Below are 137,244 nucleotides of genomic sequence, written 5' to 3' on the forward strand. Positions count from 1 at the left end.
GGCGTAGCCCTACTGGGCCGCCTTAAAGCCTATAGAAGGCCCCATACTGCTGCAGGAGCTCTGAGCAATCCTGCTGTTTGACCTACCCAAAAGGGAACCGGAGGTCCAGTTCCGGTAGCCTTTCCCATCCAGAGAGTCCTGCCGCTCCCGGCGCGCCCCTTGGAAGTCCCGGCACGTCGCTCCTAGATTATACATTAACCTGATTTCAACTGCATTTCCTGGTGGAAGGACAGTTTGGGCGGATGGGGGGAGGGGCGCCCGGCGCCCCACCTTCCCCTCCCCCCAGGGCGGCCCACCACCCACCCAGCCGGGGCCCCCGCCTCAGCTCGGCGCCGCAGTCTCCGGGCTTTGTTCGCTGCCCGCGCGGGTCGCAGGGAGCAGAGGCGGGCTGAGCTCCCAGGGGGAGGGGCGGTGCTGCTCAATTCCCGCCCCTGGCCCGCCCCCACGCCGTCCGCCCTCCCACCTCCTCCGCCTAGCTGCGGTCCAGTTCTGTCCTGCCCCCTGAACGGTCCAGCCCGCGCGCTCTCCCGGCCGCCTTCCGCCGTTCTAGGCTGCGCCATGGCCAGCCTGCGGCTGTGTTGCCCGGCCCCGCTGCTCCCACTGCTGTTGCTCATGGTGGTGGCCGAGCGCACCCTGCCCGGCGCCAGCGGGACGTGCCCGGAGCGCGCCTTGGAGCGGCGCGAGGAGGAGGCGAATGTGGTGCTCACCGGCACTGTGGAGGAGATCCTCAACGTGGACCCGGTGCAGCACACGTACTCGTGCAAGGTGGGCCCCGGCAAGACCCCACGAGACCCCAGCCCTCTGGAATCCCAGCCGGGGGCCCTTTTCCCCGTGGTTCCCAGTCCCGAGGCCCGCCCTTCGCGTGCCGGCCGCCCTGCTGGGACCCCGGCCCCAAGCCGTGGAAACGAGACCGGAACGCTCCTGTAGCCCCAGCTCGAGCTCCCTTGGCTACAGCCAAGTCTGCGGGTGGGGCACCAGGTCCCTGAAAACTCTGCAGCTCAGGGCGAAAGTTACTGCGGGGCCGTTTTGGTTCTTCTCATGGTGTCCAGGCCCCAGTTGCAGTAGTGGCTGCCCCCCCACCCTTGTCCAAAGCCCCTCTTGTTGGAAACAAGTGTACACCCTCGCCAAAGGAAAGATACAGGGTTTGGGGAGGTGTGAGTTGGGGACAGACTATGATGAGGCCTCCATGAGGGAGAGAAAGGGTCGTCCGCGGAGAGGAAGGGGTGCGTCGTCTAATCCACAAGTCCGAGGAGTCTGCGTAAGGTGCTGCAGTGACTGGGTTTCGGTGGAGCAAGAGCAGAGAGATGGGTTACGACTGAGTCTCCCATGCACAAGGAGCAGGGGCAGGTGCTCCGTTCTCTCGGAAGACCTGAGTTTCCCTACCATACAGTAGAAGAGTCAGCTCTAATTCCACTAAAGCTGGATTTGAGAGCACCTTGGAATAGGTATGATGGGTACCCTCAGAACACCCGTTGCTGGTTTTCCTAGCTCCTCAAATCACTTCACTAGAAATAGGATCGTTCTTGCTCTTTGGGGATGGGAAGGACGGTGACTTCTTTCAGAGTAGCGTGTGTTCATGGGCTCCCCCGGCTGGGCCCCCTCCTCTCACTGCCAAGGCACTTTGCCAAGTCCCTGCAGGATTTTCCCGACTTCCTCCCCGCTGCTCCTGGGTGTGGCTGGGGTGGGGGAGGTGTGAAAACTGAGCTTCCCCCCCCCCATTTGAATTATCTCCCTCAATAGTTTACTGAGGGGCTTTGAGGGGGGGGGGCGGTGGCAGGTAAATGAGGTTCTTCAAGTCCTGTAGGTGCTGCGGTTCTAAGGTGCCTAGTAGCTAGGCAGGTGGACAAGCTGTCCATTGTCTTTTTGCTCCCTCCATTCCAGGAGCCTAAACCCCCACAGAACCTGAAGAAGGGACCCCTTCCTAGAATTCCTTTCCAAAAAGTGTCTGGGCTTCTGGACTTGTCCTATGGGTGCTGCTGGCTATATACATCCTCCAGCCATGTCTGTCAGAGGGGGTGCCCTCAGGGCCCCAAAGAAGAAGGTGGAGGGTGGGGCCGACTTGCATTGCCCAAACTTGACTTTGTGGTTCAGAGCTGCCTTGGCTGTACAGACTCAGGCAGACTGTGGAGCAAAGAAGTGGGCCTTTACTTCCTGGGGGAGGTGTCAGCCCACACACAGGGTTGTGAAGATCCCAGCTGGGATCTTACTCTTAAGTAAGTCCCTCCATCTGAAGTGTCTAGTCCTGAGTGGTAGTGAGCTAGGGGGTCTAGAATGTTGGTACTGCGTGCCAGACAAGCCCTGACTAAGATGGACCCTTGTAGTTGGACTTGGGCAGGTTAGATCTGGGGTGGGAATATAGGTTAGGTGGTATACCTTCTTATGTGTCCATATCCAGTAGGTGTGTACTTCCCTGCAGTCTTTGCTGAGGGGCTGACTCACAGAACTTTGAACATCTCTGCCCAAGGCTGGAGTCCACTGTGGACAATGGTTTGAGAAAGTGAGACCGGAAGAGAGGAAAGGTGTCCAGTATGGCACCCTGTCCCTATAGGACCAATACCTTTACCTCCCATGTCCATTCAGGTTCGAGTGTGGCGGTACTTGAAAGGCAAAGATGTGGTGGCCCAGGAGAGTCTGCTAGATGGTGGCAACAAGGTGGTGATTGGTGGCTTCGGAGACCCCCTTATCTGTGACAACCAGGTATCCACTGGGGACACTAGAATCTTTTTTGTGAACCCAGCACCACCCTACCTGTGGCCAGCCCACAAGAATGAACTGATGCTCAACTCCAGCCTTATGCGGATCACTTTGAGGAACCTGGAAGAGGTGGAGTTCTGTGTAGAAGGTGCGTGCAGGTGAGGGTGTACCTTTAAGAGCCAGTGGCTTGCTGATCGTGATAGAAATTTTATGGGATCTTGGAGGGGGGCACAGAGGACAGCTTGCTTTGGGCAGGAGAGTAACCATTCTGCTGCCTGGCTTTGATGATGCAACATTATTGCTTCTGGCTACATCTCTAGCTACACAGATCAGACTCCCTAACTTCTGATATTAGCTGTCTTTGTTTGGTCTTGGAAGCGTAAGCAAGCCACTGCCCTGTAAAGAGACAGGTATTTCTGCCTTCTCTCACTTTTTCCTCAACACTCCACATTTCCCCTTTGAAAGGCCCTTTGCTATGAAACAAGCTGGGACCCACCTGTCTTATCCTTACAGGAGTCTGAACTTCTATCTTGATCCGTACATTTGAGTAAACCCCTGTGTGGGGGTTTGGAAGGTGAGGGGCTGGCCTGTGTGTTCCAGAGACTCACAGTTTGTGGAAGAACAACTCTGTGGGGTTAGGCTGCCGTCTTCTAGAAGGTGACTAGAATCACACAACCATCCAGGTCTCCCCTCTCTCCTCCTCAGGACAGCCCCAGTTGGTGACTGAGATCCTTGAGGGGAAATGTGGTAAAGAATACTTTTTTTCTCTCATTGCTACTACATCCTGTCTGTTCCCTCATGGCTGCCTGGAAAGGGATGTAGGGCTGGGGACAGAAACTTCCTTCTCTCAGAGCCGTGGCAAGGGTCATGACTTCTGGTCCTCTGATGTGATGTGATTTGCCAGCCCTGAAGACTTATCATCTGTCTTTCTGCTTTGATACTGTTTGGGCTCTTGAGAGGTGTCTCTAGAATCCTGTCTCCTTGCTGGCCCTGGGTGTAAGAGGGGCAGGGCCAGAATTGAAAACCCTGTAGCCTTTCAGCCAGGTATGGCCAGCTCCTGGGCTCTTGCTATGGGGACCCTATCTAGACAAGAACCAGAGATTCAAGCATTACTGTGGAAGTTTGTGCTTTGGGAAAATGGGGGGGGCAGGAAAGGCAGGGGGAGGATTTATATGTGAGGTCAAACATAGATATGTCAACTTTGGGTTGAGTAGGGGGCTGAGAAGAATCAAGATCAAGAGGGTGGATTATTAATAGCTGGGTGGATCTAGTAGTCTGAGGGTCCATGACTCAGTAACTGAGGACGTCCCTGAGTTCAGAGGTATGGAAAGACAGAGCAAGGTTTAGCCTCTCACCAAAGCCAGCTATGCCCATGCTGCACTCCGGCTTGTTGCTGGCAGAGCCCAATGTAGAACAGGTCAGCTAGGAAGAAGAATCGTGGACAGATGGCCTCCCTTCCTGTGCACTTGTATATGGCTGACTGACACTTAGGGATGCTTAGTTCCCAAGACTCAAAGCCCAGAATTTTACCAAAGGAGAGCCCAGGAGTAGCTGTGGTGTGTGTGTGTGTGTGTGTGTGTGGTGTGTAGGGGGCAGGGAGGGGGGCAGATATGGGATTGGTAGAGCTAAGGAAGCTGAAGGTGTGTGGAAGGTAGGGTGGGGCAGAGCAAGAAGCTTGGACACCACTGAAAGAAGCTTGAAATGGTGTCTTAAATCTGTCTTGGAAGCAGACCAGAATGCAATGGGATAAGTTGGGTGCTAAGACAATGTCAGAACTCCCAAAGAGCCATCAGGGTTTAGGGTCTAGGATGGAAATGAGACAGCTTCTTGCCCACTCATCCAAAACTGGGTCCATTTCCTGATCTGTAGGTGATGAGGCTTCTGAGCCTCATCCAAGGTTCTCATACTTGGAAACAAGCCTGTCCCTCCAATCTGACTTCCCAGTGTGCCTGCAGGTCCCCTACACCTGCACCATCCCACACTGGGAACTGGGTGAAATCTGGGCCACTTCTGACTTCCTGTTCACTCTTGGAACAGCCCCCAGCCAGCCAGCACCTCCCCCACCCCCCAGAAAGGCTCCTCTGGTCCTCCGCCTGGTAAGCCACATTCCTGGCATAACTGGGGCAGGTATGTGCCCCTCCCTTTGCATCACCTTTGGGCAAGAGTGGCTGCTGCTCCTTCTGGAAAGGGACCTCTCACTCTGACAAAGCTAAGGGCGCTGAGCATAGGCATACCACTGTCCTCACCCTGTCTCTAGAGAAGGTTGTTTGGCACCTCCCAGAGGCCTCCAGGAGAGACAAAAGCCTGGCTGGGGACCTACACTTCCCTATTAAAAGCCAGGAGCAGAGAAAGACAGTATTGTCTGTTCTAGCCAAAACCTGGCACAAGTACAGGGCAGGGGGCCCTGGTTGAGTGAGCCTGGCACCTGACCAGCCTGGCCCTTCTCAGTTCTGAAACTGGGGTCTTGGTGACTCCCTTGTCCTGGGTCGGCCAGATTGGTTTTGCCCCCTTTGTCTTTGCTATCCAGGGTTTTCAGGAAGATAGAGCAGAGGAGCTCCAGGTCCCAAGATAGTGGACAGGAGCAGCCTGACCAACTAAGGCTGGATGCTGGTCCTGGGGTTGCCTAGGATATTGCGAAGGTCCCTAGCCTGTTGGGAGGACTGCCCTCCAGGCTAGGCTTAGACTCCCATTGCCACTTCTTTCCCCTCACCTCCCCCACATTCCTTTTGCTGAGGGGGGAGGTGGCCCTCCCTTTGGACTCCAGGTTCTCTACCACTCCACAGCTCCACCCACAGTCCTTTGAGGGCCCCTCCCCCAGGCATGTCCAGGCTGGAGGCTGCTAGAGCTGGAGGCTACTTGCTGCTACCCCAACTGCTTTTTGCCCAGAGAGAAGGACCTGCCCAGGTAGTTCCGGAAGGGCCTCCTCTCTTCCGTGTCAGGGAGGTCTAGTAAGAAGTTGGCGGCAGGAATGGACTTGTCTCATCTTTGGGCTCACTGAGGCAGCCTTGTGGGGGGTGGACTTTGCTTGCTGGAATCAGTGGGTGACAGTCAGGACACTGTTGGTTCTGTGGAGATGGCCTCCCTTTAGGCTGGCAATAGGCAAGATGGAATTTACTCTTGGCTTTTTCCAGACTTATCCTCTCCCATTCCTACCCAGAGAAAATGCCCCCCCCCCATCTCCCCTGTCAATTAGAAATGGGGAGGGGTGTTTTGAAACCACGTCTGTTACATGGATCTTTCTGGACAAAGCAAATTCTGTTCTTACCTACTTGAGCCCCTTATAGCAATCCTGTGGGCATGGGACCCCCATTGCAGACCAGAGGAGCTGAGAGATCGGACACTGACCCAGTTCGGTCTGTGGTTATTCATTAGTTTCCTACAAGGTAAAGTAGGAGCAAATAGGATGGAGGTATTCAAAGAGAAGGTGGAGGATACACTTAGGACCAGATTCAAGAGGGTCCTGTATCACTGATTGATAAGGACTCTCTATTGTTTCCTATGTCTGGTTGCTGTGCCCAAGAGGCTGAAGTCACATAATGGTAGAAAACAGCTATCTTTTTTTCTCCTCCTGTGAGACTCAGGTTAGCTTTTTACCACAGGGTGGATATAGAAACCTAACCCATTGAAGCCCTGGTAGACTGGACTAAGGGCTACCGCAACAGCCATCATAGTAACCCTGCCCATCTGGGACAGTTACCAGCTAGAAGAGGGCTTTATGGGGTTCAGGAGTAGGCCACTGGAAGCTGGGACAGCTGGTGGAGGATCTGGGAATCAGGGAATCTCACCCCTCCCATCCTCAGCACAGGTCCTGAGAATTTCCTCTGAGGAAGACCCCCTGCAGGGGCAATTTACCAAGGAATAGAGATGGCCCCCTCCCAGGCCTTGAGGCAAGGAAGACAAGGATGCTCTGTCCTCACCGGATAGGCTGTTTCCTACTGTGTGAACTTTATATACATATGTATGCCTAGGCCGGCAGCTGGGGGGTGGGGTAGTTTCACTATCTTGGTTTTTCTGGGTTTATGTCGGAGTGGTCAGGTCCTAGTTGCTGTCCTCAAGTGCATGTGAATCTCAACCTCTGCTTGCTATGGGTTCTGTTGGGTCCAGTTGTGCAGGTGGGCTAGGGTCACCTCTAGGAGTGGTTGATGTGTATTGTAAACATTTAAACTGAGGGATGGGGGCTGGGCGGTGGTTGCAAACACCTTTAATCCCAGCACTTGGGAGGCAAAGGAAGGCTGATCTGGTCTACAAATTGAGTTCCAGGACAGCTAGGACTATTACACAGAGAAACCAACCTTGTCTCGAAAAATTTAAAAAAGATAAAAAGAGGGATGTGTTTGGTGATCTGCTGTGAGGACAGTAGACCGGGGAACTTTGTCTTTGATCTTTACAAGCCTGTCAGACCTTCAGGCTGACACAACCCCCTTTCTCCCCTCCTACCTCTATCTTTTGCTAGCCTGAGGTAAGTTTGAATACCCTTGACCACCACGCCCTAAGTCCCAGAAAATGTAGGCTAGCATCATGCCTATACAGGTGCCTGTACCTACAACTGAGGTTCCAGCATACACAGAGGAACAGAGCACAGACACAATATTGGTAGAAGGGTTGAGATAATCTGTCCCCTACTCCGAAAAGGAAGCCATCAGGTATAAGGATGTTTTTCATCATTAATTCCATCAGTTCCTTCTTGTACATGTCCAGTCACCATTTTACAACCATTCCCTATAGGGTTCATGGGGCATCTGCTTGGTGGCTTCCCAAGAATGAAAGGTGGTTGCTGCCACCTGGGAAAGAGTCGATAAGTTGCTGTGAGCGTGAGGAAAGGAGTCCCCACTACTCAGCCTGTCCCCTGGCTGAGAGAGCAAGCTAATCCCGTTCCTTGCTGGCCTTCCTAACTATCTGCTGATCCCAAGCACTTCTCTGATAGGAAAGTTCCTTATTGCTTGTCCCAGCCTCCTTCCTCTCTGGATCTGTCTCTGCTTCCTCCTTCCTGCACCTCTAGTCCTCTATCTCCCCCCCCCCCCCCACTTACCGCCTTTCCTTCTCATCCTCATTGGCTGCCCATCGCCTCCATGAAGCCTTTTAGAACTAAACCTGTACCCCTGGCCCGTAGGACCCCTGCTGTATTGATCCCCTCTCCTGTCCCTCACTAATCTAACTCAGCACAGCTGGAGTACTGAGCAGGGGGCAAAGTCTCCTGACTCACCAAGCACTGATCACATGTGGGTGATGTGGGTGTCACCTAGCTCCTTCCTTTTTCCTCCTGGAGATAGGTAGGGCCTGGCAAAGCTGGGCTTGGGTACACCTAAGGAACAGGAGGGACAGCATGACCGTTCCTACCCTCACTGCCTTTCCACCAGTGCCTGCTCTTGGTCATTCTGGAAAGTTCCCAGGTCCGTGGTGGAATTTCTCAAATCTGAAAGGTTGAGGATCAGCATTAAAGACTGACCCAGTGACAGCCCCACTCATTACTTGGTCGATGTGTAGGCTTCACTTTTCACCCATCTGACTTCATTTGAAACTGCCATGATGTCTTCCAGAAGCCAGACAGACACACCTAGCTTTCTCAGAGAGATAGAGATGAGTTGATTAGTTTGTCTGCACAGCCCTAGGTTGAGGAGCCTAGCCAGCCAAGGAATAGAGACGGGGCAATCTGGCAGCATCTTGTCTACCTTAAAAGACAGCCCCTATTGTATTCCAAATTTTAATTTAATCCAGCTACCCCTCAGAGCAGGATAACTGTCCGGGTGGGTGGGTGGGTGGGTGGGATAACTGTCCGGGTGGGTGGGATAACTGTCCGGGTGGGTGGGTGGGTACAGACAGATCTGACCTAGGCCTGAAGCTGGCAAGAGTGCCTCTGTCCTGTAAAGTGCTTATTTGTCTAAGGCTGAGGGGAGGAGAGAAGAGAGAAAAGGCCAAACACCAGAGATTTAGGGCGGTACTGCCCTGCCTCACTGGGCAGCCAGAACTAATTCCATCAAGTACCTCTATTAACCTGAGCAATACATGCCTAGAACTCCTCACCACCAAAGAGAGTGTGAGCCTCACCCCGACTGACCAGAGGTCAGAGGGTGGGGCATGTCTACTTGCTGGGTGAGACCTGTGCGTTGGGGGGGATGAGTGTGTGCTGATTGTCCGGACAGGCAGCTTTTTCCATGGGCTCCTCTCTGCCAGCCAACTTCTAACTCTTTTCTAACATTTTCTAAGGGAGTTGAAGGCTATCTAGGAAGGGCGAAGGGGTTATCTACATGAGAATGGGACCAGTGAGCTAACCGCTGGACTCTGTACCCTCTCCAGGCCCCATCCCCCAACCTCCTCTGGTCCTGAGAAGTACCAGAGCATAGGGCCACACCCATTATGCCTGGGAATGAGGGACAAGCTTTGTGCTACACAAAGAATGTGTAGTGTGTATGTTGACAGGTGGGGGGGGGGGGTGCCATTCCTGCATGCATGTTTGAGTGACTGCTGGAAGGCAGGAGTCCTTAGTGTCTTGGCTCATATATGTGGTTTCATGTTGGTAGGGTGTGAGCCCAGAGGGGTAAGCCTGGATCAGCATCCTGTTCATTCCTGGGCATGAGACTGCTGGTTCAGTCTAGGCTGAATGATTTTGTCTAAAGATCCCAAAATAACTCCAGTAGCCTGTGCTCCCCTCCCCCCACTGGCCTAGAGCCTCAAAGGCTCTTTGTTTTTTGAAGGCATCCTGCCCCTGCAGGGGGCTCAGACACTGACTGGGGTTTGGTGGGGCCAGGCGGCCTGCCTAGTTCCCTTTCCCATGGCTAGGCCCAATAAACCTCAAGCCCTATTCCAGTGTTGCCCAGGACTGACTAGAGCCCCAGATGAGCACTGAAAAAATTATTGAGACCTCTTTAGTGGCAGATCTCAGGGTTTCTGCTTGGTGAAAGGGGGCAGGGAAAGACTACAGCAAATTTCCCAAGGTCACTTGAAGCTTCTTCTGCCAACTCTTGCCTGGGGGTTCCTACTACTAGTGGGACCCAGCCCTCCAAGACCCTGGTTTCTGTGCTTCCTGTAGAGAGCACACTTGGGACATCCCAGGGCTGAAACATACCCAGCAGTGTCATGTGGCCTGTTGGGCATTGATTGCCTAGGGTGCTTGTTCTCAGGCACTTTCTATGGCGCAGGGAAGCTAACAGAAGATGTACATGAGCTGTGCTAAGCTCTCCGATTCGAAGTTTCTAGGCCAAACCCTGTACTGAGAGCTAAGAACTGAGACCCTGTTTCTGGTACCGGGGGAGCTAGCATCACAGAGACTACCTCTGTGTCACCGGCCAAGGTCCAGTAGGAGCCAGAGCTCCCCTGTGGAGAGGGTGAGGCCATCTGGGAGTGGAGTTTCCCAGTAGTTAGATCTCATACTGTCCTAGACTTTATTTTGGAGCTTCCTTCAAGAGTTCATTAGAAGATTGAATTGGGGACCACAAAGGGTGGAAAACCTCTTATCGTGGGTGACGAATGACCCAGTGGAGGGTTGTATTTTGTGCCTGGCCAGAGGATGGAAAGTTACAACAGTTATCAACTGGGGTACAGAAACCTGTCTGACAGATCAAAAGGGTGTGGGCACAGTGGGAGTGCCAAGTGTCTGGCGGGGGGGGGGGGGGTCTTGGGAGAGATTTCAGCTGTAGGTAATATAGAAGTAGGGCTTTTTCCAGTCAACATGTGAATGAATGTAGGGTCTTAGTGCCCCAAGAAAGGCTGGTTGGCCGAAAAGTAGGACTTGCTGACAGCAGATACAGGAGCCTGACTAGAGTCTTGAGTTGTGAATACTATGTACCAGTTAGTGTAACCCAGATGTTTGGTATGGGGGCTGTTGGTGTGATTTTAGCTGAGATGAAGACTTAGCAGGAGGGGGCTATGTCAAGTGGGGGTAGTGCAGAACCTGCATACTCCTCAAGCTTGTGGACAGCTGGGGGATCTTTTCCCACAGAGGTCAGGAAAGGAGCTCCCTCATAGAACCTAGGTGGGCCGCGCCTCTATCCCAAACCCTTTGCCCCATATGGCCCTGCTGGAGTCTGCAAAGTAGCTTGGGGATGGATGGTGGTGCACTCCAGAGTCAGCTTCTAGGGATGGCAGGAATTCCACATCCATTTGCATGAACTTATTTGCATGTTTTCTCATTGCTGGGGAGCTGAGTGAATGGGTGGCTTAAGATGTTATCTTCAATTACAAGGGGAAAGGTAGGTGGGATGATTTCTGAACCCATCACCTCACTCTCCAGCTTGTAACCCACCTGAGCGCCTTACATGTCACTTAGGAGACCCCTGCCTCCATGCCAGTACAGAGCCTGCAGGATCAGAAACAACAGGCATTAGCACAATGCATGCATAAACACAAGCAGACCTCTCAACCCAGCCAGGCATAAAGAGTGATAAGGGAGGACTGTCTCTGCCAGCACAGCAGCCTCAGCTGACCCTCCCACTTGGCTGCCTCCTGCCCACCTTCCTCTGTAACCGTCCTGGGATGGGGGACGAGCAACTGCCTCCTCTCCAGGTCCAGCCTCTGCTCCCCTATGAAAACACTTAGCGCTCTCCTACTTCTCCCTTGTTCTCCGATTTCCAGACCCATTGCCCTCCCATCACTTGCCCCTCCCTTGGTCTCTGCCCTCTTACCAACACCACCACCAACAACCCTCCCCAAGCTTCTACCTCTACCCCAAGCTGCTCTGTCCCGTTTGTACATCTTGCAGTCTGGTCTTAATCCACCCCAGCCTTTTTGCTCCCAACTGCGACTCCCTGTGGACGCTAAAGTCCCCAGATACATCTTCCTTTGTCTCTGCTCACCGCCCCCGCCCCCTCGGCTTCCCTCGCCCCTCATTCACTGCCCCAACCCAGCGAGGACAAGAGCCACCGCCGCTGCCGCTGCTGCTGCCGCCGCTGTTGCTGCTGCTGCTGCCGCTGCCGCCGCCGCCGCCGCCGCCGCCGCCGCCACCACCACCACCACCACCACCACCACTGCCACTGCTACTGGAGGTGGGCAGGCGCCTCCGCGATTCTTTATTCTCGCTTCAAAGCCAGGCGGTTGCTCCTCCCGCTGCTGCCATCGTGCTCCCGCCTCTTCTAGGCAGGAGCAGACAGGCCCTGCACCGGCACCCGTGGTCTCTGGGGCCTTCCCTGCATTTCAGACTCCAGAGGCTACAGAAGACAGCACTGGCTAGTGGGCAGAAGAATTGTAGCCAACAGGGCTTGCCTTGGCTCTCCATCTTCGTTTGCCTGCTTCTGAGCTCACATTTGGGATTTCTACTTGGAGAGAATTCTGCTTATCTCCCACCATGATCCTGGAGGGCTGGGGAGGGCCTGGTGCTCCCCCAGCCATAACTGGCTAAACTTTGAGATCACAGCTGCCATCTGCTGCTCCAGGGCACCGAGCATGGGGGGAGTAGCTCCGAAGAGGCCTAAGGGCACTCCATAAGAACCCCCACACCCAGGAAGTGGGCTAGAGCTGTATCATGCCTCCTCTGCCACTGGAACACAGACCCAGGCAGCAGCCTGGTGCTTCCCTGCTGGTTCGGTACTTCATGATCCCCTGCAACATCTGCTTGATCCTGTTGGCTACTTCCACGCTGGGCTTTGCAGTGCTACTTTTCCTCAGCAACTGTACGTGGCTGCTGGATGTACCCCTGTTCTGCTCACTGAGCCCCTCATCTCAGTTACCAAGGGTTTCAGAGCAGGCAGGGTCATATCAAATCCAGGGGTTGTTGCAGATGGGGTACCTTTTCCTTCTGGATACTGGATAGGTCACACTAAATTCCAGGGCCTCTTGTAACCTAGTCGTAGACTTCTGATGGTGCAGACCTTCGACCTGAGCTGAAGAAAGCTGTGGGAGTAGGCAAAGACGCAACAGTGCTGGGATTGGGAGTAGGGGCAAGAACTGGATTCACCCAGAGAAAGCAGGTGACTGAAGTTCAAGGGGCAGAGAAAAGTCCAGGGCCTTTCTGTCTGTTCTGCATTGGTCAGTGACCTTCTGAGCGTCGGTGATTATAACTAGAACCTTGAGGAGTGAGTTGGCAGTGTACCTGCTCAAAGAAGCCTAACTTTTTTTCCCTCTTCTAGACAAACCTGGAACCCACTTCACAGCAGCGCCTCCTGTGCCTCCTGATGGTGAGTGGCAGTGGTGGGGCAGGCGGTCGGCACACTGATAATGGGGGTGCAAATGGGCAGGGTTACCAGGGTTAGGGCTGTTTTGTAGTGTGCACACCAGGTGGGCAAGGGAACCTGGATCCCTCCCAGGGACTCCACGGGGGCCTTTAGGTGATGGCCAGTACTCCTGAGCAGGGCCAGTCTTAGAACCTACAAGTCGAGGGATGATGTCAGAGGATATGTGTGAGGTTTGGATGGAGCTCTGCTGAAGTCAGTCTGTTTGTGGAGGGATTCCTTTTCTTTGTCTTTTTTCCTATTCAGGAAAGGGTGGGGCTGGAAACAGAGAGAGGCACAGAAGGGAAAGTGGGTTGGGTAGTGGGGGGAGGGCTCAGTAAAGCCAGTGACAGCTGTTAGTGCTGAAGGGCCTAGGTTTGCCCCTGGGGTGGGGGAGGAAGCGAATGGTGGAAGGGGCAGGCTGACCTTTCTTATGGCTCATGGGCTGTGGCCAGCCCTCCCAGAGGGGCTGCTAGTATGTGGGCTTCTGTAACTAAGCTAATGATAAAGAGAAGAGGAACTGACCGTGTTACAAAGAAAGCAGAGACTAGTAGGGATAGACTGTATCTCAGCTAGCCCAGCCTGGCTCCTTACTGTACTGTACTGTACTGTACTGTGGGGTACAGTTTCCAGCTCTGTCCTTGTTACCTGCTACCCCATCAACTGTGTGCTTGGGCACCCTACTAGTTTTTATTGAAATCATATGTCTGGTGTTATCTCATGCATGACAAAGCCATGGTTTCTGGAGTTTTTGGTTTGGGGTCAGGGGCTAAGACAGAGTCTCTAAATAGCCTTGACTGTCCTGGAACTCACTTTGTAGATCAGGCTAGCCTTATATTCACAGAGGTCTACCTGCCCATGCCTCTCAAGTCCTGGGATTAAAGGCACATGCTATCATGCCCAGCCATGGTTTCTCTTTTGACCAGAATATGGGTTATGGGAACATCAAGGAATCCTAGGATTGAGGTGTGGGTGTCATTCTGAGAATAGGCCCTGTTGTTCTCTTTCTAGGAAGCAGCCCTGGGTTACATAGATAGTCAGGCTCACTTCCTGGGTCTTGAGAGTAGTGGAGGTATCCTGGCACTGGCAGGGCCTCCCTCCTTCTGTCCTATACTGGGAAGTCAGGACTCTCTGGAGGTCTCGACAACATGTAAAACCAGGTAGGCAGTTTCCCTGGGGAGCCCAGGCATCCAAAAGTTGGAACTTGGTACAGATGCAGGTACCAGAGGGTCTCTCCTCCCTTTTGATGGCCGAATGGGGAAGGGCCATCTATAACCAGCTACCCTTTATTTCTTGAGTCTATAGTGTTGGCAAATAATAGGCTTTGGGCCTAGTTGGGCAATGTTGGGGTATAATGGAAATGGAGTCTTGTAGTGAGTGATGGGTGCTTCTGACCTAATCCTGGTCTCTTCTTGTGGCCCCAAGTCTTAGTCCCTGACACCAGTGTCTTTCCTTGGGCTGCTCTCCCAAGATCTGGAAGCCCAGACTGGGTTGTGGTGTGGTGAGGCTACGGCCCCAGGTGGGAAGTTATTATCAAGGCAATAGGATCCACTGTGCGCTCTGTGACCTTCACTATTAGAGTTGCAGAGACTGTTGGCTGGGTTGGTGGATGAGTAAGCAGTCTGCCTGTTGGACTGGGGAGCAGGAGGAAGTGACTCTCACTTCTCCACATTTTTAAAAACGGACCACATCACTCCCAGTGGGGAGGGCTGCTAGTAGGTAGAATGTGTCCTTCAGTATGGTGCATGAGGTTAGGTCTGAGTGTCATAGACTAGGGCCAAGAGGCCTAGAGCTGTCTACATTCAAGGTAGGCTCAGGAGGGATGAGACCTTCTTTCTTGGTGATTTCAGCTTCTTCTGAAAGCCCCAAACCTGCCAGATGTCTTCTTTCCCTTACATAAACACCATTCCCCACAATGGTACATGCAGGCCCCTTACTGATACCCAGCATTTACTTTGTACACTTTAGACACAGGCCATGGCTCATGGGCATCCATCCATCTGTTCCATCTCCAACCTACCAAAGACTAGGGAAGAAGTTAAATTTACTCTCTACCACTGTGGTAGATATAAAAAGTACAGGACGCCTCCAGCACCACATGGAAAGATTGCCTGGATGGAAATCTAGGAGGCCATGGAGAAGTCCCACAGGTGCTGAGGAGGACACTTATTGAGGGACTCTGATATGCTCCATTAGAGACTGCTGAATCACAGGTGTCCAGGTGTGCCACCAAGTGACCAGGAGCACAGATGAGGACTGAGCTAAACTCTGGTGTTTATTAGGGATATGGCTTTGTCGGGAAATCGCACTGGGCCTCTGCTTCCTTTTCTGATACGTGCATGGCATTGCACGATGACACTTGTGGTACCTGAGGTCTAGAGCTATTAAAACAGCAATGCCTTATGTAGTAATGTGCATGTGTGTAAATCACTTCGTCCATACCTGTCTGCAGGTGGTCTCAGATTGGGCCTGTTTCTAACATTTAGTTAAGAAACTTGTTTTGGGAGCCAGGAGGTAGTAGCTCACACCTTTAATCCCAGCACTCTGGAGGCAGAGGCCGGTAAATCTCTGAGTTCAAGGCCAGCCTGGTCTACAGAGCAAATTCCAGGACAGCCAAGTCTTCACAGAGAAATACTGTCTCAAAAACAAACAAACAAAAAAACAAAAAAAAAAATCAAAAAGAAAAAACTTGTCTTGGCCATATGTGGTAGTGTGCACTATTGTGTTTTTTTTTTTCCTCCAAGACTGAGTTTTTCTGTGTAACAGCCCTACCTGTCCTGGAACTTGCTCTGTAGACCAGGCTGGCCTCCAACTCACAGAGGTTCTCCTGCCTCTGTCTCCAAGTGCTAGGATTTTTAATCCAAACATTCAAGAAACAAAGGCAGGTGTGGATCACCTAGTGTGAGACCAGCCTGGCCTACAGAACAAGGTCCAAGATAGCCAGGGCTATAAAAAGAAACCTGTGTCCAAAAAAAAGGGGAAAAATTTTTTTTGTGAACTCTTAATCCTGTGGGGAAGAAATGCACATAAATTTCAATAAAACAGGTATCGCCTTGGCTTAAGGGATCATTCTTTCCTATTGTTGTTTTGTTGAGGCAGAATCTTATACTTGTAGAGTTAACTGTGAGTCTTGTGAATGAAGGAATGAATAGCTGCCCTTGGCTGTGGGTTTGAGACCTGGGAGAGATTGACTAGGCCAGATAACCTGATAGAGAGGTCCAAGAAGTATAGAAACTATCAAATCAGCCAAGGAACTGGGTGCAGGCACAGACCCAGAGACTGAACCTTGGGGGCACCTTGGTCAACAGTCAAAGAGTGCAGCCAGAAAGCTCTGCCCCAGAAAGTGCTTGTTGAATTTTGTATGAGACCTTCAGAAGGCTTGAGTTAGAGAAAGCCCAATGTGAGGATGGTAATAGGGAGAGAAGTATTGGCCAGCCATGAAAAGAGACCACTGGTGGACATAATATATGGTTTTTTTTTTTTTTGTTTTTGTTTTTTTTTTTTTTTCGAGACAGGGTTTCCCTGTAGTTTCTAGAGCCTGTCCTGGAACTAGCTCTTATGGACCAGGCTGGCCTCGAACTCAGAGATCCGCCTGCCTCTGCCTCTGCCTCCCGAGTGCTGGGATGAAAGGCGTGCGCCACCACCGCCCGGCATATATGTTTATTTTGAGCCAAGACGGAGAAGGCTGTTGGTACTAACAACTCTGTTACTGTATGCTCTTCCCTGTACTTGTTTAGGGCCCCCTCTCTTAAGTTTTGCAGATATTGGCAAATCTCTAGCTCTGGGAGTAAATACTTATTGTCCCCATTTACAGAAAGGAAAGGGGGCACAGTGTGAGAACACCTGGCTCTAAGAGCTAAGGAGGGTAAGCCAAACACAAAGCAGGTCCTAGGGAAGGCAGGTAGAGGTTCCTATAATTTCACCCTTCTTCTCTGTTAGAGGCAAAGCTACTCAAACAATCAAGAGAGGCTGGGTAAGCCATTGCTATGACAGTGGCTGGCTCTAGCCCTCAGTGTACCCTGCCGTCTTAGAAGATATCCAAGACTGCTTCTGGTTCATTTCTGAGCATGATGTGAGGTCATGATAATTATACCCAATTAAACACTTAGTAGATATAGGTAGGTGGTTGTAGCCCTTAAGAGGTCTACCCAGCTCATGGTTCATCTTCTCAGAGGGTTTCAGCCCCAATGCTGTCCTTAGGAAGGCTTCTCCAATGGGTATCTGAACTTTGAATACACCAGTATCCACTTTCCTTGTGGGCTTAGTGAACAACACCTGGCCCTTCCCCTGAGCCAACTTCATAGGCTGCTTGCTGTAGAGGTTCAGCAACAATATGTGATCTGGACATTTGCAACCCTGAGATTACAATGTTAGGAAACTCTTGTGTGAATGGGTGTGTGGGGCTGAATATAGGGGGTGGTTGCATTGGGACAAGATTCAGGACTTGAATGAGGACTTTTTTTTGAAGTAAGGGCCCAAAAGGACAGAAGGTGTGTTTCCAGAGAGGCCTATGCCATTGCCAACTTGAGTCTGGGTGGGAAGTTTTATAGGATTATTATATATGGGAGAAGCTGACTATGGGGGCCTTGGAAGGTGAGGGGAATAAGTAGAGAAAAGAGTTTGAGGGAGAAAAGATAGAAACAGAGAACAGGTTGGGGCAGGCAGGACACTACTTCTGGAGGCAAGAGAGACCTACTAGAGAGGTGGTGGGGAGGGAGCAATGAAAGGAGGAAAGGGTCTATGTGGAGCAAGATTCCAGACTCCAAGTGCCCATGAGTCCTGGAGGGAGTCCTCAGAAGATTGTGAAGGCGGTCCTTCCTGGGAGGTAGCAGGTGTCAGGTGGATACAGAAGCAAGCCCTAAGAAAGAAACACAAAATGAGGTTAGTCTGAGTTTTGTGAGTACAGACAGATGTAACACCCACAGCCAGCTTCCATTATTAACGCCTCTCAGTCTCCTCAAGTTAACAGTGGCAAAGTTCTTTGAGATTTCATAGACACCTCAGTATACGTCCTCACACAGATCTTTCAAGACCCTTCCAGCTCAACCTCAGGAACCCACCTCTGTTGGAGCTGAGCACTGAGCACTGTGGGTGGAGCTAAGGCATGCACAGCTGGGGCCCTTCTACTGTGTGTCAAGTGTGCTGGAAGTGAATGCTTTGTCCTAGCTTCAGGATATGAACTTTCTACCGTGGTAGAGTATGTGATGAGGGAAACTGTTCTCCCATAAGGAAAGTTCTAGGAGCCTTCAAGGTTGAGCATGTGCATTGACTTCTGTCAGTTGTAGGATGTAGGTGCTTATGTGTTTGGGGTGAGATTAGTCATGTGAATAATTAAATATGGATCTTCCCATGAGATTTGGGCACAAACAGACTGATTGAAGGACTCATGGGTATGTGGACCTAGCAGTGACTTCTGGCCAGCCTGCCTCTGAATATCCTTCTTCTGGTCTAAACTCAGTATGCAGGGGAATGTTATGTGGCTTTGGTGCCGTATGTGAACCCAGTGTCCAGGATCCAGGCCAGGCCTCCTGTGTGTGCAAGAAGAATGTCTGCCCCGCTACTGTGGCTCCTGTGTGTGGCTCGGATGCCTCCACCTATAGCAATGAGTGTGAGCTGCAGCGCGCACAGTGCACCCAGCAACGGCGCATTCGCCTGCTTCGCCAAGGACCGTGTGGTAAGTGAGTGTGGGCGTGGAGGAGGGCAGTGGAAAATCAACATGACATCACCTGTAAACCCACAGGGTCCCGGAACCCCTGTGCCAATGTGACCTGCAGTTTCGGTAGCACCTGTGTACCCTCAGCTGATGGACAGACTGCCTCATGCCTGTGTCCCACTACCTGCTTTGGGGCCCCTGATGGGACTGTGTGTGGCAGTGATGGTATTGACTACCCTAGTGAGTGCCAGCTGCTGCGTCATGCTTGTGCCCGCCAGGAGCACATCTTCAAGAAGTTTGATGGCCCTTGTGGTAAGCAAAGCACTATGCATTGCTTCTCCCATACATGACTCTTCTATGTGCGCTGGTGACAGCCCCTCATTTCTACCCTCGGACCCTAGACCCCTGCCAGGGCAGCTTGTCAGACCCAAACCACATCTGCCGTGTGAACCCACGTACACGGCTCCCAGAGATGCTTCTGCGGCCAGAGAACTGTCCTGCCAAGCACACACCTATCTGTGGAGATGATGGAGTCACCTATGAAAATGACTGTGTCATGGGCCGTATTGGTGCGACCCGTGGCCTGCTCCTCCAGAAAGTACGCTCCGGCCAGTGCCAGACTCGAGGTTCGTGCTCCCAGAGGACTGATCCAGCCCTGCCACTGTGGCTCATTAGGACTCGCTCCTGCATACTCCATGTCCCTACTCACCATGTCGGGTGCCCGTGAGGACTCTGTACATGGTAGACAGTTGGTGTGATCTCCCTTCCTGTTCCCAGACCAGTGCCCAGAGACCTGTCAGTTCAACTCTGTGTGCCTGTCCCGGCGTGGCCGTCCTCACTGCTCCTGCGATCGTGTCCTCTGTGATGGGGCTTACAGGCCCGTGTGTGCTCAGGATGGCCACACATATGACAATGACTGCTGGCGCCAACAGGCTGAGTGTCGGCAGCAACATGCCATTCCCCCCAAGCACCAGGGCCCGTGTGGTGAGCAACTTGGGATCCAGCTGGGAGTAGCTGGTCTTGCATCATTCCTTGTCCTGATCATACACCATGTCCATTCCTTGTCATGTACCTCCTGGAGTCCTGGGCTGGGGTCACTTGGGGAGGGTTGCTGGCATGTGGAGGCTGTTAGGAGGGGAACCGGGGAACCTAAGAGATGGGACAAAGGCAGTGTGCACTTGGCCTTGCTACACCAGCAGGTCCTTGGTCCATTATCATCAGTCTTGGGTGGGCAGGAATGGATGTGGTGCTGGAGATTCCTTGTTCTGGGAACACAGTGCAGTCCCAAGCCTCGTAGATGTTGATTGTTATTTGGGATTTGAGGGGCTGGTGGAGAAGGTAGAGGAAATTGGGCAGTGGCCCGCAGGTCCCATTGGGGCTGTGGGCCTCTATGGCCCTGCCTGCCTCTGCTGTCTGTCTTGGTCAGTCCTCTGTCCATCTTTCTTTTTGCATCTGTCTCTTCTTGGTCCTTCCTTCCCTCTCGGCTCCGACTCTTGTGTCTTCCAGCCTGATCTGCTGGCAGGATGAGGTGACGCGCCTGCCCGCCAGGAGCCCACAGCCTGAGGTCTGCCCCCGGCGCGGCTGGGGGGAGTGGCTTGCTACTGCCTGGCCTTCTGGTCCTCAGAGCAAGTTGACAGACACCCTCTTCCCTGTGTAGTCTGTGATTGTGGGGTACAGGGTTTTCCCATCCAGGGGGGAAAGGTTTCAACCCCCATGTGCATGATATCCCAGGGCTGCTGGTGGTCCAGGGTCAGTGACCTGCTATGGACAGTCAGAAACTCATATGTCCCCATCCATCTCTGTTGTGTGTCTGTCCCTTTCTCTGCTGTGTCCTGTGCATCTAGGTCTTCCTCCACCATTCCCACCCTGAAGAGGGGCTATTGCATGGGAGTGGGCTTTGTCCACATCTGGAGAAGAATGTGGACTGAGTACCACCTCCTCCCCAGACCAGACTCCATCCCCATGCCATGGAGTGCAGTGTGCGTTTGGGGCAGTATGCACAGTGAAGAACGGGGAAGCTGTGTGCGAGTGCCAACAGGTGTGCTCCGGTATCTACGATCCCGTGTGCGGCAACGACAATGTCACTTACGGCAGTGTGTGCGAGCTGGAATCCATGGCCTGTGCCCTTAGGAGGGAAATCCGGGTGGCCCGCAGAGGACCCTGTGGTCAGTGGTGGGAAAGCGGGTTGGATCGGGAAGAGGCTTTTGGTCAACGTGGTGATAGAGCTTCCTCCCCAGACCGATGCGGGCAGTGCCGTTTTGGATCCCTGTGCGAGGTGGAGACTGGACGCTGTGTGTGCCCCTCTGAATGTGTGGCCTCAGCCCAGCCCGTATGTGGTTCTGATGGACACACCTATGCTAGTGAATGCGAGCTGCATGTCCACGCCTGTACACACCAGATCAGCTTACATGTGGTCTCAGCCGGACACTGCCGTGAGTGGGACCAGAAGGGATAAGCTCCCATGATTCCATCCATCAGGGAATCACGCTTACTCCTGTTTTTACCATCTCCTGTAGAGACCTGTGGAGACACAGTTTGTGCCTTTGGGGCTGTGTGCTCAGCTGGACAGTGTGTGTGTCCCCGTTGTGAGCACCCCCCACCCGGCCCTGTGTGTGGCAGTGATGGCGTCACCTACCTCAGTGCCTGTGAGCTACGAGAAGCTGCCTGTCAGCAGCAGGTACAAATTGAAGAGGTCCGTGCAGGGCCATGTGAGCAGGGTAAGCTCAGGTAACTAGTGTGAACCCCTAGACCTCAGTCTCTGACCGAGACCTCATAGGTGACTGCTCTTTTTTCCTGCAGCTGAGTGTGGCTCAGGGGGCTCCGGTTCTGGGGAAGACAGTGAGTGTGAGCAGGAGCTGTGTCGGCAGCGAGGTGGTATCTGGGATGAGGACTCGGAGGATGGGCCATGTGTCTGCGACTTCAGCTGCCAGAGTGTTCTTAGAAGCCCAGTGAGTAACACAGCTTTCCCATGGCTCCAGGGTGGATGCACTGAGGAGGGGGTCAAGGCTGCCCTCATTGACCCTATTCCTCCAGGTGTGTGGCTCAGATGGAATCACCTATAACACTGAGTGTGACCTGAAGAAGGCCAGATGTGAATCACAGCAAGAACTATATGTTACTGCTCAGGGAGCCTGCCGTGGTGAGTAGCTGTGCCAAACACATCCGGCATGTAATGGCATGTTCTATGCATTTGTGCTTGTTTCACTGTGTTTACATGTTCTATGGTGCGTGACAGAGACTTAAGGCTATGGGCATGCTCACGTACTGTGGTGACTTATATTATTCTTGTTGATGATGATGGTAGCTTTGCCCTTTGTTTTTTTAATTATTTATTTATTTTGGTTTTCTTTTTGCTGTTGTTATTTATTTATTTTGGGGCAAAGTCTCTCTACATAGATAGCCTTAGCTGTTCTGGAACTAGTTATGTAGACCAGGCTGGCCTTGAATCCTTGCCCCTTGGGTACTAGGATTAAAGGTGTACATCAAACACTCACTTTCTATGAGCCAGATTAGGATTCTAAATGGAGGCCACAGGGGATTAGAGGGATACCACTAGGCATTTTCGCTCTTATAGAAAAGAGATTGAAGACAGACTGGGAATGGTGGTACTTGCCTTTAATCTCATAGGCAAGCAGATTTCTGAATTCCAGGCTAGCCTACATAGTGAGTTCCAGGACAGCCAGGGCTACACAGAGAGATCCTGTGTTGAAGGAAGGGAGGAAGGAAGAAGACTGTGCTGGTTTATATGTTTGCATACACACGTGTATATGCACAGGAATAAATAATGTTTTGAGAATATAGTGAATGCGTATAAATGTATCTTCATTTATGTTTACTCTTATATCTTGTGTTTGAGACTCCAGTAATGTATGTGTGCATGGGGGTATGTATGTGGCTTCTTACATTTTGTGGGTTTCGGTTCTACATTTACTTTGTCTTTATATGTGATATGCTGATTTCACCTATGACAGCCCCAGATTTTGGGTTCCCAGTGGGAATTAATGTCAAGAAGGATAACTTGTGTGGCAGGAATCATTGGGGCAAAATAATTGAGTTTAGGATAAACATCTAGCACTACATCAAATCTGAATTCTATACCTCTCTCCTCAGGTCCTACCTTGGCTCCACTTCTACCTATGGCCCTCCCCCACTGTGCCCAAACCCCCTATGGCTGCTGCCAAGACAATGTCACTGCTGCCCAGGGTGTAGGCTTCGCTGGCTGTCCCAGTGAGTACCTGAACCTGGTCTGACCGTGGTCGGACAGAGCTGCACGTCTTCCCTGACCGGTGCTTTCTCCTCTTGTAGGCACCTGCCATTGCAACCCACATGGCTCCTACAGTGGCACCTGTGACCCAGCCACAGGCCAGTGCTCCTGCCGACCAGGTGTAGGAGGCCTCAGGTGTGATCGCTGTGAGCCTGGCTTCTGGAACTTCCGTGGCATTGTCACTGACGGTCACAGTGGTTGCACTCGTGAGTAACAGAGCTCCAGGCACTCCTGCCTGTCCACACCATTACTGCTCATATATTGGCCTGACCAATACTTAGCAGGGCTCTGGGGCGGCAGGTGTGAGGGAGGTTACTAAACTGTAGATTCTTCCCTCACTCCCCCAGCCTGCAGCTGTGACCCTCGGGGTGCTGTGAGAGATGACTGTGAGCAGATGACTGGACTGTGTTCCTGTAGGCCTGGTGTGGCTGGTCCCAAGTGTGGGCAATGTCCAGATGGTCAAGCCCTGGGCCAGATTGGCTGTGAAGCAGGTGAGGACCAGGACTGGTGCTGACCCCAGGACTTCCTATGCTGAGGGTGGGAGTTCCTGAGTTGGAAGGGATCTTTTCTGCCTACCGCAGATTCCACGACACCTGTGACTTGTGTGGAGATGCACTGTGAGTTTGGTGCCTCCTGCGTAGAGGAGGCCGGTTTTGCCCACTGTGTCTGCCCAACCCTCACGTGCCCAGAGGCTAACTCTACCAAGGTAAGGACTGAAATATGTGGAGAGTGAGTGGTGGGGGTGAGGAGACCTTTCCCGAGCATCCTTTCCCTGCACCCCAGGTCTGTGGATCAGATGGTGTCACATATGGCAATGAGTGCCAGTTGAAAACTATTGCCTGTCGTCAGGGTCTGGACATCTTCACTCAGAGTCTTGGCCCATGCCAGGGTAAGGACCTGGAGCAACTACCTAGAACAAACCAGGACTTGACTATCCTGACTTCAGCCCCTAACATCCCTCTGTTTACAGAGATTGTTGCTCCTGAAACTTCCCCAGCTTCTGCATCTATGACTACCCCGAGGGATGTCCCGAGCCAGGCACTGCCATCCCCCAACAGCGGCCTTCCTCTGGCTCCCAGTAGTACCACCCGTGATTGGCCCACCCCACTACCCACATCCCGAACTCAGACCACAGTCAGCATCCCCAGGAGCACTGCAGGGCCTGTGCTGACTGTGCCTCCATTAGCATCCACCGATGTAACCGGTCTCACCACATCAGTCTTCAGTGAATCTGGCAGTGCCAATGGGAGTGGCGATGAGGAGCTGAGCGGAGATGAGGAGGCCAGTGGGGGCGGGTCTGGGGGTGAGCAGGGCCTCAGGGGCATGTGGGCAGGTCTGAGGGTGATGTGGGGGTAGAGCCCAAGAGTGGCTCCTACCCAGGGCCGTGCTTAGACTACATTTCCCCAGGACTCGAGCCCCCTGTGGGCAACATTGTGGTGACCCATGGGCCACCCATTGAGAGGGCTTCCTGCTACAATTCACCTTTGGGCTGCTGTTCAGATGGCAAGACACCCTCACTGGACTCAGAAGGCTCCAACTGTCCTGGTAAGTGGAGAACAGGGAAGGGGGTGAGCTTGGGACATACCAGGAGTACTGTCTTCATCTTGTGACAGCAGGTTATAATATTCTGGTTTCGCACTTGAGTGTGGGGGGGTTTGGAGATTTGGCACACATGTGCATTCTGGTCTCAGCCACTGAATATGAGATTATGCCAAGGACCCTATACCTAACCCATCTTTCTCCTTGCAAGCCAGCTTGGGGCGCCTGCTCCTAGGAATTGCCTGGTAACTGACACCAGCCCTACCCTGGGGTCCCCACTCACTAATCCCATGATCATCTGACTAACAACCCTGCTCTGCACCCCACATGGCTTGCTGTGGAGCTTGCTTCTGTGGCTGCCTAGGAGGCTAGATGGTATTGGCAGGGCCTCACTGCCCCTCCCCCACAGCTACCAAGGCATTCCAGGGAGTGCTGGAGCTTGAGGGGGTCGAGGGACAGGAGCTGTTCTACACACCTGAGATGGCTGACCCCAAGTCAGAGTTGTTTGGGGAGACCGCAAGGAGCATTGAAAGCACGGTATGAGGGTTTGTGGGGTGTCCATTTAGGACAGGCCCGGATGACTGACTGAACTGAACCAATCGTAATTAGGTTTAGACAGTACCTACTGCCCTCACCCATTGCCTGCCCACAGCTGGACCACCTGTTCCGGAATTCAGATGTCAAGAAGGACTTCTGGAGTGTCCACCTGCGGGACCTGGGGCCTGGCAAATTAGTCCGTGCCACCGTGGATGTTCACTTTGACCCTAGTAAGCCCCTGTTGACCTCATGGGAGGTGTTGGGTATGGGCTACATGGAGCCAGGCCATGCTCAGGACCCTTTTCTTCTTAGCCACAGCCTTCCAGGCAGCAGATGTGGGCCAGGCCCTGCTCCGACAGATCCAAGTATCCAGACCATGGGCCCTGGCAGTGAGGAGGCCTCTGCAGGAGCATGTGCGATTCTTAGACTTTGGTGAGTGCCAGGTTAGACCTTCTTATCTTGCCTGTCCTGCCTTCTCTAGCCTCCGTACCTCAGTGTGCTCTTCACACCTACCTAACATTTATCCTTCCCTGCAGACTGGTTTCCCACTTTCTTTACGGGAGCTGCCACGGCCAGAGCCACCACCGTGAGCCGACTGTTTGCCTCTGTCACCCCACGAGTATACCCCAGTCACACCAGCTGGCCTGTTGGCAGAACCACAGCACCACTAACCACACGCCGACCTCCTACAGTTGCCCCCAGCACTCACCGACCTCGGACCCCAGGCCCCCAACAGCCCCCACACAAGCCCTGTGATTCCCAACCTTGCCTCCACGGAGGCACCTGCCAGGACCAGGATTCTGGCAAGGGCTTCACCTGCAGCTGCACTTCAGGCAGGGGTGGCACTGTCTGTGAGGAGGGTAAGGCTACTCAATGCTGGAGGGCTCGGGGATATGGTTAGAGGGTGAAGCAGAGTGTCAGGCACTCCGTTAGCTCAACTCTATCTGTTCCCTGCAGTACAATTCCCCTCTGTTCCTGCTTTCGAGGGCCACTCCTTCTTGGCCTTCCCCACCCTCCGGGCCTACCACACACTGCGCCTGGCGCTGGAATTCCGGGCGCTGGAGACAGAGGGACTGCTCCTCTACAATGGCAATGCACACGGCAAGGACTTCCTGGCTCTGGCTCTGCTGGATGGGCATGTGCAGTTCAGGTGGGCATGGCTTCTGTAGGTGGCCGAGAGCAATTCAGACCTCCTGAATCTACAGGGTGTGACGTCTTGGGTGAAATCACGTAGGCCTGGACCAACATCCTAAGCACCTGTTCCCATGCCCAGGTTTGACACAGGCTCAGGGCCAGGAATATTAACCAGCTCAGTGTCGGTGGAACCAGGACGATGGCACCGCCTAGAATTGTCACGGCATTGGCGGCAGGGCACACTTTCTGTGGATGGCGAGACTCCCGTTGTGGGTGAAAGTCCCAGTGGCACTGATGGCCTCAACTTGGACACGAACCTCTATGTGGGTGGTGTCCCGGAAGAACAGGCTGCCATGTAAGCAGGAATAGGCTGGGACTGACGGGGCCCCTGGTCTCTGACTCTGGGTAACAGGAATGGGGTGGGTGGTAGCTATAACTTTGACCTCAACCCAGCCTCTGACCCTCCACCGGTTCCTGCTATGCTGTCTGTGGTAGCAAGCCTTTGATGGAACCTCTGAAGATGGCTATCCCTGACCCTTGACCCTCACCCCTACCTCCTGATTCTGTCTTGTTTATGGAACTGGCCACCCTGTGAACACAATAAGGAGACTAGGCGTAGGGGCACCCCCCCCGATCCCTAGCCCTAGTTTATGGAGCGTGTTAGTATTACAGCTGATGAAGAAAGGCTGCCTCTGACTCTGACCCCTCCTGGTGTCAGGGTGCTTGATCGGACCTCTGTGGGCATCGGCCTGAAAGGATGCATCCGTGTACTGGACATCAACAACCAGCAGCTAGAGCTTAGCAACTGGCAGGAAGCCGTGGTCTTAAGCTCGGGTGTGGGAGAATGTGGAGACCATCCCTGCTTGCCTAACCCCTGCCATGGCGGGGCTGTGTGCCAGGCACTGGAGGCTGGCATGTTCCTCTGCCAGTGCCCACCTGACCGCTTTGGTGAGAACTAGCCTTGTACCTGGGCAGGTATCTAGGTGTTGTGGGAGGAGTCTCATGTTTCCCTGGAATTTCTACCCAATCTCCCCTCAGGCCCAACTTGTGCAGATGAAAAGAACCCCTGCCAGCCAAACCCCTGCCATGGGGCAGCTCCCTGCCGTGTGCTTTCCAGGGGCGGGGCCAAGTGTGAATGCCCCCTGGGACGCAGAGGTGCCTTCTGTCAGACGGGTAAGGTCAAGGAGATGCTGGGGAAAGATGAGGGGTTACGGGTCAATTCCTGGGTTGATTTGGGGTCTGGTGTACCATCCAGTTAATGGCACAGTAGTAGGGAAAAACCAGAGCCTGCAGTCCTGTCTGACTTCTGTTTGGCCCTTCATAGTCCTGGAGACTGGTGCTGACTCCCGGCCCTTCCTGGCTGACTTTAGTGGCTTCTCCTACCTGGAACTAAAAGGCTTGCACACCTTCGAGAGAGACCTGGGGTTAGTAGGGCAGGAGGGTTAAGGGAAGGGAGCCAGCCTGATGAGACAGTGATACCGTCTCACAACCCCACATGAACCCAGGGAGAAGATGGCACTGGAGGTGGTGTTCTTGGCTCGTGGGGCCAGTGGCTTGCTCCTCTACAATGGGCAAAAGACAGATGGCAAGGGGGACTTTGTGTCCCTGGCCCTGCATAACCAGCACCTGGAGTTCCGTTATGACCTCGGCAAGGGGGCTGCGGTCATCAGGTGGGCATATATGGTAACTAGACTGGGCATTAGCCAGGGTTGTCTCTGAACCATCTGCATAGATCACAAGGAGGACCTAAAAGACTACCCTGAGGTTGGGATGTCTGTGGATATTAGGGATGTGAGCAGAGCCCAGAACCTATCCATACCTCTTTGCAGGAGCAAGGAACCTATAGCCCTGGGCACCTGGATCAGGGTATCCCTGGAACGAAATGGCCGCAAGGGTGCCCTTCGAGTGGGTGATGGGCCCCGTGTGCTAGGGGAGTCTCCGGTGAGTAGCCAGTGCATGAGGAAGGCCCAGACCTCCCACACCCTATTGGCACCACCTCCCTTCCTCCTCCCTCGGGGCTCGTAGTCTCCGATAGCCACGTCTCACATAACTGTTTTCTCTGTCTGCCCTGTGCTTCAATCTGTCTCCTTTCTGCCCCCACTGCTCTCTGGCTCTTGCTCTGCAACCCCCCCACCTGCTCTCCGGATGTCAGAAATCCCGCAAGGTACTGTTGGCCTCTTGCCCAACTCACCATCTCTTGTACTCATTCCTAGAGTAGCACTTTCCCACTAAGGTTCACGTCTGCCATTTCTGTATGATTAATGCTGCCTCCTAGATAGTGAGGGGGTGGATGTGGGGCATCAAGCAAATGGGCATATTGACCTGGGGCTTGGCCTACTCTGGCCCAGTGGGTGGATCATTTGTGACCCTTTTACCCCATGCCTCCTATAGGTGCCTCATACCATGCTCAACCTCAAGGAGCCCCTCTATGTTGGAGGAGCTCCTGACTTCAGCAAGCTGGCCCGGGGAGCTGCAGTGTCTTCTGGCTTCGATGGAGCCATCCAACTGGTATGGGGCGGGAACCAGCCAGGGTTCACAGTGCTACAGAGGAGGGCCATTCTGTGTGTGGATTCTGTTCTGGGTGAGGGCTGTCTCATCAGAGAAAGGAGCAGATGTGATAACGGCACTCCCTCTCCTCCTCAGGTGTCTCTAAGTGGCCACCAGCTGCTGACTCGGGAGCATGTATTGCAGGCCGTGGACGTCTCCTCTTTTACAGACCACCCTTGTACCCAGGCCTCAGGCAACCCCTGCCTTAATGGGGGTTCATGTATCCCGAAGGAAGCCACTTACGAATGCCTGTGTTCTGGGGGCTTCTCTGGGCTGCACTGCGAGAAGGGTGAGCACTGGCAGCCCAGGGCTGAGACTTGACATGGCCTGGAGATCTCATCTGAGGCCCATTTCATCCCATCTGTCTCCCAGGGCTAGTTGAGAAGTCAGTGGGGGACCTAGAAACGCTGGCCTTTGACGGGCGGACCTACATCGAATACCTCAATGCTGTGACTGAGAGGTAACATGCAGTCAGGAGCCAGACACTCCCTCCACCCTCGGCTGTCTTGTCTGGTCCTGTTTGTGCATGCCATTCTGGGTAGAGGTGTTAGATTCTGCATACCCCTCTCAGCTCTGGCCCTTCATTCTCACTATCTCTGTCTCTTTGTTTGCAAGCGAGCTGACCAATGAGATTCCACCGTAAGTAGGCCCTTGGCTCCACTCATACCTTGGCACTCACTCATATTCATGCTTTGCTCCTAGCATTACAATCTTGAGCCCCAGTAAAGGTGGAACTTCTACTGTGATTGGAAGATGGGGTTGGGGCCTGTTTATAAACTGTCAGACCCAGCTTCCTACCTTGGAAATGGTTAGTCCTCTTCCTAGGATATACCTGCTGAGAGCTATTACCCTCAACAGAGGCTCCAGTGCAAGTGTGATTTTGTGCTTGTATATATATGTATACATGTTTCTATGTGTAGTTATTTACTTGGGTGTGTATCTAATTTGTGGGTATATATGTTTGTATTGTATCTACATATACCCATATGTGCGTGCAACATGCAAATGTGAATGTGAGTTTGTGTAGATATGTATACATGTATGCAAATGTGGGTGGAGTGAGTGTGTGTGTGTGTGTGTGTATGTGTGTGTACACACGGTCATATATGTGCTAGGGCATCTCCACTACTGCTGCCATCAGAAGATCCTTCATGTCCATTCCATATCACCAATGCCTCTCTCCTTGAACTACCCACTAGGGCATGTGCCCAGCTTATATGTTACATAAGGGTCACTGCCAAAACCCTTTGTGAGAAGGGCCATTGATCCCCTGGAGTCATGCTTGTTCTTCCTGTCATCTGCACATGTTGACAAAGGGAATTTTTGGCCTGCATTCAGCCTGTCTTGTCTCCTGCTTACTGCTTCCCTCTCTTCCTGCTTCTAAGCCCTGAAACTCCGGATTCCGGGGCCCTTTTCAGGTAAGCACATGGCAGTACCTAAGAGACCCAGCACATTACCTTGCCATGTGCCTGCCTCTTGTCTGCCACCTCTCCGCTAACTTTGTCTAGTTGATCATGTCTTCCCTCTCTCCTTTGTCTCACTGTTGGTGTTGCCCCCCTGCCCACCCAGCTGCCTGGGTCTGACCAACAACCTCTGATCTCTATGGTAGTAGTTCAAGCGCTTGTGCTGTACCCCGCCTCCATTACCTGCCAGCCACCGTTCTGGAAGCCTTTGACCCATCCTTTCACTTTTCAGTGAGAAGGCGCTACAGAGCAACCACTTTGAACTGAGCTTGCGCACCGAGGCCACACAAGGGCTGGTACTGTGGAGTGGCAAAGCCACAGAACGTGCCGACTATGTGGCTCTGGCCATTGTGGACGGATACCTGCAGCTAAGCTATGACTTAGGTTCCCAGCCTGTTGTGCTGCGCTCCACTGTGAAGGTCAACACCAACCGATGGCTTCGAGTCAGGGCTCACAGGTCAGTGGAGCCCACTGAGAATAACAGCAGGTAGTGCCTCAACTTGTTTAGCTTGGTTATACCCAGTCACTCATGGTCACTAGTAGCCTGACTAGTAAGAAGGGGAGGAGGGAGCAACAAACAAAAAGACACAGGAGAAGTAATCAACCGCTGTCCCCTGGGAGTCTGGGAGAACATAAGTATCATTTCCAGAGTGTGTTATCTACAAGGCATGTGATAGAGAAAATGTGGGGCCTGGGTCCTAGAGGAGGGAGGGAGAGAGGGGGCTCCTAACAGCTTTGCCCCACCTATCCCCTAGGGAACAGAGGGAAGGTTCTCTTCAGGTGGGCAATGAGGCCCCTGTGACTGGCTCTTCCCCATTGGGTGCCACACAACTGGACACAGATGGAGCCCTGTGGCTTGGTGAGTGTTTGGAGGTGGCCAGGGGAGGAGATACCCAAGGATCTCCAACTATATGAGGTGTAGACTACCCTAGAGCTGACACCCATATCATCCCTATCTGGATAACAGATGGGCTAGCCAGGGCAATGTAGCACCCTTTTCTGCATTAACCCTGCAGATCTTAGGCCACAGGGATCTGTGTTCATGTGTAGTACCCCCATTTGTATTCAGGTGCTGGGGGGCCCCATATGTTGGTATCACTGCCTGTTGATCTACTGTCTGTCCTGTAGGAGGCCTCCAGAAGCTTCCTGTGGGGCAGGCTCTCCCCAAGGCCTATGGCACAGGTTTTGTAGGCTGTCTGCGGGACGTGGTGGTAGGCCATCGCCAGCTACACCTACTGGAAGACGCTGTCACCAAACCAGAGCTAAGGCCCTGCCCCACTCCCTGAGCTACCACCAGAGCTCCCACTCTCCGTACTGTAATTATTTTTTTATTTTTGTAAACTTGTTGCTTTTTTTTTTTTTATATGATTTTCTTGCCTGCACGTTGGCCAGAAGGACTGCTGGCCTGGCTTCTTTTCCGTCCAGGCAGCTGTGCTGCGGAAGCAAAAGTGGTGCTGAGGGACTCATACGTAGACCATGGCAACTTAGAGCCCAGGGCTTTGGAGGCAGCCTTAGGACACACTCCTCTGCCTAAGGTACCATGTCTCGGCCCCTTGCACTGTACGTACCTACCTGTCCGTTTGGTCTTTTGGGTCTCCTAGCCCACTGGCAAACCCTACTCCTGTGTTATTAATGCTTTATTGAATGAGAACTGTGTCCCTGAGCAGGAGGGGCTGTTGGAGCTGAAGAGGCCCCTCATTAGAGCAAGTACCACTGGACCCTTTGTCGGCTTCCACTTATGCTGCTCCCCTGCATGTGCTGAGGGCCAGCCTCATCTCAGGCTAGCCTCAACCCTAGTGCTCCCTGTACCAGTGCTGTGGTTTAGAAAAATTGTAATATCAGGGCATCATTTTACTTCCACAAATGCGTCTGCCTGTCGCAGGGTGCTGGAAACAAGCCAAGTTCCATCTAAGTTGTCTTGACAGGCTTTCAGCTTGCCCTACCCACCTACCCAGCCACTCTTGGACATAGCCAACCTTTCCCCAAATACCAGGCCACGTAGGAGCTCCTAGGCCGGAAAGAGTCACTATGGGATGTAGTTGATCTCCATGCTTCCCTGCCTGAGCAGCCAGCTGCACCTGTCTCTCAAAGGATATCTAAATCAGACTTCTAACCATATTCGTCAAGCCTTGATTTTACTTGGTTTCTGATGTGGAAATATTGTCATTCCTGTTTTAACTCACACCAACCATTAATTGGTCCAATGTGAGGACAACCCTTGTCTGAGTGACTTATCTGGCCAGTGTCCAGCCAAGGGCATGTACAGGGGTAGCGGAGGTGGCTATAGAGCCAAAATTGCCTTAAACTGCAGCAACCATCTGTTTCTCCACTCCCTGTCCTTAATGTCCAGCACAGTCATCTTGGGAGAAAGACCAGACAGATCTGGGATGGGGGCAGCCTGACCTTTTTCCTCCTGTTGTGGTCCAAGGCTGGAGGGAGCTGCATGGTATCTTGTTACTAACTCCAGTATGTGTCTGTGTCAAATACCATAAAATAAAGTGTGAAAACTTTAAAATGGGGCTGTGTTTGTACTTACTAGCCTGATGGCTTCTTAAGTGGAACCGGAACTGGGAATCCATGGTTCCTTTTGGCTGAGGTATCTTACATAGTGAACATGTATACTTCTGGAAGCAGGAGGGGAGTCTGAAAGCTAGCTAAAAAACCACTGTCCTTGGGCAACAAGGCTGCAGTGTGTCTCTCTGTGTGTGCATGTACTAATCTTATAAAGAAGGCAGCTAGGGCTAGAGAGATGGCTCAGAGGTTAAGAGCATTGCCTGCTCTTCCAAAGGTCTTGAGTTCAATTCCCAGCAACTACATGGTCGTTCACAACCATCTGTAATGGGTCTGGTGCCCTCTTCTGGCCTGCAGGCACACACACAGACAGAATATTGTATACATAATATAAATAAATATTTTTTAAAAAAGAAGGGAGCTCGTGGTTACACTGAAGACAAAACCAGGTGAGGTGAGAATGCCTTGATGGAAATATATGAGCTAGGCAGGCAGCCCCTTTATCTGGTTCAGATGTGTGTATGGTGGAAGACACTAACTAGGAAGTCCTGAGAAGGAAATTATAATCGATCACTGGCACCCCCCCCCCCAAAAAAAAGACATAAGTAGGAACTCTTCAAAGTGTTGAGGCTTCCCCTAAGAGCAGGGAGGAAAATGGTTGTACAGCTGACTCAGTGGTCCATTGAACTTGTGACTTCAAAACTATGCTATTCTGGTTTTTTTAAGAAATATTTATTTATTTATAATGTATACAATATTCTGTCTATGTAGATGCCTGCAGGCCAGAAGAGGGCACCAGACCTCATTACAGATGGTTGTGAGCCACCATGTGGTTGCTGGGAATTGAACTCAGGACCTTTGGAAGAGCAGGCGATGCTCTTAACCACCAAGCCATCTCTCCAGCCCCAGCTATTCTGGTTTTGTGTTACTAGACCACCCCTGTCTTAGTCCATGTTCTGTTGCTGTGCAAAGACATCATGACCAGGGCAAACCTTGTTCACCTGTTCACTCCGTAGACCAGGCTGGCCTCAAACTCAAAGCTCTGCATTCCTAGTCCTGGGAATAAAGGCATGAACCACCACTGCCCAGCCTCTACATCTCTTAGAGAAAGCATTCAATTGGGGCTGGCTTGCAGTTTCAGAGGTTTAGTCCATTATCACCATAGCAGGGAGCATGGTGGCATGCAGGTGGACATGGTGCTGGAGAAGTACCTGAGAGTTCTGTATCTGGATCCACAGGCAGCAGGAAGGAGGGTCTTGGTTTGGGTCACACCAATCCTCAGTGCCACACTCTTAATGATTACGCATTCAACTGTATGAACCTATGGAGGCCATTCTTATTCAAACCACCACTTCATGAGGTGGGGTCCTGAGGCATGGCAAGGTGGGGTGTGAGCAGGTTGGAAGGGGCATTTGAACAGGGACTCTGATGGTCTAAAGGGGGCTGGATGGGAGAACTTGAGACCCTGCAGAGAGCGGAAGAGTATATGCCTATCCATAGTGTGTGGGAAGTAAAGGGGACTAAAAGGGAAAGCCAGCCTGGAGGACCAGGAGATGGGGAGTTGTCTAAGAAGTAATTCTTTCTTTTTTTTTTTTTAAATATTTATTTACTTTTTATTATGTAAACAATATTCTGTCTGTGTGTATGCCTGCAGGCCAGAAGAGGGCAGCAGATCCCTTTACAGATGGTTGTGAGCCACCATGTGGTTGCTGGGAATTGAACTCAGGACCTTTGGAAGAGCAGGCAATGCTCTTAACCTCTGAGCCATCTCTCCAGCCCCCTAAGAAGTAATTTCTGTGGCTGGAAACAAGGTTTCTCTATGGAACAGCCTGGCTGTCCTTCTCAAGTGCTGGAATTAAAGGCGTGTGCCACCTCACCTGCCCCCCTCTGGGTGTTGGGAACTGAACCCAGGTTCTCTGGAAGCAGCCACCACTCATTTCTTTGTGTATCCCGGACTGTCCTGGAACGGGAACTCACTCTGTAGACTGGGCTGCTTCCAACTCAGATATCCACCTGTCTCTGCCTCCACCTCCAGAGTACTGGGACTAAAGGCAGGTGCACTCAGCACTCTTAACTGCTGAGTCATCTCTCCAGTCCTTGTCCCCACTCCTGAGTGATTTCTAAGAGAGAAAGATAAAATAACAGTGAACTTACTCTCTGTAGCTGTGTGTGGATGTGGGATCTGAGGGTAGAAACAGAACAGTAGGAGGTTAATAATTACAGAAGGAGGAGGAGCCTCAAGCATGAGGGGCAGGGGAAATCTATATTCATCAAGCTTATTGTCTGAGAAGGGTGCCCAGCAGGTTAAGGGCCATGCCAGATGTAGAGCCAAGTTGTTTCATCTTTACTGTCTTAAGTCTGGAAGCCTATATACATCCTTTATTCAAAGGTGGGGGCCACAGACCTTTAGTTCCAACTCTTCCGGAGGCAGAAGTAGGCAGATCTCAGTTGGTTCAAGGCCAGCCTGGTCTATAACATATCAAGTTCCAGGCTAGTCAGGACTACATATTATAATCTCCTTGTCCCAAAAAAGAGGGGGGAGAGTGCTGGGGGGGTTGGGAGGAAGTTGGAGAGATGGCTCAACAGTTAAGAGCATTTGCTGCACTTGCACAGGACCAGGGCTCGGTTCCTAGCACTCACATGGTGGCTCGCAATCATTCTTAACCCCAGTTCCTGGGGATCAGATGCCCTCTTCTGACATGGATGGCATCAGGCATGCATATAGTGTACATGTGTACATGCAGGCAAACATTCAAACACATAAAAAGAGCATAGTGATGTATGCCTTTAATTCCAGCACTTTGGAGGCATAGGTAGAGCTTTGTGAGTTCAAAGCTAGCCTGGTCTATGTAGTAAGTTCCAGTACAGTTAGAGATACATAATGAGACCCTATTTAAAAACAAAAATAGGGGCTAGGTGGAAAGATGGATCAGTGATTAAGAGCACTTGCTGGTATTCCAGAGGACTGGAGTCTGGTGCCCAGCACCCATGTCAAGGGGCTCATAGCTGCCTATAGCTACAGTTCCAGAGGGCATCTTGTAGTAGCAAACTTATAAAAGTTCCGTCTCCAAATACCCAAAGTCTCTAAAACTCCAAAAACTCCCTATAAAACAAACAAACAAACAAACAAAAAAAAACCCTCCCTTTAATGCCAGCACTCAGGAGGCCAACTGGTCTATGGAGCTAGTTCCAGGACAGCCAAGGCTACACAGAGAAACCCTGTTTCACCCCCCCGCCCCAATCTTTACAAGCTCCGAGTCTAGCCGGGTGATGGTGGTGATGGTGGTGATGGTTAGTACTTGGGGGGTAGAGGTAGGTGGGTCTCTGAGTTCAAGACCAGCTGCAAAGTGAGTTCCAGGACAGCCAAGGCTACACAAGAAACCCTGTCTCAAAAACAAAAGTCTCAACTGTGGGCGTCAATAGTGTAGAGTTCAGAGCTAAACATCTGGGCTTCAAAGAACCTGAAGCGCTAACTCCACCTCTTGAAGCCTGCCATCTGCAGTACACCGGCTCCACTCCATGCTTGGTTGACATCCCAGGGTGCTGGCTTCTCCAAAATGCTAGGGTTTTCTGCTACAACTGGATTGTAATTTTACCAACAGCCTCTCACCCTGCCACACAATGCCAAATCATGCTTTCCATGATCCCTTCATGCCATCAGAACCAATGCCACCTTGGAGACTCCCACACATTATCAGCGTAAGATACAGTTTTGGCTGCCTCCGTATGCAGCTGATTCTTCAGTCCCAACTGACCAGAGCCACAATTATTAATTCAAAATATCATTGGACATGTCTCCATCTGCACTGCTGTCAGCATTTTCTAAGTTCCCATAACAGCTCATTGAGTTCTGAATATTTAGTGTCTTTTCTAGAAGTTCACAGTCCTCCCCAAAACATCATCGAGTCTGTCACAGCAATATACCACAATTCTGGTACCAATTTCTGTCTTAGTTAGGGCTTCTATGGCTGTGATTAAACACCATTTTTGCAGCCAGCACACCTGTAGGCATCAAACAAACCTGGAAAGGTAATGGTTGACAGAGACATAGGACTCTGGGTTCACACCAAGAATGATCAAGGTGGTGGCACACACCTTTAATCCCAGCACTGGAGAAGAAGAGGCAGGTGGATCTCTGGGTGTGAGGCCAGCCTGGCCTACAGAGTGAGTCCCGTGTCAGGACTGTTTCACCGAGAAACCCTGTCTTTAAAAAGAACAAGAGTAGGACCATGAAGGTTTGGCAGATGAGTGGCAGGGGAGCTGCTTTTTGCCCAAGCATGGGCAGAAGACAAGAGTGGCATCAGTGCTACCCCATCCCACAGCCAGACCTGGGAGAAGTTAGCATTTCATATTGATAATGGAGCTCAGAAATTAGCCCACACATTTTAATCAGAGATAAGACAAGGGCGGGGGATATCACATTGAAGGAACCACCTGGATTATTACATTCTTGGTGGTGTGTAACTCAGGACCTATTTATGCAGCTCCAGAGACGGCTGTGAACACTCAAGCAAAGCAAAAGCCTTCTATGGTTATAGAGCTGATACAGTTCCCAGCTCCGTGCCTGGAAACATGTCCCCAGGAGACTGTGTCATCTTGGTACCCTGAAGGTCCAAAGCCCCCTTGGAGGGTACCTAATCAGGTATTTGGAGGTGTCCCAGGGAGTCAGCTATTACTCCCCAGCAGAATGGACCCACACGACAGGGACATCCAAACATGGGTTTGACTCCTCCAAGAGGAATGGTGGTGCCTTTAGGATCATAGAAGTACGGAGGTGTGATGAATACTTTAGGTGACCCTGGTATACATGGAATGAACATGGGTCCAGATGGTAAACCTTGGCCAAACCCAACAGATGCCAATTTAATACCATATTCCTCAGTGTCTCCTGGGAACTAAGTAGGTCTTCTAGGATGCAGCACCTTCTGGGCCTAACAGACCTAATTTTCCAATAGGCCCTAGGTGAGATGGGCCCATGGTGGATTAGGAGGAATAGAGTCCAATCTCATGAATGACTCTTTAGGCTCAGGAGATATGGACGGTATTTCCAAGAATTATCCCAATAATATGAGTTGAGTAACCAGCGGGGCACTTCAAGGCATGAAGCAAAATGGGGTGAGGAAATTTCTTAAATCATTTTCAGAGTAAGAGTTACTCCCCCAGCATGACATGAATGTGTAACATATTACCAAATTTCAAGAAAACCACCATGAGTCAGCCCTTCACAGAGCTACTACAGAAAGCTACTCAGTGTGAAGTTATAAAGGGAATCTCAATCACATGGAACCAGCCTTTTCAGTTCCTGTTCTCTCCCCTATTTTGTGAAGAAAGCAGGTCCAACTGTGATTCAGACAACTGAATGAATGGAGTAGCACATTAGAATTGTCCTGAATTAGGGCTTGAGATGGCTCAGAGGTTAAGAGCACCGGCTGCTCTTCCAGAGGTCCTGAATTCAGTTCTCAGCAACCACATAGTAGCTCACAACCACCTGTAGTGGGATCGATCTGATGCCTTCTGTTGGCATAAAGGCATACATGAAGATAGGGCACTCTTACATAAAATAAATAAATCTAAAACACAAAAGCACCCTTTCCAGCAGTGACGACCTCCCTATGAGAGAACATGCCTCTCGCAAAGGATCTCCTTCATCCCTTTCCAGAGGAGGAAAAGAGGAAACACAAGAAAAAGAGCCTGGTGCAGAGCCCCAATTCCTACTTTATGGATGTGAAGTGCCCAGGATGCTATAAAATCACCACGGTCTTTAGCCATGCACAGACGGTAGTCTTGTGTGTCGGCTGCTCCACTGTCCTCTGTCAGCCTACAGGCGGGAAAGCAAGACTGACAGAAGGATGCTCCTTCAGGAGGAAGCAGCACTGGAAAGCACCTGATTCGAGATGAGTGGGAACCATCCCAATAAACACATTTTGGATAAAAAAAAAAAAAAAAAAAAGCACGTCCTAAACTGAACTGCAAATAATTCTCTGTGCAATATTGTGGGAAAGAAAATGTATCACATATGTAGACCTACATACACATATACACATGTATGCATCAACCTATAGGGCATTGTAAGATGCTACATCACATGTTTGTTTTCTTCAAGACAGGATCTCACTATGTAGCCTTGGCAATTGGCCTCCCTCTGCCTCCCAAGTGCTGGGATGAAGGCGTGCGCCACTGTGTTTGGTGCCTGACCGCACACTGTCTGCAGCAGACCTAAGTTGGGAATTTCACTCCATCCTTTATCTCACGTTTCCATTTTGATTATTAAAGGTTGCTTCTGCAAATAGCTGAGCTGTTTTGTGCTGTGTATATCAGTGCTTTATAGCTTTATATGCTTTTGGTTTTTTTAAGGCAGAGTTTCTCTGTATAGCTCTGGCTGTCCTGGCACTCATTCTATAGACCAGGATGGTTTCGAACTCAGAGACCCCCTTGTCTCTGCCTCCCAATTGCTGGGATTAAAGGCATATGCTACCACACGCAATTTATATGGTTTTTTTTAGAATGGGGAGGGGGAGTTGGGGAGTGGGAGGGAAGTGGGAGGAGGGGAGGAAGTGGAAATTTTGATTCCTATTATTTATAAAGTAATAAAAAATTATCGGAGAAAAAAGAATTTATTTATTATACAGTATTCTGTCTGCTTGCCAGAAGAGGGCACCAGATCTCATTAAAGATGGTTGCCAGCCACCACGTGATTGCTAGAAATTGAATTTAGGACCTCTGAAAGAGCAACCAGTACTCTTAACCTCTGAGCCATCTCTCCAGCCCCAGGCATTCCTCCAGCCCCTTACAGATTATTATTATTTTTTAAGAAATTTTTTTAAAGATTTATTTATTATGTATACAACATTCTGCCTTGATGTATGCACGCACGCCAGAGGAGGGTGCCAGATCTCAGTACAGATGGCTGTGAGCCACCATGTGGTTGCTGGGAATTGAACTCAGGACCTCCGGAAGAGCAGCCAGTGCTCTTAACCTCTGAGCCATCTCTCCAGCCCCCAGATTATTTTTTAAGGTGAAGTCATGTTATGGTTTTGTAAATGTCTGTGATAACGGACGGGAATAAAGTCACTTACTTGAGAGCTTAAAAAAATGAACAATTTCCGTTATTCTCACTGCCTTTTATATATTGTTTAGCTAGCAACAATTGGTGAGAACTCCTCCTCCTGGTTGGCTTTTGCCTGACAATCACCCGGGGGAATTTCCCACAAGCGAGGCTTTTTGTCTCTCAGACTCCATGTCCCAACAATCCGCCCACCTAACCCTTCATTTCTTGAATCGAAGTGTCCTTCAGACTCAGCCTTTCAGCCTCCGTGCCTTCTTGTCTTTTGGACTCACGTCCTTCCCCTCAGCACCCCAGTGAAGCACAATTAATAAAAACTAAGAGGTAGATACTGGAGTTCAATCTCAAGGTCAGAAAAGCAAAACGGCCAACCTCTGACTCTTACCTCTACCTCAGTCGGAGATGGCGATCCTGTCTCCAAGAATCTCAGAATGAGACTGTGTCTGAGATTGTCTCTCCCCATTTTATAATCCTCTCTAATTCTGGGATTAAAGGCGAACACCTCTGGGATTAAAGGCATGCACTGCCCAAATTCTATGGTAACTAGTATGGCAACTGGGATTAAAGGTGTGTGTTACCACTGCTTGGTCTGCGAGGCTGACCAGTGGGACTGTTTTACTCTCCGAGCTTCAGGCAAGCTTTATTTATTAAAATACAAATGAAATGCCACTCCACCCTAGCCCTCATTTATTTGGCTGACGAGCCATAAAATGGCTTGTGCCATCATTGTTGAAATTTTTCTGTCTAACTCATGGGAAACAATTTTAAGGGTATCTTGACTTTAAAATTTGAGTTTAAGGATACACTACGTTGGAAAAGTGGTTCTGCTTTTGCTTCCACAGAAGAGGAAAACCTGTTGATTACTTCTAGACTAGTATGGTTTGATGGAAGAAGACCCCTAAAAGGTCTCCATGAACCCTAAAACTACTTCACCCAACAAACAGCAGGAAGAAGTTTGGAGAGAACTATGCCCCAATTCCCAAAATGATTGTTTATAAATGTTTAAAGGGGATTGATTTTTTTAAAAAAAGGGGGAGTGTATGATATGATATAGGAATGAACACTTTACATTGGTACGGACTTTGGTTTATTGACACAAATTTAAAATCAATTTTGTTTTTTTTTTTGTTTTTTGTTTTTTTTTTGTTTTTCGAGACAGGGTTTCTCTGTGGCTTTGGAGCCTGTCCTGGAACTAGCTCTTGTAGACCAGGCTGGTCTCGAACTCACAGAGATCCGCCTGCCTCTGCCTCCCAAGTGCTGGGATTAAAGGCGTGCGCCACCACCGCCAGGCTAAAATCAATTTTGTATATGTATATTTCTACTCTTATTTAAGGTATTATATTTATACAGCTCATTTTAAAATATAATGTATAATTAAAAATACATATAATTAAAAATAGATAATTATCTATAATAGTCAAACTTGTAGTCATATTAAATAGGTTTTCTAGATATACCGAGATATATTTCAGATGAATAGGTATTCTTCAAATCTTTCAAAGCCCTACAGAATATGGCATTTAAAAGGTTTTAAGAACTTAGACTTTTCTTGACAATGAGACATGTCTGCTTCTGGCAGCACTAATTTCTTCAGAGAGGTTGATGGGAATTGAAAAAACTCATTATGGAGTTTGCCTTCAATATGACAAGGCTAGCTATTTGGACAAGAAACTGCTTGATGGTATGCTGTATGAACTGGACATGCAGGACACACAAAAAAGTGACTGCTGAACTTTCCAAAAAATGGTCCTTCAGGATTCCTGCTTCATAAAAAACAAACAAACAAAAAAAAACACTCTGCCAGACATTCTACAGAAAACAGAAGAAAGAAAGAAAGAAAGAAAGAAAGAAAGAAAGAAAGAAAGAAAGAGAAAGAGAGAGAGAGAGAAAGGAAGAAAGGAAGAAAGGAAGAAAGGAAGAAAGAAAGAAAGAAAGAAAGAAAGAAAGAAAGAAAGAAAGAAAGAGACAAACTTTGTCAGTACAAGGCAAAACAGGTCTTCAAATTTCCTGCTTCACTGAAAAGTCTGCCAGATATTATGGGCCTGTAGGTTGAAGATGGATTCTCCAATATTACAGAAGAATTTTGGGTGACTGTCCAGGCAGCAAGATGTCTCTGTCAATTGTAGAACTTTGGAAGTTGTTTACAATATACTTCATGTTTACCTAGATAATATTATATCCTTCTAGGGTCTTTGATGGAGTTAAAGGATAGTTATAGTTAGTGTTCCTTAGTTATGAGGAAAGATAAACATAAAACTTTAGATTCTCAAAGATAGGATAAATAGCAGAATATTTTCCTTAACTTACCAAATATAAATGGACTAAATATTATAACTATAATTATTGCTTAATAACTGTTTTGTTAGATGTAATTTTACTATTTTAAAGTTAAAACCTTTCTTTTCATTTAGACAGAAAAGGGGAGATTAATAAAAATAGGTTAAATTAAGATGTAAGAGCTAGATAGAAATATGTACAAACCATTGGCCAAACAATGTTGTAACTAATAGTTTCAATGTGATTATTCAGGTCTGGGCATCTGGGAAAGGAAGGCATAGTCTCTGCCTACACATAGGAAACAAGTCAGTAAGCTTGCTCTGCTGTTCCTACCACCAGGTTCCTGCCTTGAGTTCCTGCCCTGACTTCCCTTCATAACACACTGTTATGTAAACTGCCTGGACAGTCACCCAAAGTTCCTCTGTACCATTGGGGCATCCATCTTCAGCCTACAGGCCCATAGTTTCAAGCAGACGTTTCCATGAAGCAGGAAATTTCAAAGGCAGTTCAGTCAGTATCTGCTGTGTCCTGCAGAATGTCTTGCAGACTCTTTCATGAATCAGGAACCCCAAAAGATCATCTCACCTATAGGCAAGTTCAGCAGTCCTCTCTCTGAGGGTTCTCTGTGTCCAGTTTATACAATAGTCCAGGCAAGAGCAGTTTCTTGCCCAAATGGCTATCAAACTCAATAAGGAGCCTCTTCGATGCCCATCTTCCTCTTGAAGTAGATTGGTGCTGCCAAGAGCAGATGTGTCTCATTGTCATGAAAAGCTCTAAGTTATTAAAACATTTAAAATGCCATATTCTATAGTCTTTGAAAGATATTAGGAATGCCTATCTAACTGAAATATATCTCTATATATCTAGAAAATCTAACATGACTATAAGTTTTACTATTATTGATGATTATCCATTAGCAACCAATATTTTCTAATTACACATTACATTTTTAAAATGAACTACACAATCATAATACCTTAATCAAGATCAGAAATACATATACATATAACAAAATTGACCTTAAATTTAAGTCACTAAAGCAAAATCTATATCAATGCAAATTATTCATATCTATATCATATCCCCCTTTAAATGTAAAAGAACATTTGTAAACAATATTTGGGAATATGGGTGCAGTTATTTCTCTCCAAACTGCTTCCTGCTGAATGGGGACGCTGTTAATCATATCTTTCATGGTGTAACCTGTGTGCCAGGTTCATCTCAGTCATCAGTTGAGCGAAGTAATTTTTTGAGGGTATTCGTAGCAACCTTTCAGGAGGGCGTGGTCTATCATACCATATTGGGATAGATGCAATCCACAGGGTCTCATTTTCTGTAAAAACAAAAGAAGAATCTCTTTTCCAAAGTATCATATCCTTAGATCCAAATTCTGAAGTCAATGTATTTTCAAAATATCTATCTTGGATTAGTTCAGCAGCATTTATAAACAAATATCTTTTAGCAGCTGTTGCTCCTTCCTCAGCATTCAAACAATTCAAAAAGAGCATAATAGCATACAGTATCAAGATTCGCTGTGTATTTTCCATCTTTGTGTGGCTTTATTTTAACCTCTATTTCATTTACTTTTACTTTTAACTTTTTGCTTTTTGAAACAGGTTCTCTGTATATCTTTGACCTAGAATAACTCTTTAGACCAGGCTGTCCTTGAACTCACAGAGATCCTCCTGTCTCTGCCTCCCCAGTGCTGGGATTAAAGGCGTGTGCTACCACACCTTGAAGTCTCAGAGAGGTCAATCTACCTCTGCCTCCCAAGTGTTGGGATTAAAGGTGTGTACCACCACACCCAAACTACTCTTTCTTTCTTCCTTTTTTACCCTAAGAACTTTAACCTTTAGCATGCATATATTTTTAACACAGTGTAAATCATTTAGACGTTTTCTTTGTTTTTGAATATCTCTTTACTGTATCTCTCTCTTTTTCTGACCATATGAGCTTTTAAATTACTGAGCAATATGGGTAGGATTCAAGGCATGGCTTTGCTGGCTAGATCCAGCCCATTCCTTACCTTTCCAGCCTCATGGCAGAGGTACCTGCTGTAGCCATTTTTATTGCCACAACTCTACGGTGTTTCAAGGTCCCTGCCAGCAAGCAAGCTTCAGCAGTGTGCTTGCAAACCACACGGATTGCCTGCCTGAAAGAGTCAGAGTTTGCCCTGGCAGGACGGACCAGAATGCCAGCATTTTAAAATGGCACAACTTTTTTCCTGCTACAGCTGAAAACAAACAAGCATGAAGTCAGCTTTTATCAACGCCATTTAAGTGTTTCGTAGCAGGACCTCTTAAAAGAGCTGCAGGGTTTTGCAGCTAAAGCTGAGTCAGGACGCCTCTCTTAGATGAGAGCTTGTGCTAGCCTCTAGCAAACAGAACAGACCCGAGAAATTGCTGCTACCGAGAAAACATGCTTTACTCTATTCTTTCCCAAGCTCTCTCAGGCTTTCTGTGGATTCAGTTATCCACGTGGGCGCCACGGCCCACGAGACAAAGTCAGAAGTAGTGTGTAGCGTATCTCCGATGTGACGGGGATGGGCCACGGGGATCCATATAGGTCCAACAAGCCGCCGGTGGCCCGCCCTCATAGGACCAACAGCATTATCTAATGTTCTGGTTGACTGTGGACGCAGACACTTGAGCAGCACAGCACAATCCCCACTAATCAGAGGCCTCTCCCCACTTCCACCCTACGAATCCACCTCTAGACTCACCTTTGCCAGTTGGCCACTTCCCCAAAGAGCCACCTTTCCCTCTGGGTCCCGCCTCCTCCCCGACCCCACCCCTGCACTCCTCTCCTTGCCTGCCTTTGGGACCCACTGATCCGCGCCTCACCATTTAGGCCACACCCAGGCTTGGACTGAGACTTTGCCCCATGGAATAACGATACACAGTTGGTGGCGAGCAACGACGACCACTGCGGGCGCCGGCCACCGGTTCAAACTGAGGCTGTCTCAGGCAGGCTTGCGTCTTGACGTGGCAGCGGTAACCGAAGACCAGAAGCTGAGACCGCGCGAGCGGGTGGGGAGGGGAGGCGCCAGCGTGCAAAGGTGCACTGGCACCAGGTCCCTGCCAGAGTGAGCACTGGGAGGAGCCAGAGTATCTGAATGGCGGCTTGAGGTCAGCCACAGCCCCCGACCTGAGTGGTACCAGCCGCCCGCAGCATCTTGGGTGCCTGGGGATATCGACGGGGATCAGGACTGGGTACCAGAATAACCCGGACTCAACAGGTGGCGAGGGAAACCCGGGGTGCCATTTACTGACTGACCATGACTGAAGCTGTGAAAGGCATCCCAGGAGCTGCTCCCCAATCCAGACAAGCCTGGGTGCCAGCAGTAGGAGGGGCATTTGGAGATCCCAGGGTCCTGGCCCGGTTCCAGGATTGTGACAAGTGACTACATGTGGTCCTGTGTGTGCCACAATTCCCAACATTGTGTAGTTCTGTGTGTGACCTTAGCAACAATGATAGGGATAGTCTGAGCCTGACTTGACCTGTCCTTTAACCTGGTCCGTGTGATGATTCAGCATTGTTTTGGTCACAGGGCATGTGAGATGTGAGGTGCTCAGGTGACAATATGGAAATTCTCACATACCTGGCCCTCCCAGTGACATGAGTGTGACTCCACATGTGTGCATCACTATGTATGACAGGATGCAATGTCACTAGCCCATGGGACATGGAAGAACCTTTCCCCATCACGGGTGGTCTGTGGCTTTCTGGCATCTTCAGTAAAGTTCTCCTCAGCTCTGTATCTACTGGTATTGGGCCCAGGGGTGTGTTAGGATTCCCCTGCTCCCCGCAGCTGGATCCAGATTCTCTAGGACCTCTGTAAATCTCCTCTCTGCCCTAATCAAAAGCACAGCTCGTTAGACCTTGGTGTTAGAGGTGAGGGGGCTGAGACCTGCCCAAGCTGGAACTAGCCTGGGCTCTCCTGGTCATACTCAACCTTGTAGTACAGAATTTCTAGGGCTAATGGCAGAACCTGGGTGGCTGTGACCCTCATGACGTTAAACTTTGCTATTTCAGTATCCAGGCTGGCCCAAAGAAGGCTGGGGTCTGCCGGAAGGGTCCTATGGTCTATAAGTTTTCAGATCACTACAGGTTCTCAGCTTCACGGTGTTGGGTAGCAGCCAAATCAAGAGTTGTCCTTGCCTTTCTGAAGCCAGTAAAGATGAACGCTGGCTCCTGCCCCCTCCCCAACTTTGGTCCTACTGTGATCCAGTCAGGTCACCTGGGTGGAGGTTGGATTGTGGGAATATGCAGGAGGAGACTAACAGGACAAACCTGAATGGTGGGGGATGAAGAAAGGGTACACAGAGAAACAGTATTTATACAAAATAATTTATTTTGAAATGTACCGTTCATAATGGCCAGAGACAGATGACAAGTCCCTGTTGTGAATGGGCAGAGGTGCCCTACCTTTCCACTGTCACTCTTATTAAGAGAACTGGCTGCTCAGCGTCCCCACTGAGTGGAAGGGTCCAGCCCTTCCCAAAGAAAGGAACTAGGAAGGACCCTGGTAAAATGTCTTGAGAAAGAAAGGAGTGGGGGAGGGGGGAGGAAACTTCAGAGTATAAAATAAATAAATTTAATTAAAAAAAGAAAGGATGGCAAACTCCTGCCTTTTGGGGACTTCGGTGTGTCCAGGAAGGTCAGGGCCTGACCAGACATTCCTGGGTTCCTTTCCCCATCTGTATGACAGGGTCAGAGGGCAGTTTCTGGAGCCCTTAGACACCTGTATTTCTTAGAGGCTTTGAAGACCCTTTTCTTCCTATTGGCACCTAGCCCTAGAGAGTGAGGGACACATACATGTCTTTGGTTCTGGGAAACCAACTTCCAAAGCTGCTGTGTTCTTGACCTTGTTAGATCAGGATCCATGCATGGAGCAAGCAGGATAGTTGGCATGGCCAAAGTGTTGACCCTATTTGTTGGCTAGGAGCCCAAGAAAGAGCGAATCAGTAGTCGAGGTGACAGTGGCAGTGACTACAGATGGCCGGTTAATGCAGCGCAGATTTCCAGTTTTGAATGCACAGTGCACAGGCCAGAGTACCACACAAAATAGCAACAGCAACAGCACAGAAACCAGTAATACCTGACGCCAGTCTCCAAACCGTGTCCAGCAGCGGGCCAGCCAGCCTCTCCTGGGTTCAGGAGGGGCCGGGACAGGTGCAGGTAGTGTGGGTTCCGCTGGTTTGCTCAGGCCTACCTCTACACACACAAAGTCACTGGCCTCTTGGCCAGACGTGGTGGACAAAGGGCGGTAACACAGTTTGGTGCCCTCAAGCCACACGGGCTCCTCTCTCTGCAAGTGCACTGGCATCTTGGCCTGCAGCTGACGGCTGGTGCGCAGTGCAGGAGCCCCAGCAGCAGGCACAGCGGTGGGCTGCCGGCAGAACGGGCAGGGTACAGCTTCTCTGCCAGGACGGCCTGCAGGCTGGGCAGCTGCCAGCCTAGCCAAACACTCAAGGCAGAAGACATGAGAACAGGAGAGCTCCTTGGGTGTCTTGAAGATGTTGTCATAGCCTGAGAAGCAGATGGAACACTCCAGTGGGGAGGCCACCTTCTCTGAGCCAGGAGTACCGGGGGATCTGGGGCTTCCAACTGAGCCAGGGGATCTGGGGCTTCCAACTGAGCCAGGGGATCTGGGGCTTCCAACTGAGCCAGGGGATCTGGGGCTTCCAACTGAGCCAGGGGATCTGGGGCTTCCAACTGGGCCAGGCGACCTGGGCACCGTGGCTGTGGAGCTGCTCTGGCGGTGAGCTGTGTACCACACCCGTGGGCCCGATGACATGATTCTGAGCTGTGGAACAGAGACAGGCCATCACGAGCTGCCCTTTTCCTGGAAAGTCAGTCTGTCACACCACCTCTTCTCTTCCCCTGCATCAGACCCAAAGATCCCAACGAAGGACACCATCTACCTATAGGCACCTCCAAAATCCCACCCACGGCCAATCTGTAACTTAGCCTCTTCCATTCATTACAAGGTCAACAATCCTACGGTATGCCAGGCATGAACACCCTAGATGGGTTTCAATAGAGGCCATGTGCTAGGAATCGTCAACATGGTGGCTGGACACCTGTTGCCCATCCTTACCCATGCTGATGAGAGTCACCCACTGTGGCTACTATTTATGTCTATGCTCTGCAAGGCTGAACCCATACCAAAGAACACTAACAGGTCCCATATGGAGAAGTCAGCTCCAAAGCAGAGTGACTTAGCTAGGGGCTTCTGTACCAGAACCAATTGGATACTGGGCCCTGGCAGGTTCATGAGCTACCTGTGGCTCTGGAACGAGGAGGAGGGGTTTGAACTTGGTCCCAGTGTGGGACCCTGATTTGTATGGCACACATCTGAGTTGCCAGGAGACATATAAGGATTCTGGGGTGGTTGGGAGAACACGTGGGCCCATAAAGCTCTGAGAAACGGAGGCCTGAGTTTCTAACAGCTGCAGCCTGGAATCTAGGGCTAGCTTGTTTGGTAGGGATAAGGACAAGTGCCAGAACCCAGAAACAAGTGCCAGGGGTAAAAATGGTCCTTAGTCAATGGCCAGAGGAATGAAGCTGCTTCAGACATGCCCACTCACACACTTGTGCAGTCAGAGAGACAGACAGACAGACAGACAGACCACACACACACACACATACACACACACACACACACACACACACACACACACACACACACACCTGCCCTGTTCTGCCAATATCAGACTCATACAGATTCCTGTCCAGTGGGATGTGGAAGATTCAGGCCTTCTTTGACCCCTTCCCCTACTTCCCTGAGAGGAATGCTAGAAACACACTGACCTCCCCTGGGCCAGGCTGCCACTTCAGGAGCCACAGGCATCCTGATCACAGCCCAAGCACTGGCCTTATAACCCATGGAGCCCAGCAGTCACAGCAGAGATAATCCCTCTCCCTGCCTCACTGGTCAACCCTGAGTGGGTGAGTAAAATGGCTCAAGGATTGCTGAGTCATCACTGGGTCTATGTGAGTCATCTGACGTCACTGTGACATCAGGAGGGCTCCAGCCTTCTGGCATTCGAAGTCACCACTTCCTGGATGCAGCAGTGGCCTTGACAAGTCTGACAAAGTCTATCCTCCTCTGACCTGTGCTGTTCGTAGGATTGATTCCTTGGCACCAGGCCCCACCTTCCATAAAGGGGCCTCGTCCCGAGACTGTATAGCTGAAAGGTTGAGCTGACCTTACCTGGTAGCCAGGAGTCAGTTCCTGGGCATGATCCTCTTCCCTGGTCACAGCAAAGCTCTGTGCCTCTAGGCTCACTTGTTCCCCCTCCTTCAGGTCCGGCCCAGCCTCTGCTTCACCTGGCAGGTGTTCCTCCACAGGCCAGCAGCCAACAGCCTTCTATGGTACCAGTCCAGCTGGCGCACCTCTTCTGTGTACGTGGGAATGGAAGGTACGATGTGTGTGTTCATCCAGGAGCTGGCTGACTGAGACAGGTGTGAATTCTCAGGCCATGAGCTTTGAAGCAGGTTTATTTATACCTTCTAGGTAACAGCAGCTGGGGGTGTGGCCCTGAACACATTAGACATCAGAGATTGGCTGGTCTCTCCCTGGCAGGCCCAGAATGGGTGTGGAGCCAGAATAGGTCCAGGATCAGCACAGGCCTCTAGTCTTAGGACTCAGGACTAAGAGTAGATGCTCATTTTTTCAGATAAAGCCCCTCTCCTTTGGAAAGCAAGTGTGCCCACCTGGTCCCAAGTGTACTCAGCCTAGCACACACTTAGACACACTCAGTTTGCACTTTTCTGTCCCATCTACCTGTGCCCATCAATGTCCTGCCCTTTCTTCTCCCATCTCACATATATTCTCACAATTGCTTCTTGCAAAACCCTCATCTGCTGCTGCTCCGGCACCTACTGCCTCTGGGGAACTCCTTGTCCTGGAGCCCAGGAATATAGGTGAAAGGTCATGGCTAGGCCGGCCTGGGCAACAGCCTAGATGGTGGGTCAAGTTAAGAATATTAGGGATGCTGGGCAGATGTGGTGCACACCTTTAATCCTTTAAACTCGGAAGGTAGAGGCAGATGAAACTGTGAGTTCGAGGCCAGCTGGTCTACAGAGCTAGTTCCAGGACAGCCAAGGCTACACACACACACACACACACACACACACACACAGTTTCAAATAAATAAATAGGGGCCCAGGTTGGCTGCAATAGTTTGTGGGTACCTGCTTGTTCCAGAAAGGATCAGGTGTTCTTGGAAAGATGAAATCTCAAGAAGCTTTGCCCAGGTGACACAGTAGAAGTGCTGGTCAAAAAGAGTTGATGGACAAGGAGTGTCTAGAGATAGGGTAGGGAGTGCCACACTGGAGTGGGATGAACTGGAGGCTGTGAGCAGGAGCATAGGCAGTCCTTGGCCTGCTCCAGGGCCATTGAGCTGAGATGGTCTTGCTGACCAGACGCAATAACACCAGTGGTCTTTTCTCTTCTCCACCTACTTTGGCCAGGCCAGGTTCTTCCCTATCCCTGAGATTTAGTTGTCTTCTGGCCAAGCACATCCTGAGATGGGAGCCCCCACATAGGCCTGTGGGAAGGAGATGTTGCTGGGAGGGACCTCATGAGGATAGGAGGAATAGCTGTACTCAACTACCCAAAAGTACCCACTGACCACCCAATGGTCCAAATCCCCAAAAGCTGCCACAATTTTGTTCTTAGATATCTTCATGATCAAGGCCAACTTTGAAGGGAGCTAAGATATGGGGGATTGTGGGAACCTGGAGACAATGTCCTGTCAGAGGAAGGGGGCCTGAGCATTGGAAGAATTGAGGTTCTCCTGCCTAATTCTTATGAGTATTAGTAATCAAAAATGGGGCCCAGGGAATTAGGGGCTCAAAGGAAAATGGAGGTCCTGAGAGGAGGTGGGTACCTAAGGAAGGTGTCCTCTAAAGGGTCTAGGACTGTAGAGGGCAAGATGGTGCTGAAAAGGAAGAGCTGCTGAGGGCCCAGTCCACGAGTTCTGTGTAGAGTATGACTCTGTGTCACAAGCTGCCTCTAGGAAGCTAGAGTCTCAGATGCTCTGGGAAAACCTTCAGAGGGCTCCTGGGAATATCCAAGCTCTGAGGTCACCAAGGCTACCCAGTGAACAGTCAATGTCCAGAGGCAAGTATGCTGTGAGACCTTAGGAATCTATTAGGCTTCTCCCAGGCCTGACCTCAGGGAAGTCAACTCCCTGCTGACAGAGGGACCAGGCTTTGGAGGAGCTCCAGCCAGTATAGGAAGAACTCAGACTACACTGTCAAGGGCAGTAAGTGGGGTCCATCTTGACCCGATCCTAACCAGCAGGCAAGTCAATGTGTGGGTGTGCACATCAAAATACCACCACCATTGAGTATGTGTATGCATTTGTGTGAACAGTGCCCATAAGGTCAACCTTATTTCCTCTCTTCTCACTCTGGGCCCCACAGCCTTAGGGGTTCCCTCTCTAGGAGAGGCTCTTATTGACCCCATCCTTGTACCAAACTGGTCAGTCTCTCAGTAGTACCACAAACCTACTCTGATGACAGTACTCACCACCATGGCAACTGACTTGGCTGCAAGTCCCTGATATACTGTTGGGAAACAAGATATGGCTAGTGCATGAGGTCTTTTAAGACCAGGATTTTTTTTTTTTTTTAGGTTCTCAGTCTTAGGCCCACCCATCTCTGCTTGCCTGGTGTGCATCATCTCTGCTAACCATTCTGCTGTTTTCCAAACAATGGATATGGGAGGTTGGCTGCACATTCTCACTTGGTACTGGCTGCCCTGTGGTCAGAATTCCTCCTAAGACCTCAGCTGCTGAGTAGAAACTGGTTTCCCCACAAGTAGGTGGACATTGGTGCTGAGATTGAACAGGCAGACTCTGGGGGAGAGGTGTCATTTGGTTTGGCATTTTGCCCCATCTTTTAGGGCTGCATGTAGACCTGGTCTGTTTAGACATAAGGCAGCCTGACCAACGGTATCCTTCTGTATCTCCAGCAGTGAAGACAAGGTCTCCAAAGACCTATCTGTGGCACCAGGGAGCCAGACAGGCAGTTACTTTCTCATTGCTGCCTTCCTTGGTTGCTGCCAACATCTCTTTCCAATTCTCATTAGAAATCATTCCAGAGAACCCTAGGCCTTAAGGTGTTTATAAGTTGGCTAAAGCACCCAACCTTGCTTTAGGCCCAGGGTATCAAGCTGCAAAAAAAAAAAAAAAGAAACGAAAAGAAAAGAAAAGAAAAGAAAAGAAAAAGGATGCTGGGTGAGACTCCATCTTGTTGCTTATACTACTTCACATCCTTCCCCAGGGCAAGGTCTTTGGTTTCAGAACAAAGGAAACCTACACCTTAGCCCGACAGGATCTTACTCCCCAGCACTTTTCTGAAATACAGTCAAGGGTAGAGGGCTGCTCTTTGGATGTCAAACTCATTTCAGGTTTCTGCAGATGTCTTAGGCCACAGCCCTCTAACCAGTGCATAAAGAAAGCCACAGAAGTTACAAAGCAAGGGCAGTGTCTTAGTGTTCCAGTGCTGTTGATTAGACACCATGACCTCAGGAACTCTTATAAAGGCAAGTATTTAATTAGGACTTAGTGTTTCAAAGGTTTAGTCCATTATCAGCACGGCAACATAGACAAACATGGTGCTGGAGAAGAAGTTGAGAGTTCTACATCCAGATCCACAGGCAACAGCAGGAAGAGAAAGTCACTGGGCCTGTAGAGCTTTTGAAACCCAAAGCCCACTCCCAGTGACACACCTCCTCCAACAAACTCACACTTCCTAAACCCTCTCAAGTAGTGCCACTCCCTAAAGACTAAGCATTTAAATATTTAAGTCCATGGGAGGCATTCTTATTCAAACAACCATAGGCAGGAATTCTAGGATCCTATGGTCTTTATCTACTTCCTCCACTAGTCAGCAGACAAACATTTCCACTTGTACGCTCGGGCTTTGAGTGGAACCACAAAGCTGGACTCAGGTGGCCGGCATAGAGTCCTACTTTCCCAAAGGGTGACTTAGAGCTACAAACAGTCAGTGGCCCCCACAAAGCCTAGTAATGTATCTGTAGTCTTCTTTTTTTTCCTGGATTTTTGTTTGTTTTGAGACAGGGTTTCTCTGTATAACCCTGATTATCCTGGAACTTGCTTTGTAGATCGGGCTGGCCTTGAACTCAGAAATTCACTTGCCTCTTCCTCCCAAGTGCTCAGATAAATGGTGTTTGCCACCACATCCAGCGGCATCTGTAGTCCCCTCTGAAAGGCCACTGATTGGGACCTTCTATCTCAAGTCCTAAGGAGCTGGGTAGTCACCTCATACAAGACAGTGTCCCGAACATGTAGAACAGGGCAAGGCCCCATGTGGGGATGGACTGCTGTATTGCCAGTCCCACCAGGAAACAGATGGCAGGTCCTGGATCCTGCTGAAGGGGTTCTCTTTGCCTTCCTTGTTCTGTCCCCTGAACATGGCAATGGGGTAGGTGTCCCACACATATTGAATAAATGACCCCTGGATAGTAAGGCTAGAGGAGAGAATATCTTGTCTAGTTTAATTGGTCTAACTTTAAATCACTGCTGCTATTTTAGCCACTGGTTCAAGTCTGGGAAAGTAAGCTCACATCCTTGTTAATAAGATCAGATGTGGGCCAGATGTTGAAGATGTTAGACATCCTTGGGCCATAGAGGGAGGTGGCATTGGTTAACAGGGCACCTTCTTCCACAGGAGCATATGGCTAATGCTACCAGCCACAAGGGCAAAGACAGGACCCCTGTCCAGCATGCTCTCAACAAGCCCAGCGACACAAATGATCTTCAAGTGTCCAGATATGGAGGCCTCATGGGTAAACATTTTGAGTATCCAGCCTGAAAGGTTTGGAGTCTGTCCCTGGGAGACTAGGTTCTGCTGGTCCCTAGAATCAGGAAACCCAGGACATTCAATTCTGCAATTCTTAGAAACGTATACCTTGGAGGTTAGCAGATAAATTATCAGGCCAACACTGGAGCAACCTATCTCTGGTACCAGTTTTTAGGTTGTTTTCTCCATTCTCTGGATCTTGGTTTCATTCTTCTTAGCTTGATGGTGATGGAGAGAGTCCTGTCTAACATGGGCTCCTCTGTCTGGGTGGCCTCCAGATGTTTTGACCACTTGGATCAAGCCTGTGTTGAAGCTGTTACAGATGCTGGAACTTTGCTGTGACTCCTGAGGGGCCCAGACTCTATATGACTTGTTCTTGAGTCCTCACGTCTCACATCACATAGTAAGGGTGGGACAGAAGACCTCACTGCATAGAGGTTAGCTCCCCCTAGCATCTGTACGTATCTGTCCCTGGAGGCCAACGCTGGCCTATCTTAAGCCTCAGGCCCTTTGTGTGTTGAGTTCACTGGAGGGGAACCTTGGGTCTCCAATGCTGTGCTGTGAAGTCTCAGTTGACCTCTGGGTCAGACGTTGCTGATGTGGGCCTCCAATGTGGAGAAGACAGAAGGATCCTTGTTCTTGTCTGGGTGCTGCTCACGCCTGATGTATCTTGGCTTCCTCACTGAAATGAGGTTAGAGAAAAGCTGAATCAGAAATAGGTAAAGTTCAGATGTTTGCCAGAACGATAGGCTCTCAGGAGCACAGTCAACAGTCACAGAGCACAAAGGCCATGTACGGGGTTTATTCTGGCAAGGGAGTGATGCTTATTAGGCTCCCTTTGTGCCATGGTAGCGTCTTCTAATGGAGGCACCCATGAGCTCAGCTGTTTCCTATCAAGACCCTGGCACCGGGGCCTGGATCAGAGCCCAGCTATTCCTTAAGACAGAAGCACAGACTATATCTGCATTATGCTCTACAGGGAGTTGGACGGCACTCTTTAAAGACAGGCTCACCCCTGAGTTTTGAAGTTTATGAACATAACCCTAATTTGAAAAAATTAGGTGTGCAGATGTGATGCCATTAAAATAGGTGAGATCATCCCAGATTAACCAGGTGGGCTTTGAATCCCATGACTATTATCCTCCTGAGAGGGAGAAAGAGACATGGATGAGCAAAGCCACAGGAAGTATGAGACACTAGGAACTGAGACATGAAGGATTTCCTATCCACCAGGCCTTGGAACTATTAAGGGACACACTTTTCTTGAAGTGGCTAGTGTGTATCTTTTGCTGTATGGTGGTACAGGTCACTGGCAACACCTGTAAGGTACTCAGGGACAAGGCTGCTTTGGAGAACTTGAGACAGGTACTAATTGGAACAAGGTAGGAATGGCTTCATCAAGGAACTACTTTATCTTCAGAAGAGAGAAACACTGGTTCTCCACTCTAGACCACTGACAGTGAAGACAATGAGTCTGCTCGGGCCAAGAGCTGCACAACTACGGTGCAGTCAACCTGTCTATGCTCACGGCATCTCCTACACAGTGGATTATAACTGCACAGGCCTGGCAGGGAAAGGCTCAGGAACTGACATATTCCTTGCAGCTCTCAAGCAGAGCTAAACTTAGACATGACTACGGATGAAGCAGGGAACGTGGCCCTACGCTGAGGAAGGGAGGCAACATGGAAACCATGTGTGTCGATGGGAAAGAAGAGGAGTATTGCCTGCTGAGCACCTGTCCTTGTCCCTGACTTATGGAACAGTCTACTTAGAAAGTGTGAAGGCAGGTCAGGTCCCAGAACGGGATATCTGGGGATAAAAACTATAGAACGGGATTTGAAGACTGGTCCACAGTAAGACCCTTCCACCCAGCTCCCATAACATGCGGCAGGCAGTACCTGACGACTGTGGCAGGGGGACCATCACAGCCTTGAAAAGAGAAAGGCAAAGTGAGACTTGGACGGGCTGGCACAGGAACAAAGAGCCGGGTCGCTCAGCCTAGCAGAGTAGGTTACTTACTGTTTCACCAGGCTGCAGGACAGGGGCTGGGGAAGAAAACAACATGTCACTCTGCTGCCCAGCAGCTGCCACAGCTCTGCGTGCCCTGAGCACTGGGAGCCTGGACAGCTGCTCACCGTTTCTTACCCTAGAAGCTCTTAGGCAGCAGGGCCCACCCTCACGTTCTTAGCTATAAGAGCGTCCAGAGGCACTCTGTGGAGTCCCTGTGCCTGCTCTGTATCTGCTGGGGATCACCTACCTATGTCCTGAGTGGGGACAGGCTCTGGACAGTTCCCCTGAGGCTAGGCAGGTGGAAACTCAGTCACAGGAGGAAGTACCTCTGTCTCTCCTGTAGAAAACCTCAGGAAGTTTACTGGAGCGCTTGAGGTAGAAGAACCCAGCCACAGAGAGGATGAGGCCTGTGCTGATGAAGAGCGTCCCCAGGAAGAGGGAGGCAGCCACATGAGGACCCCCTGCAGGCAAACCAACAACTGCCAGGAGAGCCTGGGTCTGGGGGATGGGTACCGATACAGTGCTCCTTGCTTAACCACGGGGCCCACCATTCCCCACACATTCCTGAGCCCCGACTAGGCACCAGCCACATGTCAGAGCAAGGGCTCTGCACTCCTCCACAAGCCCAACACACCTCGCCCCAGGACAAGGGACATCATAGTGCCCATTCTCTCCTGGACCAGGCTAATTCCCGTGCTCTCTCCATTAGACTGGCCCCAGCCTTGGCAGCAGGTACTTCTGCTACAGCTCACTTTGGATATATGCAGTTGCCTCCTGCTCAGCTCCATTTGTTTGGGGTCAGGACATGCTAGGGGGTTATTAGTTGACAGAACAGTGTAACTGCCAGCTATAGCAAATATCTTTCTTTCTTTTTGATTGTTTTTGAGATAGGGTTTCTGTGTGTGACAGTCCTAGCTGTCCTGGAACTCGCTTTGTAGACCAGGCTGGCCTTGAACTCACAGAGATTCTTTTGCCTCTGCTTCCCAAGTGCTAGGATTCAAGGGGTGTGCCACCCCCCCCCCCTTTTTTAGTTTTTATAAATAAATTAATTTTTTAAAATAATCTTTTCTCATTTTACCTATCTATTCCACTCCCATTCCCTCCTCTCCTCCTAATCCACCACCTTCTCCCCACTGCACCTGCCATCCACTCTTCAGAGAGGGTAAGGCTTCCCATGGGGAGGCAACAAAGTCTGATACATTACATTGAGGCAGGACCAAGGCCCTCCCCTCTATATTTAGGCTGAGCAAGGTAACCCTCAAAAAAGAAACTACAAAAAGCCAGTTCAAGCAGTAGGGATAAATCCTGGTCCCACTGCCAGTGGCCATAAAGACTGCCCCAACCACACACACATCTCTTACCCACATTCAGAGGGCCTAGTTTGGTCTTTGCAAGTTTCCCCACTGTCAGTCCAGAGTCATTGAGCTCCCACTAGCTCAGGTAGGCTGATTCTGTGGGTATCCCCATCATGGTCTTGACCCCTTTGTTCATATTATCCTCTCTTGGACTGGTCTCCAAAAGCTTGGCCCAGTGCTTAGCTGTGAATCTCTGCATCCGCTTCCATCAGTTGCTGGATGAAGGGTCTGTGATTCTTAAGGTAGTCATCAATCTGACTACAGGGGAAGGCCAGTTCAGGCACATTCTCCACTACTGTTTAGAAACAGACAAGATCTCCCGGGAAGTCTCTTTCTTACTGAGACAGACTCAATGGACCTTGCTCTGACTCATTAGCATTGTGCAATAGATGAGTCTAGACTACCCCTACCCTAAACACCATTGTTCTGTGCCACTGACTTCCACTGTTAAGGATAGCACCTTCAAGTGCAATTTCTGGTAGAGAGGAGAGATGGGTTCCAAGGCCCATAGGAAGAACTGAGCCCAATCCAGCACTGTTGAAGGATGAGGGTCAGACGTGTCCCTAAAATGACTGTGTCACCTAAGAGGCAGTCTTGTACTGGAGCTCGGTCCAGCTTCCTAACCTATGGAGCTCCTCTGCCTTGGGTGTATTATCTTTACCAGCACCACCCCAGTCCCCTCTCTTGCTTGCCTGGCCACGCTGCTACTTCAGACATATTCTTTCACCCCTTACTCCCCAGGCCTTCATTTAAGGTGGGCTTGAGGACTCTAGAGATACAGGCATCAGGTAAATAGGGCTTGTCCCTTCCTTGAAAGCAGATCAGGAGGCATGACCTGTGTTTTTGCAGTCTCGTCAGTGGCCTACATCCTGTAAGAGCAAAATGGGATGGGCAATGCAATCCCTAGGGCCTGGGGGTCAGAGTGGACTATATCTTCTGTGGTCTCAGTGGTTCAGGATTGGCAATGGTACCAATACCAGCTCTAATTAATGATGGGCCCCATCTCCAGTCCCAGGTCCTAATCAGAGGCACAGTTCTGGATTTATGAATTAAAAGACTTACCAAAATGTGGCTGTCCAGGTGTCCCTGAGCTTCTGTTCATAGGAAACTGCATGCCCCGGCCAGTAACTATGGGAGAGCATAATTGAGGGGAGGACTGGGCCATGCCAGGTACCCTACTGAGGCCTCCACATATAGTCCTAAAAGGGCATCTCAGGTTAGAGATGAGAAAGTAAGGAGCAGTTCTCACCCACAGCTGTCCTCAGTGAACAGAACACTCAGGGAGGGATCCATGGGGCTGCTCACTAATAGACAACATTCCTGGGCAAGGTGGGTACCGCCGTTGGAGAGGACAAGTACAGTGTCCTTGGTTTCTCCCCAAATAGGACATGAGGACCCTTGTGAAGTATGGGGGAACTGGGGTAGATAGTTTGGAGAAGACATACGAATTCTGCACTCAGAGCCATTGTATTTCGGGAGGGTCCCATTCCAGCACCGGACACAGCTAGCACTCCCATCTGCATTCCAGTGCCTGTAGCACCCTGTACCAGGAGGAGATAAGTAAGTCAAGGTCATCTCTCTGTCTTCTGTAAGCTTTTCTGTATTATGCATTGGTAATTTTCAACTCAAGAACATTTACATGATGTGGAAATCTTTAGGCACAGTCTCCAATTCCAGAAAAAGAAATAAACTCAACAGAAAGCATAGAGTTTTCAACCAAATTCATGTGGATGCCCATCATTAAGGCAATCATTTCTTTTCTGGATGCCTCAGGAGACTATTCAAAGTACTTAGCTAAAATGAATAGGTATCATGCTTAGGTCTAGCCTTATCCACCAGAACCATTTCCTTCAGGATATTGCCTACTTATGGCAGTGCGTCTTCACTTGGGCCTCTACATTGGGACAGGTGCACACAGGCTTGTTTGTTGTCCCTGTGTTATTCCCAGGATCTTCTGTAGCAGGATCAAGCCAAATGTCTATCCAAGATTGGCACTGACCAAAGCTACACCTTCATTCTGAGAGTGACCTAGCCTGTACTGGCCAGTGATTTGTGGACAGCTGTTTCTCCTCTGACAGGGCATCCTGAAAGCCATCTTATACCTTTACTTCTAACATCCCCAACACAGAAGATGAGCAGACACGGTCCATAAATGTTGATGGGGTACTAGAAGCCAAAGCTCGATACTGGGCAGCATGTAGAGCTAAACCATGGGTCACTGGACCTTAATAATGAAGGTTATAATGTCTGATCTGAACAGATGGGTTGTGGTGAGACTGAAGCCTTTCTGTGGTGGCAGAGATAATATCAGCAGCAATGGACAAATGGTCTAAGAAGGACATCAGCCCATTCCAGTTCTACCAATGCTGTGGGCAAAAAAAATCACACAGGAACAAAGTCCAAATACTCAGTTCTACTTGGGTGAAAGATTCCTGCTCAAACGTGGAATCATAAGATGAGGAATAGGTCTCCTAAAGTGGCCTAACTTTATTCCTCTTATCAATTTAATACATACATAGATCTCATGAGAGGCATGTGTGTCTACTAAAGGCATGGGGTCCTCAGTACAAAACCTAGCACCAAGAGTAAGATTCTCAACAGGTTTAGTGGTGCATGTCTTCAATTCCAGCTCTTGGGAGACAAAGGCAGGTGGATCTCTAGGAAATCCAGGCCAACAAGAGCTACATAGTGATTCTCCCCAGAATCATCCTTTACTGATTTCCTGTGTTGAGACATAACTGACTCTATCGTAGGCTGATGCTGGGTTGTTAAATTATATGTACAGAAAGAGGGTGGCCAGAAAGTCATGTGGAGCCCTGAAGGCCTATGGGGCTCCTATGTCTTCCCACACAAACTTAGTTATCTCCATCCCTGTACCTGTGCCCAGAGCCACCTTATTCCAGCCCCTCTGTGACTAGCATTACCTTGGCATAGTAGCCTGCACCCACTGAGCCATCTCTGGACAATTTGTAGCCCCATGAGATGCCAGGTCCCAGGCTTTCCTGTTAATGTGAAGGAATCCAGGAAAGTTCAACTTCCAGAACTTTAGGTTAGAAGGCTGATGAAGGTCGTTTGGCATCTACGTTGGTTTGAAAAAAAAATGGCTCCCATAGGAAATGGTACTATTAGGAGGCATGGCTTTGTTAGAGTAGCTGTGACCTTATTGGAAAAAGAGTGGGCTCTGAGATCTTACCCCCAGTGTGACACACGGTTCACTTCTTGCTGCCTGCAGATTAAGATGTAGAACTCTCAGTAGTTTCTCCAGCACCATGTCTGCTTATATGCTACCATGACCCACCATGATAATGAACTAAACCTCTGAAGCTGTAAGTCAGCCCCAATGAAATGTTTTCCTTTAAAAGAGTTGCTGTGGTCACGGTGTCTCTTCACAGCAACGGAAATCCTAAGACGGCATCCTCAGATTCTCTGCTCACCACAAAATAACGCCCTCCTTCCCTTGTTACTACACTCATCCTTGGTCCCCATCTCCCCTCTAGTCTCAACATCTTGTCCGTGTCCTCCTCCCATGAACCTGTCAATGTTTTAGGGTACCTGCTTTTCTGAGCAGTCTCTCTGGGTTTATGTAGTCTTGAGTGTAATGGAACTCAGGACAGGTACCAAGGAGCACCTCTTGACAGATCAAGTGACAGCTGAGTCAATCTAGTCTAAAACAGCAGCCCAGAGTCACCCCCCTCAAGACTGACCAACTTTTTATCACAATCATTTCTTGCCTGAAGACAGGCAAAAACAGTGGGTGGCCCTGGCATCATCTTACGTGGGTCCTTGTAGAAAGGAGCGGCGGGGCTGTGTCCCGCCACCAGGCTAGCTTTACCCAAAATAACAACACGGGCCGGGCGGTGGTGGCGCACGCCTTTAATCCCAGCACTCGGGAGGCAGAGGCAGGCGGATCTCTGTGAGTTCGAGGCCAGCCTGGTCTACAAGAGCTAGTTCCAGGACAGGCTCTAAAAAAGCTGCAGAGAAACCCTGTCTCGAAAAACCAAAAAAAAAAAAAAAAAAGGAAAAAAAATAATAACACGGAAACTGTATTCTTTTAAATACTGCCTGGCCCATTAGTTTTAGCCTCTTACTCACATCTTGATTAACCCATATCCAATAATCTGTGTAGCACCACAAAGTGGTGCCTTACCAGGAGAGATCTTAACCTGCGTCCATCTGGGAGAGGAGAGGCGTGGAGACTGTTATGGCGACTGCCTGAAGCGTCTGCTCCCGCCTGCTACCCAGCATTCTGTTCTGTCTACTCCGCCTACCTAATTTTCTGTCTCTTAAAGGGCCAAGACAGTTTCTTTATTAATAATGAAAGTAACACATAGACACTCCTCCATCAGGTCCTCCTCTCCCAGAGGCCCCTATTTGCCTTCTCCCACCAGCCCCAACCTCTGTTAGCTGCCTCCAGGAAGCACTGCCTTCCTAGCCTCCTAGAACCTTTTGTGGGACAGGGACCTGACCTTTGCCATGCTGACACTGGGGATGGACTACCCTCTGTGGTGGGGTCATCCTGGGCTCCGAGGTTCGTGAACAGGACCCTGGCCTCATCTCCAGATGCTAGAAGCTTCAACTCATTTAGCATCAGCTGTGATGGACAAAAATGCCTCCAAACATTGCTAGATATTCCAGAGTCAAGACCCCCACGACGTGCTGGTGAGATGATCCAGCAGTTACGTGCACTTGTTATTCTTGAAGAAGACCTGGATTTGGTTCCAAGCACCCACACAGAGGCTGACAATCATCCATAACTCCAGTTCCACAAGATCTGATGCCCTCTTCCGGCCCCTGAGGTTACCAGGTGTGCATGTGATGCACATGCACACCTAAAGGCAAACATTCACACATAAAATAAAAGTAAAAAAATCTTAAAAGCGGGGGGGGGGGGAATACCTTAAGAGCTTTTAAGTCCTGAAAGTGCTATCCTGGCTTAGTTTTCTTCTGAACCTCCCTCTCCCTGTGCCTCAGCCCTTCATACAACAGTTCCCACAGGGTCCTGCCTACACCAGACAAGGGTGTGGTTAGGTTGCTCAAGAAGGAAATCCAGGTAGGCCTCCTTTGAGCAACGCCACAGCCTGTGCGGCCCAAGTTCCTCCATTCCCTCAGCTGTCTTGAGACACTGAGGAAGGATGATGGGGTGGAGATTAGTCTGCTATTGTAACAATGATGCTTACCTGGGCCACATAGGCCTGTGCCCGGGCAAGTAGCATTGAAGTCTACCACATCCATACAACACTCAGGTTGCTGGGCCTAGAGGAGAGACATTAGTGAGACAGGTTGGTGAGTGCCTCGCTCATGCCAAGAACAGCACTGGTCACAGCAGGGTTTTAGCTTTCTCGCTACCTATAGCTCTCTAGGGGCAAGTGAGTACTCCTACCCACTCCTACTGCAGCCTGTGTTGAAAGAGCACAGGGAAGATTCTAGCCCTCAACATGGAGACCAAACCTGGAAGTTACTGGACAGATCTGGATATTTCTACAAATACCTGGACTCTACGTCTGTCACATTGTAGGAATCACTATCCAACAGGTCCTTCTCCCACTGTGCAGAGCCTGTGACCAGTGAATATTTGATGTCTGAATAAGCTATCAAATATAAGGCTAGAATCTGGCTAGGTGTGTCCAACACCAGCTACCCAGTCTCCCAAAGGCCAGGAAGGGTAAGACCTAATGAATTAGTGTGAATTGGCCTGGGGCCTGGGCCTCAGACAGCCTGGCATGGTGTGGCACAGAACACACTACCCTAAACTAGAATACTTTTGACACTGGAGAGAGCTCAAAGGAAGTCTTTGGCTATCTCCTGCCCTTTACCTGCAAGGAGAGGCTAAGGCCCTCACAGAGTACTGCCCTCCCTATATTGAAAGGGTAGGCCCTTATCTCTGAAGCCATAGGGACAAGAATCTGAACAGCAGCCTAGCTAGATCCCTAGTTAATGACCCTCTGTCCAATTACACTTCCTTAGAAATATCCCTCTTCCCCAAATCCTAACATAAATATATAGGTGCCCTTATTTCTTTATAGAAACACTCAAGAAATTTAAAAGTTATATTCAGTTTGCCTTTTCTCTATTTTTAATTTCTAAATTTTATTTATTATTTTTACTTTGAGATAGGGTTTCATTATGTAGCTTTGGCTGGCCTGGAACTCACTGTGTAGGCCAGGATGGCCTGAAACTTATAGATATTCACTTGTCTCTGCCTATCAAGTGCTGGCCTACAGAAAGAGTTCCAGAACAGCCAGGGCTACACAGAGAAACCTTGCCTCAAAAACACAAATAAAAAACCCCTCAGAACTCTACTGCCTCAGTCTCCTGTGGGATAGGATTACAAGTCTGTGGTTTTTCCTGTGATCTGAATTTAGTTAACAGGAGTGTCTAAAGGATAATGAATAAAAATCTAGAACAGATATTGGGGTTCAAGATAAAGATTAGAGAAGCAAAAGTGCCCAGCCACGAGTGAAGTCCCCTCTAGTGCTGGGATTAAAGGCGTGTGACTTCCTAGTACAGGACTAAAGGTCTGAGTCACCAACACCTGGATTTGTTTCTGCATTGGTCTTGTGTAGCCCAGGGAGGCCTGGAACTCACAGAGATTCATCTGCTTCTGTCTCCCAGATCCTGGGGTTAAAGGTGTGTGATATCAATGCCTGGCATCTAGTGACTTAGTTTTACCTTCTAATCTTCAGGCAAGCTTTAGTTATTAAAACATAAATAAAATATCACTATAATAGGGAAATGGGAATATTATACCACCATAGGAAGGATCAAGGCTCAGTGCACACCATTCCTTCCATTACCCATGGCCAAGTTAGTAAGGGATTCCCCATATCCTGCCTGGCTTGGAGAGAATAATGGCAGATACCAAACCTCAGCCCACTGGAGTGTAACTGTCTTTGTTTGACTACTTCTGGTGGGAGCTAGGATGCCTGACCATGCATGCCTACCAGTCATTAGCTCCTGAGCAAGCAACAACTGAGCAGGTAGCTCTGGAGAGTGGCTCTGCAGAGACTCTAGGTCAGCTATAGCAATAGGTAGGTATGGCAGAGAAACTTCTAGAAGTCATAACACAACAGGGGATGGGCAGTGTAGTCATTCCAACACTAGCAGTGGACTCCAACTGGATTCTACGAGGGTCAGGCTAACATCAGTGAACCCTAAGTTCAAAGACTGAAATTTTTATGGGATGAGAATATATTGCCTCTGAGGAGGCTTCAACTTCTTGCCACGGGGCATGGGATTACCTACCTTGCTTTCTGTGGACTTGCTCATTCCTCCCATCAGGAGGCTAGCCAAGAGCATGAGACACTGCAGGGTCATGCTGGGGAGCTGACAGGGAGACCTGTAAGACAGAACAGGGCTCAGGGAGAAGGTGCTGGTAAGGGTGGGTGGAAGGGCTTTAATGGAAAGAGCGGGGCAGCCTTTCAGGGACGCAGTGATGCAGTCAAAGCACCCTTACCTACTCCTCCAGGGTGAGAACTACAGACATCAGCTCCTCTCTACCTGGGAATCAGTTGTTAGCATAGCTAGGACTATGAAGAGCTCACAGCTGTACACTGCTATAGTTTTAAGGCTTAAAACTCAGGAATCAAGGCAGGTGGGCAGAGCCTTGATTGAGAGGGATAACCTGGTATTCCTTCCAATGATATGCTGTCAGGATTCTGAAAGCAAGATTTCCCAGGATGAAGACACACTGCCCTAGTAAAGTCCTAATCACATCTTAAGCACTACTAACAAGATTTGGTTTCCTTGTGTGTAGCTAGGAGATTGGGGTGGACGTGGGTTCATTGGGAATTTTCAGTGATACAGTGTTCCCGCCTTTCTGAACTTGGGGAAGCAAGAGGATATAAAGTCATGGTCCAGAGTAATACCCAAACTTAAAAATGTATAGTCACAAGCCAGGGATGGTGGCATGTACCTTTAATCTGAGCACTCAGGAGGTAGAGGCAGGTGAATCTCTCAGTTCCAGACAGCCAGGAATACACTGAGAAACTCTGTCTCAAAAAACCAAAAACCAACCAAACAAAAAATAGTAAGAGTAATAACAAGAGGAAGGATCCAGAGTCGAAAAAGGAGCAAAATATTGCAACAAGATTTAAACCTTAGAACACCTGGTGCCTGAAAACTGCCGGCTTAGTGCTTATATGTCTTATTTTTAATATAGAGGAAAACATACCACAGAGCCTTGAGGCAATATCATATGTACAGTTCTTAATAATTTTTTCCTGTTTTGGGAATAAGGGTTTCTTGTATCCTGATTGACTTTGAACTCGATTTGTACCAATACTACCTTTTTTTTTTCTAAAAAACTTAAAAAAAAATTTATGCATGTGTGTTTATCTGCCTACCATGAACATGCCTGACACCTACAGAGTCAGAAAAGACACCAGATCTACTGGAACTAGAGTTACAGATTATAACAGTTACAGTTATAAGCTGCCATGTGGGTGCTGGGAATAGAACACGGGTCAGTGCTCTTAACTGCTGAGCCATCTCTCCGTCTCTCTCATCCCCTCTTGCCTCTACCACAGAGTGGTGTGATTACAGATGTGCAACATCAGGCTTGATTTATGCAGGGCTGGGGACTGAACCCAAGGCTTTGTGTACACTAGGTAAGCATTCTATCATCCGAGCTACATGCCCATTCCTTTTAATTTTTTAAAATAGTATTTTATCTTATGTATATGAATGTTTTAACTATATGTATATATGCACATCACATGTGTGCTTGATGCCTACAGAGAATCGGATCCCTGAAACTGGAGTTATAGACAATTGTGAACTGGCATGTGATTGATAGAAACTCAACCTGGGTCCTTTGCAAAAACAGGTACTCTTAACCACTAAGCCATCTCTATAGTCTTCCTCTCCCTGAAATCCCTGAAAAGTGGTACTTGTAAATCAATCAAAGTCCAAAATAAGATTTGAAGAATATTTTTTGCCATAAAGGTTACCTCTTAAAAAACAAAAAGTTAACTAGGTGTGGCAGATTTCTTGTGAGTTTGAGGACAGTTTGGTCTACCTAGTGAGTTGCAGGCCAGCCAGAACTACACAGTGAGACCCTGTCTCAAAAAACAAAACCAGGCCTGGAGAGATACTGGCTGCATTTCCAGAGGACCTGGGTTCAGTTTCTATCTGTAAACTGTAACTGGCAGCTGTCTGTAACTCCAATTTCAGGGGGTCTGACATCCTCTTCTGGCCTCTGAGGGCACTGTATGCATGTGGAGCATAGATACACATAAAGGCAAAACGTCCAAACACATAAAATGAAAAAAAAATCTTTAAAGAAAAATCATTATCTCTTAAGAGACTAAGGATGTATCTCAGCTGGTGAAGGTCTTGCAAGAGTGGCAATAACTGGTGTGACCGTACACACCTGTAATCCAAACACTTAGGCGCTGGAGACAAGAGGACCAAAAGCAGTATAGCTACATAGTAAATTCAAGACCAGTCTGAGTTATCGTGACGTCCTGTCTCAAGTAACAACAACAACAAAAATAAATATATGTATGTTACCTCTATGCAGACTTTTTACTTAGCAGAGGCCACTGCAGCACCGAAATAGCGGGCAAGCTGGGCATCTCCAGTTCTGGTACAAGAGTAGCCTGAGCTTCACTTCCAGGTAGACTCTCTGAGAGAACACAGAGAAGCTTCAGTTTGAGGTTAAAAATGGCCTAGAGGCAGTAGAAAACCCCACTTGAGACCTAGGAAGGGATCATGTGGGTCTACATGACCCATGGGGATGAAGGTTCAGCATGACATAGGCCCCAATCCTATCAGGAGGGAAAGTGGGAGCCTGTACGATAATTCACTTTATACTGGATTTAAGCCAGGACTATCAAGAAAATGACCACATTATAGGGGGAAGAGGTGATGCTTAGGCCTGCAGGAGTCACCTGTGTTTCTGGCACTCATTATTAGTGCGTGCTTTTGTTTCAGTATTGCATGCTGAGTTTCAAAATACATTCTGGGCTTGACTTAACTTCTCTAAGGTGTGAAATCTTCTTAGAGACATATTCATATCATATTCTCAACTATAGGATGCAATCAAATGTTTTCTCACCAAAGGCCTGTCCTGGAAGAAAACTCCATCTGCTCATTCTGAGACAAGCATTCCCTAGACCCAGGTCAAGTAGAAAGATGCCAAAGTCCAACATTCAGTTAACGCTGGCATTTGCTGCTTGGTCAACTTTATTGAAGCATAATTTGCACACAATAAATAACATCCATTTAAAGTAAACAAGTCAGGGAGTTCTGGGAAACCCTATGAGGACATCACTACACCAAAAAAGAAAGAAATCACAGCCTTCTGTGAGCCCCCACAACCTTCAGTCCTAGGCAGTCAAGCTGGCCTTGTCTATAGTCTCATGAAAATAGAACATACCGGTTCCTTTCATTCAGCACCAGGAATCTTTAGATGCAATGTGTTCTGTGCATTACTATGTTATTGTTATGTGGCTATACCTCATTCCCTTTACCTATCACCTGCTGACAGGTTCCTAGCTGCTCCTATCATTCTGGAAATCACAGGTCCTGGAGTACACACCATGTGAACCTGTATTTCTATTTCTCATAGGTAAATAACCAAGGAATTTGTATTGGATCAGAGGTGTGTTTAATCTGTCAAACTTTTTTCCATATAGTGGTACCTCTTTACTTTCCCACAAGCAGAGAAGAAGAACTCAAAGGCTTTGCATCCTCACCAATATTTGATATTGGTGGGCACATAGTGGTATCTCATTATCAGCATTTCCCTGACCAGTAATGGTTTTGCATCTTTTTATGTCATTAGTCACATGTCAAAAGTCACCACTGAAGTATCTTTTCACATCTGTTTTAATTGTATTGTCTTCCAATTACCAAGACATGGTAGTTGTTTAACGTGTACTTATTTGTTCACTTTGTGTGTGTGCATGTGTGTATGCACAGGTATATACACAGGCCATAAAACACAACGCACAGCGTGTATGTGGAGGCCAGAAAACAACAGTCATTTCTCTTCTTTCACCATGTGGGTTCCGGAGATCAAATTACAGCCTTGGCTGTAAGACCCTTCACCTACTGAGCCATCCCATTAGCTCAGCAGTTCTGTACATAATCTTAAATTTTGGTTATTTGCGTGTGTGTGTGTGTATATATATATATTTGCTATGCATGCATGGAAGTCAGAGGAAACTTGTGGGAGTCAGTTCTCGCCCTTCACTATGTGGGTCCAAGAACTAAACTCCGCTTTGTGAGGCCTGGTGGCGAGTGCCTTTAGCTGAGGATTTCATTGGTACTTATTCTTTCCTGTTGTATGTGGTGTATATATGTGTCAAGAGGCTATGGAGGCCAGCAGTCCACACCATCTTCTTCTTTTTTTTTTATTTCAATCAGTGCTTGGCCCATTAGCTCTAGTTTCTTATTTGCTAACTATATATATATATATAGATATATAGATATATAAAATTATAATATTTCATAAAATTTCCACCTCCTCCCATTTCCCTCCCCCTCCCCCCTCCCCCTTCTTCTCCAGTCCAAAGAGCAGAGTTCCCCGCCCAGTGGGAAGTCCCAGGTCCTCCCCGCTCCATCCAGGTCTAGGAAGGCGAGCATCCAAACAGACTGGGCTCCCACAAAGCCAGTCCATGCAGCAGAATCAAAACTACTTTTCATCCTTCTCCACCTCATTTTTGAACGTCAATGACAGATAATAGCTGCTGCTGAAGGACACTGGGTTGTGGAAGGGACTGCTAAATTAAACCAACCTATATATTTTAAGACTGTCTTGAGGTAGAAGCAGGTGGTGAGGCAAAGGTAGGCAGATCTCTGTGAGTTCAAGGCCAGCCTGGTGTATGGAGCACGTTCCAGGACAGGTTCCAAAGCTACACAGAGAAACCCTGTCTCGAAAAAACTATCTCCCCCCACCACCACCATAAAAAGACTGTCTTAACGTCAAAATGGAATTCAGAAAGAATTCTGCACTGGGGTAGAGCAAACAAGAAGTTATGGTTCTCTTCCAAGTTAATAGAGATCAGATTTGACTGGGGTGATCTCCTGAGGATCTTGGCTACAGACATGAGGGAAAGGTCAAAAAAGACTACAGGACAGGTGACATATATGCTGATCCCTCTGAAACTGGATAAGACATGATAAATCTTGTTGGCTAGAGTCCTCATAACAGTGTGGTTATACAGCCCAAACAGACTTATAAAGTTGACTGATGCCTTTTACCTGCTCATACATAAAACAAATCATCTTTAGCTGACTTGTGCACACCACACATTCCATACTTATGTTAATGCAGATATGTATGTTACCTTTAAATGCTTATATGTTTTTAGAACAAAAGGATCAGCTATGATCCAGCCTCTCAGAATGCCTCAGTAATAGTTTCCTCAAAAACCTATACCCGGAACAACTTGAAAGCTGCCAGCTGAGCTGGTCCAGCCTCAGACGACTCCAGCTAAGACTTCAGAGAAGCTCTGCGTTTTCTCATCTCACAGAGACTAAAAGAAAAGTAATACAGCTAGCTCTCCCAGGATTTGACAGTTATCCTCATTTTCTAAGGGTCCCCTAGAGATGCCATCACCCCCAGAAAACAGGAAGCAGTCTAGAGAACCTGACACCCACATTACCAAGAAATGGTGTTGAAGGGAGGCCGCTTGTCCCTGGCTGCTCAGCCCCGAAATAACAACACAGAAACTGTATCAATTAAATCACTGCTTGGCCCAAAATGGAGTGCGCCATTTGTGGTCATTCGGTGGGTTATGGATGTCTGTTACTGTTTAGGGGAATTGGTTACAAATTATTATTGGTCAAGTCGGAAAAAAGCAAACAAACATAGGAGATTAGATTCAGGACTCTCTTTCTGAAGAGAAAAAAGGGAGATATAAAAATGATAGGATAAAAGAGTAGATTATTGAATCTACTTTCAAACTAAAAAAACTACTAGTCTCAAAAATTTTACATACATATGGATTTTTGTATATTGATACAAATTTAAGGCTATTTTTGTTAGAATATATTATGTATGTTTCTACTCTTATTTAAGGTATTATATCTATGATGCTCATTTTTAAACGTAATATAAAGTTCTAGCCGAACTAGAAACTGTCTAAGATAATTAAGAAATGTAGGTTAGAGTTAGTCATCTATAACAATCAAAGTTGTGGCCATGTTAGATGTTTTCAAGGTCAAACAGATATATTATAGACAGACAGATGGTCTTCAAACATTTCAAAGACTGATGTGGGATTCCCCTCTATATGCTATGAATATGTTTTATTGCCATTGGTTATTAAAGAAGCTGTTTCACCCAATGGCTTAGTAAAGATGGGCAGAAAATCTGAACAGAGATATAGAAAGTAGAAAGTAGGTGGAGTCAGGGAGACACCATGTAGCTACTGAAGGAGAAAGACGCCAGATGCAAGCCAGAAACTTACTGGTAGGCCACAGCCTCATGGCAATACACAGATTAATAGAAATGGGCTAACTTAAGATGTAAGTGTTAACTAGAAATATGCATGTTATTGGCCAAATGGTGTTGTAATTAATATAGTTTCTGTGTTATCATTTGGGTCTGGGCAGCTGGGAAACAAATGAGCAGTCTCTGCCTATAAGAGTCCTACAAAATATGGCATTTAAGATGTTATAATGACATAAGGCTTTTCACAACAATGAGACAAGTTTGTTCCTGGCAACACCAATCTTCTTCAGAGAAGATAATTGGCACCAAAGAAAATCCAAATGGAGTTTGTTTTTAATGCGGCAAAGTTAGGCACTGGGCAAGAAACTATTCGTGCCTTGACTGTTGACAGTATGCTGTCCAAACTGGACAAGCAGGACACAAAAGAAGGTGACTGCCAAACTTTGCCAAGACAGGGTAGGACAGTCCTTCAGAATTCCTGCTTCACAAAAGTCTGTCATATATTTTAGGCCTGTAAGCTGCAGATGGTTGCCCCAGTGTTGCAGAGGAACCTTGGCTGATTGTGCAGGTAGCCAAATCTCTCTGTTGCTTCTATAGCTTTGGAAGTTGTTTGCTCTGCACTTCCTGTTTACTCAGGTAATATATCCTTCTCAGTTCTCTGATGGGGTTGAAGATTAATAGTTATAGTTAGTTTTCCTTGCTACTAAATTCAGAAAAGAAACTCACAAAAGAGGTGTAAAGTCTGTAAGGTTGGGAGACATAAAAACTTAAACTGTTTATCTAAAAAGATGTTTTAAGGTCTAAAAAGATAGTTTTAGGATGGTGATACAAGTTATGATAGAAAGTGGTTAAGGAATAAAATTTTGGATTCATCAAGATAGGATAGTTAATAGAGTATTTTCTCCGAAATTGCCAAATACAAATGGACTGGACTTTGTAAATATAATTATTACATGAAAATTATTATACATAGTTTTACTGTGTTAGAGTTACATCATTTCTTTTTATTTAGACAAAAGGGGGAAGTGTTGTGGAATGTTTGTTTATACTGTGAAGATGTTGTCTTTGCCAAGGCACCTTTTGATTGGTTTAATAAAGAGCTGAATGGCCTATAGCTAGGCAGGAAGAGTTTAGGTAGGACTTGAGGGGACAGAGAGGACTCTGGGAAGAGAGGTGGAGTCACCAGCCAGATGCAAGGGAAACAGGATGTGTAGGAGAGGTAACACCTAAAAGTCACAAGGCAGGATGTAGATGAATAGAAATGGGTTAATTTAAGTTATAAGAACTAGTTAGAAACAAGCATAAGCTAGAGACAAAGCTTTCATAATTAATAATAAGTCTGTCTTTATCAGTGAGTTTGCGACTCAAAGGAAAGTTCGAATACACCCTTCCCTCGTGGTTGATTAGGCGCCACCTCCCTTTCCCTGGTAACACCAGAAAGAGAAATATCCTAACTGTCACTTCTCAGGCATCCAGGTTAAAAGAACAGAATCCATCCAGCCCTGGTTAACGACATAACATAGTGACATATGCCAAAGACTGAAATGTCAAATACGATTGTTCCCTTAAAAGGCAATTTAGGCCAGGGGTAGTGGCGCACACCTTTAATCCTCACACTTGGGAGGCAGAGGCAGGAAGATCTCTGTGAGTTCAAGGCCAGCCTGGTCTACATGATGAGATCTTGTCTCAATAAAAAAGTAGATAAATAAGTATGCAAAAGGTAATTTAGCTGGTGGTTGAGGAACTGAGAGTAGGTCTGCTCAGTCCTAAATAAGACATCTATTCCAAACCCTCCCCTCCCTAAGGCTCAGGGAAGACTGTGGAGGAGAGGGCAGAAAGAATTTAAAAGCTGGAGGACGGAAAATAATATAAATTGCTATCTTCTGCACAGGTGAACTCACCGAAACAAAATGTGCAATATCAAGTCAACAACAAGATCAGTTAACATCCCAACAGGCAGTATTAACTGAACTCAGTGAACTCACAAAATTAAAAAATTATCAGGAGTGGTGGTACAGGCATTTAATCCCGCTCTGGGGGCAGAGGTGGGTGGGTTTCTGAGTTTGAGAACAGGGTTAAGGTTAGGGTTAGGGTACCTGCAGAGGGCCAGGGGCTGCCAGATGCCCTGGAACCGGAGTTACAGACGGCTGTAGGCACCATGTTGGTGTTAAAAACAGATCCTTGGTCCTCTGCAAGGATGCTAATACTCTAAGTTGCTGAACCATCTCTCCAGCACAGTTTAAGATTTATTTTTAATTATGTAATTATATGTATGTATATTTACAAACATAAAGGCAGATGCCAGTGGAGGCCAGAAGGAGTGGGATTCTCTAAGTTACAGGTGGTGTGAGCACCTGGATATGGATGCTGGACTAGAACTCACATTTTCTTGCTAATTATTTGCTCTTAACCACTAAGCCATTTTTCCAGCCCCTAAGCAAAGCTCATTATCATCACCATTATTATTATTATTTTGGTTTTTCAAGACGGGGTTTTCTGGGTAGCCCTGGCTGTCTTGGGGCCTGGAACTCAAGAGATTTGCCTGCCTCCTGACTGCTGGGATTAAGTGTGCCACCACTGCCTGGTAGCAATGTTCTTTAAATGAGTTATCCTATAGATCCATAGATCCAAATTAACATGGAAAACAGACGCCAGCCAGTTCTGAGAGGTGTTGTGACAGACGACGCCAGTGGACAAGACGAGCTCAAGTTGCATTGAGGAAGACTAGTAAGGCCAGGGTATGTAAATTAAGAAAAGAAACTATCTGTATAATCCAGATCAATAGTTCCTTCTACAAGTGTCAGGGGAAAAAAAAAAAAAAAAAAAAAAAAAAAAAAAAAAAAAAGGACTCAAATTTTTGTGTGGTTCTTATTATCAAGTGCACCCACAATCAAACTATTTTTGTAACCTGGATCAACCTGGGGAAGCCAAGCCATTAATTTCTGCAGGATTTATGATAGAGAAAAAGCAGGGGCTGAACAGCAAGGTCCTAAAATGTGAGAGACCCTAGATTCAACTCCCCACACCATGTACACCACCAAGGGGCTTAAAAAAGTAGAACAGAAACGACCTCCGTTCTGCCTTCTCTGTACACTGTGGTAATAACAAGAAACACCACCAACAAGATTATGAGCCAATAGAAGCAGGATGATCCCACGTTTGAGGCTGGCAGGGGCTACATGGCCAGTTCCTGTCTCAAAACAACAAAAACAAAATACCGGGCCAAGTTTGATACCTTTAAATTAAAGAGGCCTACGGAGTTTCACTAAGAGCTCACTAATAGAGCTGCGGGTAGAAACTGCAAGAGCCAAAAGCCGAAACGAGGTGGGTGGGAAACGTATCATGGTAATATACTGGGACGCACAGCAAAGTCCTCACTTAGTCCCACATCTCCCACGTCCTGCTCCGCTCCCTCTCAACCTCCCCTCCCTGTCTGTCCATTAGCGCAACCACCACGTTCCGCTCGCGGCTCCTCCCCTGCCGCCGCATCACTGGCAAAATGGCAGCAAGGCAGGATGGGCACTGCCCCGCCGGGCCTTGGGCGACTTCTAGAGTCTGAGCTACCCTAGCCCCGCGGCCTTTATCGCGTCGTTGCAGCCGACACCTCGGTCAGACCGGGGCCCTCACTCACCATACACCGGGCGGATTCCTCTTTCATACCCGCCGCCACGCGAAGGCCCCGCGAGCGCCCCCTGGGACTTGTAGTCTCTGACCCAAGCCCCGCCCAGGCGTCGGCGGTGTCGCTCTGGACAAAAAAACTACAACTCCCAGCGGCGCCCCACCCCCGAGGCGTTCATCCGGGATTCTCTCCAGGCCGCTGGGTTGGGCTTGGAGAACTGATTGAGAAATGTAGACTGGGGGTGTCGGGAGGGTAGGGGTGACACGAAACCACGACTATATTCCCCAATGTCCCTAGCTGCGGCCAATCAGAGCCTAGTCTGGCTCTAGGCAGTTGGGTAGGAGTTGTGACCTCTGAGTACCTCGCCAACTCGCCCTAGAGAATCTGAAAAGATATCATATCTTCCACCCAAGGCCACGGTAGCTTTTGAAACGTTTAACTGGCCCTAGTTTGTGATTGAGATGGGTCAAATGTAGGGGAAAAGGGCCAGCCAAAGAAACACACCCCAACCCTGAAACCAGAACCAGTGAAAGAAACACACCCTAGCCCAGAAACTAGAGCCAAAAGATTAAAAAAGGGCCAGTGAAACCAGAACCAAAGGAACACACTCTGTCCCTGACCAACTCAGCACAGCAACCAACCGTGAGCAGGAACCACCCCCCCCAGAAGGAAAAATAACCAATCCCTAAACACGAAATCCAGCCAGTCTCTGAGTTTGTCCAAGCTCAGGGATTGAAATCCAACCAATCTCCACCCTAAAACTCTTCGGAAAAACTCTGCCCCTAAGAAGCCCTATATAAGCCCTGTACCTGTTCAGTTCACTGCTCCCCTTTTCCACTCTGGCAGAGGCAGCCACTCTCTGGATTCCTCCCTACCAATAAATCTCTTGACTGAGGTTTGGGTGAGGACACCTAGCAGAACTTCACTGAGGCAACCCTCTCCTGCTGGGACAGAGCTGTTGCACTGGGGAAACCTTTCCCTGGAGCAGAACCATAAGCTGCTGCACTTAGAGTGACTTTGCGGTATTCTTTGGCTCCTGTTTGTCATAATAGTTTTCCATTCAAGCTGCAACACTTACAGCAGATGCATTTCAAACTCACTCAAAACATATGATTTGATTGGTTTAGCCCCATTTCAAAGTGAACACTTAACGATGTTCAAATTAAGCTCTTTGTAAAAAAAAAAAAAAAAAATCTGGGTTTTCTAGTTTACCTTGGGTGTCTGCTCAGAGATTTGGACTCGGTGGGAGGCCACACCCACACTGAGCTAAGCGTGGAGCAGCTGAGGTCACTGCAGGGAACACTTAGGAGTCTGTCTCTGGGCTATCTGATCTCCGGTCTCTCCAACTTTCCAAGCCTCAGGCATCTGGACTTCTTAACTGAAGCCATCCTAAGATTCCTTGACCGGGCCACCTTGACACAGGGAGGAGGGGGTGTGCATTTTGCACCTCATCAGACTCTGAAGTGAAGTTGGATCACTAGGCAGTACCTGGGGAGAGCACAGAGGCGTACACCAGGGCTGTGTTTTGAATAAAGGTTGGGAGTGTCAGGCTTTGCTCTGTGCCTGCGTCAAGACTGGTTTTCACCCTGTTCTGGAGCGGCCTCCAGTGTAACCTCGCTGCCAAGCCCTAGCTCTCCACTAGGCCTCACTTCCTGGATACTGACGTGACCTCAGTTCCTCTGATCTGGTAGAGCCGGTCAGACAACTCAGCATTCTTTGTGCAACCTCTATTTACTTTTCCCTGGAAATTTGTCAGAGAGTTAGAGCTGCTGGCCTTCTTGGCCATCTGCAATGACCACTGTGGCACAGGAAGACGGGACTGTGGTAAAATGGGCTGCATTCTTCCCAGATGAGTGACATCAAGAAGGCATAATTTCTGCTTTTGTTGTTTTGGATTCTTCCTCTGGGCTACCTCTAGTATTTCTTACAAATATTTGAAAAGGACAGATGTCCTTGAAAGGGTTGTGTGTGTGTCCGCTCACCAGAGACTTGTCTCCTTTGAGAGCTGGTATATCAATGAGGGGAGGAGACATTGGTCACTTGTGTTACCTCCTCCCACAATTCCCCCATCCCTTCACTCTGGGACGATTCGATCGGCTAGCCCCTCTGAAGAAAACATTCTCAAAGTTGAAGGTTTTTGTAAAATCTGGGCTTTCTACATTATCCTTAGGGTCTGCTCAGAGACTTGGACTCACAGTGGCTCAATTTTCCCAGCTGACCTCTGTCTGTTGGCCATCCAGCATGAGTCCTAAGATTGATTGTAGGTGCTGTCTCAGTATTTTTTTTTTTTTCTTTTTCCAAGACAGGGTTTCTCTGTAGCTTTGGAGCCTGTCCTAGAACTCACTTTGTAGACCAGACCTCAAACTCACAGAGATTCACCTGTCTCTGCCTCCTCTTGAATGCAGGGATTAAAGGCGTGAGCCACCACATCTTGGCTTCTGTCTCAGTATTTTTGTCCAAGGTTAAAATATCAAAATTTTTCCATGAAAATAGAGCTCCGGTCTTAGAAAAGGGCGTCATTCACCTGAGTTTCAGTTTCTGGGTGCCTACAGGACTTCTGTGGCAGTTGGTGATATCTTTCGTCTCCAAGAATCATCCAACATGGTATGTGGGGGTTAAGTTTGGGGGAGACTAGTAGAAAAGGCAAGTGCTATATAAAAGAACTATAAAGAATCATGAGGCTTGTGATTCTGCAGTGTGTGTGTGTGTGTGTGTGTGTGTGTGTGTGTGTGTGTGTGTGTATGACTTTTCAAGACAGGGTTGCTCTGTGTAATAGCCTTGGCTATCCTGGAACCAGTTCTGTAGATCAGGCTGGTCTGCAGCTCTCAGATATCTGCCTGGATTAAAGGTGTGTGTACCACACCCAGTGTGGATCTGCACTTTCAAGGCCATGCTTTTTCCTTTGCTCAGTAGCTACTTCCGTTCTCAGGAGTGCTTTTCCTTTCTTAATAAAATACCTCTATTTCTAACCATGTATGCCCAGACCAGTTCTTTGCCTTTGGTTTTACAAGTGCCTTAACACTTACCTGGGTGCTCTGGAATTCGAACCTGTGCCTACAATACTGCCATCCCTAGAATACAATGGGTTGCATATCAACATGTTTCTTGATATCACAGGGTGATGATTTTGTTTTGTGTGTGTAATGTTTTGAATTTTGATTGCTGGAATATCAAGAATATACCACAAACCCATGACTTGAATGTTTTGTTTTGCTTTTGTTTTTTGACTATTTGTTTTAGCCCATCCTGGGAACAAAACCAGGATGCTTAGGAGGCTGGTGAAGACCAGGAAAAGTCTGTCTAAATGTCTCAAATAACCAAACAACTTTGGGCCCCTCAATTGCTGCCTCTGATCTCTGTCCCTTAATTCATGTTTCAAAGCAGAATTTTCATCAGATAAAGAGCTCCTTCTATCCTGTTTGTTGTAGAGTTTTATTTGCTGTGTGGTGTTTGTTTATCTAAACACAAGTGAGCACAAACAGCATGCCAAAGAGCATGCAACTATCAAGGACAATTTATAGAAGTCAATTCTCTCCTTCTATCTTATGGGTCCAGGAATGCAAACCCAGGTCATCAGGCTTGGTGTTGCATCTTTTATCTACTGAGCTATCTTGCCAGCCTTGTGTGGTTTTTCTCTTTTTGTCCACCCTGAGAATTATGTTGATTTTCTAATGTGAAGCTAGCCTTCTTTTCTGTGTAAAGTCCTACAAGACCGCAAACTGTTACCTTTTAATGTATTGCTATGTAAATTTTGCTAAAACTTTCCCAAGTATTGCTATTTTGTTAATGTTTTGTTTTGTATTGTATTTATTTATGACACAATGGTCTATAGATTTATTTTCTCATAAAGTCTGTCTAGTTTGTGACTGGAGCAATGTTGCCTGGCCATGTACAATGAGTTGGAAGGTAATGCTGATTCTCTGACTTTCTGGGTGGGGTAACAAAGGATTGGTGGAAGCCAGGCATGTTGGTACCTGTCTTTAACCCTAGCCCTGGGTTCTATAATAAAGTAGGCTGAGTAGTCATGATGAACAAGCTTATAACACCTCTGCATGGCCTCTATGTAGCTCTAGACTCCAGGGTCCTACCCTGTTTTAGTTCCTGTACTGACTGCCTTCACTGACAAGCAATGATAGGGAAGTAACGGTAGTTTGAATGTAGCGGGCCACCATAATCCCATGGCGAGTGGCACTCAGGACTTGTGGCTTTGTTGTAGTGGGTATGGCCTTGTTGGAGAAAGTGTGTCACTATGGGGGCAGGCTTTGAAGACTCATAAGCTCAGGATACTGCCGAGTGTCTCAGTTGACTTCCTGTTGCCAGCAAATTGAAGGACTCCTCAGGCACCACCACGTCTGCCTCTACGTTGCCATGCTCTGCATCATGATAATGGACTGAACCTCTGAAACTCTAAGCCAGTCACCCCAATTAAATGTTTTCTTTATAAGAGTTGTTGACCAGGCATTGTGGCACACACCTCTAATCTCAGCACTTGGGAGGCAGAGGTAGGCAGATCTCTAAGTTCATCTACAGATTGAGTTCTAGGACAGCCAAAACTGTTTCACAGAGAAATCTAGCATTAAAAAAAAAGTTGCTGAGGTTATGGTATCTCTTCACAGCAATAAAGACAGAAATTGGTATCAGGGACTGAGGTATTGTTGTGACAAGTCTGAACGTGCTTTTGTTTGAAGGAATATGGACTTTGGAACTGTGGATTAAAAAACAATTGAATGCTTTAAATGCTAGTAGGAGCATGGAAGACATGGGGCTGAATGTGGTTTGATGAATTGTGGGAGCCTTACTCAAGAAGTTTCAGAGGAGAAGAAATTTAGTATGTTGCCTAGAGATTTTTCTTGTGATATTTTGAAGAAGAAAGTAATTGCCTTTGGTTATTGTCCAAAGAGTCTGCCTGAAGCTAAAGCAAAGAGTTTTGGATTAATTCTGTTGACAGAAGAAATCTCAAAACAGCCTAGTATAGATTCTGTCCTGTGGTTACTAGTGTTCATGCTTATAAAAATTTATAATGAAAAGGTGTAAATGGAGGCTGCATTTCATTCGTCCTGGTCTCCCAAACCCAAAAAAATCATACAGAAACTATATTAATTAAACACTGTTTAGCCTATTAGCTTAGACTTCTTAGTAACTAACTCTTCCATCTTAAATTAACCCATTTCTATTAATCTGAATATTGCCACAAGGCTGTGGCTTACAGGAAAGATGCCAGGTCCTTCTCCTTCAGCAGTTGCATGGCATCTCCTTGCCTCCACCTACTTTCTCTGTGTATTTGTTCTAGCCTGGCTATATTCTGCTCTGACACAGGCTGAAGCAGCTTCTTTATTAACCAGTGGTAATAAAACATATTCATAGCATACAGAGGGGAATACCACATCAGCACTGAATATGTAGATTGCTTTTGGTAAGACTGCCATTTTTACTATGTTAATTCTACCTACTAAAGAGCATGAGAGATCTTTCCATTTTCTGGTATCTTCTTCAATTTCTTTCTTCAAAGATTTAAAGTTCTTATCATACAGGTCTTCCACTTGTTTGTTTAGAGTTACTCCAAGATATTTTTGTTTGGGTGGAGGTGTCACTTTCTGGCAGCCATACATCCAAAGAGTCTGGAATGTTAGGGTGGAAGTTCTATCCCCAGTCCCCTCTCCTGGGAGTTGCCTTAGTCCAGATTCCACCCCTGAAAAAGCCTACCAAATGATGACCCCTCCCCAGAGATGCTCAAGACCACTCCCACAGGGTATTTAAACTGCCCCCCAGAGGACAAACAGGTTTTCCCATCTTCCTTCCCCAGCTCCTCTCTGGGAACTGGAGAGCCATCCAGGAACATTGGTATTCATTAAACCTGGGTTTTTTTCTAGTTCAGTTTGATTTCGTCTGATTCATATTATTGAGTTAGTGGAGAGGCCTATCAAGGTGCAGAAACTTTTCAATTTTATATTATTTGTGGCTATTATAAAGGGTGCTATTTCTCTGATTTCTTTCTCAGCACATTTTATCTTCTGTATAAAGGAGGGTTACTGTTTTTTTTTTTAATCTTGTATTCTGCTACATTACTGAAGGTGTTTATGAGTTGTAGGAGTTCCTTGGTAGAATTTTTGGGGTCACTTACATAAACTATCATATCATCAGCAAATAGTGAGAGTTTGACTTCTTTTTCAATTTGTATCCCCTTGATCTCCTTTGGTTGTCTTATTGCTCTAGCTAGGATCTCAAGAACTATATTGAATAGATATGGAAAGAGTAGACAACCTTGTCTTGTTCCCGATTTCAGCGCGATTGCTTTGAGTTTTTCTCCATTCAGTTTGATTTTGCCATTGGCTGTTGGCTTGTTGTACATTATTTTATTATGCTTAGGTATGTTCCTTGTATTCCTGCTCTCTCCAAGACCTTTATCATGAAGGGGTGTTATATTTTGTCAAAGGCTTTTTGAGCAGCTAATGAGATGACCATGTGGGGTTTTCTTCAGTTTGTTTATATGGTGGATTACATTGACAGATTTTCATATGTTGAACCATCCCTGCATCTCTGGGATGAAGCCTACTTGGTCATGGTAGATAATTTTTCTGATGTGTTCTTGGATTTGGTTTGCCAGTATTTTTTTGAGTATTTTTGCATCAATGTTCATGAGTGAGATTGGTCTGTAATCCTCTTTCTTAGTAATGTCAGACTTGCTTCTAACTAGCTCTAATAATTTAAACTAACCCATTTCTATTAATATACGTGCTGCCACGTGGCTCATGGCTTATTTACCTCATCTCCTACATGTCATTTTTCTTCCACATCTCCTCAAGACTGCCTTCTTCTTCCCAGCATTATCTCTGCCCCCAAAATCCTGCCTAGCTGTTGGCCATTAGCTTTTTATTAAACCAGTCACAGTGACATATCGTCACACAATGTAAAGGAATATTCACTACATTCTGCCACATAGCTCATTATCTCTCTTCAGTACTGTACATCCAACCTCCTCCTTGTCTCTGTGGCGAATCCCCACCTCTCAGATTCTTCCCCTGAGTTCCTTTTCTCCCCAGAAGCCCTGTCTATTCTCTCCTGCCTAGCTATTGGCAATTCAGCTCTTATTTAAACCAATCAGAAGGTGCCTTAGGCAGATAAGGTAAAACAGACACATCTTCACAGTGTAATCAAATATTCTGCCACAAGCCTCTGCTCAGTCCATAATATGTGCAAAAGCCGTCTCTTTTCCTTTCACAAATAAGACACCATACAGAGACAGTTAAAAGACAATCCAGGTACCAGACTTTGTCACATGGGAGAAGAGTCAACATCAAAGTGGACATTAGTACCTCATATATGTTCCCCGTTCAGTCCTCTATTTCCTGCCTGAGTATCAGCTCCTGCTGTGGGCCCACAAGGGTAGAAAAAGAGTTACTCATTTATGGGTTTTTCATCAATCTATTGGCAAGAGCATTTAGGCCTTTGAGGTGTCTAATAATGCACTTATCTGGGACTGTAGGACTGAGAATAAAAGTGTAACATTGTAACATTGTCCTCTTAGCATTACAGAGATTCCACCTCTTTTCTCCCTCGAGACAGGGTCTTTCTACACAGTCCTAGCTGTCCTGGAACTCACTCTGTAGACCAGGCCAGCCTCGAACTCACAGAGATCTGCTTGTTTCCAGCTCCAGAGTGCTGGGATTAGAGGTGTGTGACAGCACACCATGTCTGACTGTAGGAGGCATGGAGGTCCTTCTGCTCAGAGATAGCATTAGGGGAACTTAGAATGTTAGCACTAGGGTTGTTCGTTCAAGGAACGTAATGTATAACCTGTTATCTGCCCAGAAAGCTGATAGTGGACATGCATTCTAGCTTGGTGACCTTTGCACACTATCTGTGTGGTCAGAGACCACACTGGTTCCTCATTCAGACTCTTATAAACTTGTTCTTCTCAGTCAGTCTATAGAACCTATCTTTATGAAAGGTATCAATCTACTTTATAAAGAGTTTCAATGCAGTCACACTTGATATTTACATAGCTTTCTTTGATCCTCAAGGAGTCTTATCTATGCTTTATTGTGCACATGCGATTAAGCTATTTTTTACCTTAAGGAAAGTTTTCACCAAATTGTGCTGTGCTTCAATACAGCTTTAATAAACTAGTTGGAGTTAGACTCCAATTGAACCAACACTGGCTACTTATTCATGCTGAACCAAACTGCCTTCTTGCCTTCCACAGATCATTACTGAATAAAAATGAGAACATGACCATTCCAAGGCATAGTTGAGGAGAATGTTTTATTATAGATATGAAGGAGAGAACAGCTAGAAGCATCTAGAAGAGTCCAGACTCAACCTGGTCATGAGAGGAGAGGGGGTGGGAGAGAGTAAGGGAGAAAAGAAGAGGAGAGAGGGCAAGTGGACCAAGGAAGCAGTCAAGGCCTAAGAAAGTACATAGTCAAAATGGCGGGTTTATATAGGAATAAACTCGGGGAAGGGAAGTGTAGCTCCCTGGAGTGGAAACATTTAGGATAGAGGGCAGGGTAGAAGAGCTGAGAGGAGCCATAGGCACTGAGTAAGCCTTGTCCGGGGTTTCTCTGGGACCTGACAAAATTAATCATCATTAATTCAGTGTAATTTCTTCTGTAACTGCTTCTTAGCTCACATTGGGGAGTCATTGTTGGAGGTGGCAGGACGGCTGGAATGTTGGTCAAAACTGTGAATGGAGAGAAGCACAGGCTGGGAAACTCCTGTTTCACCTGCTGCCCAGGTTCTGCAGAGCCAGCTGGGGCTACTGTAGACCAGGTTAGCCTCGAACCCACAGAGATCCACCTACCTCTGCCTCCAGAGTGCTGGGATTAAAAGTACCCTGCTTTTTGTTACAAATTTTAAACTAATTTTTTTTGTTACAGATTTTACAGATTCTTTAACCATACTCAATGAATTTATAAATCCTGAGATAGTGTTTACACAGTAGTCTTAAAAGATTTCTAGAGAGCAGAGTGCATAGAGAGGTAGAGACAAAAGATTTTGAAGAGTAGAAAGTAGAAAAAGCTTAGAGATAAGAGAATTTTGGGACTGTAGAGCAGAGAAAGTTTAGATATAAGAGGTTTGGGATCATTTGTTTGTGCAGAAGTTTTTACCATATATGAGAATCTAAAAATCAAGTGTGCCATCTTAGGCCATTTGGGCTGTATTGAGGCCAAATCATTTGCAGTAACCTAGTGAGGTTTAATGAAATCTCTGAGTCTAAGAGGAAACTGAGTCCAAGGAGAAAAGGAGAAAGAGTCACAAAATGAACTCTGTAAGACAGATGGTTCCAATTAGCTCCTAGAAGAAAATGGGAGACAGAGAGTTGTGTTGCCATGGACAAGGGTTGAAAGCAGGACCACCACCCAAGGAGGATTCCAGCATCTTACAGGCCCAGGAGGGCATAGAGAAGTTGCAAGACTGAAGCTCTTAGGGGGAGACAAAGAAGGAGCTAAGACGGCAAGTGTAGTGGTGACAAGAATTTCAATCTGGGCCATCCCCAAGTGGACTGAAAGACTTGTCAGAGAGAAATGTTCCAAATCACAGAAAAGGGGCTTCCCTTTCCACATGATAGGGGCCCAGGAGGGTAAGAGGAGCTTCTTGACACATTGGTGTGATGTTCCAGGTGTTATGGCGGTCAGATGCTTAAAAAAAAAAAAAAAAAAACTCACACTAGCCCAGAATAAAGAAATAGTCATTTATTAAGGGGTAAACTCACAAATCAGAATTTTCTGCTTGACTGATTGAGTCACGAGAGCCAAAGGAGCAGCTGGTGGGAACGGAGCAAGGGGAACGAGAGAGAAGAAGAAGGGGTGCATGCATGTTCAGCTTCCCAGTAAATAGTATAAGAGGCCACGCCCCAGTAGGCGGGCAAATACAAGCTGTAATACTTCCTACAGCACTTAAAGTCGCAGATAGAATTGATTCTTAAGTCTCCATTCTGTTGAGGACTCAGACATCCTTCTCAAAGGCTGGGTGGCCCAAAATGTATTGTGGGAGTTTGAATGAGAATGGCCCTTGTAGGCTCAGATGTGTTGAACTGTTTAGGAAGGATTATGAGGTGTGGCCTTATTGAAGAAGATGTGTCACTGGAGGGTGGGCTTTGAGGTTTCAAAAACCCATGACATTTCTGTCAGATCCCAAAAATTTCAGGACAAATGGCTAACCGTGGTGCCTATTCGTCTACGAAAGTGTCTGCTTGGCGTCTAGGTTCACTTGGCACCTGTGGCTCCACTCAGCCCTTCTCATCCCACCCACTACTCTAAACCTCTACAGGCCAGGGGCTGGGCTTTGTTTCCCTTTCCTCAACTTCTCATTCCTATATAAACTTGCCATTTTGGCTTCAGAATCACAAAGCTTCTCCTGTCTCTGCCTCCCAAGTGCTGGGATTAAAGGTGCGTGCCACCACCATCCAGCTAATTAGATTTATTCATTAATGTTGTTGTTTTGTTTTGTTTTGCTTTCTCAAGACAAGGTTTCTCTGCATAGCTTTGGCTGTCCTGGAACTCACTCTGTAGACCAGGTTAGCCTTGAAGACACTGAGACGTGCCTGCAGCAGCAAGGACAGGTATGGAAGCGAGACAAAGGAGCATGTTGTTGCTGAGTAGAGTCAGTCTTCTGGCTGCCCAGAGGCTCAGGTTAACAACTAACCCACCTTGTATGTCACCACCTTCTCGGCTCACAGGCCTGGCCTGTGACACAGAGCCACAGCTACTGCTGATGTTTATGCTGCTCACCCTGTTGGGGGAGGAGAGCACAAGGTGTTGGTGCTACCCTTAGGCTGCAAACATGATGGTTGTGTTCAAGGTACTGGCAGGGCATCTGGCACCAAGGGCAGGGTGATGTGCAGCAGCCAGGAGCTCGAGCAGGTCCTTCCCCCAGACACACTGCCCAACTGTGTGCTCATCCTGACTAGATGAAAAATGGTTAATCTTCTGGATTAAGCCTCCCTGAAAGACTTCTGTGTTCCATGCTACTGCTGGAGGCCATGTTGATTTTTGTAGTCTATGATGCCACCAAAGACCCTGTTGAGGTCCATAATTAGGGCTACCACAAGAGACCACGTTGATGTTCAGGATTCGTGCTGCCAATGGAGGACATGTTGTCGTCAGTGATCCATACTGCTACCTGGGACCAGGTTGATGCCTGTGGTCTGGGCTGCCCCCCAAAACCATTGAAAGTTCACGATTGGTGCTGACTCCAGCTACTATAAGCAAGGAAGCTTCTTTTGCAGTGGTGTCAATGACCGCAGACTCATGACTGAGAGTGAGAGACGTTGAAAGCTTCTACTGTAAGAAGAAAGTAAACTGAAGCCATTTTGGACAGAACTTCCATTTTGAATAGGGGTCAAATAAAGTTTAAGTTCCCAAGACCTCCCCAGACCTCCCTGGGTAACTGACATCCCTAACATCCTGGTTGACAAGTTGAGACAAGAATGCTAGGCAAGTTGCCTCACCACAACTGAGTAAACCAGCCAATGAAGAAAAGAAAAGTGTACCACAAGGAAACATTCCTAGGAAAGTACCCTATTCCTGATACCTGATTGGTAAAAACTAAAGCTGTAACTTGGCACAGATGTTTGTGGTTTTTCTGTTTAAATACTTGCTGAAATGAACATCCTGAGACACAGTCAGCTCCCTAGTCCGTCTTGCTGTCCCTGGCTGATAAGTTTTTGCTGTCCAAATAAAGATCTTGTTTTGTGTGAATTCTTGTGCCTGCTTGGGTTGGTTGATTTGAAGCCTTGGACCCCAAAACACCATGAAAAAACACCTTCCCCACCAAAAAGAAATAGTCCAGATAGAAAGATATTGAAGAGAGTCCTTAAAAACTATGATAAAGATTCTGCGGTGTAACTCTTCACAGTTGATGGCTTCTGGCAGATTGAGAGGGGTGGAGAAGGTAGGGAAGGATTCAGTTTTCTTTAAGGGACTGGTCATTGGGAGTTTGACCATGCTCCAATGAGTACATGAGCAACACAAATTGGACTTGGTTTTGTTTGTTTGCTTGTTTATTTGTTTGTTTGTTTTGGTTGATGCCAAGGAGGGAGGGTGGACCTGGAAGGAATGGGATGTAAGTGCGATCAGTGTGTATCGTATGAAATCCCCAAATAATTGATAAAAATATTATGTTGGGGGAGAAAATGACAGCTGGAAAAAAGGTGATCTTAATTTTCTATAGCATGTTTTACGTGATTCAACTCTTGTTTAGGAAAATAGAGTTTTTAAATAACAACCATGTTATTTAAACAAGATGGCTCTCCTCCATCTTGGCTAATGGCCTCATGAGGATGGTAGCAACCCTGTGACTGGTAACCACCTTTACTAAGTTTAAAAACAAAGTACATGTGCCAGATGGTGCTGGCACATGCCTTTAATCCCAGCACTTGGGAGACAGAAACAGATAGATTTCCAAGCTCAAGGCCAGCCTGGTCTACAAGGTGTGTTCCAGGACAGTCAGGGCTATACAGAGAAACCCTATGTAGAAAAAACAAAACAAAACAAAAAAATCAGAACATCCCCAGTCTTCCTATGGACTGTATTTATGGTTCAAAGTTTTATTTTGATGCTATAGAATCTTCAATTCAGATTTTTCAGACTCAAACTTAGTATGGATAAAAATTCTAATCTTATGAAAGCTACTAACTTTTAAATTCCTAAAGACAGTAAAATAAAATTATTTAATGTGCTCAGAACCATGCTCATAGTCATGATAAGTACAAATTTAATTCATTTACAATGATAAGTTTACTTAGCCTCTGTTTCATGTTTCAAGGGTAAGCCTAAAGCAAGTAACTTTAAAAAATAAGTAAAGTTTTTTTTTTAAATCAGGTATACCAACTTAGTTAGGGTTTTAATTGCTGTAAAGAGACACCATGACCACAGCAACTTTTATAAAGAAAAACATTTAATTTAGGTGGTTTACAGTTTCAGAGATTAACCCATTATCATCATGGTGGGAAACACGGTGGCATGCAGGAAGGCATGGTGTTGGAGAGGGAGCTGGGGGTTCTACATCTCGATCTGCAGGCAACAAGGAGCGAACTGCATGCCACAATGGGTGTAGCTTGAGCATAGGAGACCTCAAAGCCCACCCCCACAGTGACACACTTCCTCCAACAAAGTCCCACCTCCTTATTATGTCATTCCCTTTGGGAGCCACACACAAGAAAATCTCCTCCAACACAGACAATCTCTTAGATCTTCTGGCAGCTAAAAACCAATGTTACCCCGTGCAGCAGCTCAAGATTTAATACTACCCTGTGTAAGAGCTGAAGTGACTACTTCTGTCCTCCAACAAAGCCATCAAGATCAAGGGGGCCTAGGGTAACTGACCAGGAACTCAGTAAGTCTCTTGTCATTTTAATTGATACAGAGGTTGAAGGAGACTTCCCTGCAGTGGGGGCTTCCTCCCAGACCCTGAATTAGGCTCAAGCCACACCCAAACACCTGTTTTCATGGAGAGATTCTTTATTAAGTGGGGAAGAGAAGTTAAGATGATTGCTGACTGAGGCAGAAAAACAGCAGTAAATGACTTTGCAGGTATAATTATTAAGAAGAGAAAAAAGGGGGCTGGAGAGATGGCTTAGGGGTTAAGAGCACCGACTGTTCTTCCAGAGGTCCTGAGTTCAATTCCTAGAAACCACATGGTGGCTCACAACCATCTGTAATAAGACCTGGCACCCTCTTCTGGCATGCGGGCATACATGGAGGCAGAATGTTTAAAAAAATAAAAATAAATAATAAAAAAGAAAAAAAGTAGAGAAAAAGGGGGAACTCTGTATTGGAATGGGCTAGGATGTAATGGTTTTTGTTTTGTTTTGTTTTGTTTTGATTTGATTTTTGATTTTTCTGAGATGGGTTTCTCTGTGTAATAGCCATGGCTGTACTGGAACTCATTCTGTAGACCAGTCTGGCCTTGAACACAGTGATCCACCTACCTCTGCCTCCCGAGTGTTGGGATTAAAGACACGCACCCCACTACCTGGCTCGATGGTATATTTTGATTGGGCATATTAATTAGGTGAACCAAAAGGGGCTTTTTAAAAAAGGTTTATTTATTTAGTTTTGCTTGCACCAGGTGGTGGTACACATGCCATTAATGTCAGCACTCAAGAGGCAGAGATAGGCAGATCTCTATGAGTTTGGGCCAGCCTGGTCTACAGAGTTCCAGTACAGGCTCCAAAGATGCACTATGTGGTCACTGGAAATTGAACTAAAAACCTCTGGAAGAGCAGTCAGTGCTCTTAACCTCTGAGCCACCTCTCCAGCCCCCAAAGGGGGCTTTTGCTGGACTTTAATACTTTGATAGCTGGACCTTGGTAGTCAGGCTCAGGAGGAGGAAGTAGTCAAATAAGGAAATAGACCTTTATGACTAGCTTTAGGAATGTAATCTAACATTTTTCAGCAAGGCAGAGGAAATGGGAGAGAAGGGCAAGGCCTGCCAGAGTCATGATTGTTACACCCAAGCCAGCCAGAGTCCCTTCAGAGATCATTTGGATTATTCTGCTCGCTATAATTTATCCTTCACAGATCTCTGACAGTGCTTACGACTAACTGTAGCTTTGTCAGTTTGTCTGCAGCCACAGAATAGAGATGTTTCTCCTGGCAATTGTCTGTGGAATGGAACCAGTCACCAACTGCCATGAGCCACCACCACACACTAAGCTGAGCAGTGCTGGCAGCTGACATAGCAGTTTAAGATTCATCTCACGCAATCAAAGAACAATACAGATGCTCAGTAACGATGGGTACAGATGGAAAAAGCAGCTGCAGAAAGGAGCTGACTAGGAAGCCGTGTTTGGCCTCATTTTTGTGTGTTTAGAACCTTTTTTTAAAAAGCTTTGTCAGGTTTTTGTGTGGACATGGATGCTGGATATTTGGGTATATCTGTAGGCAGACTTTTCTGTCCCACCAGCCACTCCCTAAATAACCACACAGAGACTTAACAGTAATTATAAATGATTGACTGGTAGCTTAGGCTTGTTTTTAGCTAGCTCTTATAACTTACATCAGTTCATTTCTATCAATCTATGTGCTTCCTGGAGGCTTGTTTACCTCATGTATGCATTTTCTATTCTGCTTGTTCTGCATCTCGTGGCGTCTACTCAGACTCCTCCCTTCTTCCCAGTGTTCTCCTTCTCTGGCTCTCCCACCCAATCTCTTCCTACCCAACTGTAGGGCATTCAGCTCTCTATTAAGCAATGAGAGTAATACATATTTACAATGTACAAAGATTGTTCCACAGCAACATGTCCGTAATCCCAGCACTTGGGAAAAGAGTCAGGTAGATCTCTGAGTTCGAGGCCAGCCTGGTCTACAATTCAAGTTCCAGGACAGCCAGACTATTATACAGAGAAACCTATCCCAAAACCCAAAAAAATCCTTCTCATTATGCTGAAAACATCCCTGTCCATCTATATCCAACCCTCTGGACAGAGGAATGAGTGTTTATGCTTTTAACTCAAAGCTATAGCTTTTGCTATGACTCAAAGGCATGAGTCCACTGCTTTTTCTACAATGTGGATTTCAGTGCAGATTACAAATAGTGGCAATGCTAGTTAGTATTTCTAAAACTTTTATCTCTTTTTGTAAACTTAAAACAAATCCTATAAGCTTCAGGGAGTCTTGAAACTTGGATCCACCTGCCACAGGTAAATGGACTCCAGATAAGTATTCCTGTCAATCAGTAGCCTAAGCATCCTACTGCCCACTATGTAGACAGAAGTTTCTACAAATGACACCCAAACTTGGCAAGAATTTCCACATAAAGCCTAAGAAGGATTTTAGACAGACAAGAACAGAGTCAAGTGCGGCTTCTTGGTAACTGTCTTTTCTCTGTTAAGCTCTGTTTGCTGGTAGCGAACAGAGGTGTGGCTCCTTTAAGAGAGGCTTCCTGAATCAGTGTTAGTGGCAAAAACGTCACAGCTCTTTTCAGAGGCTCTGCCAACAAACAGTTAACTGGTGTTTATGAGCAGCCTGCATCAGGTTTCCTACTGGACCTAGAAATTCTACAGAGTTGTGGCAATAAATGTGACTCCCACCAGTAAAGCTAGACTCTGCCATAAAGCTAGACTTTCAAAAAACTAAGGGATGGAGTGGAGCCAGCTGCCAAAGCCACAGCTTTAATCCTAGCCATCACTTAGCAGATAAAAGACTCATGGTCAAAAAAAGATAGAGATAAACAGTAAAGACAGATTCAGACAAAAAACCCTCTAACTGGTTTATAGTATTATAGTGTGTGTGTGTGTGTGTGTGTGTGTGTGTGTGTAGAGAGAGAGAGAGAGAGGCTTAGTAGAGAAAAGAAAAAGAATAGAGAAAGTCTTTTAAAAAAGAAATAGAGTAGTTGGGTGTGGAGGCATATGCCCTTAACCCCAGTACTTAGGAGGCAGAGGCAGGCAAATCTCTGTGAGTTCAAGGCCAGTCTGGTCTGCAGAGTGAGATCCAGGACAGTCAAAGTTGCACAGAGAAACCTTGTCTCAAAAACCAAAAATTAAAAAATAAAAATAAAAGAAATAGATTTTAAAAAAATCTCATAAAGATGGAAAATACAAAGAGAGTCTGGATACTGTATGTTACTGGGTTGTCTTTGAATTGTTTGACTGCTGAGGAAGAAGCAACAGCTGCTAAAAGACATTTGATTATAAATGCTGCTGGATTAATCCAACATATGTATTTTCAAAATGCCTTGCCTTCAAAATTTAAGTCAAAAGATATATTACTTTGGAAAAGAGGATTTGCTTTTGTTTCCACAGGAAATGAGAGGCTGTGGATTCATTCTGGGTTAAGAAAACTTAGGTTTGATCGAGGAACATCCCTTGAAAAATCTCCAGTGGGGACAGATGGCACAGATGGTTCAACATTTCAGAGCACCTCTGCTGCAGTTTCTTCTGAGTTATTCATCCAGAACAGCTTCAAGGCTCTTCACAGATATAATCAAGCCTCATAGAATACTCCAGTCAGGATTTGACCATGATCCTAAATTTTCTTTGAGTCCCCATAGAATTATCAGTGCCCCCAATCAGCAGGAAGTAACCTAGAAAATTATGCCCACATCCCCCAAAAATGGATTATAGATGTTCATCTTTGTTTAGTGTGTTGAATAATTGTCAGAAAAAAAAAGCTAAACAAAAGAGATTAAATTCAGGGTTAAAAGAAAAAAAGGTGAAATGCTGTGGGATATTGCTCTTGTACACTGTAAAGATTTGTCACTCATATTGATTTAATAAAATGCTGATTGCCACCAGTAGCCAGGCAGGAAGCATAGGCAGGGAAACCAGATTAGGAAAACTCAGGGAAGAGAAAAGGCTTAGAATCAGTCACCAATCAGACACAGAGGAAACAAGATGAGAATACCTTATGGAGAAAAGGTACCAAGCCATGTAGCTAAACATAGACAAGAATTATGGGTAAATTTAAGTTATAAGAGCTAGTTAGTAATAAGCCTGAGCAATAGTTTATATAATAGTTTATAATTAATACAAGCCACTGTATGTCTATTTGGGACTGAATGGCCGCAGGACTGGGTGGGACAGAAACTTCTGTCTACACCACTGAGGTTAGTATCTCTGTCTCTCCCTCTCTGTCTCTGATTCTCTCTGTCTCTGACTTCTGTGCCTGTCTATCTGTCTCTCTCTCTCTGCTCCCCCCTCCTTCTTTCCCCACTCTCTCTCCTTGCCTCGGTACTACTTCCACACTCCAACTACCATGGGCCTGGAACTTTCAAATGTACATCCAAGATAAAAATGTTTCCCTAAACTCCTTAACTTTACAATCTATCCCTATTCAATATCTGTCCCAGCAAATTTCCAATTAACAGCAGACTCAAAACTGCTCCAAAACTGCCTGTGATGTACCAGCCCCAGATGTTCCTTCAGAACTTGGCTCCCAGAATGCTTCAAAGCAGCCTACACTTCTCTAGCCTCAGGTAGCCCTGTAAAACCTGAGCAACACGTGAAACAAATGCCCCCATCTTGAACTCCTCTCTCCCTTCCCAGCCTTTGACCAATATTCTAACCTTCCAGGGCCACTGACAATGGTCCCCTAATTTCAGGTAAGAAGCAGTTACAGAAGAGATTATATCACCCCTTATCACCAACAAATGTCAGGTCCTGAAGAAACTCATTATGAATGACTAACTATGGCACCTATTAGCATACCAAAGTGTCTGCTTGGCCCAAGTTCATTCAGTACCTTTGGCTTCTTTCAGTTCTTCTCAACCCACCCCCTAACCTAAATCTCTCCACCTCAGGGGCTTTGCATCCCTCTCCCAACTTCCCTTCCCTATAGAAACATACATTTAAGCTGTGCACTGTCTTTTTCTTTACTCTTGGTCACCTTTCTTGCCCCCCCGCCATGGCCCAGTTCAGTCTGCTGGCCATGTTCAGCCTACTACTTTCTCTCCCTGTTCTGAACTCTTCCAGATGCCTCTGGCTGTACTCTCTCATAACCACACCTAAGACCAGTCATGTCCTCATTTTTATTCAATTCTCAGGTTGTGTGCACTTTCTCTCTCTCCTCTCTCTGCCTTCCGATTGTTGTCTCAACATCTAAACTCTTGACTATGGCTCTAGTGCCATGCCTGCCTGTCTGCTTCCAAGTTCCAGGCCATGATGATCATGGATTCAGCCTATGAAATTGTAAGCAACTCAATTAATTATTTTCTTTCATATTTCCTCATTGTGTCTCTTCACAGCAATGGAAAAGTAACTAAGACAGACATCTTCACAGATTTAGCATGTCCCCTACAGTTCTGCCAAAGGGCATATGCATGCCCTGTTTAAGAGAGAAGTTCACCCAGTTTGTTTAGTATGTGTCCTATGGCAGAATGGGGATGGAGGCACAAATATATGTTATAATATTGGAGTCATTTCTAATGGTATAAGTCTTGGTTCCCCAGAGGAGGAGGAAGGCATCAAAACTGATAGGAATAAATTAGTTTAGTCTCATTAGTGGTCCTGATAAGGAGTTAGAATGCTAACAGAGCCTGATTAAAGTAAATTAGATTTTTTGTGTGTTTTAGTGCGTTTTGGTAGGATTAACACCAAGGGATTAGTCTACACTGAGAAGGGAAGAACAGAAACACAACAGCCACAAAGGTAACAGTGACTACAATGAGATTAGAAAGTCAGGAGTAAATGTGTATGCTCACATGGTACAGCCATGCTGAGGACACGGAACAATGAACAAAGCCATTATCTGTATGGGACACACTCAAGAGAAATAGCAATGTTTTTCTTAGGAGTCAGGGTATGAGTGGTTTATCAGTGTGTGCAAAGATTAGTAACCGCAGTTTCCTCCTCGGGTGTTTATAGCCTAAGACTGCTCGCACATACAGACCTTCTGAGACAACCTCGCCCTGTTAAGAGAAATCCAGGTAAGTCTGCTTAAGGGGTATCAATGATTTATTAAGATATAAAGGGGGAGGGCTGGAGAGATGGCTCAGTGGTTAAGAGCATCGCCTGCTCTTCCAAAGGTCCTGAGTTCAATTCCCGGCAACCACATGGTGGCTCACAACCATTTGTAATGAGGTCTGCTGCCCTCTTCTGGCCTGCAGACATACACACAGACAGAATATTGTATACATAATAAATAAATAAATAAATAAATAAATAAATAAATAAATAATAAACTACTTCTGATATTTTAAAACAAAAAAAAGATATAAAGGGGGGAAATACACTCACAAATACAGGATATGGTAAATCCAGTTGCAGAGTCCTTGGAAAGCAGGGGGCCCATCAAAGGCTGCTTCACAGCACCTGACTCGGTCTCTACCACCTAGGAGAGAGAGCGACCCTCTCCCTCTTTCCTTTTAAGAGGCCACATTGTAGACTAGGGGCACCACCTCTATCAGGCCAAATAGCCCAAGGCCATGGGCAGAATGAATACCCATTACACCGCCCTCTCTGCTGTACCAAATAAACAATCTGAAGTTCCAGGTTATGGTGGTAGTGTAGCAGCATTAGAGAATTCCGCCCAATCTCAACTTCACTCTATGTGTATCTGTCCTTCCTTCATTTCTTCATTGCCCTTTGCCAAGGTTCCAGGACCTGAGCTGCTCAAGACTTGGCAAATACAAAAGTGTACAAAAGCAGGCTAGGGACATCCCTGGAGGAAGACACATCAAAGGATACCTGTTTGTCTTTCTAATACCAATGTTAGGGTCTGGTCAGCTACATTCTGTGTTTTCCATCAATCTCAGTCAGTTTCTGTAGGGGGTCTTTTGTCAGTGGGTACCCTCTTGGCTCAAGTATAGTGTGTTCAGCCTCTCTCAGCAGTGTACAATGCTGTCTTGGTGGTGAGCTGAATTGAGTTTCTCTTCTCTCCAGGTGACGTTAGCTTGTCTAACACCTGGCTGATTCAGGATGTCCTTCTGCATGCTGCAAATACGTGTTGCTTTTATTGGTTGATGAATAAAGCTCCTTTGTCCTATGGCAGGGCAGACTATAGCTAGATGGAAAAGCCAAACTGAATACATGGAGAAAGAAGGTGGAGTCGACCACCAGAGAAGCAAGATGTGAGGTAACAAGTCACAAACCTCGTGGTAAAATATAAAATAATAGAAATGGGTTAATTTAAAAGTAAGAGCTACTTAGTAATAAGCCTTATCCATTGGTCAAATTTTTGTAATTAATATAAACCTCTAAGTGTTTATTCAGGAACTGGCAGGTGGGAGAGAAACCTCCAGTTACACCTGGTTGTCTATCCGTTTGATCCCCCATTTCCATGATCCTACTAGGTATTCAGGAAGGTCAAAATTAAAAAGAAAATAATTGGGAAAAGAGGATCAGGACATGTGACTAAATGCTTGTGATGTTAGAAAATCTAGGGATGTAGTGACCCCCCTGAAGGTGTAAGGACACCAAAAAGTTTGATAGGCACTGCTATTTTGGTTTATGCCATGTAGTGCATTAACCAAGACAGTAGTAAAGACATATAGTTATTGACATATATTTTGTTTTGATTTTTCAAGACTGGGTTTCTCTGTGTAGACCTGGCTGTCCTGGAACTCACTCTGTAGATCAGGCTGGCCTCAAACTCAGAGATCTGCCTGCCTCTGCCTCCTGAGTGCTGGGATGAAAGGCATGTGCCTCCACTGCCCATCTGGTTATTGAAATCTTAATGATGTCACAAAACAAAATGGTGAGTGAACTGTATAGCTGTCGCCGTCTTGATGATGTCACCAGACAAGATATCAACAAAGGAAAGTGGTTACCTTTTGCTTTTGGTTACTTTTTGCTTATGGTGAACTCAGTTCTATGATAAAAATGAGCCTATTCTCCATCAGGACACAAGTCTCTGGGAGATCCATGCATCTTGCCGATTAAATATGCACAGTTACTCCCTTTTCTTTAAAAAGAAAAAGAAAAAAGATGCTGAGTTATGTTAGAATGGAGATAGTGCCTATAACTTAGGCAAATAGGCCTGAAAAGTAAAGAAACGGGGAAAAAGTTCATGGTTTCAAACCAAGAAAGATGAGTTCATACGTCTTACCACAAGTTTTAATTGTGAAATCCAAGCAATGTATACGGATCCTGTTTTGACTGCCCCTCAGCTCCTAGAAACAAGCTATTGCTGAGAAAGGGAACTCAGGAAAGCCAAAGAAATGGGAGAGCCAGGTGTTGGTGGAACATACCCATAACTCCAGCACTTGGGAGGCAGAAGCAGGTGGATCTTAGTGAGTTCTGGGCCGGCCAGAACTACACAGAGAAACCTTGTCTCGAAAAACCAAAAAAAGAAAGAAGAAAAGGAAGGGAGGGAGGGAGGGAGGGAGGGAGAGAGAGAGAGAGAGAGAGAGAGAGAGAGAGAGAGAGAGAGAGAGAGGGAGAGAGGGAGGGGTACCTGCCACCCATAGGTGGTGCTGTTGCTCCGGCAGCACGTGTATAAACTGGGAAGGAGGCTGTTACATTGGCACCATTTTGTCCCACCTGAGAGAGATGAGTCGCAATCAGATGGATCTGTGAATACTGAACAGGGTGGGGAAGCCTCTGGGCCTGCCAGAGGAGTTGGTTACTCCCTGTCTAGGAGAATAGCTCTTTCTACCTAAATTGTTTCCCATTTTGGTTTTGTGAGAGTTAAGCTATCAGTAAGTATCTCAACCCCTATTACTCCAGAATGGAGATTTCTTGCCCTCTGATTTTCCCTCTGTCTCCAATCAGTTCCCTCGTGGAACAGCGCTTCTTAGCAACAGGTTTAGCAGAAGTCACCAAGGATACCTACAGAGCTCTGGATCAGGGCTCCACATCGGCTCTGTGACCGTGATATTTATTCACTAGAGTAATTTGCCACTCTTTGTCTCTATTACCATATCAGAGATTCCTCGTCTCTGTGGTATCTTCTTGGTCCTTCCCACATTGCCAAGATACTTTCTATCCTGGGATCCTTTCCAAGCTCCCAGATTGTTATAAAGAATAAATAATCTTAGTGTCTCACAAAGGAGCCCATGAACAAAGCAAAAGTAACCCAGCACGGTAATCTCTGTGCACCAGGGCCACACGAGGTTAATGAGCTCTGTAAGAATTATCAAATATGAGCCTCTTCTATAAAACTTGTGTTTAGGACAAGGTATTAAAAATCTTTATTTCACCTACTTTGTAAGACTTTATAAAAATGTCTTGATCCTCCCCACCCAGCAGAACCTTTGCTTACACAAAGGGGCACTGCTCCATTCTAGGAATTTGACGACCTGGAACAGTGACCTTTTTCTCCCAGGAGCAGTGATCCCTTTCCCCATCCTCCATTTCCCGGGCACTAATTCTTTCCAGGTTAGCCAACTGAATAAAATTGTAAGTTCCAACTCCAGCCAACGGAGGGAGAAGAGAAACAACCATCACCTAAGTTAGAATAAAAGTCAAATGCATTTCCTGTTTCCTGTCCTGATGTGTGTTTACTCTTTCTGAATGCACCCTCTTGATCAGGAATAAAGTCTGCCTTGTCCAGACTTTACTTCAGTTAGAATGGCAGTCTCTCTCTTTGTGACCCAGAACTTATTTCTAATAAGCACCCACAGTTAAGATGGCCCCTGTCTTCCATCCCTAAAATAGGTGCTGACTATATCTCATCCCATAAATTGGAAGTGAGAAACTACATATCTAATTTGATGTGTTTGGCTAATCAGTGTGACAGAGAAGGGGGAGGCTCAAGCAATGTGTGTCTCTGTCAAGCTAACAACCATGGGAGGATTTTTTTAAAAAAAGTTTCTCATAAATATCATTGCCATTTAGAGATGCACATTAAGAAAATGACATCTTGCCACACCAATCAGAAGGGATAAAATTAAAAACAATTGCTCCTGTTGCCAAGCAACATGTCACATGTTGCTGATGGGGTATGACAATGTTTTGTCCTGGAAAACTGACAGCCCCTTCTTGAGCATACACTTACTACGTGGTCCATAACCATGTCCTAAAAGCATGAAAATTGCCAGGCTGTGGTGGTGCATGCTTTTAATCCCAGCACTTGGGAGGCAGAGACAGGCAGATCTTAGTGAGTTCCAGCCTGGTCTATAAAGTGAGTTCCAGGACAGCCAGGGCTACATAGACAAACCCTGTCTTGAAAAAACAAAACAAAACAAAAAGAAAAAAAAGAAAAGAAAGAAAATTTACTTCCCAGAAACCCCTGCATGGTATGTAGCAGTTTTGTTTGTATGAACCTAAACCTGAAGGCATTCACAGTGTCCTTTGATTGGTGCAATCACCTGAGATCGTCATAGCATAAAAGTGAAGCAGTCTTCTGTATCTGCTTTGATTTGATGCTGCCTTGTACCAAACATCCCTGAAATGTTAGACAATGGAAGTGGAGCAGATGATGGGGAAGGGATGGTGTCAGGGGAGGGAAGAGCACTCTTCATGGTGGCAGAACCGTGTTACTCAGTTCACTTAGCACAGGTGAAGCCTGCTCTTAAACCTTCCTGAGGCCGGGAGGTTTCATAGCAGGAGCTTGCAGCCAGGCTCTCCAATCCCTAGGCAGGAATCCACGAAGGTGATGGGGAACAGAAAGTTACTCTGATAAATTCTCAGTTTGAAGTAAACTTACTTTTGAGGTGAGGGATCCTGGCACCAGGAAATCTGTTAAATACAGACTCGTCTGAGTAGGATGCCATATCTGCGAAAGGGGGAAAATTACTGCAAAATACTGGGAATGGAGCAAAGAGATTCTAACATTACCTTCGTACAGCTTTCTCCTGTATGGAGAGGTGACATAAAGCATATGGGCGTCACATCAGTTTCTGGGTCGTAATTGTACTCTGCAAGATTTGCCACTGTGGGGTGATAGCTCAGCAAGCATCCAAGGAACTGTCTGATTCTACCGGTTTGACTTCTGTCCTTCTCTCTACAAAGAGGTTGTTTGTAGGGCGGGATTATACGGCCCATATTCCCACATTTATGGCAGTTAGAATCTGAGCGACCTGGCCAGGCACAGTTTGCACCGACCACACAGAAGGTGGTTGCCTCGCCTTCTGATAGCGAGACAACTAACATCCCAAGCAAGGGGTCAGAATGCTAACGTCGTTCTGATCCTTCCATTGTAATTTAGGAGGTAATTAGGGGAAGAGGCGACAAGAGGACGGGACCTAAGTCATTCTCCCTGGCACCTAGGAAACAGAGTGAACATCCCCCTCAGTTTACGTTTTGATATAAAAGCTGTTTGGAGAATAAACACCGGTGATTTTGAGGGTGTAAATTCAGGATTTCATCAAGGATCCCTGAAACTCCCTCCCGATATAGTCGTGTGAACTGTGCCTCAATTAATTCCACACCTCCACTCTGGTACGAGAAGTGATTTTTGTCGCGGCTGGTCCCTGACCATTGTTCAGACAGAATTTATAGTTTCGGAATATATACCACATCGAAGAGAGGGACAGGCAAGGCTGGAGACAGGGTTCAAGGATTAAGAGCATGTACTGCTCTTCTAGAGGACCAGACTTTGATTCCTAGTATACGGGGTGGCTCACAACTGCTCAGAATTTTAGCTCCAGGGGATCTGAAGTCTCTGACCGCCTTGAGCACCTGAGTTCGTGTGCACATACCCAGGCACACATGATAAAAATAACACAAGAGAACCTTTGAAAAGAAGGACATCCAAGGAAGAACTCCTGACAACTCTATGAACTCTTCTGAATGCTGCATAACCTGGCCCAGCTGAGTGACCTGCCAGTTTGGCAGTTTTCTTAGGGGTCCTTGGAGACAGCAGTGGAGTTCATTGTGTTGTGTCACATCAGGAAGGAAGGTCCCTGGGGTAGGCATGCCCAGGCTTGCTGGCTCTGTGTATCTCACAAGGAAACAATTATCCTCATGTTGTTCCCAGAGGCTTTTTCTTCCTGGTCCTCACTGGATCCTAGATCCTGTTTCCAGGACAAGGTTGTGTATCTTCCTGGGAAGGTGCCTCAGGGTTGACCTAGTAGGCTGAAGCTGATGGTGCCTAGGGCCCTATAGAGCACAAGGAGCCCTTGGCCCATCCCTAGCACTCCCCAACTATATGCAAGTCTGAAGCACCTTGTCACCCCCCCCCCCCCCCCCCCCAGCAAAGCTCAGAAGCCCCACTACACACATGAGAGGAATGAACAGGTAAGAATCCTCAGTGTCTTTCCCAAATAGCTGGAGCTGAGGGAGGCTCAGTTAACAGGCTACATAATCCATGTAATAGAAGGAGGCCCTAATTGCTGTGTTTACCTTCCACCTTCTCTAACCAGGCCCCAGGCTGGTGGCTATACACTTGAACATCTTGTGTGGAATCCTTTGAGGGAGGACACAGAAGGAAGCAGGCTACTAACAAGCCCTCCTCCTGCAGTCCAGACTGTTCTACAAACTACATATGCCACCAAGGGCTAGGTGGGGGTGAGAGCATCTCTAAATGGCACCTGCTTTGCAGATAGGGCTAAGGGATACACCCCAGCCTCAGCCAGAGCTGAGTGAACTTGAGATAGATACAGTCTTTCTGGATAGATGCCGTGTGTTACAAATAAGGTAGACTGCAGACGGATAATTAGCACAGGTCTGGGAGGAAAAGGATTTGGGGCACTGTATAAAAGGGGGTGTCAGCCTTATAGCCACTCTTTTTAGGCTGCTGACTCCATGAATCCCACTAACTCTCAAGGCCAACCAAAACAATCAGCATGACTAGCACCTCAGAGCTAGAGGAGCTTGGTCATACATACATGTCCTCGTTCCCATGAGAGTTGGCATGGTTGTTGTCAGCAAGGCTCAGCTGCCAATGGATGACCTCACTCTCATGGTAGGCTGAGAGGATTGCTCATGGTTGCTTCTGGACTCCACTGGTTAGAGACAGGACACTGCCCACCCAGCTTTTGCTATGGGGCCTACACAGGGCCTATCCCTTCGGCCTCAGATAGATTTTGCATCCCAGTTGGAAACTCTGACTCAGATGTTTCAAGGCCATGGGGCAGAAGTCAGAACATCTGGGAGCAATGGATTCCTGAGCTGCCCTGCAGGTGGCATCCCGCTCCAGCAGCTGTCTGCCAAGACTAGGCCAACACTGTCAGTTACGCTGCTGTTCCAACACTACCCACTTGGAGTAAGGAAGAAATGGCAGATTTCCAGGAGGTTCTTGGGGTCTGAACATTGACCCCCACCCTCTACAACAAAAGAACATGGAGGTGGCCTGAGGGTTGGTGCCAAGGCTGCCTCAACCCCTGGGCCAAGTTGGCTTTGCAGGAAAAGCAGAAAGGGAACCTGTCACCATCTCTTCTTATCTTCTTCTTTCAGAACACCAGTGATGTGGGATTCCTGTCTGTATGCTGTGAATATGTTTTATTACCAATGGTTAGTAAAGAAGTTGCTTTGGTTTATGGCAGGGCAAAATATAGCAAGGCAGGAAATGCAAGCAGAAATAGAGGAGGAAAGAAGGCGGAGTCAGAGAGATGCCTTGTAGCTACCCGAGAAGCAAGATGTGAGGCAACAAACCATGAGCCTTGTGGTAGAATATAAAATAATAGAAATGGGTTGATTTAAGATATAAGAGCTAGCTAGGAAAAAAAGAGCTAGCTAGGAATATTCCTGAGTTGTTGACCAGACAGTGTTGTAATCAACATAGTTTCTGCGTGATTATTCAGGTCTGGGCAGCTGGGAAGCTAAAGCTCAGTCCCCATTTACTCACGAGCTCATACAGCCTCAAATTACAGCTTCCTGGTATCTCCACACCTTATCAGCCTCCCAGAACACAGCCTCCAGACTTCTGGAGTCACATTTACCTCTTCTTACTGTTTTTTTTTAAACTTTTTAAAAAAATAGTTTATTCAAATTCATTTTTTGTGCATTGGTATTATGGTGTCAGGTGCCTTGGAACTGAAATTACACACAGTTGTTAGCTGCCATGTGGGTGCTGGGAATTGAACCTGGGTCTTCTGGAAGAACAGCCAGTGGTCTTAACCACTGAGCCATCTCTCCAGCCCCCTCTTCTTATTGTTCATACAATACATTGCTGAGTATGTTGGTGAGTGCCTATAATCTAGCACTTGGGAGGCAAAGGCAGGGTGTGGAATTCAAGTTTGTCATCAACTACAAAGGGAGTTCTACACAAGAGTTCCAGTCACAAATGAAAACAAGGTATAGAAATGCATTCCTTTAAACCTAGTACTCTGGAGGCAGAGATAGGGGAATCTCTGTGAGTTCCAGGAAAACCAAGGCCACCTAGTGAGCACGCCAGCTCAAAAGACAAAACAAAACAAAATTCTACAATGTTCAAAGGAGGAGACGTCTTTAGTGCCTGCAGGGCTTTTCTGAGAGCACAAGGCTCTGCTCTGCCCTCAAGAAATCAAATCAGGCCAGCCAGTGATGGCGCATAGCACAGTCTTTAATCCCAGCACTCTCGAGGCAGAGACAGGCAGAGAACACATTCTTTACCCCACCCCCACTCCAGACCTGAAAGTCCTGTTTTTTCTGTGACTTATACAGGCCGTCCGTCACTGATGTGTGTCACTCTGAAATGTATAGATGGCTTGTGTTTGCTGCAATATAAGTTAGTGGTGTCACTGGGCTTTGGTGCTGAGAGGATGTGATTTAAATTAAATAAGTCATAAATATATTAAATAAATGTAAAACTTTTATAAAAATTAAGTGAAATTATTTGAAAAGATCAAGTGAAATCAGGCTTGGTGGCACACACCTTTAATCCCAGCATTCAAGAGGCAGAGTCAGGTAGATTTCTGTGAGTTTGAGGTCACCTGGTCTACATAGTGAGTTCCAGTACAGCCAGAGCTATGTCTCAAAAAATGAATAAATAAATACATAAATAAAAAGAAAGAAAAGACTAGATGAGATAACAAGTACCACAATTTGAAACATACTGGTGAGTGCATGGCCTCCAGTATCTTCCCTGTAGTCTCCCCAGGATCCACAACAGGTGGGTATGTGCTGTACATTTGTATATTTAAGTTAAAACAAAATGTGAACCTTTTCAAAAGTCCTCTGACTTTATACTATTAACCAAACAACTGTTAGTCCATCAGCAAACACAGACAAACCCATAAATATGATGATTGGCTTCTAGGAAAAGAGCCAAAGTAAGCAAAGCTGGTGGGCCAGGATCCTGATCAGCAGCTGTCCTAAATCCAGGACAGTCAATTATGGCAGCACCCCTAGGTTTTCCTTTCCTTCACCCCCACATCTAAATACACTTGATGGTTTGCTTTTGAACAAGCACAAAAGCAACAGGCAAGCAGCACATACAAGACTGGGTGATGGAAATCCTGCAGCTTCATCTTGGGATGTGTGTGTGTGTGTGTGTGTGTGTGTTACTGGAGATTGAACTGGGGCCTCAGGTAATCACTCTACCATTAAAGAATATCTTTACCATATTGTTTTGTTTTTAAATTACATTTATTGATTGATTGGTTAATTGTGTACTTATGCACACGTGTGCATGTGCACCAGCATGGCTTATTTGTAGAGGAGAACTTACAGGAGTTGGTTCACTCCTTATACCATGTGAGTCCTGAGAATTGAACTCAGGTCATCAGGTTTGGTGAGGTAAGCACCTTTACTCCACTAAGCCACCTCACTGGTCCCCCACTCTGTTTTTGCCTTCTATTTTGGTAGATATTAAACATTTGATTCTCCTGCTTCAGTCTCCCAAGTAATTGGGATTACAGGCATGTACCACCAATCTTAGCTATATTGGGTATTGTTTTTCTAGGATGGCTTTCTCTGAATAGCCAATCCTTACGGGTAGGCCAGCAGTAAGGTCCATGCAGTCAGATGTTATCATCCCAACACTTAGGAGGTGGAAGAAGGAAGATCAGGAGGTCAAGTTCAGCCTTAGCTACAAAGCAAGTTCCAGATCAGCCTAGCCTACGTAAGATCCTGTCTTTAAACAACAACAACAACAACAACAATCCATGAAAGGGACATGTTTGAAGACCTACTACCATTAACTTTTGGGATTATGGCAACCCTGTCCCCATATAGTCCAGCCTCCAGTTACATTGGCTCCATGGGTTCATAAGTTATAGAACAGAAATGATAACTATATATTTCCAGCTATTAGATTTGGAGATACTTGTTATACAGCAGGAGCTGATGAAGGAGCCCATGTGAATTTAGGATAAAGGGACTAATAGGTCTTCTGTCCCATGAACCTTTCCCCCTGGTTTACCTTGGTGATCTCTGATGTTTACAATGGCCTCCCATGCACCCTGCATTTCTCAAGGTTCCCCTGGCCTTCATCCTTTCTTTGGGAACTTACGGATCTGGGTTCTGTGTCCAGACAGATTGGTTCTGCCTTCTGGAGTCTTTCTGCCTGGTGTCAGGAACACAAGCTACTTCAAAGCCCAGAGAAGTGCAAGTTAGGTCAGCTTTCTACCATGCTGCCTCAGCCCTGAGCCTCTGTGGTCCTGCCACAGAACCCTTCGACTTTAGGCCCATTTAATACGCAACCCTGAGCACAAGTCCCACCCTGTGCAAATATTTATTTGGCAAATAATGGCTCACCAGGATGAAGGCCACAGCCAGAGCAGCACAGAAATTAACTAGTGTCAGACTGTACCAGGAAGGGTTTGTGAGCAGGAAGGAGAAGGAAGCAGAAGACGGCAAGGAGAGGGTGTCTGAGGTCTCTCAGCCACACAGCGAGCTGAGATGGACCTCGGTGTTGTAGGGATACGAAACAAAGATGTGTCTGGCAGAAAACAGGAGTGGGGGACCTTGGATCATACTCTCTGTACAAAGGACATGGGAACCCCAGGTTCTAGAGGTTGGGCTGGTGGCTTAGACCAGCACAGGATAGATCTCAAGGTCCCTTTCATCTGCCAGCCTGGTCTCTGTGTTCTGATGGGGAGATAATGGGAAGATAGACCATTAAGAAGCTCAGAATGGTACTGTCAATGTATGAGGGCTATGATGCGGAAAGATGCCTGAGGGTAGCTCGCAGGAACATAGGTGGGGAGCCTTGGCCCAGAATTATTAGGCACCAGAAGTTCCTTTTTTATTATTTTTATTTATTAATTATGTTTTTACAATCCAACTGCTGTTTCCTATCCTTCCTCTCTTCCCAGTTACTCCACCCACTTCTCTCTGCCCCACCAACCAAGAAGTTCTTTAACTTTGTGGTAACTGTAGGAGCACAGTTATCTACTCCCTTCAGAAGTGGATCCTACGGTCAGGCATTGTAGCATACTCATGTAAACCCCACGCTCAGGAGGCAGTGGCAACAGGATTGATACAAGTTCAAATTCAGCCTGGTCTACATAGGGAGTTTCAGGCCAGACAGAGATGCACTGTGAGAGATTGTCTCAATCTCCATTCCCTAACCATCCAACTCCTACCCTACCCCCTGCCAAAAGTGAACTCTAGAATTTGGAATACTGTGAAATGTGATGTGTCTACCTCAGACTTTCCTGCAGGTCTTGAAGGGTCTGCAGTAATCAAGATATATCCTTAAAGTGTTCTGAAGTCAGGAAGGGGACCACCTCTGAGCACATCTGAGTACCCATTCTCTGACCTCAGAGGAGTGACTAGTGGAACCGGGCCATCACGTGCAGTGTTTTTAGACACTCTAGGGCTGTCTGGAATGATTAATATTCAGCTTTGGCATGAGCCTGAATTTAATAAAAGTCGGTGTCTCTTCCTCTCCCCTGCATTTCCCAGGCAAGAAGTCAGCCAAGCCTGAGACTCAAAGTACCCTTGGTTTATACTCTGACCTTGAGCCCATCCTTTGACGGTCTAGAAATCTGGATAGCACAGTTTAGGAGGGGGTTGAGACCTATCAGGGTATACAGCCTGAAACAGTGGACACTAGCTCCAATCTGACCTAAACTCTTCCTAAAATCAGAAGGAAGCATAACTCCAGATATGGAGGGACCTATTTCCAATGATGGTCTCTTCCTGATAGAGAAACCCCTAATTCACTGGTGCTAATGGGAAGTATATCCGGCTTTCTGGTAAGCAAGAATCTGTCTACAGATATTACTGGCTTCTTACGCACATGAGGTTCCAAAACACCTACTGTCAGTTTGGGGATTGTGGGAGAGCAGAATACTGGCCACCCTCCCTGCAAAATTCAAACAACAGTAAGACTCATTTGGTAGACATTGAGTACAACTAAAATAGTCCTTTACTGCCCTGTGTTCAGAGGAGACGGCTGCAGTCGAAGGGACTACTGCTTGTAAATCAAGGAGAAACACCATAAAGGTGTAGGTGTGGCCATCATCAGCTCTGAAAGTTGGGCTATGACCTTATCCTTGGATTTCTATCTTGGAAATAGGATGAGGTATTTACCCAGAAGCCAACATAAGCAAACTTTCACCCAGAGGTTAAACAGTCTGGTAAATATGTTAACAGGATAGTGGGAGAATCTGCCCAACTTGAATATGAAGAGTAGAAGGGAATATTTAACCCTATATTTATTTCTGCCAATGCACTGAACAAAGTTAGCAGGGAACCTACAAACATATCCCTTTCACTTCGGGGAGAGAAGCAGCTACCACATAAGCCCTGTAGTTTTTTTGAAATTTTAGAAACTCAGAGTGCCTTACAGCCTTGAGGCCTCTCCAGCTGCCAAGCCTATGCTTTGTGCCTGAGCTGTTTAGCTGCTAAACTTGTAAGTGGGCTGGGGCCTCATGGAGAGAGATACCTGGTAGTAGCTGACTTGGGGCCTTTGGATTCAGCCGGTTCTGACCTCTGGTTAATCCTAAATTCTCAACACATCATGCAATCTGAGTCAAGAATCAGATAATATCCTCTCCAGTCAAAGGATTAGAGTTAGACTTGGCCAAGGAGCTTCTGGCCTTAGTGATCTCCTTTGTTGTTATTGTTGCTATTGTTTTTTGAGATAGGGTCTTTCTGTTTAGCCTTAGCTGTCCTGGAACTAACTATGTAGATCAAATTGGCCTCAAATTCACAGAGATCCACTTGCTTCTGCTTTCTGAGTGTTGGGGTTAAAGGGGTGTATCACTTGTCCAGTTCCTGGGAGTCTTATTTATGGGAGGCTGGTGGAGCGCATCAAAGAGGCTGCACAGTACACACAGGCACACATATGTGTTCATAAGCAAACATACGATGTGGGATTCCCTTCTGTATGCTGTGAATATGTTTTATTACCATTGGTTAATAAAGAAGCTGTTTCAGCAATGGCTTAGAGTAAAGCCAGGCAGGAAATCTGAACAGAGATATAGAGAGACAGTAGGCGGAGTCAAAGAGACGCCATGTAGCTGCTGAAGAAGGACTTGCTGGAACCTTACTGGTAGGCCACAGCCTCATGGCAATACACAGATTAATAGACATGAGCTAATTTAAGATATAAGAGTTAGTTAATTGAGCTGCCAGGAAACGAATGAGCAGCCTCCGCTTACAAACATAGACTCATGCACACACACACACACACACACACACACATATACACACATGTATGTACACATAGCATACACATTTACACAGACAAGCATGTACACAGATACACATAGACATATAGGTATACATGTGTAGATAGACACCTAGGCACACACAGGTATAAATGTGTGCACACACATGTCTAGTACACTCACCCTTCTAGCACCCTCCCCTGTTGTTTTCATGGGTTCTTGCTGCCACACATGTGGGTGTCTGTCCAACCTCAGTGTCCTCTAGGGCTGAAGAGACCTCCAGGTGATGCTGCCTCTTTTGACTGTTTGTACATCTGAAGTCATTGTAACAGAGAGGATGGTCCCAGCTACACAGGACAGAGAGCTGGGCCTAACTACACCTACCAATACCCAATCCCCCTCCTGTTCTTTGGCTCGGGACAGTTCATGACCAGTCCAGGGCACAGTTGACACTGCTATACCAAGTGGAAGGACAGTCTTCCTTAGAGACACATCTGTTTTTGGCCTTCTCTGACCTAACCCTGCTGGCCACTCTGTTCTCCCCTAGAACAGCACAGCTTCTCTGTAACCCTGTTTGCTGACCCTACTTCTTGTTCCTTCCAGAGCTGGGCAGTTCATCCTCGCAGATCTTATCCTAGCTCTTTTAACAAGGTCCAGATTCTCTCCCTAGATTGGTACTTGTCCTTTGGTGTAACAGCAATATACCTAATACCAACCTGCTTCTGGAATTAGCAACCAGCTCCTAATGGTATTTATGCCAGGGATAGGCCCCCTCTGTCCTTCCCTCTCCCAGAGCTCAGCAGCATTCATAAGGAGATACAAGTTTGTGAACTGGGTGGTAGCATATATTCATTCCATTTGGTTTATACTTTTTTTTTGATTTTTCAACACAGGGTTTCTCTATGTAGCCCTGGCTGTCCTAAAACTTGCTTTGTGCACCAGGATGGCCTAGAACTCACAGAGATCCACCTGTCTCTGCCTCCTGAGTTCTGGAATTAAAGGCGTGTGCCACCACCCACCACCTGGCTGGTTTATACTTTTTATCTGTCTGCCATGGGTGCACATGGGCATCAGGAAGTAATTTTTCTTCACAAATTAACCTTACAACTGCTTCTCTCTATTCGTATTAATGTCCCAAAGTCCAGCTTCCTAGAGGAGCTCACCAGGCAGGAACTATCGGTGAGCCTCTGGGTTCTAAAATATTTAAATTCTTTAGATATTTTATGGATCACATAAACAGAGTTTTCCTCGTTTCCTGCTGGAGCTATGTTCCTTTCCCCTGGGTAATGGTTGTTTTTCTGAAATGCTACCTTTCTTCACACACCCAGATTCTCATTTCTGAGATTGATATAAGCATTTTGTTTGTTTGTTTGTCTGTCTGTCTGTTTGTTTGAAATGGGATCTCACTATGTAGCCCTGGCTGTCTGGAAACTCACTATGTAGACCAGGCTGGCTTCAAACTCACAAGAGATCCACTTGCCTCTGCTTCCCCAGTTCTGAGAATAAAGGTGTGTGCTACTATGCCCAGCTGCTGTAAACATTTTATTTTATTTATTTATTCATTCATTTGTTTGTTTATTTATTGATTTTTTTGAGACAGAGTTTCTCTGTGTAGCCCTGGCTGTCCTGGAACTCACTCTGTAGACCAGATTGGCCTGGAACTCAGAAATTTGCCTGCCTCTGCCTCCCAAATGCTCCCAAGTGCATGTGCCATCACTGCCCGGCTGCATTTTAGAGTATTGTCTTTTATTTAATTATATGTGCATGTGCATGTTTTTGCCTGTGTGTATGCATGTAGTGTGTGTGTACCACAACACTCATATGAATGTCAGAGGACAATTTCAGGAGTCAGGTCTCTCTTTCCATCACATGTATTAGTATTCAGGCATCTGCACTGGCCTGCCCTTGGGGTCCTGACAGGAAGCATCCTCAGCTGCAGTCACTAAGAGCACCTCCTGTGCCCATTTGCTATGTTCCCTTTTAAAAGGTGGGCCTTGCCCACCACCACCTCCTCCTCCTCCTCCTCTTCCTCCTCCTCCTCCTCCTCCTCCTCCTCCTCCTCCTCCTCCTCCTCCTCCTCCTCCTCTTCTTCTTCTTCTTCTTCTTCTTCTTCTTCTTCTCTTCTCCTTCTTCCTCTCTCTCTCTCTCTCTCTCTCTCTCTCTCTCTCTTTCTCTCTCTCTCTCTTTCTCTCTCTCTCTCACCACTCTTGTTCCCTGGGACTTGTCTTTGCCCCTTCTCTCTCCTCTTCCAATAAACCTCCTATGTGAGTCTTGTTGCACGGTGTGACTTCTCTTCACAGTTTTTTTAAATTACAACAATATGGGCCCTGGGATTGACTCCAGTCTTCAGGTTTGGGCTGCAGGTGCCTTTATAGGCTGAGCCATTTTAAAGAGCCAATAGACTCTCATTTCACAATTAGTATCTCCCATGGTCACCGTGAAGACTACACTTCAGTAGCCCCTCAAGTTCCTAGGGTTTCTTGATAACTGAGATCAAGAAGGACCAAGCTGCTTTCTGCACCCCTCTGGACTGCAAGGAAGTTATTCTAGAGTTCATTAAACCACTATGAGCAAATGGGTTGTGTTTTCTAATGCTGTGATGAAACACCATGACCAAAAAGCAAGTTGAGGAGGAGAGGGTTTACTTGGCTTACACTTCAGCATTGCTGTTCATCACCGAAGGAAGTCAGGACAGGAACTCAAATAGGGCAGGATCCTGGAGTCAGGAGCTGATGCAGAGGCCATGGAGAGAAGCTGCTTACTGTCTTGTTTCCCCTGGCCCACTCAACCCACTTTCTTAGAGGACACAGGACCATCTGCGCAGGATGTTACCACCCACCATGGGCAGGGCCCTCCCTCAATGCTTGCCAAATAAGAAACTGCCCTACAGGTGGATTTCAGCAAGACATTTTCTCAACTGAGGTTCCTTCCACTCTGATGACTCTAACTTGTGTCAAGTTGACACATAAAACCAGCCAGTACATAATGAAAGAATATCTCAATAACTTAGTGGAGAAAATATGATCATCTCATCCAATGCAGAAAAAGCTTTGACTAGGGACTATAGAGAAATGGCTCCGTGGTTAAAAGCATATACTGCTTTTGCAGAGGACCAAAGATTGATTCCCAGCACCTATAATTTCAGCTCCAGGGGCGTCCAATTCCTCTGGGCTCTGAGGGCACCAACATTCACATGCACATGCCAATATACAGACACATAAGAATAAAAATAAATTTCATTGAATATCTTTTGAACCAGATTAGGGTGTGAGTCAACTGGTGGAGTGCTTACCTAATACACAGGAAGCCCTGGACTCTGTCTATCCCCAGCAGCATATACACCTGGCATGATAACAGACTGTGATCCTAGCACTTTGGAGATGAAGAGAGGATTAATAAGGAGTTCAAAGCCAAAATGTGTTACATGAGATCATGTTCAAAAACGGAGGAGATGGAGGAGAACAGAAAGCACATTTTAAGTAAACTATAGATAGAAGAAAAGCTTACTAATATTAAGGTAAAGTTTACGAACTAAGCCCCATAGCACACTAATGCATTCAAAATTCAGTGCATTTTCTTGAAAGTCTGGACCAGGTCCAGGGTCCCCACGTACATCAGCGGTTGCTGTTGAACACAGCACTGGGTGCTTCTGCCCACACAACAGGAAAGAAAAACACATGAGAGGTATGAGGATCGTAAGTACATACATGATATATTTACTGTTATTCACATAAGACAGGTTCCTCTTTCTAGAAAAATCATATAGTTGATGAGGAAGCTATTGTATAAAGTTTGCTGTTAAGAAGACCAACCAGAGGGAGGGAGGGGGGTATGGGTGGAGGGGAGGGGAGGGAAGGGGGAGGAGGAGGGGAGGAGATGGAAATTTTTAAATATAAAAAAATAAACCATAAAAAAAGAAGACCAACCTACAGGGGCTGGCAGTGCAGCTTAAAGTGTGTGCTTGGCACATGCAAGGTTCTGGGTTTAATATTTATCACCAAAAACAAAGAAGCAAGCAAAATCCTGCAATAATAAAAAACAATAGAACAAATATACAGAAATCAAAAATATTACTTTGAAAAACATCTTGTAAAGTGTAATGGGCCCAACACAAAAGGGTTGATCCTATGATCCACAGGCATGCAGTCTCTAGAGAAATACTCGGTGTAGAGGTTCTCAGTGATAATGGTTGCACAAGAGGTGAGTGTGCTTAAGGCTGTGCTATATCTACTAAAATATCTACTTAAAATATCTACTAAGATAGTCTAAACTGAAGGAGAGGGGGAAAAGTTTAAATTCTACATTCTTTTTAATATATAATTTACCAAGATAAAAAACTCCAGTATTAAAGAAGCCAAGCATACTGCTAGGTGTGATAGTGCATACCTTTAATCCCAGTCCTCTGGAGGCAGAGATAGGTGGATCTCTGTGTATTTGAGGCCAGTCTGGTTTACATAGTGAGTTCCATGCCTGCCAGTTCTACATAGAAGACCCTGTCTCAAAGAAGAAGCGGAGGAGGAGGAGGAAAGAAGAAGAAGGAGGAGGAGGAGGAGGAGGAAGAGGAAGAGGAGGAGGAGGAGGAGGAGGAGGAGGAGGAGGAAGAGGAGGAGGAGGAGGAGGAGGAGGAGGAGGAGGAGGAGGAGGAGGAGGAGGAGGAGGAAGAGGAAGAGGAGGAGGAGGAAGAGGAGGAGGAAGAGGAGGAGGAGGAGGAAGAGGAGGAGGAGGAGGAAGAGGAAGAGGAGGAGGAAGAAGAGGAGGAGGAGGAGAAAGAGGAAGAGGAGGAGGAAGAGGAGGAAGAAGAGGAAGAGGAGGAGGAGGAAGACAAAGAAACAGCCACCACAAGACATAAAATGTTTCATAGTGTGATTCCATTTCTATATCTAGATCAGGTAAATCTATAGAAACAAAAAAGCAGATAGAAGTTAGATCCATGCAGTACAAAGTCTCCTTTGGTATGGTAACATGTATTAGTGATAGATATAATGTGGCTTCCAGGCTGGCAAATGTACTAAACACCACTGAAATGTGCACTTTAAAATAGTTAGTTTTATGTAAATTTCACATCCTCTTTTTTTTAGAATTTATTTTTTTGAGACAAGGGCTTATTCTGTATCCCAGGTTGGCCTTAGATTTTCTGTCCTTGGCTTCAGCCTCTTAAATGCAGGGATTACAGGCCTGTGCCACCAAACTCAACCTTACCTCAAATTTTTAATAGAAAAAAACCCCACAACAATAAAAATGGATAGTATCATTCAATGTCAGCATTAAACAATTAAAAATAGAATTCTCAGTAGAATGAATACTGGAAAGTATCTATCTAATAATTAACTTACATGAGTACATATCACATCTATCCAAATCTTTAAAATTCAAGGTGTCTCCAGCCTCTGGAAATATGAAATACCATTAGAAACCTAGATCCTACAACTCAGTGTGACATCTACAGAATTACTCCAGACTGCATTTGGAATTTTTCAGGAACTAAATAAACTTGCCCTTAAAAAAATTGCAAAACTTATGAAATAAGAAGGTGTAAATAAAGCCAGTCATGGTGGCATACACTTTTATTCTAGCACTTGGGAGGCAGAGGCAGGACATGGTAGAAGCGGAGAATTAACTACACTCGGCAAATTGTCCTCTGACCTCCACATGCACATAATGGCACACACATACTAAAACACATACAACACACACATGCACACACATGCACTAGCACACATATGCAAGCACACAAACTAAATCAAGGTAATAAAAAATAATTTAAATGTGATTGAAGTTGGCTGTCTAGGACCAATGAGAGTTCCACAATTCCATAGGAAAGAGGAAAAACTAGCAAGAGACTATGAGTGGCATTTTCATGAAAAGGTGCCCCTGAACTTGGAACTGTCATGAATAGAGGCCCAGAATCAGTTGTTGGAGACATGAAAATAAAAGACCGATAAGGGCTTAGATCACCCATCAATTGGTAAGGCCAAGCACTGTTGCTTGTCTGGGCTGTGGGGATCATGAGCAATGTAGGCAGGAAAGTCTGAGAGACCCAACATAACAGGTCGAGCACCCCTGCAAAGCCTTGTACTAGACAGTGTCCCAGCATATGAGTTGGCAATAACTCAGAGGTCATATGGGTGCTAAGTGTGCAAGGGGAAGATGGAAGGGAAACAGGGCTAGTGTCCATACCTAAAATGATCCTTGTTGGGCAGTCCACAGGGAATAGAGCACAGGAGTACCAGAGCAGGCAAGCAAACCCCCTCCCAAGGTAGAACAAAGACTTTGAGAGCTCCTGGTCTTCTGCAGCTTGGTGGGTTTACACTTGTCCCAGATGGACCCTACCCATGGACTACTTCCCCATGCAAGTGGCCACAGGGACCAGGGCAGCCACATGCAGTCTCCTACTTGTCTAGTTGCAAAGTCCTGAGGTCATCATAAACTTTAGACTCCCACCAGGGCACAGCAAGAGGAACTCAGACTAATGGATGGCTCAGAGCCTTAGTGGGTGGGTAAGGCACGGCCTGGAGGCTGAATACAAGCCTGAACATTGAATAAGAAGGGAACTAACCTTCCTGGAGTAGACCCTTGAGTGCCTACTACTGAGACTGAATGTAGTGGCTGTAAAGTTGGCTAAGGAGTGCAGAGTGGTTCTCGACAAGGCAATTTCTGTAATACAAAGATCTTTAAAAGTCTCAGGACATCTCACCGGGTTAGGGGCCAAATGGGGTGAGTGACCACACAACCAGTAGTGCATGCAGAAATGTGTGGAGGAGGGTGTTTCCACTCCTCCCAGGAAACACAAACCTATCCTGGAAAAGGGAGTTGTCCCCCACCCCACCGTGTTCTCAGTTTTTCTCCAAGGAGAGCTGCTGCCCTTGAATTGTAAGCGGTCAGGGTTCAGCAGCCAGGGCTAGATACCAGCAGGATGTGTAAGCCCCCAGGACTGCTTTCTTCTGATCTTTTTTTGTTGTTCATTTTGTTGTTTCTTCAAGACAGGCTTTCTTCATTATTACAAGTCTCCATCTTTTCAGTGAAAGCCCCTTGGCATTCCTGTGTCAATGAACATTATACACAAACCCTGTTTTTTCTCAGAGCAGAAGTTAAAAATTATTCAACGCAAAATTCCTGGGCCGTGGAGCAGCAGCAGTTGTACCAGGCAAAGGTTTCCACCACATTCCGTCGGGCCAGGCTGTGATAAGACAGCCCTGCTAGCCCACAAGGCACCGAATCCCCGAGGACCAGGTAGGACTGAGACTCCACTGGAGTCTGTGGGGGAACTGGGAACAATAATCTGCGGATTGTAGTTACTTTCTGTGCTTCCGAACAGTACCAAGGCCCTGCCCTGAAAGCTTTTCTTCCTGGCCCTGTTTGTATTTGTAGATGTCAGCGTGGTCAGATGTCGGAGGGTGTTTTCCAGGGCACGCCAGTCTGGCCACTCAGATTCCACATGGACTCAAGTCCATGTGAGAGGAGGTTCCTTCTGCAGAGGTCAATGGGGGTCTTCTAGAAAGCTACAGCAACTTTCAGTGTGATTTAGGAGTGGGGATGAATATCAGACTGTGATCTTGGATTATTTGGAAAGAGCCTGGCTAGTTGGACAGTAAAGGATTGTGTCTCTCTCACTCAAAGCCGTGGTCTGAGAAAGTTTTATAGAAAAAACATGGAGTAATTCTTTAGTCCCTAGGAGAAGTTAGCGGTCTTTAAACACTTTAGGTTTGTTTTATGGATCTTAAGCTTCCTGTGAGAAAAGAAGGTTGTGAAGATCCTCACCTGGTCCAACTGCATCCAGCCTCTATCTGGTACCCAGAGGAGAGTGGTTATGGTCTATCTATTCCACTAACCAGGTCACACATGTACTTAACCTGGCCTTTAATCACAGGATCTACGGAAAGCTAGGGTAAGATTGGGCGTCCCAGGTTTTCTCTATTAAAGTCGAAATTCAGACTAGCAGGGATCCAAAAGTCCAGGGTATTTCAAGAGTGGACTGCTCTTGGCCTCACAAGCAAGGCTTCTGGGCACTGTGCCAGGAAGGTGGCATAGGGAGGCCAATGAATATGGGAAATTGAACCTCGTGAGCATACGCCATAATGGGGAAACCCAGACAATATCAACTAACAAGACAAGGTGAAGTGTAAAATGTGCTGTGTCTATTGTTAAAAAGTGGGGAAGGCGATTTAGAGACACACCCCCAGAATCAGAACAGTTGTTCTCAGCCAACTTTCAGCAGGCCAAAGTCAGAGGTTATGGAGGCATTATTTCACCCCTCGCGGGCCTCAGAGAGTTCACCAAAATAACTTTTACTTTCGTTTTCTATTAGTATTATATGTGAATGTTGCTTGAGACAAATATTCTATAAGACAAACACTCTCTCAGCCACACCCTATGCCTACCACAACTTTAGTGGGATTCACCGCCGCTTGCTCTGACAGGACTTAAAGGTGCTACCCACTGACGTCAGCCGGGTGGGAGCGTGTTTGCCTTTCTCTTACCTCCTGTCTTGGCACCGAACACTTGGGTCTTCTATCTTTCCCATACTCACTCTAGGAGTTCAGTTAAACGGTTTTGTGACAACGAGATCTTCATTCAAGGGGCCTATCGCTTCTGATACTTGTTCTAACCTGAACCCTTGTGTTATTTCCCACAGGGTTAATAATTGCCTTTCTCTTCCTTGCTTGCTTAGTTTAAGTTTTCTCTGATCGAATTACCAATTCGTCTGCACTGGGCCTTTCTGGGAAGAATTTCAGCCTGGTCCTCCTGTGCCTGGGGTGGGGCTGGTGCCCTCAGAGGGCCCCAGCTCTTCATCCTGAGGGACCCCCTTACCTCCTTCCTCAGACTCCCTGGATCTGGAGCTCACATTTCTTGTGTTGTTCTTTGTCAAAGTGCTACAAAGTCCTTCTGTAGTAAGGATATCTTACTGTAGAAGTAAGATATAGGAAAAGTATGGTTTTGACGGTGCTACTCCGTAATCTTATTAGGATGATAGTTGAGCTGGGTCATCTGTGGCTGTGAACATTCTTCTAGTGTTCTCCAGGTCCTCTGTGGACGCAGGCAATGACATTTTAATCCCTGGTTTTTATATGAAACTTGGTTTTTGTTTTTTCCTCTGGAGTTTCTGGGGACTTTTCTTTTGTTGATATGGTTCTGACATTTCACAAATATGAAGCTTCACATGGGTTAACTCTCTCCTCCCTTCTGCTAGGTGCCCAGTGGCTCCTCCAGTTTGTAACTCCCTGTCCTCAGCTTCAGGCGCTTGCATTTTCTTTGTTGTTATTTGCTTTTATTTTTTTAAACATTTATTTGTTTGTTTGTTTGTAAGTGTATATGTATGGGCATTGCGTGTAAAGAGCAAAGGACCTTGCAGGAGTATGTTCTTTCCTTCCACCACGCGTGTCCCAGAGATTGAATTCAGATTGTCAGTCTTGGTGCCAGATGACTTATCTGGTGAGCCATCTTGCCAGCTTTGTCTGTTGGGGAGTGGGGTACCAAGTCTCACAAAGCCCAGGCTGGCCTTGAATTGAATATATAGCGAAGACTAGTCTTGAATTTGTGATCCTCCTGTCTATCTCCCAAATGCTGAGATGACAGGCTCACATCACCACACCTGGCCTAGAGCGGTTTCAGTTCTTGAAGAAACAGAGGGCCAATCTACCCCAAGATTGTGAACCTTTGGTATCAGGGCTGATCCTATTAAGAGGAACCCAGTTGGCTCGTCTCACTTTTGATGTATCTGCTGACCAAAAGGAGAAGGAGCAAAGCAGTTTTTGCTGGAGATTCTAAGTGTATAGCCTTTGCTCAGGAAGGCCATCTGGTTTATCAGCCGAAAGCTGAGTGTTTGTAAACCTCAGTGTAGACCTTGGCTCCACCAGGTGCTCCCACAGCTGTCCTAGTAAGGTTTTCCAGGTCGGGTAAAGGTGGCTAGGCACCATGAGGATGTCCCTGTAGCTTCCCATAGTGTCTGTCAGGGTTGGTTGGGTATGTCTTAGCTGGAGCTGCCGTAATAGAACACTATACACTGGGGACTTAAGAAACAGTAGGCTGTTTCCTCATAGTCCTGGGAGCTACGAACGGAGACCAAGACAGGGCTGTTTTCTAGGCCTCTCTTCCTGGTACATTTTTAAGTGTATTCACATGGCTTTCTTTTCTGTACCTGCTTTTCTGTGGTGTTTGTGTGGATGTTCCAATCTCTCTGAGGATCCCATCCTCCAAGATCCACACTCTCAGAGGTCCTGGGGCTGTGGCTAGGGCTGGTCAGTCTGCTAACTCTGACATATTCTTCCCAGTAGACAGTTCCTCATGGATGGATGTCACCTTTGCTGGCTGACCGCTTCGAGACACCTGTCCAGCCTTATAGAGATCTATCTCCTCCAGCGTCCTTAGCTTTCCTGGGAAAGCAAGTCAACGCCAACCTTACATTTTAATATTTCACTTCCTCCTTTGTATGATTAAGCTATGGCCTTGAACCCAGCTACACAAAGTAGCCTGGCTGGCTGGGGTATGTGTGTGTGCTAAACCGTCTTTCCAAAGATAGCAAGAGCTTTGGTGCACACACACAACTCAATCTATTAATAGTTAGCACCTGAATTCCTATCTGGCCTGGATGTGGCAAATTTCTTGGGGTTTGCCCCTGTGGATGGGGAAAGGAGTATCCTAGAAGGTAGAATCTGGTTTTTGTTTTATGTGTCACCCTGGCTGGCCTGTAACTCACAATGTAGACCAGGTTGTTTTGGAACTCACAGAAATCTACCTGTCTCTGCAGCTGGAGCTAAAGGTGTGAGCTACTGCCCCACGTTGTCTTTCTTGGAAAAGGTGTTTGATTAACCTGTTCCACTTACTGAGTACTTGACACTGATGTCAGGGAAATTAAAATGTTCTTCCAAGAAACAATGCAAATAGTATAATGTATGAAACAGTCTCCTGCCCCCTGCCCTGATGTTCAAGGTCCCCAACTGTTGTCTCCTCATCCCCACCCCACTGAGCACATCACAACAGACCTCGGAACTGTGCTCCTTCAAACTACCTTCTGCTGTCCTGTGAGGACAATGGATTTGTCTCTCAGACACCAGAAGAGACGGACCGTAAAGGGCATAACCACATAGCCCTTCGGCAGGTGCGACGCCCTTCTAGGGGTCGCTTGTGTGCTGGTTCTAGTATTATAGTCCTCACAAACCCTCAGTATAGCTATGTAACACAGAAAACTAGAACTCCAGGAAGCATCCTAGCAGAAATTAATTTCTTACAGCCAAAAGCCACGTGGAACAGATACAGGAAAGACCCCAAGGTCCCCCACAGGTGCCTAAAACCAGACCACATAGAGTACTTGGAGGGAAGGAAACATCCAAAGAGGGCCCTCTTAAGAGACAGTGTTCTGACAGAACCAGCTCCAGGAAGGAACATTAGAGCTGGGTGGTGGGTGAAGGGAACATTGGGTGGGAAGGGGGTCTTCTGAGACTTGGGAGAACAGGATGGAGGGTGGGAGTCTGCCTTACTAGTCTATGGTTGGCGATACTGTAGCTGGAACCTTTACTGCAGAACTTTTAGCTGATCAGTGTAACAGAAGCCTGCTCTCTGAATGAGTCCCTGAAGCCCTGAGGCCTGGGGTCATCCAAGGGTCTGAACCCAGGTCAGAGAGCAGGGTATTCCTATCTAGTCACTGCTGTCTTGGACTCCTCACCTGCCTCATCCTTACCTAGCCCTAGGTTATCTGAGCAGCCCCTAGATCCTCCTGCGTTTGCCACTGGGGGTCCTGCCCCATGCTAGCTACCACCTTTCCCAGGATCTATCCATGCACATTCTTGCTCAGTGGTCTTGATTGACTGTGATTCTTACTTCATAAATGTTGCAGGAGGCTGCTTACTGGTTCTTGGCTGCCCAGCCCAAAAATAATCACACAGAAACTATATTATTTAAAACACTGCTTGGCCCATTAGCTCTAGCTTCTTATTGGCTAACTTTTTTTTTTTTTTTTTGGTTTTTCGAGACAGGGTTTCTCTGCAGCTTTAGAGCCTGTCCTGGAGCTAGCTCTTGTAGACCAGGCTGGTCTCAAACTCAGAGATCCGCCTGCCTCTGCCTCCCGAGTGCTGGGATTAAAGGCATGCGCCACCACCACCCGGCTTGGCTAACTCTTACATCTTAATCTAACCCATTTCTATTAATCTGTGTATCATCATGTGGCTGAGGCTTACTGGCTAAAGTTCCAGCATCTGTGTTCCACAGGGCCACATGGCTTCTCTCTGACTCCGCCCTTCTTCAGCATTCCCGTCTGTCCGTCTTCCCCGCTTACCTAAGATCTGCCCCTGCTATAGGTCCAAAGCAGTTTCTTTATTTCATTAACGGTAATCACAGCATACAGAGGGAAATCCCACATCACATAAAGGCTCTGAACAAGTTTTGTGTGGGTACAATGCCCTGAATTCTGTGCTTTCTGTTCTTTGTTCCATGTTATTACCCTGGGTCACCTTGCTACACCTCCAGCTCCTTCCAGATCAGCAGCATCAAGGTAGCATTATGAAGCTACCATCCATTCATAGATAGATCACCCATGACACGGGTTCCCATAAGACCCAGGAGGAAGCCAGGCGGTGGTGGCACAAGCCTTTAATCCCAGCACTTGGAAGGCAGAGACAGGCATATCTCTATGAGTTCAAGGCCAGCCTAGTCTACCAAAGCAAGTTCCAGGACAGGCTCCAAAGCTACAGAAGAAACCCTGGCCTCAGTTGAAAAAAAAATACCCAGGAGGAAGTGACTGGCTTTTTGAAATCCCTCTTAAATCAATGACTTCATTCTCCTGACTGACCTGTATCTTAGCTTCAAATGACTTCAGTCTCTATTACTAGATGCCATCAAGTCACCTACTTGGTGGTCCTCCCCTCCCAAAGTGGGTGTCCCCACAAGAGCCTCACCCTCCCAAGGTCACTTTCTCTCCCCCTGACTGTTCTGCTAACTAGGCCAGAGGTTTGCTGGCATTCTGAGCTTTGGACCTGGATTACATACACACATACACATATGTCCACTTCCTGGACAGGACCAGGAGGTCTACCACCTCCCCGGGGAGTAGGGGTCAGGGTGGTCTCAAAAGCGCTTGATCCGACCACTGTCAATGTCTCATGCACCAGGGCCTCCTGGAATTCTAACCATGAAATGTGGGGTTACTGGTTATTTTTCACCCCTACCCATACCTTTTCTGTTGGCAGTTTTCATCCAGGTAAACACTGCACAATGACCAGGTTGCTCAAAGCCCTGGCTTCTAGAAATTTGGGGCTTACATTAAAAAAAAAAAAATTCTATCCTTTGTTTGTTGTTCTTTGTTTTATTTTGGCTTTGCTAGGGATTGAGCCCAGTTGCTAGGCAAGCACTCTACCATAATCCCGGCCCTCAGTTTTGAATTTAAAATTAGAAATGGTTCCCTCATCCAAGGGTCTGAGCCCAGGTCAGAGAGCAGGTCCTAGTATGTGTATGTGGCCTCTGGCTGCCTGATGACGCTGAATGCCCGATGCAGACAGCCAGCAAGGCCAAGGGGAGCCAGTTGTCCACCAGTCTCTCAGCACCCTGGGTGACCGGTTGGGGGGAGGGGCTGCTCAGCCCTCTGCCTGTGGTGTAGAGCAGCAGGCTTTCAAAGGGTGAGCAACCTCTAAGAATCCAAGTGGGATAAAGGCTGCTTGCAGACACATGAGGGACTTAGCCAGGATTGTCTGTTCAATGACCTTGTCTTGGGGGAGAAATCAAAGTTCACACCCAGGAGGATAGGTTAGGGCTGATGGGTTTTAGGAGAAAGCAGAAGCTACCTGTGCAAGGTCAGAGAGCATGGGAGGTCAAGGATATTCTGACTGAAGGGGAGAAGGGTTTTAAAAGTCTGGAACTAAGCGGGGGAGGGAGGATCTATCTGCAACCAAGTACCTGATGGCTCAGCTCATCCTGCCACTCTTAGGACAGAGGAAAGGAAGAAAACACCAAGGATGGGGGGATGGAGGGCAGGCTGAGCAGCGGGCAGGTGGTCCCCCAGGCTCTCGCAGGGTCTGAAGGACAGTAGGCTAATGAAGAGGCCGCAGGACTGGAAGGGGCGGGGCTGGTTGATACACACAGAAACCTGCCTTGAAAAAGTAGGGTCTTGAGTAATGAATATTACCATTTCTCTCAGCGTGAGAGAGGCAAAGTGCGCGCCAGTTGTTGGGTCAGGCGCCTGCGTGGCATGAAGGATCTGGCCACTCCCAGGGGTGGATTTCTTTTTTTGGTTGCACTCACTCAATCCATTCGCCTTCATTTTGTCCGAGGTTGTTAATTGGACACAGGTTGGGGATCTCAAGCAAACAAAGGCGCGGTCTCCTGGCTACGGAACCCTTACTCGCTGGCGCGGGCAGAAGCTGGTTAGCAGCCAGGAGACACTCTAGAAGCCCACCAGTCCTCGGCCAAGACTTGGCCACTCCCCATCTGTGGAGACCCCACATCCCTGTGCACAACAGTAAAAGAGCAGGCAATTGAGCGTGGGGCCGGAAGGGATAGGGTGGCTAGCGGCCCCGGGCCTCCTTATTCGGTCAGGCTGCACCTGTTCATGCCTCCCTAGCCCCGCCCAGTCCTCGGTTGCTGCTGATAATGGGTGGGGGTGCTCGGTAGCGCGGTCCCCTTCCGCTCCTCTGAGTTTAGTTCGAGTTGGCTGGGAGCCATCTTCGCAGGGGAGGAACCAGAACGCAGGTGCGCCCGCAAAGACTGCCCCGCCTGCGGGCCATGGGCTGGTCTGTTCGGGGCCAGCACTGGAGGGAGGGGCCGCGTTCTCTTGGGTGCAACGGGGACCACTCACAAAGGTCTTCAGAGCATGTGGCCCTGTTGGGAAAGAGTAGAGACTAGCTAGGGGTCTTGGATGCCCGGCAGAAACAAGTGGCTGCCCGTCCCGGAATTTGGAAGCCAGGCAGGACCCCTCTCTGGTTCTGAAGTCACCTCAAACCTAGGAGCAGTTACCGGACATAGTTACCAGTGGACTCACCCTCGCTTCACTCTGGTTTCCAAGGGTACAGCCCTCCCAGCTTCTCAGACAGTCAGTCTGGTCGACTACTGAGCTATTGTGGGGACTCCCCAAACAGAGGAAAAGGTTTGGGGGGGGTCTTCAACCCCACTTCACCTACCTCATGGCACATCCTTAGAGTGGCACCACCTGTTTCTGCTACCCTTCAGGAGTGAGAGTCGCCCCAACTAGCTCCTGACCTGAAGGAAGGAGGGGCTCATGATGGGGGTCCCTGCCCTCAAGGGAACGGAAAGGCAGGCTCCCTTTTCTGGGGACTCCTCCTGTCCTTTTCCTGTTCTGGGCATTAGCCACCGGGCTCTTCCTGCACATGTTCACAGAACACATGTGCACTTGCATACATAATCATGCATACTCAGACATAAACACCCTCCCTATGGCGAGTGTGTACGTGATCTGCAGTCTGAGTCAAGTGATATCACTTAAAAAACTCTGTCTCAGCACAGGTTCTCACATCTCACTTCCTGGTGCACCCTCCTTTGTGGGCTTTCTGCCTCCTGCTGGCCTAGGGCAAAGTCCTTGGAGCTCAGGAAAGAGCTAGGACAGCCACACAAACAAAACTCCAGGGGACAAGACTTTGTTTTCCTGTGATTCCCTACAGGTCTGGGGGCCTCTTGGCCTGCCACTGACCTGTTCCAGTTGGAGGATTTACCAAAGTTTTCTTATTTCACCAGGTCTACTTTCTCAAACATGGGCTGGCAGGCTAGTGGAAACCCCAGGCAGGGCCCCATTCCTCCAGGAAACTCTCCAAGATTGCTTTCTGTATACCCAGGCACTGAATATTAGCAATTTTATTTATTCCTGAGGACACAGAACTAGAGCAGGGATAGGAAGAGGAGAGGGAGGTCAGCAAGAAGCTGCTGGAGGCCTTGGACATAAAAGTTGCAGCTGTGCATGTAGCAAGCCTTTCCAGCCAGCCAGGTCTACTCAGAGAAACCCTGTGTCTGGGAGAGGAGGAAGGGGGGAGCCTTTCCAGGAACACAGAAAGGGTGGCCTCCTTACCTATAACCAGCTCTCTGATATGTAGGTGTGGTTTCCAGGGTCTATGGAATGTAGAAAACTTTGCAGCAATTCAAAGGAAGATCTTTTATCCTGACACTCTCTGTGTTCTCCCTGAGCCCTGGTTTGAATGGCCGTGTCCTTCAGGGTGCACAGGGACCCTCACAAAGATCTTCAGAGCATGTGACCCTGTTGGGGATGGGTAGAGACTAGCTAGAGGCCTTGGATCCCTAGCAGGAGCAAGGGATAGCCTTCTCGGAATTTAGAACAAGCATCTGTTGGTTCTGAAGTCATCTCAACCCTAGGAGCAGTTTCTGAGCATAGGGTGGTGCTTTACCAGTAGACTCCCCCTCATTTTACTGTGGCTCCCATGGGTGGGGCACAAAACCCTCCCAGCTTACTGGTTAGTTGGCTTGGTCAGATCACTGAACTATAATAGGGACTCCAAGACAGAGGAAAGGCTTCTAGTTCTGGGCTTTTTAGTGTTGAAATGGCTTCTGTAGGAGCTGCGGATGAAGGCCGGTGCTAGAAATTCTTGGTAAGCCCTAGGCCCTGGGTTCTATCCCCACACCCAAAGACATCCTTTGCTGTTGGTACATGATGACATTGTTTGTTTGGTATATATAGTGTACTGTGTGCACATGTGTGTGTGAGCATATGAAAGTCAGAGGCTGACACTGGATTTCTTCAGTTTCACTCTCAAGAAACATCACAGTCTCATCCATTTAACTAAGCTAGTGATCTCCAGGGAGTCTTTTGTTTCTGCCCCCTCCCCCAGTCATGGGATTACAGACACATGCCTCAGTACCCAGCTTGTATGTGCGTACTGGGAATCTATCATCACAGTCATGTGGCAAACACTTTATTGAGCCATCTCCCCAGTACTGATGATTGCGTTTGTAATGTGTTTTCTGGCAAATAAATAATGCCAGTTCAAACCCAGAAATAGCTGAGTGTTGTGGCACATGCCTTTAATGCCATTAATCCCAGCATCTGAGAATCAAAAACAAGACTATCTCTGTGAATTCTATATAGTATATAGTAAGTTCAAGGTCTTATATAATAAGTTCAAGGCCAACTGGGGCTACATAGTAAGACCTTGTCTCAAAACAAAACAATAACCACAACAAAAATCCAGAAACAATAAGTTTGTGTCTAAGTTTTAGACAGCTTGCAAGCTCACATTCTCTCCCCCACCACATATATATGTGTGTTGTTGTTTGTTGTTATTTGGTGGTGTGTACCAAACTAAGGGTTTTGCATATGTTAGGCAGGTGGCAGGTTCTTTGATGCATAACTACACCCTCAATTCCAGGTCTGTGGTTTCAAGAGAAAGGGCAAACAGCAGTTTAAACTGTGTTTAATGTAATGTAGTGAACAACAGACACCTGGAGGGCAAGAGGAAGCCCTGCCTGAGTCTCTGGATCAGAAACTTATTTGCTCTGTTTTGGGGTGTGTCCCATTTCTGTTCCCAGCTGGTGCAATCATAGACCATCTTTGATCTGAGCCATCCTGCTGAAAGCTCGGTTTATCAAAGCCTTGTTTAGAAATTTGTGTTAGTTTACCTGAGCTAATGGGAGTTCATCAACTCCAGCTGGACAGGGAAGGAACCAGCATAGGACCAAACTAGACCCTCTGAATGTGGGTGACAGTTGTATGACTGGGGCAGACTGTGGGTCCACTGGCAGTGGCACCAGGATTTATCCCTACTGCTTGTACTGGCTCTTTGGGAACACATTCTCTTTGGATGGATACCTTGCTCAGCCTAGATAGAGTAGGGAGGGCCTTGGACCTTCCCCAAAGCAATGTGCCTTACCCTCTCTGAGGAGAGGGTGGGAGTAGGGTAGGGGAGAAAGTGGAGGAAATGGGAGGAGGGAAGGAAGTGGGAACTGGGATTGGTATGTAAAATGAAAAAAAGATAGTTTTCTTTTAAAAAAAAATAAAAGGAAAAAATTTGTGTTAAAGGAACATTTTAACTCTGGATACCTGCTGCTTCAATTACTCAGAGTAACTTTCTGCTTCTTACTCCCCACCTTACCTAGGGATTTCTCTTAAAAAAGGAAGAAGAAAGGAGAAAAGTATGGGTACCCCAAATAGCCCTTCTAGGTGTTTTCTTGGTACAGATGCTGTGACCTTTTAATACAGTTCCTCATGTTGTAGTGACCCCAACCAAAAAATTATTTTCATTGCTACTTCATAACTGTAATCTTGCTACTGTTATGAATCATAATGTAGGTATCTGTGCTTTCCAATGGTCTTAGGAAACCCCTGTGAAAGGGTTGTTCAACCTCAAAAGGGTTGAGACCCACGGGCTGAGAGCCAGGGCCCTAGAACAAACTTAGTTTTACCCTGGGTCCAGGCTACTCTATTAAAGAAGATGCTTTAAGACTCCACCTCATGCTCCCCCCAGGGAACCTTCCTTGGCACACCTCAGAATTGTCTCTACTGACTGCTAAGCTCTGTGAACCCCGAGTTCCTTCTCATACACTGAGCCCTTCCTGAACAGGCATGTGTTGTAATAAGGAGGACCGCTTGTTTTGTTCCCAGCTGCTCAGCCCTGAAATAATCACACACAAACAGTATTATTTAAATCACTGCTTGGCCCATTGGCTCTAGCTTCTTATTGGCTAACACTTATATCTTAATTTAACCCATTTCTAGTAATCTGTGTTTACAGCCACGTGGCTATAGCTTACCAGCTAAAGTTCCCAGTGTCTGTCTCTGGCGGGGCTACATGGCTTCTCCCTAACTCTGCCTCCTCTCTTCCAATATTCAGTTTAGTTTTCCCTGCCTATCTACCCTATCAGGCCAAACCAGTTTCTTTATTAACCAATGGTATTCATAGCATACAGAGGGGAATCCAACATCAGGTATGGTTTTTATTTTCAAGTGGTAGATGGCTATTCCAGGCTCTGCAAGGGGTCCTGGGGAGAAGAACACAGAAAGTACCACTTTGTGAAAATGATAAAGCCTGTAGGTCAGCAAGTGGACCCATCACTATCTTGTGCCTTTCATAATTCTGTTTCTCCTTCTCTGTCACCATTTAACAATAAAAGGAAGCAGCAAGCTAGAGCTAATGGGTAGGCACTGTACATATATACAGGTGTGACTGCCTGTGTACAAACACAAGAATGTATGTCTTCATATTTGCCAGTATGTGCACAGTCATGTTCTTATGTTTATATTCTATCACATACACACGTTCCGCCACAAACCTGTTTGCACACTCGAGTGCCTGCTTTCATGCAAACATCTACACATGTGTAGCTATATGCTTGCCAGTACGTACACAGCCATGTTCATATGCTCAAATGTGCACACCTTCTCACACAAACCTGTTTGCACATACATGTGCAGCTTCCTTCTTGCTGCTGGGTACTGTCCCGGGATGCCAGACATTCCAGAGGGACAAGAAATCCATATGATCATGGGTAGGCAGGACCTCAGGAAGTCACTGAGAGAGTGCCCAGATTTATGGAACCATGATTAGCACTTGAAGAAAGTCTAGGGATCTTTAGGATGAGCTATGAGGGAAATCTACGACATGGGTCCCTGAGCTAGGGTGAAGTCATGTTCAGAGCGGTAGATTCATGGAACCCAATCCCATGTTGTTCTATGCAGCACCGTTACCGGTAATGGGCAGTTAAGTTAGCATCTGCCCCTTTTTACAAGAGTCCTGGAGGTGGGACAGTTTGTCTTATTTTTGTGGCATCAGACAGGAGGAAAGACTAGAATACCTATCACTATGAGTAAACTCTCATGGCTCACATCAGACCAGAGTTCCACGTCCCCTTAGGGGCAGCCTGCTCCATTAGGGCCTGAGCTTAGGAGGAGAGATGGCCCCTGGGGTCTGATCTAGCCAAGACCCTGAATTGTTATGGCCCCCTGGAAAATCATTTCCCTGCCCCGGCTAAGATCTCTCCAACCTCTTTTTTTCTACAGCAACAACAGGAGACAACCTGCTCTCCTTGCAATTGAGGCTCTAGGACACACTCTTGCCTCCTGAGTGCCTGCTCTCTCCATTCTTGAGAGCTGTCTCTACTACTTCTCCTGGGGTGCACACCAGGCTGCCATGACTTGGACCCCATGTTCTGTCTTTCTTATGTCTTCAAACTTCAAAATGAGACTTCTTCCACCCGGTGGCTGTAAAGTCACTGTCTCTATTCCTGTTTTTCCCTCTCTATTGCACTCACAGTCCGATGCCCAATTTTCACACATAGTTTGAACAAAGGTGGCCTCATGATAGGGGGGTCAGAGGATCCTTCTCTCCACACACACACTGGTTTCTCCAGATTCTTTCCCAACATTGTCTTGCTGTTTGGAGACACAACTCTGCTGTCACTATAACATGGATCACAAGGCTGGCCTAGGATCTCTCATTACCAGACGGCTCTGATTCCATTAAACTTTGGGGTTTCCTATGGAACTCTCTCTCTTGGCCCTCCCAGACCATAGGATAAACCATGAGCAGGCACAGGTCTTCTTAGACAAGAAAGGCCCATGGGATGAAAAAAACAGTAGCAAGAACTATCTACAATTTTACTGTAGAAAGATGGGAATCGCAAGGGGTTCAGGGTCCCCTGGCTAACACAAAAAGCCTTAATTGTATGTACTGTGACCTGTTCCTAGGACAGACTCAGCCCCTAGAGATAGAGGCCAAAAAGTGGTTAGGCTGAGGGACACAATATGTTTCTCTTGGATGATTAAAATGCCCTAGAAGTAGATCTTGTTGTTACTGAAATGCTATGAATGTAGAAGTGTAATGAACTGTCCCCCTAAAATAGTTAATTTTATGTCATGTGACTTTGACCCCAATTAGAGACAAACTCTACTGCAAAACACAGAAACTCATTCTCCCACCCCACAGGTCTCAGTCTGGGATCTAGGTGCAGTATGAAACCCCTCAAGCACATGGCTCAAGTTCCCGCACCAATAGTTCTTGCTAGTTAAGTCGCTTCAACTCTAAACCCTAGCCCTCCACCCTGGGCCTGATTCCTGTACTTGTCTGAGTAGTTGGCAGAGCAAAGCGGTCTTTGTGTCTGAGAGTAGGAAGCCAGTGAGTGCCCACTCCACTCTTGCACTCTGAAAAACAAGCCTTCTTGGTGCTGGGGAGTTGCAGCCCCTGAGCACAATTAGACACCAAAAGCAAATGTGGAAATGGGTGGTGATTTTCTACCTCCGCCCATCCCTTGAGGCCTGGGTCTCTGTCTCCATGACACTTTCCTCTGGAGACCAATTACTAGCTGGAGACCCAGAGGTCTTGTTAAGAATCCAGAATTGTTGGGGATGTGGGTGGGGAATGGGGGATGGACCACAATCAAGTTAGAAAAAAATGGCTGATTTAAGGCCCTGGGTAGCTGGGTGCCTGAAGGAACTGAGGGGCCTCACTTGGCCCACTGCCAGGAGCAAGGGGCCCACAAGTGGGCAAAATAATTTTGTATGAGAGCCTTCCTTCTGCTTGGCCATAGCCCACAGTGGCCTCCTTTCTGTGCTGGGGTTGCATCAGACATTGCCCTAGGGGCCAAGCTATGGCACCTGAGGCTTGGGGAGTGCAGGTCTAGCTCTGTCACCAGGCACAGGGCTTTGATTTTAAGCTGGGGCACCCGCTTAGTTTCCCCAGCTTGGCTACAGGAGGAGGCCTCAGCCTCTGGGGCTTGGGACTCTGCCTCCCGTGGGGTTTCTGGATGGTTCTGCCTCCCTCCTCTGCAATGCGATTTGAAAAGAGAGTTCTAACGCAAAGCAGAGTTACTCCGGCTTCCCTGTCGGGTCTTCCAAAGCTCACACAAAGCTAGCTTCCTTCGCCTACCTGTACTAGCCCCCACCCCTACATCTGCTCCACCAGAGATCTGACTATAAAAAAATCCCTCCCTATACCATCACAGGGACACCTTAGCTTCTGCTCAGCCTGGGCCTCCAGAAACCCCTTCCCTACTCTACTCCAGGAGTGTATCTACTCCAAGGGTACCTGGCACTTACAGGCCCTGCCTCCTTCTTCCTCAGAAGTCATCCACCATGCTGAGCCATACCCTCTAGGCTAGTGCCTCAGATTTCCCCAGATCCTGACCCATGAGAGATGTCTTTACTCCTCTGGAAATGAAGACCGGCATGACCCACGGTGACTGACTTTCTAACCCTACCTGACCTCAGTTTGACTCCCATCTGACCTCAGTGAGGCCTCACATGCCCCATGTTGTACCAGTTACCTAGGACCTGGTATAAAGATTCTGATCTGTACCTACAGCCTGCAGAGGCACCAAGGAGGAGTACTTGAAAATAAGGAGAGTGGTGGAGGCGCTGGGCACCTGAGTTACAGGGAGTTAGTTACGGTGAGGAAGGGGCGGTGCTGAGGGAAGGAGTGGTTAGAGGGTAGGCCAGAGAGCAGTTAAGTACCAAGGGGTTGCTGCGTTGCTGCCCTCTTCAATAAGCACCCAGAACTTCAGTAGGCTTGGGTAAAAGTATAAATGTAAATTTGGGAGCCTAGGAGTCCAGCAGAAGGATAGGCCAAGGTGTCTATTGCCCCTCAACTAGTTAGTGCCTTGAGTACCTTCTGAGAGTTTGTAACTGAGACTGATCTGGTTCTTTCTCCAGGAGGTCAGCAGATCTCTGTTGCAGACATTTGACCTAGGGTGTTAGGAGAGTCAGTGTGGCCACTGGGAAGCCATACAAAGAAAAGCAGGGACCAGGAGGCTCTATGCCCCAGCTAAGCAAGGCTTCCTGTTGACTCAGAGCAGTAGGGCTGAGGGGAGTGAGGGCTAGCATACTGTCCTCCCTCCCTAAGCCTGGAGGGTCTCCTTGCAGGCCATAGTGTCCCATAGGACCTCCTGCCCACAGAGAGAGACCCCTATTATCAATTGGTTGGCTCTAACCTGGGCTCAAGAACCCATACCTTTCTCCTGAATCTAAGAATTTTCAAATTAGATGCTAATGCTGGTTCCAGGTGCTGCTTTTGGACGCAAATCTGCTACCTGTACCGATGCTGTGCCCTGGCAAAGCTTGGGTTTGAGGTAGAGCCAGAGGTGGGTGGGGGAAGCCAGACTCCAACAGCTGTGCCTGGATTCTCTGCAACTCTCAGTGTGGCAGTGCTACCAGAGTATAGACACCAGGAGATACAATGTTTAGCACTACCTATGGGTACACAGAGCTAGCCTTTCTGTATATTGATTGACACTGGCCAGATCTGCCCACAGGACCTGGCCTCAGAAGTAAAAATAGGTTTCCTCTTCCAGCTCTGATCAAAGCCTAAACAGCTTCCTACACTCTCAGAAGAAGTCTCAGCATAAAGGCTATTTATTTGCATTTATTTATTTATGATATTTTTTAAGATAAGAAGGTTTCAATATTTTGCCCAAGCTGGTTCCCAGCTCTTTGGTTCAAGGGATCCCACTGCCTCAGCTTCCTGAACATCTTGGTATATAAGCATGCACAACACATCCAGCTCAAAGCGACTTTTTGTTGTTGTGTTTTATTTTGAGGCCAAACTAACATCAAACTCACTCTCCTCAGGGCTGAGACTACAGACCAATAAGTCAGGCAAGGCAGTACACAGCTGTAATCCTAGTATTTTACAGGTGGAGGCAGAGAGATCAAGAGTTCAAAGTCATCCTTAGCTACTTTGAGAGAACTACATGAGACCCTGTATGTATGTATGTATGTATGTATGTATGTATGTATGTATTCAAAATAAATAAAGCAAAAAGCAAAATCAGAGCCAATAAAAGATTGACCTTGAATATGTTGTTGTTTTTCACAGCAACTTAGAGACAGGATCTGGTACGTGTCCCAGGTGAACACAAAGCTGACACGGGTCCACCCGGAAGTAAACTCAGTTGTAGGAATCATTCTCTTTGGTGGGAGCCCTGAGTTGTACCTTCATGAGTGCTCCTCCCAGCCTTCAATTTCTTAGTCCCACCTTGACTCCTGGCTATTCCAAATTAGCACAAAGCCCAGCCTGGCCTGGACCCATCTTGGGCCATGCACTGTAAGTACCACTTGAATTTAGGATGAAACTCAGTAAGAGGTCAAGAAACCCTGGAGGTCAGAGGCAGGAGGGTGGGATCAGATAGAGGTCAAACTCTGAGCAGGGCTCCTTGAGCTAGACCCAAATAGGAAGTGGCCCTGCTTATCCACTTCCCCTCCCTTCCCAGAGTCTGACCCTCCTTCACAAAATCTACCCAAAGCTCTCCTGTGGAGGTCATTAGCTCTCAAAGTGGCAATCCTGCTGAGTAATCACCTAGCATCTTCTCTCATTCAACAGAATGGCAACTTGACCTCCAACTGCTCAGAGGCACCTTCATAGAGGCCACCACTCCCATTCCTCTATCAGACTCTACATCCTCAGATTTGTGCCTTGCAGAAGTCTAGCTAACCTAAGGTGAGGAGTTAGGAGGGGAGGAGGCTGAATTGAAGCCTGCTGAGACTGATTTGCCTCAGATTTCCATAGCTGTCTTGGTTCCACCAGCTGGGATTTCTCTACCCAGCTCCTCTTCTATTCCAAGCCCCAGAGAGTCAGCCTCTCTGGAGGTCTGTTTCTTGCAAGTAGGTTTCAGGTGCCATGGGCCAGTTGAGCTTCAGGGGTGCATGCTCAGAGTGATTACTAAGAGCCCATGATGCCGAGATCCCTGGAATTTCATATGAAGAGTCCTTGATTTCATTGAGTTTGGTATAGAGTTTGGTATAAAGGGTTTAGTCCAGAGGCGTCTTGGACCCCAAACTTCACACTCATGTTCAAGACCCTGGCTGACTGACTGTGTCATCAATACCAGGCACCAAAGGACACACTAAAACACCATCTGAAAGCTGATCCCTGTGCAGGGGAAAATAGTTCAACAGCAAATCCCTTTTTTAAAAAAGGTGTATTTATTTTTAGTACATGTTTATGTGCCTGCTTGTTTGTATGTCTACTATGTATGAGCAGCTGCCCAAGGAGACCAGGAGAAGGCTCTCTTCCTTCAGCTCTCCAGATCCCATAGTTTCTTCTGTCTCCCTTGCAGAGCCATTACTTGCTTCCCAACCAAATGCTGGGATCCTTTACAGTACAGTAGATCGTGAATTGGCCTCAGTTCCTACCATCGATAGGAACCATCCAATGTGCCGCCTACCAACCACCAGGACACTCCACATGGACCTCCTTTGCCCCATCAGAACCCACAGAAAGTCTGAGCTGAGACCTCTCAGCTGCCAGACCAAGGGTGCCCAGATGTCCTCTTTCTGTGGTACTGGCATCCCAATGCAAATTATCTCCCGTGGGGAGGCTTAGGAAAGCTGTGAGCCTGTGGCCAAGTGGACATCAGAAGCTGATAGGCTGGACTGAGAAGTCTGGATAGCTGACCACAGACTGGGCCTCTGGAAAGCTGGACGGAGTTATGGAGAATTAAAGTGGATTTCAATGAACAACTGAGAAGAAATAAGTATACAGTCTCGTGTCAGGCAAATGCAGCAGAAGGCTGTGTCTAAGTGAATGTAGGGTTTCATCCTGTAGGTTCTGGGTTTTCTATTCATAGTTTCCTAAGATTTCAAATGATGCTATGGTTAGTATCACAACCCTCAGGGCGACCTGGGGAAGGCACAGGAGAGTGGAGGTCTCAGACCGAGAGGGTGGCCATGTCAAGGCTGAGATAGACTGCAGGGCCTGGTTCAGTATCAACAGAGTCTGTTTTGATCCTTGGCCCTGAAGCATGAATCACCAGAGGTGGAGGAAGGTAGCTCAAGATTTACTCAGAAGAGCAGGTGCGGATCCTTGCTCTTGGCTCCTCTTTTCTGTGTCAAGCCTAAGGCCCCATGATATACATGCTCTAAGATGACTCAGCAGGGTTGTGAAGGAACCTTGTGTTAACAGGACGACCTCTTTGGCTTAAACCTTCCTGCCCTATATTTTTCATGGTCAAAGGGTCTATGGGTCTTGAGTGGAGGGCAGAGCAGCAGGAGACAAATGCATGGATAAAAAGATTAACAAAGGCAGGTCCTCTAGGCAGCATCTGTGACTGGGCCACTCCCCAGGTATGTCCACCTGTTAGTTCCTAACTCTTACGAAACAGCAGCATGTTGAGAAGGAAACACCAACATTCCCTAGAGCAATAGGAGAGCTCAGAGCCCCCCCCCCCCCACACACACACCAAGAGGCAGAGGGTCAGAGACTGAGGGAACAGAGTTGGATCCACCTGGGTTAAGCTCCACGGTACAGGGTGCTGGCTTTAAGAGAGGCCCTACTTAGGGTTGATTGGATAGTTCTTAGCACCGCCATATCTGCCCCAGGTGTTGGTGTGCAAGTTAGAAGAGCCAAAAGTCAGTGGGACGGTTTCTGGCTCTCAAGGAAGAGAAGCCAGAAATGGACAAGCTGGCAGCTGTCTCTGAGCACATGACAGAGTCAGGGAACCTTGGAGCCTGCCCTGCCTGAGAGAATCCTAGCCTGAATGGAGACTCCGGGGCCTTCCTTTTTCCTGCCAGGTTGTTCCAAAGGGAAGGTGAACCCCCAGCAGGACTTGGGACCCCTCCTCAGCTTGTTCTGGGTGCTGGCAAGGCTGGCAAACATGCAGGAAGTAACCTGACTGCCAGCACAATAAGCCTTTGTTGTGTCTGCCCCACCCAAGGAGGCCTAAGCCCGGCCAGGGCTGAGGGACTGGGGGCTGGGTTCCCTCAGGCCAACTCCAGCACCAGTCAGTCACTGATGTGGGGGTTTCTGCCACACCTCTCAGACCAGCCCTTCAGCTGAGGAGGCCACAAAGGGGGAGCAGCCATGCCTCCCAGATCCCTAGAGAGCTTCCTTAAATACTTCCACCCATTATCCCTCTCCTGCTGCTATAGTAACATGCCCTGCCCAGCAGGTGGGCCAGACAGAACCTTTGTCATGTTTCTCAGAGATTCTGACACCCAGTGCAGCTGGCATAAGACTGGCCTGGTGTGTTGTATGGAATGGCTCAACTAACTAGCTAGGCCGCAGTAGCTCTGCCCATTGTACCCTACATCCACTGACCTCCTCAATAGTGGAATACACAGAAAGAGAACTCTACTGAGTCTGAGACCTGCCCTGAGAGACTTGAGGCAGACGTGAGTCCCAGGCCTTCCTCCCTATGCTTTTTCATGTGGCACATGGTGGATCCTGCTACAGCTCAGACTGCCCATCCATTCAGGTGCTCAGAGCTGGCCATCAACACCTAGGCATCAGCAAGGTAGAAGAACCATTTTTTTTTTAAGACCGGAAAAGGATAGACAGCCTTGGGCTTACTGGACTCTCCCAAGATGCTAGATCTGAGCATTGATGATCACCCTTGGCTCCATCACTTCAAATAGGAAGCTCTGCAGTGGGATGTCCTGAGGTGATTGGGTTTTTTTTTTGTTGTTGTTGTGGTGGTGGTTTTTTTTTTTTTTTTTTTGCTCAAAACCCGAAGATTGTAGCAACCTTGCCCTCTCTAGACCACTTGACTAGATAAAATGTAGCAACCTTGCCTTCCTAGACCAGTTGACTAGATAAGATGTAGCAACCTTGCCTTTGCTAGACCAGTTGACTAGCACAGACACAGACAGATCTGATTATTTTATTCTATTTAAATATCAAGAAGGACAAGAGAACCATGGGTTCTACAGGAACAAGTAGCCAGTGGTTTCCAGGTGGTGGCACATGCCTTTAATCCCAGCATTTGAGAGGCAGAGGCAAGTGGATCTCTGTGACTTGGAGGCCATCCTGGTCTACAGAGCTAGTTCCAGAACAGCCAAGGCTGTTACACAGTGAAACGTTGTCTCAAAAAAAAAAACAAAAACAAAACAAACAAAAAGCCAATCCAGAGTCTTTAAGACAAATCAAGGAAAATATTTAAAGATAACTTTATTCTCTGGGAATATTCACATCCAGGATCACCAGCCATTCAGCATAATTTGGGGCCTAGGCTAGAACAGATTATTTCCATCAGGGACCAAGAAACCTGGAAGAATATCTGTAGAAGCTTTCATGCAGAGAGTTCCATCCCACCGCTCTGGCAGCTCCCTCATAGAGCTGTTTTATTGTGTCTCTGGTGAAAAACTGGTTGTCTCTCTACTTTGAGGCCAAGAGAGCCAACTACCCAGAGCTTTCTGAGTTTGTGTGGAAGGTGCTGACTCCTTGACAATGGATGTGAGTGGGAGCCGTGAGGACAGGGGGTTCACTGCTACATCTACAGGAAAGAAAGACACCTGAGCTTACAACCTGAGAGTTTTTTTTCCTAGTTCTTCGCCTGTGTAGAACTGCAATCTCTGCCATCCTGGAAACGGAAAGAGTGGGAGGTTACACTAGATTGTCAGCCTCCTGACCAAGGACAGACTGCATGTGTCTGCTAATCTTGGTAGCACACAGCTCCTAATGACTGTGGAAAGAACATTTATTCAGGACCCCACCCAGAGATAGATCCAGATGCCTGAGTACATGAGCAGGGATGGGGTGAGTCTTTCAAACCTTCTCCTTTTCATTCAGTCCTTTCAATCTCATCAGAAGATATCTATGTGTTTATATGACATTTAGGGTACTCACCTATCCTGTGCCCACTTGAGACAGAGGGATATGTATCACAGCTCAGAGCTATTGGATTCAACAAGGACATGCCCCAGCAATGTCCTCAATAGACTTTAACTGACCAGAGATCAGAGCTTTTAGAGCTGGGCCCATAATAATGTGGGACTCGGGGCTGCAGCCCACAGACACAGCAGGAGCATCTGGGGTTCAGGTTAGTATTTTAGTATTTATACTCTGTCACTGAGCCTGGGTAGTATAGCACTCCCTATATCAGAGACTAAGCTATGTAGACATATCCTGGAAGGTCTCTACCTCAGGATCCTGGTCTGATCCCAATCATATCCTAGGGCTCTGTGGATAGTGGCTGCCCTTACTGTTCCTGAGAGGTCTTTGTGTCTATCCACAACCTCAGCCCATCTCACCAGGCCAGTCTGGATTACTGAGAGTCCTGTCAGGCAAGGACAGGTAAACCTGAGCCAGGAAGTTAGCAAGGAACAGCCCTCTTGTTCCCGGGCCTATTGGCAAACATCCTTGGGTTTGGGGTCAGAAGGAAATGCTTTAGTCTTCCCAGAACGCAGGCGCCAAGTATCCAAGAGCATCCTGACCCCATTCTTGTTTTCCAAACACAAATACTCTGAGTGAACATCAGGGTAAGCGAGGGTCCTGATAACTGAGAAGGAACATGCCTTCCACAGTGAAGAAGTGGGATTTAGGAAGTCAGAGGTCACTCACACTGCATGGACAGCTTTTCTAGAATGGGAGAGAAATGTAGGCCAGGCTGTGACACTCCTACCCCCAACATAACCCTTTGGTTGGGGTCGGCTGAGCTTAAGTGAGATGACAAACCAGGGTGTCTAGAACAGATAGTAGACAGAATCATTGGTGTAACTGGCTAGCCTGGTCCAGTGAAGGGCAAATGCCCTAGCTCCAACATTTGGTGCTGGCAACTACTACCTGTCTTAAGCTACCCTCCCTGGCCACATTATCCCTGGAGAACAGTTTGCACCTGAAGGTTATACACAGGACAGAACCAACAAACCTTACAAAGCTCCCTCTCCTCCTAGACATAGACAGATACTGAGTATCAGGGCTCAGGAGACAGTTCCTTCATAATTACGAGTTTCCAGCAGAGCGGCTGAGTTCGTTATGGAAAATAGTTGGGCCTCCTGGGATCTCTCTGCTGGTTTGCCTAATTGCTGGGGTCGTTTGTCGTTTCATTATAGGCCCTTCCCCTGAGAGTCCAAGAAACAAACATGTCTGGTAGAGTCATGGGGAACTCTCAGAAAGGGACTTAATGGTTTCATCCCTAGACTACACTGGGGTCATACCCTCCCAGCCCCAGAACCAGAGACCATATGCCCTGCTAAGCTCTAACAAGAAACCTTGCACCACTAGTCTGATGAGTGTTGTTTTTGTTTTCAAGACAGAGTTTCTTTGTGTAGCCCTGGCTGTCCTGTCCTGATGCTTTGTAGATCAAGCTGACCTTGAATCCAGAGATCTGCTTGCCTCTGTCTTCGGATTGCTGGGATTAAAGGCATGAGCCACCAGGCCTGGCACTAAAGATTCTATAGTCAGTGTCTGATCCAAATTAGGGTGCTTGGGGCTGCAATAGCCTTTGTACCAGGCTAGTTCTACTTCAAAGAAGGGTCTAGGAAGACCTATGACCCCAGTATTTGAGTCTGTGGAGTTCTAAAGCAACCTGCTTATAGAGAGGGACTGGGAGAAAGCAGGTCCTTCTAGCTCTGGTCTATAGTAGCCACAGTTAAGTGTTGGGGCCTTGTGGAGTCCAGTGCACATATACGATATATGACCCCTACCTTTTCCCCTTCTAAGGCAACCTACAATGCCTATGGATTTGGAAAATAGCTCCTGCCAACAGCTACTCCTGTGGCCTGGGCCTTAGTCATCAAGCTGCCCAT

The 137,244-nt window shown here is 47.3% G+C and overlaps 4 protein-coding genes and 1 pseudogene across 11 annotated transcripts; 3 read left to right on the forward strand and 2 right to left on the reverse strand.

Moving 5' to 3' along the window:
* The first annotated feature begins 490 nt into the window (after positions 1–490).
* Positions 491–32,487, forward strand: Agrn (agrin). 4 transcript variants are annotated; one of them, XM_038334171.1, is made up of 38 exons: positions 491–765; positions 2,581–2,842; positions 12,753–12,800; positions 18,292–18,507; positions 18,574–18,798; positions 18,888–19,112; positions 19,264–19,470; positions 20,433–20,651; positions 20,724–20,918; positions 21,003–21,203; positions 21,286–21,434; positions 21,520–21,625; positions 22,597–22,713; positions 22,792–22,956; positions 23,098–23,241; positions 23,332–23,456; positions 23,534–23,639; positions 23,721–24,053; positions 24,158–24,295; positions 24,699–24,826; positions 24,942–25,056; positions 25,139–25,258; positions 25,363–25,686; positions 25,784–25,976; positions 26,100–26,315; positions 26,679–26,908; positions 26,999–27,133; positions 27,285–27,384; positions 27,466–27,630; positions 27,790–27,901; positions 28,113–28,124; positions 28,352–28,468; positions 28,604–28,796; positions 28,880–28,967; positions 30,203–30,427; positions 30,726–30,829; positions 31,099–31,286; positions 31,396–32,487. In XM_038334171.1, exons 1-37 carry the CDS (start codon positions 559–561, stop codon positions 31,254–31,256), a joined length of 6,123 nt encoding a protein of 2,040 aa, XP_038190099.1. In that variant the 5' UTR covers positions 491–558; the 3' UTR covers positions 31,257–31,286; positions 31,396–32,487. The 4 variants fall into 4 exon arrangements, with proteins under 4 accessions (XP_038190099.1, XP_038190098.1, XP_038190100.1 ...); XM_038334170.1 differs by having other exon boundaries at positions 31,099–32,487; XM_038334172.1 differs by lacking the exon at positions 28,113–28,124 and having other exon boundaries at positions 31,099–32,487.
* Positions 32,488–34,724: 2,237 nt separating this feature from the next.
* On the forward strand, positions 34,725–37,654 carry LOC119817150 (annotated as a pseudogene).
* A 443-nt stretch (positions 37,655–38,097) lies between these two features.
* Positions 38,098–38,379, forward strand: LOC119817151 (40S ribosomal protein S27-like). Its single transcript, XM_038334341.1, has one exon. It carries the CDS (start codon positions 38,104–38,106, stop codon positions 38,377–38,379), a length of 276 nt encoding a protein of 91 aa, XP_038190269.1. The 5' UTR covers positions 38,098–38,103.
* An 8,325-nt stretch (positions 38,380–46,704) lies between these two features.
* Positions 46,705–47,621, reverse strand: Rnf223 (ring finger protein 223). The gene is made up of 2 exons (XM_038332341.1): positions 47,554–47,621; positions 46,705–47,445 (listed from the first exon to the last, which is right to left on the reverse strand). Exons 1-2 carry the CDS (start codon positions 47,619–47,621, stop codon positions 46,752–46,754), a joined length of 762 nt encoding a protein of 253 aa, XP_038188269.1. The 3' UTR covers positions 46,705–46,751.
* Positions 47,622–52,372: 4,751 nt separating this feature from the next.
* On the reverse strand, positions 52,373–74,147 carry C6H1orf159 (chromosome 6 C1orf159 homolog). Of its 5 annotated transcripts, XM_038335017.1 has the most exons (10): positions 74,061–74,147; positions 66,538–66,652; positions 64,270–64,363; positions 62,205–62,280; positions 58,473–58,568; positions 58,090–58,155; positions 55,999–56,133; positions 55,682–55,707; positions 55,561–55,591; positions 52,373–54,344 (listed from the first exon to the last, which is right to left on the reverse strand). In XM_038335017.1, the coding sequence occupies exons 3-10, from the start codon at positions 64,339–64,341 to the stop codon at positions 54,247–54,249; spliced, it is 600 nt and encodes a 199-aa protein (XP_038190945.1). In that variant the 5' UTR covers positions 64,342–64,363; positions 66,538–66,652; positions 74,061–74,147; the 3' UTR covers positions 52,373–54,246. The 5 variants fall into 5 exon arrangements, 2 of the variants coding, with proteins under 2 accessions (XP_038190945.1, XP_038190943.1); XR_006020844.1 differs by having other exon boundaries at positions 54,236–54,344; positions 55,561–55,707; positions 58,277–58,568; XR_006020845.1 differs by having other exon boundaries at positions 54,236–54,344; positions 55,561–55,707; positions 55,920–56,133; positions 58,277–58,568.
* Between the last annotated feature and the right edge of the window lie 63,097 nt (positions 74,148–137,244).

This window comes from Arvicola amphibius, chromosome 6 (assembly GCF_903992535.2).
Source record: "Arvicola amphibius chromosome 6, mArvAmp1.2, whole genome shotgun sequence".
Taxonomy (NCBI): domain Eukaryota; kingdom Metazoa; phylum Chordata; class Mammalia; order Rodentia; family Cricetidae; genus Arvicola; species Arvicola amphibius.

Coding starts and splice junctions, on each gene's coding strand:
- Agrn (XM_038334170.1), top strand. CDS start 559: ATGGCCAGCCTGCGGCTGTGTTGCCCGGCCCCGCTGCTCCCACTGCTG. Junction 23,640..23,720: donor GAGTCTTGGCCCATGCCAGG/GTAAGGACCTGG, acceptor CTCTGTTTACAG/AGATTGTTGCTCCTGAAACT. Junction 30,830..31,098: donor AGATGGAGCCCTGTGGCTTG/GTGAGTGTTTGG, acceptor TCTGTCCTGTAG/GAGGCCTCCAGAAGCTTCCT.
- LOC119817151 (XM_038334341.1), top strand. CDS start 38,104: ATGCCTCTCGCAAAGGATCTCCTTCATCCCTTTCCAGAGGAGGAAAAG.
- Rnf223 (XM_038332341.1), bottom strand. CDS start 47,621: ATGTCATCGGGCCCACGGGTGTGGTACACAGCTCACCGCCAGAGCAGC. Junction 47,446..47,553: donor TCCACAGCCACGGTGCCCAG/GTCGCCTGGCCC, acceptor TGGAAGCCCCAG/ATCCCCTGGCTCAGTTGGAA.
- C6H1orf159 (XM_038335015.1), bottom strand. CDS start 64,341: ATGACCCTGCAGTGTCTCATGCTCTTGGCTAGCCTCCTGATGGGAGGA. Junction 58,156..58,276: donor TTCACTGAGGACAGCTGTGG/GTGAGAACTGCT, acceptor GCTCTCCCATAG/TTACTGGCCGGGGCATGCAG. Junction 56,134..58,089: donor ACCTGGACAGCCACATTTTG/GTAAGTCTTTTA, acceptor GTTTGCCTGCAG/GGGGTCCTCATGTGGCTGCC.